Source organism: Mytilus trossulus, chromosome 5 (genome assembly GCF_036588685.1).
Source record: "Mytilus trossulus isolate FHL-02 chromosome 5, PNRI_Mtr1.1.1.hap1, whole genome shotgun sequence".
Lineage (NCBI taxonomy): Eukaryota > Metazoa > Mollusca > Bivalvia > Mytilida > Mytilidae > Mytilus > Mytilus trossulus.
In genome coordinates, this window is record NC_086377.1 from 75,649,639 (window position 1) to 75,783,266 (window position 133,628).

The window sequence follows — 133,628 nt, forward strand, 5'->3', positions numbered from 1 at the left end:
AACTCTCCATCCAAGTAATAATGTGTTATAGATAATGCATATTTTAAGGTTTTTCTTGTCGTAGAACACACCGAGGGGTGTCAGGATTGATCAAATGAAATACCGACCGGAGGGAGGTCTTTCTTTGAACAATCCTGACACCCTGAGGTGTGTTCTACGACAAGAAAAACCTTAAAATATGCATTATCTGACTTATATACCGTCAAAAAATATTAATTTTATAAAGATTTGTAAAATTTGGTATCCTATTTTCCCGACACAACTAAAGTGGGATATTCCTTTCTAATGTGTTCAGGTTTTATACGCCCTGCGGCTCATTTAGAATGTGAAATAAAACTCACAAAATAATTTAGATATAAACCTTTTAAAATTATTAACCATACACAATACAAATATTACTTTAACTGCATGAAGTAAGACACAAATGTATTGTTACCTTGCGCTAACAGTGTATGACAAATACAAGACACATTGTAAGTACTTTATTGTACCACTTAGCATATGGAAAAGGGGGAGGGGGTATGTTTTGTTTTTCTATTTGTTATGTTATTTCTATCGCGGAAAAGTGGTTATTTATTTAACATTTTTACTTGAATCGAATGAAAAATTTAGAAAGATTGTCTTTTGAATAGCAATACATTTTATTAAAAGATAATCAGGATATAAATATATACCCCCGGCACCCGACCCTTTCGTTAGTTACGTTAATGTTATTCAATAGAATATACGATTATCTTATTAGTTGATCATTTGATAGAGTAAAAGGTATACTTTAATTTTAAAAAGTTAAAAACTGACACGAAGACGAATATAAATACATGTAGGTCACAGTATGATTTCCTATTCAGTGTGTATCGTTCTGAACATGCATGAAATATTTACCACTGGATGTTAAGCAAGCAACCAAAAATCAATCAACCTATTCAGTTTGACTCAATAAGAAATTTTATAATCTTACACACGAATATGTTAAATCTGGATTTATTTTATGAAAGTCTACATTAAATTTCATCTGACATATATGATAAGGTTTCTTTATTGTTGCGATAAATTAACAAAACTTCACGTTATTTGTCTCTAAAATTAAAGTACGGGACTACAATGGCGGTTTCTTTTACACCTATCATCGATTGAATAAAATTAATTTCCAAATCGGCAAAAACAATCTATTAGACGAATAAAGTTTTTAAGTAAATCATAGTAAATTATAAATTGCATGTTTATCAAGGAAAATAATGACCTCACACAGGTCATTATTTTATGCCTTGGAGCATATATCATTGAAACATGGTATCGTCCGGGTTGATTCTGAAAAAGAATGACCTGTCGTTCTGAAAGAAAATAACTCCATATAGGTATATAATAAAAAGTAAACCATTATAGGTCAAGGTACGGCCTTCAACACGGAGCCTTGGCTCACACAGAATAGCAAGCTATAAAGGGCCCATACATTACAATTGTAAAACCATTCCAACGGGAAAACCGACGGTTAAATCTTTATACAAACGAGAAACGAGAAACACGTATGAACTAAATAAACAGACGACAACTACTGTACATCAGATTCCTGACATAGGACAGGTGCAAACATTTGCAGCGGGAATAAACTTTTTAATGGTACCAAACCTTCTCCCTTTTCTGAAACAATAATATAACATCACAACATAGAAAAGACACACTATAAAATATCAATTGACTGTTCAACAGAATATATCCTTTGTTGTCCTTTTTCTGTTGTTTTCAAAAATCAATGTTCTATTACATGTTGTCTGGTGTCATTGAGATAGACAACAAAAGTAATCGATGGATTTTATTATATGTTGTCTGTTGACATTGAGACAGAAAACATAATTAATCGATGGATTTTATTATATGTTGTCTGTTGACATTGAGACAGAAAACATAATTAATCGATGGATTTTAATATATGTAGTCTGGTGTCATTGAGACAAACAGCATATTCAATTGATGTGTTATATTGTATGTTGTCTGCCGTCATTGAGACAGACAACATAATCAATAGATGACTGATGTTGTATGGTATGGACGTGATTGAAACAAACATGATAATCAACCAGTGTATTTTATTTTATGCTGTCCGGTGTCAATAGGAGGGACAACATAATCAATGGGTGGTTATTATCTGGTGTCATTGGGACATACATGATAAGCAATCGTTTGATTATATTGTATGTTGCCTGGTGTCATTGAGACAGACATGATTGTCAATCGTTTGATTATATTGTATGCTGCCTGGTGTCATTGATATTAAAGTAAGATATATGGAATGATTGCAAATAAAAAAAGTATCCTCAAAATGTCGATTGAAATTTATGTAAGCAATTGTACGGCCTTCAACAACGAGAAAACCTCATACTATATACACGGCTACAAAAGGCATCGACATGAAGCATAAACAAACTGTCTTAATCTATAACAAAACATTTTTTACGAAGAGCAATTGTAACAGACATGAACTGGCTACAACCACTGAACTACATGCTTCTTCTGACCAAGTACGTGGTCACCAACAATTTGGCGGGGTAATTCGTGTAAAAGACGTCAACTATCTATCTAACCTGACATAGTCTTGAAATAGTAAATCGTAAAAATAAGTTATTGAATGTTCACCTTTTTTGTTTAAATAATTGTGCATGTAATAAGTATAATAATGTGGACAATACTATCGAATTATTTGATTTGATCGAGTTGCGTATTAAACATCTCAACAGGGCGCATCAACACGCAGTAATATGTAGCAATATATCTGACCAGAAAAAAAAAACATTGAACAATATAAGAAATTTTGATTAAAAACAATCGACCAACTCTACATTTTACTCTAGAAATTAAAATTTAGAAAACATATTTTTATATTAGTACTACATGTTCACCGTGACAACAAGTATGACTTGAATGTTGACTCATCAAAACAGGAAGATATAGATTGTAAATATAAACGATTTTTATTTGACATCTTCAGATACAAGTAGAAATGTGGCTGTCTTAATAAAATGTTTTGGCTTCTAATTATCATGATCATGTAATGATAGCGAATTTTTGTATTCAACTGAATTGTATAGAAAAGAGTTCAACAAAATGCATCAGACACCAGCATTCTGAAATATCTCATCAGGAAAATAGAAAAAATTTGAATCACAGACGAATACAAGTAATGTTTACCAATGAAACACGACCAGTCTCCCAAATAAAAAGACCACACTCGGGAAATATATGTGATAAGTCAGACTGTACATTTCTGTTATTGTTGTTCATTTAGTTCGACCTTGAAAATATGTATAAACAAGATAAGTACTAAGTGGTCAAAGTATAAGTTGAATGATGAATCATCATAACAGGAAGATGAAGGGTGTGATTATTAACGATTTGAACTTGACATCTTCCGTAGGTTACAAGTGGAAACATATTTTTCTCTACATCAGCTTGGTTCGACCTTATTCATTGTATTATTCAATGCATTCAATTTTGAGTGTAGTATACATTGACTAAATTACGGATGAGGGAGGCTGATAATTTGAACACGTTTTTATTTTAATCTTAAGTAATAACAGTTATCGCGCAATGCCATAAACACAACACGTTTCGAAATCTTGAAAAAAAGCAAGGGTTGCATACATGTATAATTGTCATTAGTAAATCAAGTTTTGGATCTTGTTTATTATGAGTAATAAGTTTTAACTTTTGGGGCTAGTTGGAATTTCTTTCGTCAGATTTTATGTGTCCTGTGTGCTTTATGTCGTTATATACAGGTATTAAACTAATTTTTGATGGTCTTTTTCTTAATTAGATTAAACTTTTATACATGTTGTGAGGGACGAGTTGACATATCTTTATTTAGCAGCAGTAGATAAACTATTCTCCATCAGTTCAGTTGGGCGATTTTTCAATGTAACCAGTTGTCTTCGTTTCAATTGTATCGTACAGACAAGTAAGTTATTTAACGTGACACAGTATGATGCAGTTAGTACATTTCATGTTATCATGACATATTTGGTAATGAACAGTTATTTTGGTGAACAGTTAGGCAGACATAGCTTTATTAACTCGACATGTGACTAAATAAATGGATTATGACCAATAAACACTTAAAATTTACTGCAAGCATGTTTTTTTTTTATATAATTATTCAGAAGGTAGATATAGGAGGATATGGTATGAGTGCCAATGAGACAACTCTCCATCCAAGTAACAATTTAAAAAAGAAGGGTTTGTTTTTACTTCAGACTATGCAAGTGTTTGAAATAAGTATTCAACGTATGTATGCTCTGATAAATCTAGGGAATCGTATAATATTTCAAAAAAAATGTCAATAAGGCTACTTATTCAATCGTTCTTAAAAAAAAATCGGATGTTATGTAGAAAGTAAAGTAACGAAAATACCGAACTCCAACGCATATTCACAAATCGAAAAGTGATTTATGAAATAGCAAAATCAGAAGCTCAAATATTATTTACGAATTGAAAACAACTGTCAAAATCCTCAAAAAAAAATACAGGAATTTCCTACTGTACAAATAAGTGGATAAACCTCGTTTATACATTTACAGGTAGCGTTATATGTACGATAATAAGGTTGTACTTGTGAAACAAGAAACATTAACAAAGTATTATAAGTAATCATTCTTATAGGCAATGTTGTTTCTTTAAGTTATCAACATAATTTGAAAAATGTTCAAAGAAATGTTTAAGTGACATGTTTTTTTAACATTTAACAACATTTTAAAATTTTGTGCATGCGTCTTGAAAAAGATACCAAAGGGACAGTCAAACTCATAAATCGAAAATAAACTGACAACGCCATTGCTAAAATGAAAAAGACAAACAGACAAACATTAGTACACATGATACAAACAAAGGAAACTAAAGAATAAACAACGCGAACCCCACCAAAAACTAGGGACGATCTCAAGTGAAAACGTTACGTATATAAAATTGAGGAAACATATCTAAACATCATTTTGTTTCATAGTGTGTTAACACAATTCTTTGAAAAACAAAGAAATGATATAACAATATACTCAAATAACATATTACTGTTATCCAAATTAACTGTTATAGTGCCGACATCAAACGTTACAAATTCAAGCTAAGGCTCTTCCCGACACCTTATATACATGATGCTAATCGATTTTGGAACAAGTAACCAGAAGTTTGATTAACTGTTAAGATTTGAAAATATCTCACATTTTACAACATATAAATGCGTCTGAAGATAATCAATACAAAATAAATGAAATGTGTTGAGGATTGCAAACGAAACAACTATCCATCAAAGGTCAAGCTGATTTTTTTTGTGTAAGCAAACACAATTAAAAAGCGAGAGGGGGATAATGATGTATGTGGTAAAAGTATTATGATATGCATGCCAAATGAGTATTATAATTTATATAGGAGGAGTACCAGGTTATTTAGATAACATTTATCAAGTTTTAAACTTCAATTGTTATGTTCAATACTATAAGGTCCTGTGTAACCTTTCGTTATTCAAGCTTTGAATACTGTAAATTCAGAAATCATTGCGTACATTTATTATTGTAATTATGTTATTTAACACTAACATTTGATTTTAATTTCTGCGATATTGAGAAAAATACTGTTTTCTTCATATACCTTTTTTCAAAATGCGAGTTTAAGATGGTGCAATAATAACTCGGTTGCATTTATTTCAATAATAAAAACATCGAAATTAATTCTGAATTTACAGTTACCAAATCATGCTAAATGATTAGGATTGCTTATGCTCATTAATTTTGTCAAGTGAACATAAAATTAATAGTATCAATCAATGTAAAATACACATTCGACATGATCGCAATAAAATGTGAGTGAAAACTGAAGCGTGTAGTTCATTCCGAAACTTTGATAAGGTTTGAATGTGTAATCCATATATTTGTTCTTTTATGATTCGTAGGCAGGACTTTTCTTTAGTTCTACTTCATGTGTTCAAGGTCGGACTAGTGGCATTTATCTTTATCATAAGACTGGGTTTTAGGCAGTTCAAAATAAAATAATGAACACGCACGTGTACATGGTATATGTCCAATCTGTGTCCCAATAACCGAATTCACGGTGTGTAAGGTTGTCCTGCGAGAGAACGTTCTGTGCTAGTGTTTTTGGGTAAACAGTTGGGCATATTTGAAACAATCGTTACAGAATCAATAAAATTGGACAGATAATTGTATACAATCGTTACAGAATCCATAAAATTGGACAGATAATTGTATACAATCGAATTTGTGACTCCTTTTTTTTACTTTTGTGCATCCATCTGGCTGTTTAGTTTATTTGGGTGTGTTTGAGATAAATATTTTGTGTTGAAAACGTACAAAGAAAGAATATTTGATACATCATCTCGCTTCAGATTCTATCATTTTTATATAGCAAAGCTACAGGTTGACGTTATAACATAAAAAAAAAATCGCAGTACTAAAAGATGAAATATATGGTTCAAATGAAATACCTATGTAATGAATCACTAAATCAGAGTAGGTGTGTTCGGATAGCTTTTTTGTTTAACTAAAAGAACTTAACGACAGTCTTTTCAGTTGGATGATAAAAAAAATGCATATCTTCGAGAAAAAAAAATACATGTTTTTGGCTTCCATTTCTACGATTGCGCTTTATATTTGTCATCTTGTGATGTTTTAAAATTTAGTGTGACTGTCCTTAACTTTAAGCATAACCGTCCAATAAAATTTAAGTATGATGTATACAAGCTGAAGCCCCGCCTATCTTAATTGCCATGCTTGAGCAAACATTGATACAAGCAAAGCAAGCAAGTCAAACAAAGATTTGTCTTGCTAGCATTAATGTAAAAGCTGTAAAAGGTTCTTAAGGTTAAGCGACATGTATAACGACAATAAACGTTTGACTGGATTATTCAGTTAAATATACGAGGTTATATGATCTAACTACTGGTGCCTCTAATTTCTCAAATACATTTTGACTGAAAAAAAAACCCACCTATACTTGCTTTTCATACATGACTGATAAAAACTTACTACATTGGAACAAGATGTGAACATTTTCAAATCAACGTGTGACCTTCATCAAGGAGCAAAAACCATAACGAATACTAGTTATAAAAATGTAAACGATTAAAAAGTGAAGACCTTCGGATTGATTTAAAATACAACTTTGAACAAACAACAAATATGACAGATAGCAACCATCGACAACAACTGGTTTTGAGTACTCGTGACAGGGCTTAACATGTTTGTTTGCGCTCCATACCCCACCAAATCCCTCCTCCTGTCTCCCTTCATTGGTACAGTGGTGTAACAACACAACACGTAGCACATAAAATGATAACATAAAGACACAAATTATTGATCCACGAGTACTCACAGCCACTGAAAGCTAGTCCAAAGCCACATTTTCAACTAATAGATAAACCATAGATATAGGAAGATGTGGTGTGAGTGCCAATGAGACAACTCTCCATCCAAATAACAATTTAAAAAATAAACCATTATAGGTTAAAGTACGGCCTTCAACACGGAGCCTTGGCTCACACCGAACAACAAGCTATAAAGGGCCCCAAAATTACTAGTGTAAAACCATTCAAACGGGAAAATCAACGGTCTAATCTATATAAAATTTTCTCTTAGATTAAAATCTCAATCGGTACACATCAAAAAAACGCAAAACTTAAGTTCACATTTAAATTTTTGGTTTAGCAGAACTTTAAAACTGTGCAGTAAATCTTGTGCTCACAACAGTTTTTGTCATAAATATGTATACATCAGACATTATAAAGACATCTGGTAGATACTAGGTAGTGTTTTACAGTTCAATTTATTGATCATAAAGGGATGGAGATTGCAGGGAGTTTAACATAGGAGAAGAAGAAATTGATAGTAATTTTTGGCGAAAGACTTTAAACCTTCTTTGCATTAAATTCTGAAAGTTTTCTTGTTGCCTTAAGTGGTATAATTCTCAACATAATCTAAATAATTTGTTGGAATGAATAAAGGTTTTAAATCAAATTTTCATGGATCCACCTTTTAGCTCCCACCCTGACGAGCCATGAGAGCTGTCGGTATCCTGTTGCACCTACCGCCCGTAAACTTTCACATTTCCATCATTTTACCCAATTCAAACGTGACAGGATTATTATCATAGTAACCGATGTTACCAATGTATCGAATATTTTAAGTTAAAAAATTCCTCAACTCTCCATCCAAATAACAATTTAAAAATTAAACCATTATAGGTTAAAGTACGGCCTTCAACACGGAGCCTTGGCTCACACCGAACAACAAGCTATAAAGGGCCCCAAAATTACTAGTGTAAAACAATTCAAACGGGAAAACCAACGGTCTTATCTATATAAACAAAACGAGAAACGAGAAACACGTATATATTACATAAACACACGACAACTACTGTACATCAGGTTCCTGACTTAGGGCAGGTGCAAACATTTGCAGCGGGATTAAACGTTTTAATGGGCCCAAAACTTCTCCCTTTTTCTGAAACAATAGCATAAAATCACAACATATAAAAACATACGATAAAATATCAATTAGCAGACTTAACTCAATAACTGAACATTTAACAAAACAGCCGATTTCGGTAGGTGCAAATACTTCTGGATTTTTAAGATGCATAAGCATAAATTCAACTGAAAAAGTACACGAAAAGAAATAATATTGATCTTAAAAAGCATTAATTTGCATCTCTGCCCCCGGCAACAATATTTTTTTTGGGGGGAGGGGGGTCTAAAAATGGGCAATTATATTATCGTAAAAAGACAGTCGAGTACATATTTTACGTTCAAGGCGTGTTTGAGTTGATTGTTTTGTCCTGAAAACGTATTATATTAAAATAATAAATGTTTGATATATCTGGCTTTAGATTCCATTTTTTAAATATATATTAAGGCTACATGTTAATATAATAATATTGAGAATTCACAGTATAAAAAATGAAATAAATGGGTGAAGTGAAATACCTTTGTAACGAGTCATTTCTACAGAGAAGGTGTGTTTGAAACACAATAATTAAAAGCGTTGTGCTATTACAAATATTTAACTAAAAGTGTATTTCTTAGTCTGGTATTTTTTTTTCGTGCACTTATTTTAAATTAAAATTTTGGCATATTTTATTTTTATTTTTATTCATGAAATATATTTAAACATAGAAAAGTATGACACATCGTTCACTTACTCTCCCTTAATGCTTTATCAAAAATCCTTGACAACAGACTTAACTTATGGATCTTTAAAATGCATAACGTAAAAAATCTTAAATGTTGTGCGTGTTATCTAGGTTATCTAGTCTTCATTCTGAGAAATTCTAGTTTGCCCTTTCATGAAACATTTAAATATTTCTTAACAAAAACTCAATAACTCTAAAATAAAATTTTGAATCATCACCAAAAAGTATACAGATCTTTAGATTAATATTATTAAGAAATGTGTAAAGTTTTAAGCAATAATCATGAATCGTGTTTGAGATTTTACTAGGAGCTAGGATAATAATATCAATACTTGAATTAATTTGATCATTCATCCCTTTATCAGCAAGTTCTCGTCATTTACACACAAATTCCACTCGGGTGATAGCAGATTATTATTGACTAATAGACAAAATGACCACTCCGGTAATATATTCGGTCACAATCGGCCATGTGACCACTTCGGTAATATATACGGTCACAATCGGCCAATCTGCAAGACAACCACTGAGGTTATATTTTTGATAACTATCGGTCAATTACCAAAATACCGCTTGGTAATATATGTTAGACTCAGATCGACGTCCGAACTCTAATAAACGCCCGTTCCTCAAATCGACGTCCAAATACGACGTCAAGTTCTCAAACCAGTGTCCAATATTTTAGCCCTCTAATCCAATGTGACGTAATGAATCCTAAAAACGATGTCCCATCGATTAGGAGACTCTTATCGCGATGTTTAAATTCATTCAATCATTTATTTTTAAATTTATCTTTGTTTATATTATCTTTATCGTTTTGTTTTGTGTGAAGTGCTTACATACACTATATATAAATAAGAAGATGTGGTATGAGTGCCAATGAGACAAGTCACAATGAATAAAATTATAAACAATTATAGGTCAAAGTACGGCAAGAACGTCATATTAGAATTGATCTTTGTTTATATTATCTGTCTCGTTTTGTCAAAGACACAGTTAATCGAAAGACGTTTAGAGGGCAGTATACAGACTCGAATAATAGAAATAATCAAAACGTACAACCAATTGTTGAGAAGTATTATTTTTGTTTTTCAACAACTTCCTGAGTTTTAGGTTCAATCAACCCTTTAATAAAGTTGTGATTTCACTGCGACAACTCCATAAAACGGACGTCGATTAAAGAAGCCAAAAATTGGACGACGATTTGAGAACAACAAAAAAAGACGTCGAACAGAGGAGCATACAATTGGCCGTCGATTTGCAATGTTATTTTATTGTGACGTCAGATTTGGACATCGATTTGGTGATCGGACGTCGATTAGAGACCGGACGTCGATTTAAGTCTTATATCTATATACGGTAACACGTTGTCATCTGTAAAACAACCACGTAGGTTATATCATTGTATATATTAGACAACACCCAAAATGCAAAAAAAAACCAGTCATGCAATATGTAAGATAATATTTGGCTCCTCGGTAATATATAAGTCAAACTTGGCAAATCTACAATAATTACAATCGGCCAACCTACACAATAACCACTTTGGTAATAAATAAGATGAGTAGTGGCCAGTCTAACAAAATGACCACTAGCCAAAATGGTTAATGTAATATATAACACTTTCCCAATCTCCATAACTACCACTTGGGTAATATAATAGACATTACTCTGTCAATTTGCAAATTAACCCCTCGGGAAAAAAATCAGATAACCCTCGGCAAATATACAAAAAAAATATTACTTCGATAACATTCAACCAATCTATTAAAAAAAAATACTCGAGCAATATATTAGATAACTATTTGCAAATCTATGGAACGACTACTCATGTTGTATATTTTATAAAACTCGACCAATAACTCGGACATATGGGTGATGACACTCGGCCAATCTACAAATGACTACTCGGGTAATTTAAAAGTATATTTTCATATATTCTGTCATATTACATTAAGTTCGACCTTGAACACAAGGTTGTAAATATAAGCAGGATAAGTACTCCGTGATAACATTATAAGTTGAATGTTGACTCATCATAACAGGAAGATAAATGTTGTAAATAAAGAGATTTACACTTGACATCATCCGTAGGTTTTAAGTAGACACGTTCATCTATACATTGGCTAATTTTAACCTTATCTATTGTACTTTTCAATACATTTTATTATGAGTGTAGTAAATATTTAGTATATTAAGGGGTAAAATGAAAATAAAGTTATCACCAGCTGCTACATCTTTAAACCCAACTTGAGGATTGAATCCATTTATTTCATTTGTTCGAGGAATTTGCACGCCATTCGTTTACACGTACTTAAATTCTTTACTGTTAACAGCATTATTTCAGTTATGTTTTTTTTTTCTTGTTTCAGTATAATATTTTTTTTATTTGATATTGGAAGATGTGGTATGAGTGCCAATAAGACAACTCTCCATCCAAGTAACACTTAATAAAAGAAAACTATTATAGGTCAAGGTACGGCCTTCAACACTGAGCCTAGGCTCACACCGAACAACAAGCTACATAGGGCCCAACATCAATAGTGTAAAACCATTTAAACGAGTCAGCCAACGGTGTAATCTATATAAAAACGAGAAACGAGAAACACGTATGAACTACAGTAATATAAAATCACAACATAGAAAAGACACACTATAAAATATCAATTGACTGTTAAACAGAATACATCCTTTGTTGTCTTCTCTCTGTTGTTTTCAAACATCATTATTCTATTGAGACAGACAACATGATTAATCGATCAATTTTATAATATGTTGTCTGGTGCCATAATGGCAAACAGCATATTCAATTGATGTGTTAAATTGTATGTTGTCTGACGTCATTGAGACAGACAACATAATCAATCGATGGATTATGTTGTAAAGTATGTGACGTAATTGAGACAAACATGATAATCAATCAATGTCTCTTATTTTATGTTGTCCGGTGTCAATCGAAGGGACAACATAATCAATGGGTGGATATTATCTGGTGTCATTTGGGACATACTTGATAAGCAATCGTTTGATTACATTGTATGTTGCCTGCTGTCACTGAGACAGACATGCTAATCAATCGTTTGACAAAGGCAACAGTAGTATACCGCTGTTCAAAACTAATAAATCCATGGACGACAAACAAAACCAGGGTGATAAACTGAAACTGAGGGAAACGCATTATATAAGAGGATATATTAATAACATTCTATGTTGCCTTTTTTCATTAAGACACAGATGAAAATAATGGTCTGGCAAAACAGTCGTTGGACGTTAGAGTAATCTCGCAAGTTGTATCATAGGTTCGATGGTCTAGGTTTAGAATTTAGCATCTCATATTGCAAAAATGATTCACAGCCAGCTTGCCTTGTGTTATCTTAAAATGTTACCGAGCAACAATATTTTAGTCTTTTAATTGATCAGTTAGTTGATAAACAATCTAACAAATATACAAGGTCCATGATAAAATGGAAATTCCATTAAAACTTTTAGAATAAATTAAAATGACACATCTACATTTTACAGAATATGTTCACTGTTTATCAAATATAACATACATAGCTAACTAGTATTTCGACACTGTCTGCCAAATTCTATCACGAAATAAAGTGTACAAGAAGAATTTATGCCGGTTATTAAGAACCCACGTTATAACATGATAAGGATGCAAGACTATGTAGAACCTCTTTACGTTGAAGCACAGTTGCTTTTCAAAAGCTACATTATAGAAGAAAACATATACTAGTATATCTTTTCTAGCAACATATAGAAAAAAAATCAATATTTTCTTACCTTCTTTAGCTATTACATCTACATCACGCTAGTTTTAAACATCATAACTTAAATTGAATAGACGAGCAGGAAGCAAACATTTATTTAGAACGAGGCAATGATTAACTGCTCTTCCATCAAGTGTACATACATGTACTACGCTAGTCATTTAAGTGTGATACAAAATCATCACTGTAATTATAATAAATATATACACAAGAAACTAGATTTAAAAATCATAAAAGACTAAACAAGGCCAGATGCTCCTGACTTGGGACAAGCGCATTATTGTGGCAGCGGGGTTAAACATTTTTATGAGATCTCCACTCTCCCTCTTTACCTCTAGTCAATGTAGAAAAGTAAAGTCATAACAATACGCATTAAAAAGTTTCAAAATGCAAAGACTACGAATAATAAAAGCCTCTTCAGAAAACTGTTTGAAAAGGTAGAATTTGGACAGGAAACTGTTTAGCATTTTGTTTTAATTCGTCACAACTCGGGCAACTGCGTACTATCTAAATAAGTAAAGTTTCACAATCGGCAATCTTCGTGTGACGCCGGTTCTCTACGGAATCGGCCGAGTTGTGATGAATGTAGAGTTGCAGATTCACAAGAGGATAATCTTTGAAAACCATAACTCATCTGACCACGGACTTAAGTGTTCAAAGAATTGCACATAATGATATATGTTTGCAGACTTTGACAAAATTACGAAATCAAATGTCTACGAAAGTTTTTCTCAATCCACGAAAACTGGTTCCCATGAAAATAAAAAAAAAACACATTTATGGTATACACTGATGAGTAAGTTCATACAATATGAATATAAACTAATCGTGCCTTTTCCCTTGACAATGACGATATGTTTGACGAAAAGCATCCATGTTCTTGTACAAGTTCAACTTCCGAATTTACATTTCCATGTATATCGCACATTTTCCGATTGCGTCTGTAGCTTACGCTAGAACAAGTTGACGTTTTCATACATTTTTTCAGACACGTTAAAAAGCTTACTTTCAGTAATCTACGCAGTGCAGTATTGCAATAACATTGTCCATAAATTATCTCCTCTGGGTTTAAGATCTACGGATTTTGACATTCGACATCATCAGTGTCACACATATCTTCCAAAGATCAAGTATAGATTGACATCACATTTTGTAAAAGAAAAGATAACGTCACTACCTTCATGTGTTTTTAATTTATTTTTTAAAGTTCTAATCCGAACAAAACACACCTATTTTTCTATAGGTATTTGCATGCTGCAGTCAACCATACGAAATGAATAAAAAGTAAAATCACAAAAATACTGAACTCAGAGTAAATCAATTTGGAAAGTCCATAATCACATGGCAAAATCAAAATACAAAACGCATCAAAAACGAATGGACAAGAACTGTCATATTCCTGACTTGGTACAGGCATTTTCAAATGTAGAAAATGGTGGATTAAACCTGGTTATATAGCGCTAACCCTCTCACTTTAGCAAACAGTCTCATCAAATTCCGCTACATTTACATGATGCGTTAAATAAACAGTCACAATTAATAAAATAGTCAAAATATGGGTACATCAGTCATCAATGTATAACAATTTTAAAAGGAACAATGTAACAGGACACAAAAACATCTACTATCTACGAACACATGGATTGATTTGATTGTCTGACGTCAAAAATCCATGTGTTCGTCACATAAATCTGTCGTTCAATGTGCATATAAACAATTTTAAAATTTACATAGGCAATGTACGCATACAGGGTTAAAAAATCAAAAGTATGTAAGAATAAATTACAGAAATAGACCGAGATTCAAACTAGTCCAAATGTTATACATAGAATTTATGAGAATCCAAAACTTTTAAAAGGAACAATTTAACAGGACACAAAAACATCTACTATCTACGAACACATGGATTGATTTGAGTGTCTGACGTCAGAAAAATTATATACGTCACATAAATTTGTCGTTCAATGTGCATACAAACAATTTTAAAATTTACATAGGCAATGTAACCGCGATGTTTTTAAATTAGATGTTCAGAACAATTGCTTTCAACTGTAAACTAGCAAACCATGATAAAAGAGAAATAACTGATTAAAATTTAATAATAGATAAAGCTAAATTTCAATATTTTTTAAGTTCCCTGGTGTGGGTTTTGTCGATATCTCTATTTGTTTAAAATTCTTCATTTACATTGCGGACAGTATTTTGTCCTTTTACGTGCTAAATATTTTTAAAACTATATTCCTTTTCTGTTTTAATCGAAACGAATCAATATAATTTCATGACTTGCAAAGGGAAAGTTTGGCTAAGTTGTCACAATAAATTTCTATTAATGAATTCGATAAATGAATAAAACAGTGAAACCTTGTTAAACCTAATCCTGCATAAACCGAAAATCTGTATAAACAAAACATATTCTTAAGCACAGTCATATCAAATTGTATGTGTTGTGAACCTGATACAACCGAATATCGGCCAGTACCAAACAACTCTTTATTTACTTTCATTGGAACCAATGTTCGTGGATTGAGGAAAACTTCCGTTACTCATGTAACGATGCCTTTACCTTTGACGAAGACGATATGTTTGACGAAAAGCATCCATGTTCCTGTACACGTTCAAGTTCAGAATTTACATTTCGATTTATATCGCACATTATCCAATTGCGTCTGTAGCTTACGCTAGAACAAGTCGATGTTTTCATTCATTATTTCAGACACGTTAGAAAACTAACTTTCAGTAATCTACATCTGATACAAACGAATATCGGCCAGTACCGAAACAAATCTGAAGTCCCGAAGAGGTTCGGTTTAAACAGGTTTAAAAGAGGGACGAAAGATACCAAAGGGACAGTCATATTTAACTGTCTATGAAAACTGTTTTTCTTGCAAATTGAAGATATTTTGTTTCTATTAAAAATTACAGAATGAAGAGATAAGACAGTCCAAAGTATCTTAAAACACTATTTCAATTAGAAAATGCGCTATGAGCTTTGTTCATTTTTGAAGGCCGTATAGTAACCTATAACCTATAGTTGTTATTTCTGAGTCATGTTGGTCTCTTATTAAGAGTAGTTTCATAGGCAGTTATTCCGCACTTTTTTTCTTATAATTCCCCAAGAGTTCCAAGTGGCGAATTTAAAATCATCCCTTCGCATTCGCAAATGTTTTTATTCTATATGGCCTTTTTCTGTTTATTGATTCATAATGACGTGGTTAATTTTTAGAAGAAATAAACAATAAGTATATAAACAAGCAGTTAGAAGGACAAGGCAAACTTCTAATGTACATGCTGCAGAGGATATACCTAACCGAACTAAAGACTTTTCATACTTTCATCGACAGAATTATTGTATATCCTTATCTGTGTGACGTTTACATTCTGACGTCATACGCGCAATTCTACAACATTTGTATGGTAATCTAACGATTCAGTCCCAGTATTTAAAATCTTTCAATCCTTTATGGGTTGATTAAAATTACATATTGATAAAATACGAAAAAAGAAAGCAATGAATATGGTTGTTGAATTTGATATACGAGACAATATCTGAAAAAGTCTACTTTCCATATCCCCCACTTCACCAGCAATTATTTTTTTATTCGACCATCTTTTTTGAAAATTTGAAGTTTCAGCATAAACTAAATTATATAATGCACCAACTCCTGCCAATTAATTCTTTTATTTCTTCCAATAAAATATTGTAATTTAAATGTTCAACCCCTCCTGAAATCATGTTGTCCCCTGTGGTTTTTTTTAACTAAATCATTCAAATAATATCCAAATTATTTCAACAGGCGTCCGATTCTCACATATACGATATATTATATAATAAACTTGCCCCTAATTTGTCTTGTTATATTATAACTAGAGCATGTAATGAAATTTTGCAAATTTTAAGACAAAAACAAATTGTCCCCATGGGAGATTTCCCTCCTGTTACCTGTTTTTTTTACCTGTGGAAACGTTTACAAGACCAAGAGTTATTTTCCCATTATGTATTTTGAAGAGCATTATTTCCTGAATGCATTAGTACAAAGAAATAGATGGAAAGGCGGCCAGGTTTGAAAACTGAAGCCCATCCAAGGTACGAATTCATAGAAAAATACTTTATGGTGTTCTATCCTGTTATAGCCTTTTCTTACACTTTCTGAGAATAATTTTATGTGTGCACCACAATATTAGGTGTGTTTTTATATCACCTTTTTAATGTTATATGTCACAGGAAATACACTTACATTTAATGTGATAAAAAGGACAAAAACTATCGCGTAATTCCTTTCTGTTACGTTCTGTCATGTTACCTGATAAAAAGTAACAGCATAACCATCATCAGTAACAGGAAGGATGCTAAAGACAATTTCACTAAAGAATCGAAAAGTGTATCTACTATATGCCAACCATTTCATTAAATTTATGTTATCACCACCTTATCCAATAAATTTCAAAATAATGCACAGTATATTGAATAAAAAAAATAGAGTTTTTCCCTTTGATAACAGCAGAGAAAATTGTGCAATTCTAGTATAGTAGGTAGTAACAGCAAGAAATTTACTTTAGAACTTTTCATTACCTACGCAGATTTTTCATCTTGCAAATACAGTTTCAAAGGATAAATGATATTGTTTGCTGTTATTTTCCAATTATGACCAATCTAAAATGATGTATTTTTCTTAAACTTTAAAAAAAAGCAGAAAAATCATTTCTGTTACCAACTCTGTCCTGTTACCGTTGTCCTGTTACTCAAGATTATTTCATGTTACCGACATATCTGACTATATTTAAGTATATTTCTAAACCTTTTGTATTGCAAATGCTAAAATCAATAATTGGCATTTGATAAACGATTGCAGGATATACTAGTAAACCACAAATAGTGTCTTAAACTTATTTCTTATTCCCATTAGAAACTTTTTAAAATTGGTTCACTTTGGTAACAGGAAAGAACTGGATTTTTTTTTTGTACCATTTTTAAAATAGCCATTGCTTCCTTATTAAACAATTGTTTGAATTACAGACAACAGTTCCTAGATCCACAATGTGTGTTCTTCGATTCCTGCTATTAAAACATGTAAAATACCGTGTCTAAAGATTATTTTTTTGTTTTTTCTTATTGCCAAAAAATCGACTTTTTCAGATATTGTCTCATATGTTTTTTTGTGCTTCTTTGTAAAATATCTGTTAGTTTTTATTCGGATTAAGATTATAAAACAATGCTGAATGATGTACCCCTAGTTTTGACATGTGAACACATAATGCCTGTTTGTTTGCGCATCGTTTTCAATGTAAGGAAATGTGATGCGACTGTCGTACAAATGAGAGACTTAGCGATATAGAACCAGGTTTATTCAACCATTTTTAAGATAGGAAAAAAAGTCAGGAATGTGACAGTTGCTATCCATTCGTTTGATGGGTGTGATCTTTTAATTTTGAACCAAGTCAGGAATATGGCAGTTGCTATCCATTCGTTTGATGTGTTTGGTCTGTTGTTTTTGCACCAAGTCAGAAACATGACAGTTGCTATCCATTCGTTTGATGTGTTTGATCTTTTGATTTTGCACAAAATCAGGAATATGACAGTTGCTATCCATTCGTTTGATGTGTTTGATCTTTTTATTTTGTACCAAGTCAGGAATATGACAGTTGCTATCCATTCGTTTGATGTGTTTGATCTGTTGATTTTGCACCAAATCAGGAATATGACAGTTGCTATCCATTCGTTTGATGTTTGTGATCTTTTGATTTTGCACCAAATCAGGAATAATTAGTTATCAAAGGTACCAGGATTATAATTTAGTACGCCAGACGCGCGTTATGTTCCTGATGTCTTAACTACAATCCCGTATCTTTCCCCTAAATTGAGATAAATCGAGTTAGGTTTATTCCGGGGTTTGTACCAACATGAACAATACGACAGGCGTCACTTATGGAATGGGATCTCCTCACCCTCTCGGAGCACCTGATATCATTCATGTTTTTGTGACGTTTGTGCTGCTCATATTTGTTGAAATTTTGCGACTTTTATTTGTCTGTTTATCTTTTTCTTATTTGACAATGGAGTTGTCAATTCCATTTCTGACTATAAGTTTGGCTGTCCCTCGTCTATATCTAGTCCCTCTTTTATAACAAATATTGAACAGAAAATAATATCATACCAACATTATATAAACCCATGTATCAGGAATTGATTTCGTTGAACAATTGTATGCTGTCATACTTAATGATAAAACTTGCGATACGTGTAGAAAGTATATATTCCCCCTTTTTAATTAGCATTCAACTTTTAAAGCAGGATTTGCTTACACATTCAGAGCACAATAGAATACCCTTTTTTTAGTTAGGGGGGAGTCTTTAATTGGCTTTGTTGTATTCTTTTTGTATATTTTTTTTTTACACCTGTTTGCTTATTTCTTTTCAATGTATATAGTTGTCAGTTAATTATTGACAAATGAGTATGACTATCAGTTGAACGAAAAGAAATCATCCATATAATAGAAAGTGAAATTAAATGATCTACCTACTGTGATCTGAAGGTTTATTACAAATAAACTCATCATAGACACCAGGATAAAAAATTGTATATTGGTGTCTTCTCTTTCTTTGATTAGGTGGGTTCGATTGCTCAGTCTTCTACGTTGTGTTATGTGTACTGGTGTCTTCTCTTCCTTTGATTATGTGTGTTCCTGTTGCTCAGTGTTCTATGTTGTGTTATATGTACTGATGTCTTCTCTTTCTTTGATTCGGTGTGTTCCTGTTGCTCATTCTTCTATGTTGTGTTATGTGTACTGGTGTCTTCTCTCTCTTTCACATTTAATTTTCGACTTATGAATTTGCATGTTGGTATCTTCCCCCTGTTCTAAGAATCCACATATGGTTTATTCAATGTTTGCAAAAATATGTTTAATTTTTGTAAAAATAAGCGAAACGTCTTATGCCCCACATTGGTCTGCGCGTCCACTCGTTCCTCTGTTTGTCCTGCTTCAAAATAAAGAACGATTTTCAATGCGACAACTATCTAGCAAAGACCAAACACCAACTATAGGACACCATACAACCGTCACCAGTAATCAAAAGCTCTACATGAAAAATAGGGCCTGGTATATGATAAAGCAATGAAGATAAAAAAAAATATGGCAGATATCGACCAACGACAATCACAGAGTTTTAAATAGCGACGGACATATTTGACTTTATTGATAAATATATAAGGTAAAATCCAATAAAAAACATGATAGCACAATTATTGTCAGTTTCATTTGGTCGTAAAAATATTCATGATAATGTTAATATAATGAGTGAAAAAATTGAAATGTGTCATTTACTAATTATGTATATTTTTTTCCAAATTGCATTTTCAGGCACTGATCATTTGACGATGTTTTCAGAAATGTGGATTCGGTGGATCTGGTGGTGGTGGTGGCTGTGGTGCCACTACTGCCACAACTGCATTCCAAGTGTTGTTTAATTATAGGTATAAATATTCAGCCACTGTTTGGTCACTTTCGCAAACACCTTAATCAAAAAAACTAGACGATATATAATAAACAAAGTAGACATCTACCTTTCTATATATTACCATTTCTCTAATTCTTCATTAATTTATCCCTTTTTACACCCATTGTATGCAAATAATTTAATCAACGTGTGGTTCGTTTGATCTCAATTCTAAAAGAAGGCATACGTTTGCCTGCATATTGACTGAAAAGCATTAGAGAAACAGATTAAATCACCAAATATCGTGTAATACGATATTTATCCACTCTCGAGAGTTAAAATATCGTACTACACTCCATGCAGTGGTAGAATCTATATGTATTAAACCGATTTTAATATGAGATATTTGTATAAGCATATTTTCATCTAGCTACAATACAAACTGCAATATTTGATATAGAATGTGAATAAATGAAAGCATTAAAGCACAGTCAGCCTTTAACTTAAATTTATATTTAGAATAAAACTATAGTTTTTAATCGAACATATATTAGCATATAAATAATGTTAATCAAAGACTGTTCCAAGCTGTTGACATTATACACAGTAGTTAACTAAAGCGTCATCGTTAATTAGTGAATTAATCCTCAGAGGCTGTACTCTGACAATAAATAAAGACAGCAGCAAATTTACTGCACCAAATAACGATTCAGCGATCAAGAGCTCTTTAGTCATGTACAAGACCATGTATTATAAAGTTATCAAAAGAAAACAAAATTCTTACCGGTTCTCTCATTAACATCATCTGTAAATAAAAAAAATGTTAATTATAACTAGAAATTGAACAAGGTGCAATTGTATCGTTTTTATTTTTGCAATTCGTCGGTTTATTTTTTGGGATGTTTTGCAAACTTTTGTATATTTTGATCGGTATGGTATTGATAATTTACTAATCCAAGAACGCTATTATCTTATTATCGGGTTTTTATTAGGAATTTCCTGGACCACAAGATGTCATAGCACATAACAAAAGATATTCACTACACAAAAGAAGATGTGATATGATTGCCAATGAGACAACTCTCCACAATAGACCAAGATGTCACAGAATTACAGAACAACTATAGGCCAACGTACGGCCATCAACAATGAGCAAAGCTCATACCGCTTAGTCAGCTATCTATAAAAGGGCCCAAAATGACAATGCAAAACGATTCAAACAAAAAAAATAACGGCCTTATTTAAATACAAAAATTAACGAAAAACGAATATGTAACAAATAAACAAACGAAAACCACTGAATTTCAGGCTCCCGACTTGGGTCAGACACATACATCCACGAAAATTTAAGGGGGATCCCAACCCTCCCCTAACCTGGGACAGTGGTATAACAGTACAACATAAGAACGTACTATAAAATCAGTTGAAAAAGTGTTTAGAAAAGAACATGTAGTATGGTGTATCTTTTATTCATAGAACTTGTAGCACAAATAAAAGCTTTATTCCATTAGTCCTCAATTTTCAGCCACATAGTTGCTTTCACATATTGCGAGTTATTTTCTTATACATGTTGTACTTGTAATAAGAGAAGGGAACTAATGCAAAAAGGTTTGGCATGCTTGACGTTCGGAAACGAAAGACATGATGAAAAAAAAAATGTAATAAGATATTGTAGTCTAAATTGTCATATTTATATATTTACTCCGGACTAAATGTCATGTGGCTACACAATATTAAGGATGTAGTCAGTAGAAATTAAAATAAAATCTTGATTTCAAATTGATACTTAAAATCAGAAGAGCATTTATATGTATGCCATTGTGTATCATGGAAGTTTATATGTATGTCATGTCGTACACATGAAATATTTACATTTATCCCCTTTCTTACCTCTTTGAAGATTTATATGTATGCTATTTCATACCTCGTGAAATATTTATATGTGTTTCAATTCTTGGTGTAAATATTTTAGTTCACCTTTTGTTGATTTTTTAAATCAATATAACTTGGGATTTATGATATTTCTTTCAAGTATTGGCACGCGCTTTAGTTCAAATTAGTGCGCTATAACATTGATGTTGTTACTTTGTAAACTTATCAATAAAGTCACGTGTCGAACTGGCGTCTCGAGACTGGCATTAATAAATGATAATATACGAAATGACTTGCTACCGAGTAACTTAAATACCACGGACAACTGTTGTCGTGTACTCATTTCTTCGAAATTCGCTTAAGACATTTGTAATATCTGTTATGTTAGATAATACATACCATCTCCTTTGGGTTCTGAAAAAAACCCAAAATGTATCATATTATTACAAGAAATCATACAAAAATGAGTTCCGATTTTTAAGTGTTTAGTTTGAATATTTATAACGTCGAATAATTTAAAAAAAAAAGAAACAGCAAGTCGACCGTAGAGCTGAAAACCACCAAAGGGTATAATGAAGCGAGAAACTACCGCACCTGGGAGAGTCTTTCAGCTGGCCCTTATACACATATGTATACTAGTTCAGTGATAATGGACGTCATACTTAACTCCGCATGACATACTAGAAACTAGAATTTAAAATTATACTGACAAAGGCCAGAGGCTTGGGACAGGCGCAAACATGTGGCGGGATTAAACATGTTTTTGAGATCTTAACCCTCCCTTATACCTCTAGCCAATGTAGAAAAAACCGCACTAACTACTTATTTACCAAAACTTTGCATGTAATTTCCAACGTTACGATGTATTCATATTGATGTGAGGGTTTGATGTTGGAGCTGTGTGGTGTCGTAGAATAAGTCCCCGTGCTTGAAGTTATTGCCCTCTTAGTTTACAGTTATTGTTTGTTTGCTTGTAAAAGAGTTGTCTACTAATTACTTTGATGTTTAGTTGTTTGCTTGACAATCATACCACATCTCCTTATTTGTTATATAGATAAGGTCGAATTGATATTGACTGAACAAAATCTTTTCATTTAAATCATCCATATTCATACTTACTCCTTTTTTCTGGTATGCCTGAAGTTATCAAACGACCAACTGCAAGTCCTAACCCAATAGCAACTGTGATGTCTAGGCTTTCTTTGAACATTGTGATTGATCTGTTCCTTTCTGAAAAACAGGGAAAATAGACAACATGAGAGAAAAGCTTTCAAATTCACCGATGAAAGAAAAGAAAATAGTTTCATTGTTGTATATCCTATATCCCCTTTTATTTTCGTATGGTACACATATAGTGTCAATCCATGGGTGATAAACGCATGCATCGGGAAATTGTTTTCTACATTTGAAAACACCTGTACCAAGTTAGGAATATGACAGTTGCATTTGTTGTCCATTCGTTTGCTGTTTTTTTGTCAACTGATGATACCATTTAAGATAATGGACTTTCGGATTGAATTTTCCACACAATTCAGTATTTTTGTGATTTTACGTTTGAAATGACATTTTTGGAAACATGTCTAGCGACTGTCTGCGTAGCTCCTGATATGAAGTTTCAGTGTCAATCAGGGTATTCCATAAAACAGTATGTTCTTTTATCTTCATCTTTTATATAAGCTTTGGATTTCAAACATTTAGGCCACGAGCATCACTGAAGAGACATGTATTGTCGAAATGCGCATCTGGTGCAAGAAAACTGGTACCGTTAATTTTATTACTACCACTGGGTCGATGCCTCTGCTGGTGGACTATTAGTCCCCGAGGGTATCACCAGCCCAGTAGCCAGTACTTCGGTACTGACATGAACATACGGATTTTTTTGTGTTATTAAAAGTTGCTGTTACAAAATATTAGAAATTATTATAATTAAGGAATGTATCTACCTCATGCAAAGCTCTGATTCCTTTCACCGATTTGGCTATACTTTTTGGACCGTTTGAATTATAGCTCTTCATCCTTAATATAAGCTTTGGATTTCAAACAGTTTGGCCACGAGCATCACTGAGGAGACATGTATTGTCGAAATGAGCATCTGGTGCAAGAAAACTGGTACCGTGTATTTTATTACTACCACTGGGTCGATGCCTCTGCTGGTGGACTATTAGTCCCCGAGGGTATCACCAGCCCAGTATCTAGTACTTCGGTACTGGCATGAAAATACGGATTTTTTTAGTGTTAATAAAATTTGATGTTATAAAATATTATAAATTATTATAAATTAAGGAATGTATCTCCCTCATGCAAAGCTCTGATTCCTTTCACGGATTTGGCTATACTTTTTGGACCTTTTGGATTATAGCTCTTCATCTTTTATATAAGCTTTGGGTTTCAAACATTTTGACCACGAGCATCACTGAAGAGACATGTATTGTCGAAATGCGCATCTGGTGCAAGACAATTGGTACCATTAATTTTATCAGATACTACATGTAATGAAATCTGGCAAACACATAAACAAAGAAAATATCAAATCAGGCAGAATAATATTTTTCCGTATGTGTACTAACTGTCTTTATATTTACCAAATAATCTGCAGGGAATGTTCTGTCTGTGAAAAAGAGCACTAATTTTACCCACATGATTAACTTAGGATACAATTTCATTCAAAACAAAATACATGGAAAACTGGATTGGAGGTTTAAAAGAGGGACAGAAAATATCAGAGGGACAGTCAAACTCATAAATCGAAAACAAACTGACAACGCCATGGCTAAAATGAAAAGCAACATTGGACAACACGATTCGTTGGCAATTCAACCAATGTCTTGGACAGTTTGACCGTTTTCAAAACATTGTTAAGGTCATCAAATAAAGACAATGACATATTGTTATTCCACTTGATATTTTAAGTCGTGTATTTTCTTTTCATAATACTATTGCTTACGGTTAATTCACTCATCATAGATACCAGCACAAATGGTTGTATTTAGGCCAGAAGCGCACTTCGTCTACAAAAGACTCATCAGTGACGCTCGAATCCCAAAAAGTTAAAAAGGCTGAATAAAGTACGAAGTTGAAAAGCATTAAAGACCAAGACTCCTAAAACTTTGCCAAATACAGTTTAGGTAATCTATGTATAATATATATCAAAGGTACCAGGATTATAAATGTGTACGCCAGAAACGCGTTTCGTCTACACAAGACTCATCAGTGATGCTCATATCAAAATATTTATAAAGCCAAACAAGTACGAAGTTGAACAGCATTGCGGATCTAAAGTGGTTAACGTTTATATTTTTTAATTTGAATTCAAATTATCTCATTGCTTAATTTTTTTAAGAAAATTAACGAAAACAGTTTTAAATAATAAATCAAAATTTCTACGCTTTATTTATAGCAGATATAGATGGGATATTTTGCCTTCATTTATATCACCCAATATAGGTTTTATCTAATAAAAAAGACTTCGTCTTCATTTAACCGAAACACTTGCTGTTCAGTTTTAAAATTTTCTCTACAAGCTTTGGATTTCAAATGTTTTTGACACGAGCATCGCAGAAGAGACATGTATTGTCGAAATGCGCATCTGGTGCAAGAAAATTGGTACCATTTATGTTATTATAGTTGACAAAGTATTTGAATGTATTTAAAAGTTATCGATCTTAATAATTTATAACGTAGCTCTAATCTAGTTTTCGTATTTATAATTGCATATAGGTCTAGGTTGCCAAATGGCCTATGTAGTCATACTACTATATTTACTAGCCAGTCAACACCGAAGCCCGCTCGTGCAGGGGCAGGTTCAATTGAGTCCAATCTTAATGACTATGATTGTCGGTTTGAAGGTCGTTGGTTTTCTCATGCACTTCAGCTTTCTTCACTTAAACGAAATAACATAAATTAATCAATGTCATTTCATAACTTGCAAGGTCATTGATCCAAGTATATATGATATTGATCTCCGAAATTATAGATTTACACGTTTTATATGTACCTATATGTAATATATTTTATAAAATATAGTGTCCACGTATCCAAATGTTGTGCAAGATAATATAATGTGAACATAAACAATCTGAAACATCAAAAGGTGTACATCCAAAGTGATATGTTATCTGCAGATAAAAAGATGTTTATTTTTTTCGATCACATTCATTTGAAAAGTAAAGTCACCAAAATTCTGATCTCCGAGGAAAATTCAAAGTGGATGATTTTAAATACACGGTTAGTAGGAGAGTTACGTTCCTTAAAAACGGTTCTGTTCTTAAATCAATATACATTGTAAGCATGAAGAATTATTTTTTTGGTCATTATTTGAAAACAAATTTGAAACTTTCTACTTAAATCCAAACATATCGTTTTGTTGTTCAGTTGTAACATCAGGGATTGGAGTTTGGTCGCTAAAATAAAATGCAAGCATTAATGAATTAATAATTAAAGTCAATAAAGGTCGTGCAATAAATAATAAAAAAAAAAAATCTATGTAGTAAAGGATTTCTATACAGTTATTCTGGCAATTTACTTATTTTTATGGACCATAACTTCAAGTTTTTATGTAGTTTTTGTTGTGATGTGTACTGTAAAATGCGCTAAACATGCATATTCGTGTCCAAAGATAGGTACATCACCAAAGGTTTATCTATATCAAAGTGGATTTATGTGGATTTGTCGTTGATCACCGGATATCGGTTACTTTTTTGTAACCTCGTGTACTTTGTTATTTCTAAAATCTTTAATGTTAAGTATATTTTAACCTGAAAATTAGGCAAAGCACAACAGTTCATAAATATCAACTATTCACAAGGTACAAACAACACTGAATTAAGTTAATCATTTGAAGTTAATAATTATTTGTATAAATATGTTATATTAGTGTTTTTAGTGTTATCTTGTTGCGCTTTTCCTGAGCACCTTCGATCTTTCCCGTTTTTTAGTGTTATCTTGTTGCTCTTTTCCTGAGCACCTGTGATCATTCCAGTTTTTTAGTGTAATCTTGTTGCCCTTTTCCTGAGCGTCTGCGATCATTCCCTTTTTTTAGTGTAATCTTGTTGCTCTTTTCCTGAGCAGCTCCGATCAATCCCGTTTTTTAGTATTATCTTGTTGCTCTTTTCCTGAGCACCCCCGATCATTCCAGTTTTTTAGTGTAATCTTGTTGCCCTTTTCCTGAGCACCTTCGATCTTTCCCGTTTTTTAGTGTTATCTTGTTGCCCTTTTCCTGAGCACCTGTGATCATTCCAGTTTTTAAGTGTAATCTTGTTGCCCTTTTCCTGAGCGTCTGCGATCATTCCCTTTTTTTAGTGTAATCTTGTTGCCCTTTTCCTGAGCAGCTCCGATCATTCCCGTTTTTTAGTTTTATCTTGTTGCCATATCCTGAGCACCTGCGATCATTCCCGTTTTTTTTGTGTGTTATCTTGTTATCCTTGTTGTCAGCACCTTTGATCATTCCCGTTTTTTAGCGTTATCTTGTTGCTCTTTTCCTGAGCACCCCCGATCATTCCAGTTGTTTAGTGTTATCTTGTTGCCCTTTTCTTGAGCACCTCCGATCATTCCTGTTTTTTGGGGGTTATCTTGTTGCCTTTTTCCTGAGCACCTCCGATCATTCCCGATTTTTTAGTGTTATTTTGTTGCCCTTTTCCTGAGCAGCTCCGATCAATCACGTTGTTTTAGTGTTATCTTGTTGCCCTTTTCCTGAGCACCTCTATTTATTCCCGTTTTTTTAGTGTTATCTTGCCCTTTTCCTGAGCACCTGCGATCGTTCCAGTTTTTTAGTGTTATTGTGTAAGTCTTTTCTTCACCCATTTTGCCTCGTTTTGTATAGACTGATGTGTTGTTTTCTTTTTTTGATTTTGTTTCCTTTTCGACTTGGTCTGATGGTCTGTTTTTCTTTAAGTTATTGATTTTTTATCTTCGCCCTCATTTTATTGAGTCATGTTATTAACCAAAACATAGAACGTAAAAAACATCAATCATATATCAAAATTGCTTTTATTTACAAAACACAAGTCGTCAAACATATGTGACAATAACGTTATCTACAATAATAGTACAAAATATTATAACAAATAAGATAGAAACAATTCAGCATACTTTTCTTTATATGATAGAATTTGTCAAACGTGTGTAATAATAACACGACCTAATATAATAGTGGAATATTAGTATACAAACAGCTACAGTGGAACACAATGTTATCATCTATATGACACAATTTATCAGATAAATGTAAGGACAAAATCTTTAACATTACTGCAGTAATCAAATACAATATATTCACCATTCCTGTATTTATTTTTTGTATGACACTGCAAGAAAAAATGTTATTCTCAGATAACTGAGGTTTCTTTGTAAAACTAGAGGGTGTAAGGAGCCTGTGTCGATCACCTTGGTATATGTGCATATTCAACAAAGGACAATCAACATTGTAGTGAGAATGGAAATCATGGAAAAAATCTCTATTTTGTTGATCTTGTATTGCTGACCATTTAGTCTGTTTAGTTATTCCCTGTTTCCTTTAGTTTTTGCTCAAAACACAAAAGATGATTTAAAAAATTCTATAAAGAGTGAAAGTCCACTAACTATATCGGCAACATTTGGCTTGTTAGTAGATCTTGTCTTGCTGATCATTTTTGAATTTTAAAGTGTCTATTTATTTATTAGGATTTTTATCACATAAGACAAAACGCAAAACCAATGGTAAAAATCGTCATTACAGGGCAATGATGATGGTGGTCAAATGTGGCTAAATTTGGCCCAGTAGTTACAGGGGTGAAGATTTTTGTAAAGGTTAACAGTCGACGACGCACGTACAACGACGACGTTTGATGACTGACGACAAATGATGATAAAAGCTGACATAGACATATCGGCCAGGTGAGCTAAAAAGTGGAAATACAGATATCAAGTAGGCAATAAGTATGAACATACTACACATACAGCTACAGAACAAGACCCAATGCCTTATACAATGTAGTTGGAGATAGGATTCATAACATGGTGAATTTGCTGGATGTGACATTATTTCTTTTACGAACAATTATAGATCTTCCATGGTTGTCCAAACAAGATGGGACCGACAAACATCACAAAGCTTGAAATACCATTGATAATCTGTTTATTGCTCGGAAAAATACAATAAATAGCAATAATCATTTATATTCCCGATTTCTTAAAACAAGACTGAACATAAGAAATGAAAATACCCTGTTTCTCGAGACAGAGAATAGAAAGAAAAAGAATAGCATAAAAGAACGACAAAGTCACTGAAAATACAACTCAGAAAACTACAGAAACAACAACAAATCTCCACTTTATAAGGTTTGAGGCTTGTTCTCTGAAAAAAATTAGATTATAATACCTAACATATTGCTAAAGATAAATTGAAACGAAGTTCACAATGACAATGTTGTCTCAATAAATGAAAATTTTCAGTTGACATCATTAACACACTTATTTTAAAAATATTGCTAACTTCAATATCATTTGGTCTCTAATGGAGCGTTGTATCATTGTTAAATATACCACATCTTCTTATGTTTATACCTACTTATTATGAGAGAGGCATAAGCGACGAAATAAAAACGAAATAAAAACATGAAGATGGAAATGGATAGGTCATGTCCTAAGGAAGGAACCAGCAAACATCGCTAAAGTGTCACTGAGGTGGACTCCAACTGGTAAGAGGAAAAGGGGGAGACCTAAAGAAACATGAAGAAGAATAGTGGAAAGCGAGATGAAGGAGGTTGGGATGTCTTGGCGAGAAGTAGAGAAGAAAGCACAAGACAGAGTGTTATGGAGAGAGCTAGTGTCGGCCTTATGTGCATCAAAGTACGAAAAAATTAAGTAAGCAAGTAAGTTATTATGAGAAAAGATTAATGTCTTCATCTTTTTGGTATTTTTTTAATTGGTTCATTTGTAGAGCAACCCTCTAGTAAATGGGTCATTAAACGAAAGTACTGGAATATTGTCAAAACAGAAAATATAAAGACCGTTAATTAAGATAGCATTGCGTGAATTTTTAAAGCAATTTTTGAAGATTAATTATTGCCATTTCGGGTGATCTGCATAAGATAAATATATCGGAATACGATATCTTATCATTGTGATATCCAACCAGTCACATTTTTGAATTAATAGAAACCTCCCAATAAATTCTGAATTAACAGTACTCAATCTTTTGGTAATGCTAGAAGTGCAACATAACATTAAAAAGTTCACAAATGTATAATAGTTATTATTTCATTAAGTTCATTTCTTTACCTGTTCCTAATGTCAACCTTCTAGATGTTAATCAATATATGTAGGTGACCTCACTGTATCTGCGGTATTCCATCAATCTTGTCATTATCACAAAATGAGAATTTTCCAGTAACCCTTATAGAAAAACGTGAGGCCAAAAGATAATGTCTGTTTTATTTCCAAATTGAGGTAAGTGATTACAAAATTTAGGAGATTTACAAAGTGTCTCTCACCTTGGTCTATGTGCATATTAAACAAAGGAAACAGATGGATTCATGAAAATTGTGTTTTGTTGAAGGTGATGTGTGTGTAGATCATACTTTACTAATCATTCTTGCAACTTACAATTTTCTCTATCTGTAATGAACTTGGCCCTTTAGTTAGAGGAAAACATTTTGTAAAAGATTTACCAAATTGATGAAAATTGTTAAATATCGACTATAAAGGGCAATAACTCCTTAAGGGGTCAACTAACCATTTGGGCATATTTGATTTATTTGTAGATCTTAATTTGCTGAACATTATTGCTGCTTACAGTTTATCTCTATCTATAATAGTATTCAAGATAATAACAAAAAACGGCTAAATTTCTTTAAAAATTACCAATTGGGGGGCAGCAACCCAACAACCAGTTGTCCAATTCATCTGAAAATTTCAGGGCAGATAGATATTTACTACATAAACAAGTAAACTTCTTGTAAGATTTGCTTTAGATGCTTTGGTTTCAGAGTTATAGGCCAAAATGTAATATGGTGTCAAATCTTTCATATATATGGATTTTTTTGTAAAAAAAAAGATGCAATATTTGCAGATATTTCTTCTTGTCTCCCTTTATAAATATGCATATCTTTAATAAACATAATTTAAAAGAAATGTAAGGGAGGTAATCAAAACGTTGTGTTTGGATTACCTCCCTTACACTGTATTAATTTATCTCATGTAATTGTCCATTAACCATTTAAAAGCAGTATAAGGGAGGTAATTCAAATGATAAGTCTAAATTACCTCCCTTACACTGCTTTAAATTATGTTTTTTACTAAAGTTATTGTCCATTTACCAGGACACCCTTGTTTTTTCCCAATCCCTAAACGGTTTGAGCCATAACCCCCAAATCAAATCCTAACCATCCCTTTGTGGTATAGAAACCTGTGGTATAATTTCAGAGAGATCCATACACCGTTCCACAAGATATTGTCTGGAAACTATAAAAATGCTTATTTGTGCCCCTTTTTGGCCCATAATTCCTAAACTGTTAGGACCATAACCCCCAAAATCAATCCCAACCTTCCTTTTGTGGTTATAAACCTTGTGTTTGAATTTTAAAGATTTCTATTTAATCATACTAAAGTGATTGTCCGGAAACCAACTGTCTTTTCGGACGACGATGACCACAACGTGATACCAATATACGACCGTAAAATTTTGTTACGGTCGTATAATAACATGCAAAAGTCATCTGTACAGAGAAAATTAACTAATTTTTTTGAAATGAAAAGTCCCATAGCAGTAAAAAAAAGTAACATGCAAAAGTCATCTGTACAGAGAAGACTAACTAGTATTTTTAGAATGAAAAGTCAGATAGCAGTAAAAAAAGTAACATTCAAAAGTGATCTGTACAGAGAAAACTAACTATTATTTTTGAAATAAAAAGTCCCATAGCAGTAAATAAATAACATGCAAAAATCATTTGTACAGAGAAAACTAACTAGTATTTTTGAAATGAAAAGTCCCATAGCAGTAAACAAATAACATGCAAAAGCCACCTGTACAGAGAAAACTAACTAGTATTTTTGAAATGAAAAGTCCCATAGTAGTAAACAAATAACATGCAAAAGCCATCTGTACAGAGAAAACTAACTAGTATTTTTGAAATGAAAAGTCCCATAGCAGTAAACAAATAACATGCAAAAGTCATCTGTACAGAGAAAACTAACTATTATTTTTGAAATGGAAAGTCCCATAGCAATAATTTGATATAAAACGTAGATCAACTAGCTCAACATGTTAAATACAAAAACAACTGATGAAGATAAAAAGAACAGGATCAAATTGGATTAAAAGGAATTATTCAACAGTAACATATGGTGTAATATGAGAGATAATAGAAATAGTGCATTATTGTAACATTTAATTACATGGGATAGCTCTTCAACTTCGTTCATTGCTCATTGTAGATTTGGTTCCTGTTTGATTCGTGCCTCATGGATGAGACTTATATAGACGATCCGTGTGTCTAACCCCCTAATTATTTAGCCTGATATCTTTGATAAGTTTTCATATGATATGTAACTACTAAATAAGTCCCTTTGTAAAATTTAAATCCACCCTGACGGCTAGCTTAAAAGGAATTTAAAAGTTCAATCAGAATCTTCTGTTATACCTATCAATGTCATAGCACAGAAGAGGAAATTTAGCAATGCACTATAGATGGAATATGCAAAGTGATGACATCAAATTGAATATACTTTTTTGGCTATTTTAGATAAACCAAGTAGTGTTATAAAAGTTTTCGTATGAGTTTCATAAACTAATAATAAAACAGAAATGAAATCAAATGTATTGTATAATTATATATATATTGGACATAAAGTGATATCCTTAGTACATCAATTGATATTTAACTCAAAGCACAAATGCAACCACACACAAATTACAAAGTACTTTAACAGTTAGGACTTTCTTTATCCAGACAATTTTTTCAGACAGTTATCAAACATTGCGATATATATTTGCATGGTAACGAGAAGTCTTTGTGATATTGCTTCTGAAAGTGACAAACAGCACTGTACAAATATATATTAAATTTCAGTTTGGTGTGGACTTGTTCATCAAAACTGTAATATTTTGCATCCTCATAAGCTTTAATAGCTCGATGGAAGGAAATGTTTAGCTTTGTTACAAAATAAAAAGTATAAGTGTTACTGCACAAAACTGTGAAAAGATAAAACATTTCCTTCAAACTTGTAAAAGTGTAATATATATCCATCATACTAAAAAAAATTGTAAGGGTTCCGCGGAACCCAGTGTCTCGCCTACTTTTGCTGTAACTCCCAGGCTCAACAAAAATGAGGAAAACAATCAATAAAAATATTCCTCTTGATACTATCTTTTGATTGTAAGAAGCTTCTGTTCAAGTTTGGTAAAAATTTCAGGATAGTTTATGAATCGAATAAATGTTTTGAAACTTTAACTGCAGACTGTATGTAATGTTAACTGGAAGAAAAACTAAGTCCATTTATAAATAAAATACAGATATACAGGTACCAAATATTAACAAAATTTCCTTTCTAGATACTAGCTTTTGATCATAAACAAGCTTCTGTCCAAGTTTGGTACAAATTTAAAATAGTATAAGAAAGTCATTAATTTTTTTAAAAATTTAAGCACAGAGTGAATGTGTTGTTTCCTGGCAGAAAACCCAAGTCCATTTAAAAGTATAATACGGAAAAAAAAAATATTTTTTTACAAAATTTACTTCTGGATAATATCTTATCATCATAAACAAGCTTCTGTCCAAGTTTGGTACAAACCCAGGATAGTTAAAGAAAGTTATTAAAATTTTATAAACTTTAACCACAGAGTGAATGTGCATGATGTTTCCCCGCAGAAAAAAACTAAGTCCATTTATAAATAAAATACAGAAAAAATGGAATTTTATTTTTACAAAATTTACTTCTGGATACTATCTTCTGATCAGGAACAAGCTTCTGTCCAAGTTTGGTAGAAATCCGGTATAGTTTAAGAAAGATACTCAAATTTTAAAACTTTAACCACAGAGTGAATGTAATGTTTCCCCGCAGAAAAACTAAGTCCATTTATAAATAAAATACAGAAAAAATGGAATTTTATTCTTACAAAATTTACTTCTGGATACTATCTTCTGATCAGGAACAAGCTTCTGTCCAAGTTTGGTAGAAATCCGGTATAGTTTAAGAAAGATATTCAAATTTTAAAACTTTAACCATAGAGTGAATGTAATGTTTCCCCGCAGAAAAACTAAGTCCATTTATAAATAAAATACAGAAAAAATGGAATTTTATTTTTACAAAATTTACTTCTGGATACTATCTTATGATCATAAAAAAACTTTCTGTCCAAGTTTGGTACAAACCCAGGATCCAGGATAGTTTAAGAAAGTTATTAAATTTTCAAAAACTTTAACCACAGAGTGAATATTTGTGGACGCCGCCGCCGCCGACAACGGAATGTAGGATCGCTTAGTCTCACTTTTTCGACTAAAGTCGAAGGCTCGACAAAAACACAACACTACAGTTAAACGTATATTAAACGGATTGTTTATTAAGACAAGATTGCATGAATATACTCTTTAAATCACTAGTTACAATGTAATAGAGTGATCAACATTTTGTTCAGATATATTTCCAAGTTGTATTTGTTAGGAGTTGGTTTTTTGCTCTTGTTTTTAAATAATTTGCTATTAATAACATGAAAACCACACCAGGCACTATAACAAACTGTTCCCCAAGATTAACACACAGCCTAGATGGTATAAAAACTTGGTTACAATAAAAAATACTAACTGAAACATTGATCCTATTTCTTCTTCTGGAAAGGATTCAGGTTTTTCAGGAGTGTTTTAATTTTTCCTCCCTTCTCCTCTTCAACTTCCTCGCGTAGGGTGTATTTCTTCACACCAACTGTTTTAATGATTTCCTCCAAACATTTAGCACCTCTATCAACATTTACCAGAGCTTGGACCAGAACACGTATAGTTGGCCGGACTCTCTGGTCTTCTCTCCATTGAAATAATATATCTTTACATTGTGCCACCAAATCCCGACCATTGTTATACTGTATAATATCTATTGATGTTATAGGTAATCCTAATTCTAAACCCAGTTGGAAGGATACTACACCTATTACTTGTGCCAGTTTATCTAGTATTTCATCTGTTGGAATTAAATCCATGTATTCTTCATTGATAACTGTAATAACAAAAACAATGGTATGTATCATTAAGACACAGTGTCCCGCTGCCACTATCAAATGTCCTTACTCATTGAACCTTGAAATCAGGGTCAAAATCATAACTCTTCATATAATTTTAAAGTTCCCTCCACAATGAATATGCATAATTAGTCTTAAGTTGACATGACAACAACTTTATGACAAACTGCATTAATCAAAACTTTAACCTGAGAACTAATTTCACACTATCACATTTCTATGTTCAGTGAACCGAAAAAATCAGGCCAAATACTATTATTTTGAATAATATGTTTCAGGTTTACATCATAATGAACATGTGTACTAAGTTTCAATTTGATGTGACCAAAACTTCAAAGTTACTACCTTACCATTACTGCACACTCAAGGTGACCATTGCAACGGTTAAAAAATTCTCTGTAAGAGAATCTGTAAGAGACGATCAAGTAACATCTGTGCGCTGAAGAAATCACAGCACTCTAGATCAAAGGATGTATGTTACAGGTTACAAATAAAAGAATGCATGTTACTGGTTATAGATCAAAGGATGCGTGTTATTTTTTACAGATCAAAGAATGCACATTACTGGTTAAAAAAAGAATGCAAGTAACTGGTTGCATAGCATAGAATGCATGTTACTGGTTACTTATCATACTATGCATTTTACTGGTTACAGATCAAAGAATGCATCCTACTTGTTAAAGATCAAAGAATGAAAGATACTGGTTACAGATCAAAGAATGAAAGATACTGGTTACAGATCAAAGGATGCATTTTACTGGTTACAGACAATAGAATGCATTTTACTGGTTACAGATCAAAGAATGCATGTGACTGGATCCAGAACAAATGATGCATTTTACTGTATACCCGATCAAAGAATGCATGTTACTGTCGATAATGTTGATACAGTATTCCAGGGCTTGTATTTCTTATCATGATTTCTTTGATAGAGGGTTGCTGCTCACAAGGAAGCTATTAAACCAAAAGTTCCAAATGGTGAAGTTGAAATCATTCCTTCGTAAGTTTTATGGACCCCATCACAAGTTGGTTGTCCGTTATTGAATATCCGTTTAACAAATGATAACAGATATGTTCCTAATGACGTAATTCCAACCCCTTTTCCCGAATGTGACCTACGGTATTAGTCTTATAACAAGGTTTGTATTAATATGAGCAACATGACGGATGCCACGTGTGAAGCAGGATCTGCTTACCCTTTGGGAGCACCCGAGATCACCCCAAGTTTTCGGTAGGGTTCATTGCTCAGCCATTACCTTTCTATGTTCGTGTACTACTGTTTGTCTGTTGGCCCTTTTTTCAGCCATAGCTTTGTCAGTTTATTTTCGACTTATCTAAGATCTAAGAACGCATTTTAATGTTACTGGTTACAGACCATAGAATGCATGCAAATAGTGCCAGATCAAAGAATGCATCCTACTTGTTACAGATCAAAGAATGCATCCTACTTGTTACAGATCAAAGAATGCATGTTACTTGTTACAGATCAAAGAATGCATCCTACTTGTTACAGATCAAAGAATGCATCCTACTTGTTACAGATCAAAGAATGCATCCTACTTGTTACAGATCAAAGAATGCATCCTACTTGTTACAGATCAAAGAATGCATCCTACTTGTTACAGATCAAAGAATGCATCCTACTTGTTACAGATCAAAGAATGATTGAAACTGGTTGCAGATCAAAGAATGCATGTTACTGGTTAAATTTCACAGAATACTTTATGTATAAAACACATGCCGGTCCACATATTTATCAAAGTTTAAACGTGTGTATAAATAGTATTTTAACAGTATCAAGACTAAATCCTATCTTGGCTTCATTGATAATCATGACCAGATATTTTTTAAATACATACCACAATGACCTTTTCTGATTCTTTTTACCTACAAAATATTTTGTAATTAATACAAGAATAAACAACATGGTTGGTGTGGTTTGGTTTCTGTCTGTGTCTAAATGTTGTCGACGTTTACCCCACCTGACTTGTTAATGATATTTTATGATCGAGACTTTTGCTCATTTACTGAGTTAACATAAGAATAAATGCCACACATATGTCATATTTTGTATTTCATTAATAATTTTGAAGGAAACCAACATGTTCTAAAAGAGACGCGGAATATACCAAATGGACATTCCGAATCATAAGTCCAAATATTTTTTTTTTTGTAACACTGATCTTAAACTTTTGACTTATAGGCGACTTACTGGTTCATATGTTGTTTCTCTGCGCAATTTTCACTCACATAAGCATGAGAAAACAACAGGAACGATTCTTAAAACAATCATCAAATATATTCTATTATTAGTCAACGGTCTTTAACTTTCGTCTTTTGATCAACATGTTTCTATATGTCTTATTCCAAATTTACATTCTTAAGTTACTCTCTAGAAACCAATTATACATAAAACTTATTTTATATATCAGTGACCTTGGACTTAAAACTATTAATTACAAAATAAATAAGCTTTTTTTTTCTTTTTCAATGACTTCTTTCAGTATACCTTTTGTTAAAATTGCAAGTAAACACAAGTGTTCATCTTGAAACTATTTCTTTTTACACAGATTTAAAAATGTAATGAATGAAGGTCCTGTAACGTTTAGAAGAGAGTACAGAAATGATGATGTACATATGCCCCCTCCCCCTTTTTCGGGGAGCAAAAAAAAAAGGATCTTTTTAGCCTAAATCCTATTCACAATACAAATTAAGGCGTTAATCAGTAGACAAAAAATTATGAATTTGTTTGGTTACCTCTCATTCATCTATTTTAAATGAATTCTAGAACACACTCGCGACATTGAGGGTCCGTGGCTGAATTAACGTACCTACGCCTTATTTGTAGACTGGACTTTTAGTATTAAAACATTCTGATTATAAGGTGCACAGTTTTATATGCTTTCGAAATCTTTCTGTTTGAACCTGTTTTAGTTTTCTTTCTTCAACAGAAAACTACATGTATCATAAACCGGTTTCCGATTCGCCATTAACGTTGCATTCTTGCGGCATCCAGGGTGACATTTTATCATATTTTGTATTTATTTTGCACTTATGAGGATGAGACAATTAGGTGAGTTTTATTGTATTGTATTTATTCATGTTTTGTGGAAGGTTAACTTTCTGGAAGTAAGTCCTGTCACGGTGATCAGGCTTGGGGAACTGGATAGGCAAATAGAATTGAGAATGGAAATGGGGAATGTGTTAAAGAGACAACAACCCGACCAAACAGCAGATAACAGAAAAAGGCCACCAATGGGTCTTCAACACAGCGAGAAAATCCCACACCGGGAGGTGGGCTTCAGCTGGCCCCTAAACAGAATATGTACTAATTCAATGAAAACGGACGTTACACTTAACTCCAAAATATATATGAATGAACTTAAATTAAAAAAAAAACATACGATACTAACAAAGGCCAGAGGCTCATGAATTGGGACAGGTGCAAAAACTGTTCAGAGGGGAAGCACAATCCCTCCTGTTAGCATGGTTAGGGGTTTAGTATCATACCATCACAAGATATATGAGAACATAACCCGTATCATGCCAACAACTGCTTTTAGAATAAATGTGTTTATTTCCGATGCAAAGATCCTATGAGTGAATCAATATTAATACCAAAATATGCCATCTTTAATGTCCTGACAACAGTATTATAACTATATTCGTTCTGAATAAGTCTGTTTAAAGGTTTGGTTAGCTTTTGAGGTGAATGCTGACATTGTTGTGCTTTGTAAAGAATATTACCATAAACGATTGGATGTGAAATACCTGAACGTATAAGATGTCTGCATGTTTAATTTTATTTACGAAAGATGTCCTTGTACCAATGGTAAAATTTATTAAATGTCTTGATTAGTTTGTGATATGGAAAACCCTGGTGTAACACTTTTTCAGCAAAACAGAGATTTCTTTAGTTAAAATCAAATGATGATTGTGGCCAAGTTTGGTAAAATCTGGTCGAGTCGTTTCAGATGAGAAGATTTTTCTAAAAGATTACTAAGATTTTCGAAAAATAGTTAAAAATTGACTATTAAGGGTAATAACTCCTAGAGGGGTCAACTGATCATTTTGGTCATCTTGACTTATGTGTACATCTTACTTTGCTGAACATTATTGCTCTTTACAGTTTATGTCTATCTATATTATTATATTCAAGATAATAACCAAAAACAGCAAAATGTCCTTAAAATTACCAATTCAGGGGCAGCAACCTCTGGTTTTTGAAGTAGAAGCCAAAAACTGCATTTTACCCCTATGTTCTATTTTTAGCCATGGCGGCCATCTTGGTTGGTTAAATTTGGCCCAGTAGTTTCAGAGGAGAATATTTTTGTAAAAGTAAACGACGGACGACGCTGGACGCCTAGTGATGAGAAAAGCTCACTTGGCCCTTCGGGCTAGGTGAGCTAAAAAAAGTATACAAAAACATAAAATGACATTTTGTATAGAAACAAAGGATATAGTTTAGCCAAAAATAAACTATTAACACAGAGATATGTCTCGCCTTTTTTGCAATTATGATAGTAAAATGCAAATGTTGAAATTAAAAAAGCAATACTTTAACAAGTATGTTATGCAAATATTTAAGTCAATGAACCACCACTGAAGGTACATTGCTAAACAATCTCTGCAAATGAGATGTACCAATGCTAATACAACTGCAAACCAAATACCATTGACTTATCATAAGTCGCTCCCTTTAGACAAACCTAAACACAAACATTAGCTTGTAAACTATGTAAAAGTTTCAAAATCAATGAACCATGATGAGGGGTTGGGGCTATATAATCTCGATGGAAAAGAGATTTACAAAAATGAATGCCAATCAATTTGCATACCAAATATCATTGACCTAACATTAGCGGTTCTTCTTAAGGTAGCACTACAGTCTAACAGTGTATTTTTAAATATTATTTGTTATCACATAATTTTGAAATAAGTATTATTCTGCACAGTTTGTAAAAATCCAAAAGTCATTATCATATCACAACAGGGAATAAATTGATAATGAAGTTATGTAAATAAAAGCACATGGTAATTAATGTAAATATGTAGGCATTAAGGAGGGGCTAACATGTCAATCATCTGTTGATGCCAGTGTCCAGCTGTTAATCACTGACCACAAGATGAATAGTGTGGTCTTATCTGATTGTATAATGTGTATTGCCAAAACGTAATTTATATTACTTTGAAGTAAGCAGAGAAAAGGGAAAGTTAATAAAAAGGAGAAAATCTAAAGGGAAAAATCTAACCAAAATGAACAAAACTATATATATAAGGATAAGAGTGTGAAAGTATCTTTGAAAGCCTCTGACAAACTTTAAACTTTAAAGGTTCTTACTAACAAATAAGAAGACAATGGCTCTGAATCTGTCTTCTCTTAAGAGTTTTAGGGACTTTAACCAACTTTAAGTTTATGTGAAATTTTTCAGTTCCGTAAAACTAAATCATTGTCAGTAAGGGGATGGTCTTGATCTTTTTTGAAACATGTCTTTTATTGCATAATTTTAATGTTCTAGCTAATTTCATAGTATATTTCTTTTTAAAATACAAATGAAAATCATTCTTTATAGTGATTACAGTGTTTATATACACCTGGTCATTCCTGTTATTCTCTTATCTGGATAGAGGCGGAGCTTTGTCTATATTTAATTACTACATAACAGATGTTGGTCAAATCTGTGACGTCAAACTCCCACCAAATGCCAAGTTAGTGTTGGTCAGTGCACATATAATTCAAAATTTACAGTATTAGAGCATCAAAGACACAAAGTGTGTGGTTATATTGATAAAATAATGGGGTCAGAACACTCTTGGGGTGTTCTCAGTGTAACTTTTGTATTAATGTTGCATTTATAGGTGTTCTAAGGGGGAAATTCAGATTTTCTCTGAACAATTTTTCATGAGAATTGTTAGCAAAAAATGAAAATAGAAACTTCATGGGTACCCCTTTTGGTTTGACTTTGATATATGTGATTAAAGGGAGTATTTATTACAATACCATGTCCCAGTTTTTGGATAATTTGTTTCTAAATGAATTCATAGGTGTCAAAAGATAAAAGGTGAAATGAGGTTTGGCACCCAGCAGTTAAATCAATATATCTTTTTACTGGAGACATATATCAAAAATCTAAGACTCAGTTTTGTTTATAGTGTATGGTTGATTAAAGTGAGGAAAACAAATTTTTACTACCATTTGACCTGAGTGTGCAATTTTTATTCAAATTGAAAGACCACTTTTTTGGCAATTCAGGAGCTACAATTTGAGATTAAGCTTACCAAAAATAAATGTATCTACAGATTAAGAAGAATTAATATTCCAGCTTTAAAACGAGGTAAAGATTTTAAAAATCAATTGAGTAGTTTTGGAGGAATTAATCTTTAAAGACTGTTGGTTGGAGTCAGAAAATTTTGACTGTAGTGCTACCTTAAACTGATCTAAACCACAAACTAATACATGTATAATAAGCAAAAGTTTCAAAGTCAATAGACCTTGACTGAGGGGGCGAAGCCAAATAATCTTCCGGGAAATGAGATATGCCAATGCTAATACAACTGCACACCAAATATCCTTGACCTACCACTAGTGGTTCACCATAAACTAAACCTAATCACAAACTAATACATTGTTGACGCCGCCACCGGAAACAGCATACCTATGTCTCACTTTTTGACTCCGTCAAGGCGAGACAAAAACGAAACCTATTCCTTATAGCATCAATTATCAATAGAATTGACATAGTTTTGTAATGCAAATAGTTTTATTAATATTTTTGCAATTCAAGGACCACTCATTATACCTCTTCCTTAAGTTATACAGTCTTAAATAAGTCCAGTTTATTGAACTAGTTTACCTGACACAGTGTGTGGGTAGTCAAATCCATATCCTGTAAAGCTTTTGCTATGTTACTGAATCTTCCGGAATACTTTTCTCTCCAGGTGACCAGTGCTCTATACTTAACAATGTCGACAAATTCATAATCAGATCTGAGTTTTTCCCATTCGTGCAAAGTAATACCAAGATGTATAGCCAACTCTCGTATTACGGTTTCCTCACATCGTGATGAAAATCGTTGAAGTTCAATATCACTTGGAATCTGATTCAAGGCGTCTTCTTGTAAACCTAAATTTGAATAAATTGTTACATAATGTTAAAACAGTAAACAATAACCCTTATAACATGTATAATAACATTTATAGTATGCATGATACATCATAAGTTATTCTATCTGTGGAACACATGTACAGATAATATGAAAGTTTGACCTGAATACCCATATCATGAAATATCAGTCAATGGTTGTCCTATCTGTGGAGCAAATACACAAAAAGTTTGAACGTTTGACCTGAATCCCCATGAAATATTAGTCAATGGTTGTCCTATCTGTGGAGCAAATATACAGAAAGTGTGAACGTTTGACCTGAATCCTCATGAAATATAAGTCAATGGTTGTCCTATCTGTGGATCATACACAGAAAATATGAACGTTTGACCTGAATCCTCATGAAATATCAGTCACTGGGTGTCCTATCTGTGGAGCAAATACACAGAAAGTGTGAACGTTTGACCTGAATCCTCATGAAATATTAGTCAATGGTTGTCCTATCTGTGGAGCAAATATACAGAAAGTGTGAACGTTTGACCTGAATCCTCATGAAATATTAGTCACTGGGTGTCCTATCTGTGGAGCAAATATACAGAAAGTGTGAACGTTTGACCTGAATCCTCATGAAATATTAGTCAATGGTTGTCCTATCTATGGAGCAAATATACAGCAAGTGTGAACGTTTGACCTGAATCCTTATGAAATATCAGTCAATTATTGTCCTATCTGTGGAGCAAATACACAGAAAGTGTGAACGTTTGACCTGAATACCCATGAAATATTAGTCAATGGTTGTCCTATCTGTGGAGCAAATATACAGAAAGTGTGAACGTTTGACCTGAATACCCATGAAATATTAGTCAATGGTTGTCCTATCTGTGGAGCAAATATACAGAAAGTGTGAACGTTTGACCGGAATACCCATGAATTATCAGTCAATGATTGTCCTATCTGTGGAGCAAATATACAGAAAGTGTGAACGTTTGATCTGAATACCCATGAAATATTAGTCACTGGGTGTCCTATCTGTGGAGCAAATACACAGAAAGTGTGAACGTTTGATCTGAATACCCATGAAATATAAGTCAATGGGTGTCCTATCTGTGGAGCAAATACACATAAAGTGTGAACGTTTGACCTGAATCCCCATGAAATATAAGTCAATTGGTGTCCTATCTATGGAGCAAATACACAGAAGGTATTACTGTTTGACCGGAATACCCATGACAAATTAGTCACTGGTTGTCCTTTCTTTTGTGCAAATATACAGAAAGTATATTTTTTTTCAAAAATATAATAAAAAGTATGGGTCACTGTGGTATTTTTCAAGCTACAAGTCAAGCAAAATTGTCCAAATTTGCAGATGGTGAATAAAAAGAAATCTATGAGATAGAATTTTGAAATAAAATTTGAGCAGATAGGTTTTGAAATATGCTTTAAGAAAATAAAAATAAAAATGTTCTCACCGAACTTGCTTTCTTGCTACAAGTAACATTTCCAAATTTTTCATTCCATTATGAAAAATTTAATCTTTGAGTTATCTCTCTTTAAATGACCAACATTAACAATTTGATTTGAATAACTTACTCAAACATTTGATAGCAGATAGATCAGTCCGAATAATGCAACAACTCACTTATTTTTCTTTATTCTAAGAAACAGTAAAACTAATTACTTGCAAATATGTTTCAAAATTTGCAGATTCACGTAAACAACAAAACCTATTGATTAACACTATATTACATGAAGATGGCAGTTAATCTACCTTAAAGGGGTCTGTAATTCAGTTTGACAGGTTCAGACATACTATTTTTTTACCTTTTCTAACTTTACCAAATAACTACTTTACCTAAACATTTTTTACATGTAATTTCATTCCCCTACTTATTATGTTATGCATAAAATATCAAGAAATGAATTTTGAAGATGTTTGAAAAAATTTCGTAAGGGTTCCGCAAAACCCAGTGTCTCGACTACTTTTGCTGTTGTCTATGTCTTCAGTGTGATAGGGGAATGTTCAGTTAATGAAATGAAACGTTTGGAATGTACAAAAAAAATATGTTTGTAAAAAATGATAACAGTACACAATCAAATCTATAGATTTATAAAAGAGTTGAAACATAAATGTATTCAATGAACAAATGATAAAGAAGATAATTTTCAAATTTTCCTCTAGATACTATCTTTTGATTGTAAGAAGCTTCTGTCCAAGTTTGGTAAAAATCAAGGATGGTTTGTGAATCTAATAAATGCTTTAAAAACTTTAACTGCAGACTGTATGTTAACTGGAAGAAAAACTTAGTCCATTTTTTTAGTAAAATACGGAAACACAGGAAATATTTTTTTTTTAAATTTCCTTCTAGATACTAGCTTTTGATCATAAACAAGCTTCTGTCTAAGTTTGGTACAAATCTCCATATATTTATACATCAGTAAGTACTTATTCTGTTTTTTTACCTTGACAGTTTATTTCACATTCTTCTTTTGCCTGAAAAGTAAATATTGGTGGATACAAAAATTAGTATTTACAAAATGCAATGGATACAACAGTGTGAGGTTGAGACTAAAGCTATTTATAGTTAAGCGATGGTTAAATTGTTAGCATTGCCTGTCTATTTGAATTTACATGTATAAAACTATTGCAAAATTTGTTTCAGGGTGGAAATTAACAATGATTAGTCCTTTTGTTTATAATGTGAGGGTCATTCTTTATGTGCCAAACAATGGCATGTAACATATATACTATATGTAGGGATGTTATTGTCAACTCAGTCAAAAATCACTAATCAAGTACTCCTAAAAAAATCAGCTACTCCTTATCAAAGCTATTTACAATCAAAGCAGTCATATACACAATTAAAATTAATTAAAATTATATGCATACTGTGCTGACTTCTTCTTTTCAAATGTTTTTGATTACTCCTATGCATAACTTTATGGAATATTTGTTGTTCATTGTTTAGCCTTCCAATTGTTTAGATTCTGGTACCTCTGACGAGTCACACAAATACCTAAAGTTTGTTATTAGATATTCACGAAAATACATATTGTGTTAGGACTTATGCACCTAAGTCTTGTTTGTCGTGACCCATTTTTATTCCCTGTGTTTCATTTATACACAACGTTATGGACTCGGGGCAACTAAGAGAACTATACATATTGCATAGACACCTGTCTTATGCTGAAGTCTGTATGGTGCCCTCTCGATATTGTTTGGTTAGTTTTATAATTACTGTATCATTGGTATATTTAACCCCCACATCATATTTTATTCAACAACTAAAGGCTCTCAAGAGCCTGTGTCGCTCACCTGTATCTACTGTTGTTTGGGAAATCATGTAAAATAAGGTTTAAATCATAATAAATAGTATGAGTTACCATAATAATGATTGAGGCCAAGTTTGGTTTAATTTGGACCAGTAGTTAAGTTAAAAGCAGGTTACCCACCAGTAACTAGACTTACAATAGTCAGATAGTTACTGAAGACCCCTTATCATTATTTAAATTAGTTTTCAATTGTGATTATTTGAAATTGTTTTTTTTACAATTTTCCCTTAGACTTCTATCATGTCTATAGTAAATACCTATGTTCTATTTTTAGCAATGGGGGCCATGTTGGTTGGATGGCAAGGTCATTGGATACATTTTTCAATCAAAACACCCTATTGAAATTTGTGGCTAAGTTTAATTATATTTGGCCCAGTAGATTAAGTGGAGAAGATTTGTGTAAAAGATTGCAAAAAATTACGAAAAAAATGTTAAAAATTAACTATAAAGGGCAATAACTTCGTAAGGGGTCAGTTGAAAATTTTGGAAATATTGACTTATTTGTACGTAGTACTTTCTGAACATTATTGCTGTTTACAGTTTATCTCTATCTATAATAATATTTATGATAATAACCAATAAACTGCTTCGCCTAAAGCAGCTGGATATGACCAGAGAGGTCCAACCCTGAATAGTTGGGGCAAAAATGGACACAATTTTCAAGCTTGATACAGGTCTGAATTTGGATTGTAATTAGATATTTGACACATTATAAATTTCTGACATAGAATAAATGTAGTCAAAGAACTTGAAACTGGTTATATGATTTGAATTTATATTCAATTGAAGATTTCTTGCTTTTGTGCTATACACTCTGCTTTCACGCAATACTTAGTAAATTTGTTATTTTTTTTAAATCTTGAGGGAAAAAAATGCCCCCCAATTTTTTTTACCACCCACACCCCCTAAATGCTTAAGTTTCAAATATAAGTCAAAAACTGCATTTTACCCCTATACTCTATTTGTATCATGTCGGCCATGTTAGTTGGCAGACACGGTCATTGGACACACTTTTAAACTAGATATCCTAATGATGATTGTGGCCAAGTTTGATTAAATTTTACTCAGTAGTTTTAGAGGAGAAGATTTTTGTAAAAGTTAATGACGACGGACAACAACGACGACGACGGACGAAGGACGCCAAGTGATAGGAAAAGCTCACTTAGTCCCTCGGGCCAGGTGAGCTAAACACATAATATGGTTCAAAATAAAAACAACAGACATATAGCTTGCATTTGTAGACCTAATGTAAAACAAACATTAAAATTGCTACGTTTTGCAACTTTGAAAAGACTTCTTTAATTAGTTATCAAAGGCACCAGGATTATAATTTAGTACGCCAGACGTACGTTTCGTCTACATAAGATTCATCAGTGACGCTCATATCAAAATATTTATTAAGCCAAACAAATTTAAACTTTTGTTAACAGGAAATTTATAAAAAATGACCACATTATTGATATTCATGTCAACACCGAGGTGTTGACTACTGGGCTGGTGATACCCACCCTTTGACTTGTAATGCTCACAATATTTTTCAATCACAGAGTCAATCAGTGACATACAGAGAAAAGCTCATTCTTTTTTATAATTCCTTATCAGATAAGTAACAAGCAAATTGTCTTGTAAGATCAGTTTCACAGGAATTTATCTTGTGAGACATTAGTTACACAGGAATTTATTGTGTGAGATATTAGTTACACGGAAATTTATCTTGTGAGTTTGTAATATTAATTGTTCTTTTATTTTTTTTTAACATGTTGTTTTCTATTTTTTGAGATTGCATAGGCAAACCATAAGTCAGCACTGTATGAGTTGATTCAAGATCTTATTATATAATATTAAGTTAATAGTTCAAATTTACCTGATCTTGATTCCAAATATTCCACTTGTCTTTGGTATGTACAATATCATGTTTATCACAAATCCATTCATCAGTTGTGAATGCTGCCTCTTCAGTTATATGGCATTCTAACCTGGAGCATGCATATTCAATGTGGAAGGGTAGTTTTTGGCTGCTGGAGGAGACTGTGGACTTATAGAACTCTGAGATTCTCTCTAGTGTTGTATACATGCATTCCTTGATACCAGTGGCAATATCTGGTACGATCAGTCCATTGGAGGTTGCATGGACTATGTAGAGCAATATCTTGTTACCTTCAACACATACTACAATATCATGTGCTTTATCGAATGATAAACCAACGAATCCTGAAAACAGGAGTTGTTTTCCTTCATACGTCTTTACGGTCCACATACTGAGACATGCGCTAATGAGACGATTCGGTAAGGCTGGTGGTATTATTGTCCCTTTGAAAACAAAAGCTAGACTGCTTGCTTTCTCTGGTGTGCATTCATGGGTCATGAATCTTGTGTCATTTCTTTGAGTGAGCATACAGGGAACAAAGAAGTTTTCCACTGGTAACCGACTTCCTGTAGTAATATCATATCTACGCTGCTCTGATAGAATATCAAGGTGGATGAGCATAGCAAATATGAACTCTTTGTAGGTTGATATTTTACTGAAGTGCTTTTGTTCCCAAATAAGATAAAGATCTTTTCTTTGTATTATTCCACTCTCTGACATCCTTTCAAAAGTATTTCTAATGAGACCTTTCTTTGGCCAAAAGGCAATATCTGTAAAGTAAAAACAAATAAATCAATAAAATGAAAAGAGTATTAACAGTATCTTATCATAAAGAAACTAGCCCAAAACACAAAAAGGTCAAAAAATCATTTAAGGGCAATAATTTCTTGACTCCTATAAAGAATTTACTTACGATTTCGGAAAAACTGTGACTTATTTGTAGATCTTGTCTTGCTGATCATTGTTTTTTTTAACTTTCCATCTTTTAATAGTTTTAACTTAAAAGGCAAACATTTAAAAAGAAGACTGGTAGCATTCGCCATTTAAGGGCAATAACTTCGAACTCTATAAGAAGTCGTCTGACAGTTTTGATGTAAACAGACGGTAGCTTATCTCAACCTTTTGACTTTTTTGCCCTGTTAGATTGTCTCTATTCATATTCAAGACAATAAACAAAACTTGCATTCCACCATTATGTTCTATATTTAGCTATGTTGGCCATGTTGGTTGGCTTGCAAGGTCTTTCAACATTTTTTTTAGACTAGATAACCTATTGATGAGTGTGGCTAAGTTTGGTTAAGTTTCAGAGCAGAAGATTTTTTGTTAAAAGCTAACGAATGACGATTGACAATGAAGACAACGAACAACAGAATAGTGAGAAAAGGAATGACGAAAAGGTACTAAATAGATCTACAAATTATCAAACATAACAGATGGCAATGAAGGTAAAAACGAATATCAAAGAATTCATTATCAAGCAATATAAAACACAGTCAAATAATACATTAGTTCACGCAAGCGCATATGTATTTTATCAATGATATTTGAGTTAAGTGTTTTATTTTAATTTTCGAGTTGGTGGTTCATTTTATAACAGTTACTGTATTTCTATTAAAATTAAAAAGTAGTCACAGAAATCCAGTTCAACCTATCCGGACATATTATTCTGAGTCTGAGCCTACCAGTCTTAGCTCATATTCCTCCTATATGAGGCATGCTTAGTAGAGAAATAGCAAATATTAATCTTCAAGTATTTGGTTTAACTGGGTCAGGGTTGGAACCCATGGCCGCACCACTCAAGGCAAACATGTTACCACAAGACAAAAAAGGCGCTCCAATAGTTTGTAGATTTTGCATGTTTTCTACCTTCCTATCATAATAAGTTTCCCAGATAACAGGAAAAACACAAAGTTATTGTTGATCTTATATTGCTGATCATGTTTGCCATATATACAGTTTTAATTATATTATACTTAATTATTTAGTGTTTTCATAGAAAAAAAGCAAAACCATGAAAATCAGTCCAAAATCCTGAATTAATGGCAATAACTCCTTCAAGTAATGGCAATTGCCAGGTGAGCTTGTCTTAATTTTCTTTCTTTTTTTTTCTGTGATTGTGAAGAATTTTTGTTTAATAACAGGCCTTTCAGTCATAAAACTTTCCTTTTTACTCATTCAACATTTGCGATCCAAACATCAAAATCCAGTATTATGATTGGTTGATTTCAGAGTATGAGTACCATAATTGTTCTAGAAAGTTTTATGGCTGTTCGTCTTGATTTTTGATAGTATAGATGGAATTTTTTGGACATATATCTAGCCCCGAACGATACAGTGATTTAGAGATTTTTGACATGTGCTAATAGACATCTGGCTGTATTTGATGACCATGGAGTATAAAAGTGGATATTATATCATAAAATACCTGTAACAAAAGATCGCATAACTTCCACCAGAAGTAGCGGACTTATGATCACATAACCTCTCAACTGTGGGGTGTCAAAATAGATCATCTTCCCCAGTGAGTGCTGGAAATGAAGAAATGTACTGAGCTCTTCATTAGACAAGACAGACACCTTGCTGATGGCATTTAATTCTTCAACTTCCAACAATGACAATACTTGTTTCCCGTTGGCTACAAGGTTAGCAATCTCAAGTTCAAGGGGAACAGATGCATTAGGCATTGACTCTCCCCAACATGGATGTTGAAAGGTAAGATCTGTGATTGCTTTCTTGAGGACATCGATCTCTGGATCTGTTTTGTCTGTTGCATTGACAAATATTTGGTTGTCGATGACAAGATGTTCTCGTCCTTCATGATCTTTAAATAAATCTTCTACTCTATTATATAACTCTGTACGCCGTGTTTCAATATCCTCCTATAACGAAATGTAGACATGATCAATATTTCTAAACAATGGAAATGTAAAATTATACATCATCTAAGACATGATCAATATTTCTAAACAATGGAAATGTAAAATTATGCAAGGGCAGGCAAAATGACAGCAAACCGTTTATTGATTGTAACATAATTAAATCATTCAAGGGTCATAACTCCTGAATACCAAAATTAATAATATTCAACAAAACATATTGATATTTAAATAGGATTGCATTAAGTGTTCTTGGTTATTGCACATAATCGATATAAAGTGCAATCCCCAATGAATCAAAGATTAATACTCACAAACAGTACAGTAAGAATTTTTTAATATTTAATTTGACCTTAATTTTTTTATGAGAAACAAGATATCAAAATTTGAAAAGGATTGGATCAAACTTTTTCTAAAGTTATCGCACAGAAATCTGAAATGTCATGCTGGTCCATTTCCCAACTAATACGAGTTTTCTCGTTTGAATTGTTTTACAATGTCTTATCGGGGCCTTTTATAGCTGACTGTGCGGTATGGGCTTTGCTCATTGTCCAAGGCCAATCACAGCCTTCCCTTTGTTGTATGGTACCTTGCAGTACAATTTCAGAGAGATCTATACACTTGAACACAAGTTATTGTCTGGAAACTAGAAAAATGCTTATTTTTAGGCCCTTTTTTGGCCCCTTATTCCTAAACGCTTTGAGCAATTACCCCCAATCTCAATTCCAGCTTTCCCTTTGTGATATGGAACCTTTTAGTACAATTTCAGAAAGATCCATACACTTACATACAAGTTATTATCATAAAACTAGAATAATACTTGTTTTTTGCCCATTTGTTTGCCCCTAATTCCTAAAATTTTGAGGCAATTACCGCCAAAATCAATCCCAGCATTCTCTTTGTGATATGGAACATTTCGGTACAATGTCAGAGAGATCCATACACTAACACACAAGTTATGGATGGAATTTACAAATATGCTTATTTTTGGCCCCTTTTTGGCCCCTAATTCCTAAACTGTTGGTAGCACAACCCCCAAAATCAATCCCAACCTTCCTTTTATAGTATTGAACCTTATGGTAAAATTTCATAGAGATGGATTCACTAAAACTAAAGTTAGAGTGCGAAAACCAATGTGTCTTCGGATTTAGCCTAAGTTTGGCTGAAATTGATACAGCAGTTTCAAAGGAGAAGAATTTTTAAAGTAAGTCATTATGATGAACAAATTGTAAAAAAAAGTCTTTAAAGGGCAATAACTCCTTAAGGGGTCAATTGACAATTTTGGTCAAATTGACTTATTTGTAGATCTTACTTATTTCTATCTATAATTATATTCAAGATAATAAACAAAAACAGCAAAATTTCCTTAAAATTATCAATTCAGGGGCAGCAACCCAACAACAGGTTGTCTGATTCATCTGAAAATTTCAGGGCAGATAGATCTTGACCTGATAAACAATATTTCCCACGTCAGATTTGCTCTAAATGCTTTGGTTTTTGAGTTCTAAGCCAAAAACTGCATTTGACCCCTATGTTCTATTTTTAGCAATGGCGACCATGTTCGTTGATAGATCAAAACTTTAGATACAATTTACTAACTAGATACCATAAGGAACATTCAGTTAAAGTTTGGAATTATTTGGCCCAGTAGCTTCAGCTCAGGAGAAGATTTTTGTAAAAGATTACTAAGATTTACGAAAAATGGTTAAAAATTGACTATAAAGGGCAATAACTCCTAAAGGGGTCAACTGACCATTTCCGTCATGTTGACTTATTTGTAAATCTTACTTGGCTGAACATTATTCCTGTTTACAGTTTATCTCTATCTATAATAATATTCAAGATAATAACCAAAAACAGCAAAATTTCGTAAAAATTACCAATTCATGGGCAGCAACCCAACAACGGGTTGTCTGATTCATCAGAAAATTTCAAGGCAGATAGATCTTGACCTGATAAACAATATTACCCCATGTCAGATTTGCTCTAAATGCTTTGGTTTTTGAGTTATAAGCCAAAAACTGCATTTGACCCCTATGTTCTATTTTTAGCAATGGCAACCATGTTTGTTGATAGATCAAAACTTCGGATACAATTTATAAATTAGATACCCTAAGGAACATTCAGTTAAAGTTTGAAAGTATTTGGCCCAGTAGTTTCAGAGGAGAAGATTCTTGAAATAGTTTACGACGACAGACGACGGACGACAGACGACAGACGACGGACGACGGACGACGACGGACGCCAAGTGATGGCATAAGCTCACTTGTCCCTTCGGGACAGGTGAGCTAAAAAGTTATTCAATAATAATAACCCGGCATTTCATTGCAGAAATATTTTTCTGAGTCATAAACATGTATCTTGCATGTCTTGGGTATTTCAAAGCAATATATTTTTTTTATTTGGTGCTTCTATAAAATATTTTGTAATTGTTTGATGACATGGTTACTAAGCTTGTAAACAGAAAAAAGAAGGGGAGGGGAATTTGATTGGTTAACTTCTGGTGATGTTTACTATCTTATATGCAATGACATGTTATATTATATTTTCACTGTAGTACTAGACAGGATAAAACGTATTTCTTTATTTAAAACAAAGATAAATTATGCATTATGTTTTGAAGAATGCCAATAAATCAAAGACTAACAGTAGAAAATCGATAGTGGTATTACTCCTCAAACCAGCCTTCCAATAATGAATTACAACAGTTATCTGACATTTGCCATTATTTTCTATAAAAGAATTAAGTTTGCTGTTTTATAAAAAAAAAATACCATTGTTTGTGTCTTGACGACCTCTATATATCATAGTATACTAGAACACACCCGCGAAATCGCGGGCATTTAGAGCGTGGGTGAAAGGATGTTAAAAAAAAATGTAACTGTTGTAAAATGATTTTTTGTAAAAGATTTTATGACTGGAGAATTTCAGGAAAGGTATCAAAAGTATCTTAAACATGAACTGATGTCAATATAACGTTTTGAATTTTTCACCAGCAGACTTAGGTTTTGTTATGAACATCATCATGTGAAAATGGGAGGGCTATGGAAGGTTTTAAAAATCTAAATTTTGGGTACATATGTAGGTAGCCGTAGGTGATATTTGTTTAGGCAAATCTAGGCATTTGCTTGGAAACACTGTTTTGTCCGTCTCTAGATATAATTCCTGATTTAATCACAATCGGAAGTTAGTCGTCCAAAGCTTGTATAAAGGACAATAAACATGATTTTGGTTATAGGTATCCTGAATTTTGGCAACAGACATTCAAATGGATTAGTTTATGTGAATTGTTCATGAGGGCAGAATTTTGGCAATTCAAATTTAAGTCGGTGGATTTAAGGTGGAGTTGGTCCGGTAACCATGGTAACTGAAAACACATATTTTTTATACGTAATGGATGTATAAAAAAAGGTCATACATTATATATAGGATTAAACGTTCTTTTTATTCAGTTTGTGCAGTGGCGGATCCAGAGGGTGGGGTTGTAATTGCTGGATTTGCCCTTGTTGTGAGCAAAGGTGTAAGCGACATATACTTCACAATAGAAAAATACAAAACAATAATTAAATTGGCACAAATAAATTGACAGCTGGTGAATAAGACAAACAAACCTCAATTAAATTCAAATATAACGACCCAGGCCATGTGTAAATTTTCAACAAATATATGGCTTGCATGAATTATTTCTTAAATAAATCATGATTATATACTGGTTCCAGGGGTCCCAAGAAATCGGATTTTTATTGCTTCCAGGGACCGAAGGAATGTTTGATACCAGTTCCTGAAGCTCAGGTACCCAAAACATTAAAATTCCAATATAAGGACCCAGGCAATGTGAAAATTTTCAAACTCTATGGCTTGCATGAAATTTTTCTTAAATAAAACATGATTATATGCCTGTTCCAGGGGTCCCAAGAAATCGTATTTTTATCGCTTCCAGGGACCAAAGGAATGTTTGATACAGGTTCTTGTAGCTCAGGTACCCAAAACAAAGTATGTAATTAAGTAAGTCTTTTAAAACAGTCCCAAACGGAAGTCTTGTCTATTACTTAAAAGTCCGTCCGATGACGGAAACAATATCTGGACGCCTTTATTTTCTTTTTCCTCCCAAAATAACCCAACGGAATAATCATAAGCGAAGATGACAAATGCGACTATGCATGGTACCTATAGGACACAAAGGCAAAATGATTATTGTATTGTGGAAGGAAGAGAAGCTACACACAAAATGAGGTCTTCTCATTTAAATGTATAGATAGTATAAACTATAGTTTATAGTGATTAGTGATAATATTTAAGTATACTTTTTTATTGAAAAAGAATGATTATTAGATATAATAAGGAAATATTTTACTGCCATTTACATGATTTACTTTTTGTGGAGACTTGACATTTCTTTCCAAGCATTACGCAATACTATTGAAGAATTTATCTATTTCATACTTGTGTAAAATTTCATGCAAGTTGTATTTGAATAGACCAGATGTTTACATAGGTGTTATTTGAGCTTCCTTTATAATGCTGTATTTTCCTTTTATAGAAGTGCTATAGAATTAATTGACATTTTAAACATTGGAACATGATAATGATTATCACACAAACTACTGAGAAGAACCCACTTAAAAAGCTCTGACATCCTTCGAGCTTCCTCGTTAGAATAAATCTATTATCCCTTACACTTTGTGTAATTTTGTAAAATGTTAAATTCGTCATTTAAGGGCAATAACTTCTATAAAAAGTCGTCTGACATTTTTAACATGTTAACATTAATGAATAATTGCATGTTAGAACTCAACATTTTGAACATTTTTTTATCTTAGTCAAAATTTCTCTATTTATAGATTTTCAAAATAATAGGCAAAACTTGCATTTTACTCCTCTGTTCTATTTTCAGCCATGTCCGCCATTTTGATCAAACCCGTCTTTTAAAACTAGATACCCCAATGATAATTTTGGCCAAGTTGGGTTAAATTTGGTCCAGTGGTTTCAGAGAAGATTTTTTTTTAAAGTTAACTGACGACAACGCTGATGAAGGACGACGGTCGCCAAATGATGAGAAAAGCTCACTCACAGAGATATGTCCCGACATTTTGTTATTTCAAAAGTAATATCAGCCCTCAAAGTAGCTTCTAGCTAAACAACCCTTGTGAAATAAAAGTATTAAGTTTTTGTTATGTGTTTTTATGTTGTTGAGTGTAGAAAAATGTTTGTAAAAATCAACTATAAAAAAACCACATGATTTATTTAATTTTATTTCATTGAACATGTTTAATAACAATCTGCAACGTTTAACGGTAGTCCGAAGCCCCAGTCTACATGGTCTAGTAAAAATCTTATTGGACTGCACTGGTGATTGCCCCATCGATCAAGTGAACGTCTGAAATCGTTTGCGAAATTGTAGCCGTTTTTTTTTTGAATCTATGAGAACATGTTAAAAAAATTGTCAACGACCGTGTTTCATCTGTGTACTGATGAAATCGAGAACGAGGCTTGACCATGTGCTTTCAATAAACACAATCCACTGGAGTACAACTGATATCCGTAACTGCAGTTACGTATATCCCAAGATGGCAGACGATGTTTCAGGTAAATATTTCTTTTGTCGATTTTGCAATAAATATGCATCATTCTTCGGTATTTCGTGTCTTTTTTAACGTATTACTAAATTTGAAACGGGAATATTGACGTGTTTTGTCATAGTTAAGCCGCCTAAGAGAGAAATCAGCAATCCAAAAAAAAACGCGACGATAAGGGTAACTGATAAAAATTTATTGACGTTGATATGCGTAACTGGAAATATTGATATCCGTAACTGAATATTTTATAAACAATTATCATTCTCGTTTGAAATTAAATAATGGTCTGTCGTTATCGCGATCGGTATCAGAAATGTTTCCAAAGTCTTTACAAACATTGTGAGAAAATATATTGACCATGTGACCAATTCTGTATTTTTATATAGCCAACAGCATGCCTAGTGAGTTTGAAGATGGATCTTTGGTTGTGGTAAGTATACAAATATTGCCGATTTATTTATATTCAAAATAGGTGCGGAAGTGTAAAATGTTTGATCATAAAATGAGGTGTTATAAATAACATGACACGGAAAGGGACATGTGTAAAATACGTACTGTTTCGTTATAATTGCCGAGAATTAAAGACTCTACATTTCCTATTCGCAACAGTTAGAAACAGTCAGAACTCAGAAATTATTGGTTTGAAAAATTGTTTTTCATGGTATGTTAAAAAGGGAATAAAATAAATCCATATATCATAAAAATGTAAAAGGAAGCTTTTTGAAAAGATAGAAATTGGCACATCATTGTCATATATAGATATTGGACAAAAGTGAGTTCCCTCTCCACAAATGTCCTATCATTTCACATGGAAATTATATTTTTCAAAAACAAATATTGCCAATTTGTTGCATGACTGATTTTGTTGAAAATACTTCAAGCTCTAGAAATGTGTAACGGTTAGTAATACTGTTCCAAGTTTGAACGCATTTTGACTTATGTTTTTTTTTTTACATATTTGAAGTATTTTTTATAGTGAATTGCAATAATTTCTCCATGTTTTTAAATATTTGAAGGATGTGTCACTTATCTCTGTTCATGGTAAATATTTAAATATCGAAGCCACGATGAAACGAAAGGATATGGTTTAATATAAATGGAAATCCCGAATTCATTGAAAATAACGCATTTGGAAAGAATTTTATTCATCATTTGTTCAAAATAAGAAATAAATATATATTCATGGCTTTTGATAAACAAACCATTCACTTAGAATTTGAAAAAAGTTTTCTCTTAAGGATCGACCATTTTACTTGAAAGATGTTATATTATTTTACCGAAAATATTAACCCCAGTGTTGATGAGATTGGTACAAGGTTATTTTCGTGCAACGTATTTTGACATTTTTATTTCATGTGAAGCCGTGAAAAGGTTCGTTATTCACCGTGTTTCGTGAAATCCGTAAAAAGAGCAGTTCAAGCATTTTCAAATTTTCGTTCATCGTGAAATTGCAATTTTATTTCGCGTTCTTCCGTGCACATATCCACTTGACGACCCCTCGTTAATGTAATTAAAGTTAAATGATCGATCTTCTTGAAGTTTATTGAACATTGCATGCTGTTAATTGATTTTGTGTTATTTAAATGAGTTATTTTAGGAAACAGTTCTAGATACATATATTTTATTATACAACCGTCGAAGATATTCTTGTATGAATTTATGTATTTAAAATTGTGTCAACATTTTTGTTAATGTCCAGTGGCAAGTTAAATCCATATTCAGAACGCTGAATGTGTTTTTGCAATAGTCGAAGAGGGGGTTGATTGTATAGGGATTCATTGGAGCAAGACTGGGGCGGACCTCCTCTTATGGCAGTCAGTGCCCTCCCCCTTTATGAAAATTGCTGAATCCGCAACTGTAAGGGCAATTATTCGGCCATCCTTATCACACACATTATCATTCTCCTTTAACATAAAACTTTATCGTTTTTTGTGGTCAGTGTTACAAAAAATAAACAGGTTTTTTCAAAAACTGTTGAATTCAAACAGGGGAAGAATTAAAGGCCAGGGAGTCGTCCCCCCCCCCCCCCCCCCTCTCCCCTAAAAATGTGGTTGATTATATTTGGATTCAATGGATCGTGACTGGAGTGGGCCCACTCTTATGCCACTCAGTACCCCACCCCGTTCTGGATCCGCAACTGAATAATTATTATTATAACGGCAATTATCCGACCATCCATATCACACACATTATCAAATCGACTCTCTTTATGCAAATTAAAAGGTAAGCTCTGCCCGGTCAGTTGATAAAATTTTGTATAAAAATTATTTATATAATTATACAAACATTTTTAATTATGTTGATTTAACTTTTTATTTCGTGGAGATTTTGTACTCAATTCATTTTTCTTAATTTTTGCTTTTTATATTCGATTGATGTTTTTTTTTATTTTAACATGTACTATACATATTTTCTTTGTTTTTGATTGGCAAACTTCGTTGGTAACTAAAGAAGCATTTACTTTTTATGGATAATTTGTTTGTAGAACACGATTAATAGTTAAAGGGGCATAAATGTTAACCCTTGTCCGACCGTCCGTACGTCCCGATCTTGGTTAGGCTATGTGTTTAGGTCCGTTTTTTTTTGGATACTAAACATGATATATCATTGGTACCTGGTCAGCAGAGAGACATTCACTTTAGATATGGTCAGTTTAACCTTTTTGAAAATAATAAATGACTGGTTAAGTTTTGCGTTTAGGACAATATCTTAGAAACTGGATAAAGTAAAGCAGTGGTATCTGGCCTGTGGATTGTTCTTTGGTAGTATAACATGTAAATATAACGGAATTTGATGAGACTGTTATTAAAGTGAGAGGGTTAGCGCTATAGAACCAGGTTTAATCCACCATTTTCTACATTTGAAAATGCCTGTACCAAGTCAGGAATATGACAGTTCTTGTCCATTCGTTTTTGATGCGTTTTGTTTTTTGATTTTGCCATGTGATTATGGACTTTCCAAATTGATTTTCCTCTGAGTTCAGTATTTTTGTGATTTTACTTTTCACTATTACTAAGGTCACTGTAACCTACATTCAGAAACACACTACTTTGGTTAAATTTTACATTAATTCAATTTTCCTGGATACTGTTTCTAGTCAGTGGCTGGGTCTTTGATATGACTACAGATTCAAAGGCCTGTCAATAAGTTAGTAAAATATATCAGATTTCATGGTTATTTTTTCGAATGCATTTGGATTGTAAGTCCTTGAAATGGTATTTTCTAACATTGTGATATTATTGTGAGTATACATTTTTTCCGTTTCCGATATTTGTTTATTTTTTGACGATTTTATGACAGTTTTATTTCCAAAAATTGATTTTCCGAACCATTTAATCGAGGATAATGAACAACGTAGAAACAACAAGCTTATAGATACAGTTACGGATATCCTATTCTAAACGTTTATCACAGTTACGGTTATCCATTTTTTCAGTTACCCTTATCATCGCGTTTTTTTGGATTGCTGATTTCTGTCTCAAACGACAGAACTATGAAAAAAAACGGCAGTAGCTCCATTTCAAATTTAGTAATACGTTTAAAAAGACATAAAATACCAAAAAAAATATGCATATTTATTACAAAATCGACAAAAGAAATATTTACCTGAAACATCGTCTGCCATCTTGGGATATATGTAACTGCAGTTACGGATATCAGTTTTACCCCAGTGACAATCTAGCAATGCCAATTGTTTTCTTTCTAATGGCACGTAATAGTCGAAGTTGCGACTGAGTGCAAAATACAAAGATAGTGTGCCATTTTCAGTCAATGCTTACAAATGACCTACAATTACCTGATGCAATAAAGCGCTGACAAGATCAAGCTCAAATATAAAGGGCGCTTGAAATACAGTATAAATTTGTGTTACAGTCAAGCGCTCAGAAGATTTTTTAAAACCAGACTCTGATCAGGGCAAAATTTCCGAAAAATTAACGGTCGCCAGATCTTCAATATTCTAATGGCTCAAATGCCGACCAGTTATGATTTTTTGGTCGCCAATCAGCTTTTAAAGTCGCCCAGGCGACCATTTCAGTAGACTAAATTGAGGGCTGAACATGTTAAATATTGAAATTAAAATAGCAACACTTTAACATGAAAGTTATGCAAAATATTCCAAATCAATTAACTATGACTGAAGAAACAGGGCAAAACAATATCGTTGACCTACCACTAGTGGTTCCCGATAAACTGACCTATTCACAAACTAATAATGTAAACTAAGGGAAATTTCCAAAGTCAATAGACCGTGACTGATGAGGTGGGGCCAAATAATATCCATGGAAATGAGATGCCAATGCTAATATAACTGAAAACAAAATATCATTGGCCTACCACTAGTGGTTCCCTTTAAACCGACCTAATCACAAAATTAAGCTATTTCAGTTGATATTTTATAGTGTGTCTTTCTATGTTGGGATGCTGCACTATTTTTTCAGAAAAAGGGTGAAGGTTTGGTACCATTAAAACCCGCTGCATTTGTTTGCATCTGTCCTAAGTCAGGAATCTGAAGTTCAGTAGTTGTCGTTTGATGATGTGGTTCATAAGTGTTTCTCGTTTCTCGTTTTGTATATAGATTATACCGTTGGTTTTCCCGTTTGAATGGTTTTACACTAGTAATTGTTGGGGCCCTTTATAGCTTACTGCTCGGTGTGAGCCAAGGCTCCGTGTTGAAGACCGTACTTTGACCTATAATGGTTTACGTTTATAAATTTTGACTTGGATGGAGAGTTGTATCATTGGCACTCATACCACATCTTCTTATATCTACTAATCACAAACTAATACATTGTTGACAACGACGATGCCGGAAACAGCATACCTATATCTCGCTTTTTGACTCCGTCAAGGCGAGACAAAAATGCCTTAATTTCAATCTGCTGTTATGACATTTATCTTTGACTAGGTTTTTTTTATGAAAAGGTGCTTTATCCAAAAACAATGTGATATATGGCCATAAAATATTTTTTTATGTTTGTTACCTGAAGTTCGGTTTATTATTAGGCAATTACCCAAAAAAGAAGGGATATTTTCCTTTCAAATGGGCATATCAAGCGTATGTTGAAGGTATGACATATGTTTTAAAAGATTTTACTCCGAAACTTAACTTCCCCCCTTGTTATGGTCTATCATTTTGTATTTAGTGACATTTACTTCAAAAGATGCTTTTTCTTCACAACATTGTAGCTTAAACAGGAAATCTATTGTTATTGATCCTTAGAAGTGATATGTGCCAACCCTAATGACACTGCATAACTGCATAACAAATAGCATTGACTTGATATGATAAGTGGTTACCCTTTAGCTATTTAATCCCAAACTTTGACATGTAAACAAAGCAAACTTTCAAATGTATGCAATATCGAGCTTATCCTAATCATGTTGGACTACCAATATGCTGACTTGGCCAATCCCCAATTTGGTACACACCATATAGTTTCAATAATTGGTTTATTGATTGTTGGTATTTAATGCCACTTCCAGCATTTTTCACTAATGTAAACTGGGAAATGTTCAAACATTTGTGATTACCAATTTACCATCAAAGTCTAGATTTGCGCCGTTTTGAATTCAGGATGTCCGGATGTCCTATGTTATTTTTTTTCATAAGTAAACTGTACAGTTTTAATACATGTATCTTAATTAAGTGACAAGAGTTCACACACTGAAATGTCTCACGTGTTTTACTGACCATTGATTTCATGTTGAAAGTCTTAAAGATAGAGGTTTTATTACAAGTATCACATAAACTTAACATGCTTAAAAATCCATGACAATTAATGCGGTCAAGGTCAGATAAAAACTGTCACTGACAGGTACACCTTACAATTATTCCATACACCAAATATAGTTGACCCATTGCTTATGGTAATCGAAAAACAGACCAAAACACAAAAACTTAATGTTAATCAATGAACCATGGAAATATAAGGTCAAGGTTAGATGATACTGGCTAGACAGACATGTACACCTTACAATCATTTCATACACCAATTATGGTTGACCTATTGTTATTCGTATTTGAAAAACAGACCAAAACACAAAAAAATAATATTTAACCAATGAACCATAAAAATGAGGTCAAGGTCAGATGACACCAGCTAGACAGACATGAACACCTTACAATCATTCCATACACCAAATATAAATGACCTATTGCTTACAATACTTGAAAAACAGACCAAAACACAAAAAAATAACAATGACCAATGAACCATGAAAATGAGGTCAAGGTTAGATGACACCGACTAGACAGACATGTACACCTAGCACTCATTCCATAAACCAAATATAGTTGACCTATTGCTTATGGTACTTGAAAAATAGACCAAAACACACAAAAATTAACAATGACCAATGAACCATGAAAATGAGGTCAAGGTCAGATGAAACCTGCCCGACTGACATGTACCCCTTACAATCATTCCATACACCACATATAGTTGACCTGCTGCTTGTATTATCTGAGAAACGGACCTAATCATGTAGCTTTAACGTTGATCACTGATCCATGAATCGAGGTCAAGGTCAGGTCAACCTTGTCTGACGGACATGTAGACGTTGCAAGAAACCCATATACCAAATATAGTTATCCTATTACTCATAATAAGTGAGAAATTAACATGATGACAAAAAAAACTATTTTTTTTCAAGCAGTCACTGAACCATGAAAATAAGGACAAGGACAATGGGCATATGACAGACGGAAACTTTGTAACATAAGGTATCTGCATACAAGATATGAAGCATCCAGGTCTTCTACCTTCTGAAATATAAAGCTTTATACAAATATATTCGCCGCTGTCGCTGGATAGTAATATCAATGTCTCACAGACAAGACAATAAAACTAATCAGAAATCCTTTTGTCGGTTCAGATTTAGAATTATTAGTCATGTTTGCTTGTAAAAACACTTTCACAACAAGCATTCTGAGAATATTGCATAGCAATACATAGTCCCCTACCAGTTAAAAATTCATTGTACAAAATGCTAATTCATGTAATTTGATCTATGACTTGTCATGGTGTAAACTTTATAACAAATATCAAATCAATATCTTCAAGCATAACAATAAACTAGAGGCTCTCAAGAGCCTGTGTCGCTCACCTTGGTTTATGTGCATATTAAACAATGGACACAGATAAATTCATTACAAAATTGTGTTTCGATGATGGTGATGTGTTTGTAGATCTTACTTTACTGAACATTCTTGTTGTTACAATTATCTGTATCTATAATGAACTTGGCCCAGTAACTACAGTGGAAAATATTTTCTTAAAGTCTACACAAATTTATGAAAAATGTAAAAAAATGACTATAAAGGGCAATAACTCCTAAAGGGGTCAACTGACCATATCGGTGGTATTGACTTATTTGTAAATCTTACTTTGCTGAACATTATTGCTGTTTACTGTTTATCTCTATCTATAATATTATTCAAAATAATAACCAAAAACAGCAAAATTTCCTTAAAATTACCAATTCAGAGGCAGCAACCCAACAACAGGTTGATCGATTCATCTGAAATTTTCAGGGCAGATAGATCTTGACCTGATAAACAATTTAACCCCCGTGTCAGATTTGCACTAAATGCTTTGGTTTTTGATTTATAAGCCAGAAACTGCATTTTACCCCTATGTTCTATTTTGAGCCATGGCCGCCATCTTGGATGGTTGACCGGGTCACCGGACACAATTTTTAACAAGATACCCCAATCATGATTGTGGCAAAGTTTTGTTTAATTTTGCACAGTAGTTTCAGAGAAGAAGATTTTTGTAAAAGATTAGTAAGATTTACGAAAAATGGTTAAAAATTGACTATAAAGGGCAATGACTCCTAAAGGGGTCAACTGACCATTTCAGTCATGTTGACTTATTTGTAAATCTTACTTTGCTGAAAATTATTGCTGTTTACTGTTTATCTCTCTCTATAATATTATTCAAGATAATAACCAAAAACATCAAAAATTTTCTTAAAATTACGAATTCAGGGGCAGCAACCCAACAACAGGTTGTTTGATTCATCTGAAATATGCAGGGCAGATAGATCTTGACCTTATAAACAATTTAACTCCTTGAAAGATTTGCTCTAAATGTTTTGATTTTTGAGTTATAGTCCAAAAACAGCATTTTACCCCAATGTTCTATTTGTAGCCATGGTGGCCATCTTGGTTGGTTGACCAGGTCATCGGACACAATTTTTAAACTTGATACTCAAATGATAATTGTGGCTAAGTTTGGTTTAATTTGGCCCGGTAGTTTCAGAGAAGAAGATTTTGGTAAAAGATTAGTAAGATTTACGAAAAATGGTTAAAAATTGACTATAAAGGGCAATAACTCCTAAAGGGGTCAACTGACCATTTCTGTCCTGTTGACCTTTTTGTAAATCTTATTTTGCTGAACATTATTGCTGTTTACTGTTTATCTCTATCTATAATATTATTCAAGATAATAACCAAAAACAGCAAAATTTCCTTAAAATTACCAATTCAGGGGCAGCAACCCAACAACGGGTTGTTCGATTCATATGAAAATTTCAGGGGGTCATAGATCTTGACCTGATAAACAGTTAAACCCCTTGTCACATTTGCTCTAAATGCTTTGGTTTGTGAGTTATAAGCCAAAAACTGCATTTTACCCCTATGTTCTATTTTTTTTAGCCATGGCGGCCATCTTGGATGGTTGACCGGGTCACTGGACACATTTTTTAAACTAAATACCCAAATGATGATTGTGGCCAAGTTTGGTTAAATTTGGCTCAGTAGTTTCAGAGAAGATTTTTGTAAAAGTTAACGCCGGACGCTGGACGACGGACGCCAAGTGATGCAGAAACTTCGGGCCAGGTGAGCTAAAAAGTGTGGAAAACTGACTATTGGAATGAATTTTCTAAGTCCAAGGACCATTACTCTGCCAAAAATATTTTTATTCGAACTTGATCTGTAACTTGTCATGGTAAAACTATTTACCTAATATCAAAATCAATATCTTCAAGTATAATGAAAAAAAAAGGCAGAAAACAGATTACTTTCCTGATTCTTTTTCATCAGGCTGGAACAAAATTCGAACTTGCTCTGTAACTACATGTAGTCATGATAAAACTAATATACCAAATATCAAATCAATATTTTCAAGCATGATAAAAACTAGAGTCTCTAAAGAGCCTGTGTCGCTCACCTTGGTCTATGTGCATATTCAACAACGGGCACTCTCCAACATTGTAGACAAGAATAGAATTCATGACAAAAATCTATTTTGTTGATCTAGTATTGCTTATCATTTAGCCTGTTTAGTTTCTCTCTAACTTCTTTAGTTTTTGCTCAAAACACAAAAGAAGATAAACAAAATCCTCATTTAAGGACAATCACTCCTATAAAGAGTCACGGCAAAATTTGACTTGTTAGTAGAACTTCACTTGCTGATCATTTTTGTGATTTAAAGTGTATCTTCATCTAATATAATTTTCTATCATATATGACAAAACGCAAAAAAAAGTTGAACATCGTCTCTACAGGGCAATAACTCTAATAAGGAGTCTATTGACGATTTCGACCATGTTGACCTATTTGTACAACTTGTCTTGCTGATCATCTTACAATTTCTCAATATTTATTATAGTTTTCAAGATAGTAGGCAACAAGAATGTGTCCATAGTACACGGATGCCCCACTTGCATTTTCTATGTTCAGTGGACTGTGCAATTTGGATAAAAACTCTCATTTGACATTAAGATTATCATAGGGAACTAGATTTCAAGTTGTTCGGACTTAAAGTTCATAAAAAACTATCTTGACCAAAAACTTTAACCTGAAGCGGGACAGACGAACAGACGGAGGAACGGACCCACAGACCAGAAAACATGGTGCCCCTCTACTATCTTAGATGGGGCTTACAAATAATGCCCCTCCACTATCATGACTATCGTAGGTGGGGCATAAAAATGAAAAAAAAGGTAAAATTTGTCATTTAAGGGCAATAAAACCTAACAGAAGTCAGCTGACAGTTTTGAAATGTATGGACAATGGGTAGAGCTCAACATCCTGAACATTTTTGCTCTTGTCAGATTTTCTCTCTTTATAATGGTTTTCAAAATAATAGACAAAACTTGTATTTTACCCCTATGTTCTATGTTTAGCCTGTTGGCCATAGTGGTTGGCAGGCGAGGTCATCAGACATATTTTTTAAACTATATACAGCAATGATGATTGTTGCCAAGTGTGATTAAATTTAGCAAAGTAGTTTCAGACGAGAAGAATTTTGTAAAAGATTACAAAAATTCACAAAAAATTATTAAAAATTGACTATAAAGGGCAATAACTCATTTAGGGGTCAATTGACAATTTTGGTCTTGCTGACTTATTTGTAGATCCAACTTTGCTGAACATTATTTCTGTTTACAGTTTATCTCTATCTATAACAATATTCAACATAATAACCAAAAACAGCAAAATTTCCTTAAACACATGTTAAAATTACCAATTCAGGGGCAGCAACCCAACAACAGGTTGTCTGATTCGTCTGAAAATTGCAGGTCAGATAGATCTAAACATGATGAACATTTATACCCCAATGTCAGATTAGCTCTAAATGCTTTAGTTTCAGAGATATAAGCCAAAAACTGCATTTACCCCTATGTTCTATTTTTTTCCATGGCAGTTATGTTGGTTGTCGGGGTCGTCTGACACATTTTTAAAACTAGATACCCCAAATGATGACTGTGGTCAAGTTTGGTTAAATTTGGCCCAATAGTTTCAGAGGAGAAGATTTTTTTAAAAGTTAAAGACAACGGACGATGCCGGACGCCAAGTGATGAGAAAAGCTCACTTGACCCTTTGGGCCAGGTGGGCTAAAAAAGTGTTGAAAACTGTAACTAGTCATGATAAAACTATATACCAAATAGCAAATCAATATTTTCAAGCATGATAAAAAATAATGTGGAAAACTGATTACTTGTATGAATTCCAAGGACCATAACTCTGCACAAAATCATCAGACCGATACATAATTCAAAATTAATCTGTAACTAGTCTTGAAAAAACTATATACTAAATACCAAATCAATATTTTCAAGCATGAAGCAAAGAAGTGTGGAAAACTGATATGCTGGACTGACGGATGGACAGACAGACAGACAGAGTGCAAACCTTAAGTCCCCTACCGATGCATAAACAGAGAGGAATGACCTAATTAAGAGTGAATTAAATGCTGACAGAATTACTGCTAATTAATCTTTTGATCAGATGGATCTGTACATTACTGTAACGATAGTTATGATAGTTGTTTATTTAGCAATATCCATTATATTCACTTGCTGGAGATGTCTTCCATGTGAATTAGACTATCATGAGATAAAGTTTTGATTTCTAACATTGAATTTCCTTTAGAAATAAAGTTATGTTTTAAATAAGTCATATCAATGTATGAGATTCATTTTGTGTTCCTTGAAATATTCGCGTTCCTTTTATTTTCGCTCTTCAACTTCTACCGCGAAAAAAGCAAAATAAAACTGAATTAAAAATTTCCCTGTTTACAGTATATTGTTTTGGTCAGTTTGTATTAATGGAGCGCTCGTAGAGAACCATGACTTTCTGTAGAAAAACTGGCAATCCTAGTCAATTAAGATAGGAGTAGAACGCGAATTCACAACCTCAGTATTGACAAGTATACTACAGTAGGTAAACTATTTAGACCACTCTGCCGCCAAAGCTTCTCTAGTAGCAATATTTTTCCATTGTTGAAGACCAAACGGTGACCTATAGTTGGTAATTTCTGTGTCATTTGGTCTTTTGAGTAGAATTGTTACATTCGCAACCATACCACATCTTCTTATCTTTAGATAACTTTAATGAATATGTTTGATTGACAGCTGTCATTTTCTTTATCATCTTATGTAGAATTGTTTGAGTAAATGAGTGAATATGTAAAGAATGTCTTTATATCAGCAACATTAGTTCACTTACCTTTGGTACTTTGTCTTTATGAGTAGCAACAAACAAAATCTTTGGAATTCCTGTATATACTGCCTTACAATAAGTTAGGATACAGTTGACCCAATGTTGTAAAAATACTGAAAATAAAACACATGAATATAATATGAATATTTGCATTTCCTGGATCTCTAACAGCAACATATATCATTATTCATGTTTTAAAGCTGGTTTCAGTTTGCCATATCAATAACATTTCAAGGACTAAGTTGATTACTCTTGCAAGTAGTTAGATTAGCCTATAAAAATCATTCCCAACTGTTTCAATATGAGTTTGAAACCGTTTTTTTTTAATCACAAAATAGTTCGGTGCCATTGCAGCTGATTCTGAGGTTTGTCACTTACAGGTCTGATGTCATCAGCAATGGAAGATGGTATTAGGAAATTAGAGCTGTTATTTTACTTGGATTATGGTAATAACCTTTAAAGTTAATAAATCCATAAATGAAACTTAACTTTCTAACTCTTAAATAATTATTCTAAACTACAATGTGTAATACACAGAGTGAACACTCATTCAAAGTTAAGAAGTATTAGGCACACTAGTTTCAAAGGAGAAGATTTTTAAATGTTAGCAAACTTGATGAACACATTTCCTAAAATTTTCTTTAAAGGGCAATAACTCCTTAAGGAGTCAACTGACAAATTTGGTCATGTAACTGTTCTGTAGACCTTATTATGCTGAACATTATTGCTGTTTACAGTTTATATCTATCTATAATAATATTCAAGATAATAACAAACAAGAGGCTCTCAAGAGCCTGAATCGCTCACCTCAATTTTTTTTTGTTAAATCTCTCATCAATGATTATTTTGGTTTTTCAATTTATTTAAATGTTCTTTTTTCTTCAAAAGCAAAAAAAAAACAATCATTTTCTCCTCTGTTCTATTTCAGCCATAGGAGCTATGTTTCTTGACATACAAGGAAATAAATATAAAATGTATACTAGATACTCTGAAACTCATTTAGCCTAAGTTTAGCTGAAATTGATACAGCAGTTTCAAAGGAGAAGATTTTTTAAAGTAAGTCAACATGATGAACAAATTGTGAAAAAAGTCTTTAAAGGGCAATAACTGCTTAATTTTGGTCAAATTGACCTTTTTGTAGATCTTACTTTGCTGAACATTTTTGCTATTAACAGTTTATCTGAATCTATAATAATATTCAAGATAATAACCAAAAATAAAATTACCAAATAAGTGGCATTAACTAAACAATGGGTTGTTTGATTGATCTGATAGATCTTGACCTAATGAACATTTTAACCCCATGTCAGATTTGCTTTAAATGCTTTCGTTTTTGAGATATAAGCCAAAAACTGCATTTGACCCCTATGTTCTATTTTTAGCAATGGCGACCATGTTTGTTGATAGATCAAAACTTCGGATACAATTTATAAACTAGATACCCTAAGGATCATTCAGTTAAAGTTTGGAAGTATTTGGCCTAGTAGTTTCAGAAGAGAAGATTCTTGAAATAGTTTACGACGACAGACGGCAGATGACGACAGACGACGGACGGCGACAGACGCCAAGTGATGGCATAGGCTCACATGGCTATGCCAGGTGAGCTAAAAACTGCAAAATTTCCTCAAAACTACCAATTTAGTGGCAGCAACCCAACAACGGGTTGTTCGATTCGTCTGAAAATTTCTGGGTTTTTAGAGACGATTTTTAAATGTTAGCAAACTTGATGAACAAATTGTGTAAAATTGTCTTTAAAGGGCAATAACTCCTCAAGGGGTCAATTGACAATTTTGGTCATCATTTTTTTTTTGTAGACCTTATTTTGCTGAACATTATTGCTGTTTACAGTTTATATCTATCTATAATAATATTCAAGATAATAAAAAAAAACAGCAAAATTTCCTTAAAACTACCAATTTAGTGGCAGCAACCCAACAATGAGTTGTTCAATTCGTCTGAAAATTTCAGGGCTGATAGAAGTTGACCAATTGAAAATATTACCGCGTGTCAATTTGCTCTAAAAGCTTTAGTTTTTGAGATATAAGCAAAAAACTGCATATGCCCCCTATGTTCTATTTTTAGCCATGGCGGCCATGTTTGTCGATGGATCAAAACTTCGAATACAATATATAAACTAGATACCCTTAGGAACATTTAGTTAAAGTTTGAAGGTATTTGGCCCAATAGTTTCAGAGGAGAAGATTTTTTAAATAGTTTACGACGACAGACGCCAAGTGATGGCATAAGCTCCCATTGGGCCCTTTGGGCCCCCCTGATCTAAAAATGACGATAGCACAATAACACAATGGCAGGATGTATAAATACCAAGCCACGCCAGGAGGATATTACCAAACATGAACAACAGAAAAGTAGATAATTTACGAAGACAGATAAAAAACACACTATAACAACATGAACAAGTATTTCAGATGATGAACAACGTCAGTACCTTGAATCTATACTTCAAGGCCATCATGTATTGCAATGTATTATTTGTGACGTTGATGCAGAATATTTATCAATCAGGTTTTGGGATCTTCTGAACAACTTCTTAAGAAAAAGGACAAGACGTTCTTTGACATAACTCTGATTTATCAACTTTCTGCTCAGACACTGGTGACGTTTAAGATATACTTATCACAAATGTCCACCAGAACTATAAAATACTGTTTTATAAACTGATCCGCAAATTCTCAGAAAAAGTTTTAAATGGTGTCTCATAAATACTGATGATAAAACTTCCCCCAAAACTATAAAAGATTGTCGTTCAAAATTACTAAAATGACTGAAATCTGCCTTTTATTAACTGGAAATAAACTGGTTATATAAAATTTCCCTGTTTGGGTTTTTTTTTCTTAAAGAAGGAGGGGGTGAAAATGAATGGAACGCATCCATTGTATGGTCATATGGGAGCTGCTGCAAAAGTGGATCAAAATTTCCTTAAATCAATTTTTACTTTGATTCTGTCTTGCAGGTAAACAATCATGAACATGTTCTTGTTATGTTATGCATGCACTTTTTTGACATTGGACTTTAAGAACAATATATCCATCCATCTGGTCTTGACATGTTAAGTCCATTAAAAATGTAAGAATGGGTTTTAGAATGGTTAAATTCATCAATAATGGGCACATCACTGAAATGATATTTCCTGGTTCATCTTAATATCATATAAAAGTAATTAGCAAATCAGAATGTCTCAAACAGGACTGTTGAAAGCCATTTGTGAAGATTGAAGTAGAATTTCTGAATAGTTCAATCATGTAAGGAAAAGTTTTATTATATTACCTGCTGGTGTTGGAGTCATATGCTGCCCAGGAAAACACAAGACATCAGGAACCTGTTCATGTAATCCTTTGCTTCCATCAAATACAACAAGAAACAAAGCTCTGTAGGTCATGAAGGTCTGGTGTGTTGTATAATATACATACTGTCCACCAAAATCCCAGAAGATTAGTCGTCCCACTTTCATCTTGTATTTTCCGCTCTTTAAAACTTTTTCCATTTTTCTTCTGATTTCATCTTTAGTAATCTTAGCTTTCATTTTCTGTTTCAGCTGCTGTCGTGATAGAGGTACAATGGAGGATGCCTGAGGTGGTAACGTTAGGGCTGCTGGAGGTTGTTTGGAGAGATTATCTGATGTGTTTAATGGGAGAGGCAATGCCATAGCTTGTGACTGCTGTAGAACACCTGGATTAACCATGTCATCATCTTTACTTCCAGAAGGACTTCTATCTGATGCTTGTTGTTGGTCTGACTTTTCTTTTAGATTATGTTCCATTTCTTCATTTGAAGTCATTAAAACCTTATTGTAGACAACATCCATGGCATTATACGTTTCTGTATGAAAAAAAAATGAAAAAAACACACCACTGTATAGAATTATAAAAAAGATAGATATATATGCTAATTCTTATATGAATAGCTAGCCAATTTCACTAAGTTAAAATAGAAATTAAAAACAAAGGTACAAATGCTAAAATGTTTCGGCTGCTTTACTAACCATGATTGATTTAATATTGGCAATCTTGAAAATAAGGCTAACACATGGTACAAAATTTCAATTTAAACAGGCCAGGCCATGCAAAAAACGTCCAACAAATCTATGGCTTGTATACATATTTCTGATACAACATTTCAATTAAAACAAGAGGCTCTCAAGAGCCTGAATCACTCACCTGTAATGTTTTGCTCAAATCTTTCATCAATGATTATTTTTGTTTTTTAATATATATTAATGAATGGCTTTTAAATGTACTTTGTATCTGTCATATTTTCTTCAAAGGCAAATAAATGCATTTAACCCCTATGTTCCATTTTTGCCATAGTGGCTATGTTTCTTGACGTACAAGAATAAAATACAAAATTTATACTAGATACTCTTAAACTCATTCAGCCCGAGTTTGGCTGAAATTAATTCAGCAGTTTTAAAGGAGAAGATTTTTTAAAGTGAGCAAACTAGATGAACAAATTGTGAATAAATGTCTTTAAGGTGGTATGGGTGTCTTCCGCCATCTTGGATTGTGAAAAACAGAAAAACTAAGGTCCAGATTTTCTATCAAGTTAGCAAAATTTGATGCAAGATATTTAATGTGGATTTTAATTTAAAAGAACAAATTTATAAGAATTAAGGAATAACAGTACTGTAGTTGAAGAGTGCCACCGTCAATTGTAGATTTGACGGTCACAAATGTAGTTTTACTGGCGACGCGTAGCGGAGACAGTAAAACGGAGATTTGCGACCGTCAAATCAAAATTGACGGTGGCAACTCTTCAACTACAGTACTGTTATTCCGATTCTAATGCATTTCAAAAAGAAATAATACGATGAAACTTGGAAAAATGTCTAAATTTGACAAATAAAAAAAAATCCGCGAAACTTCATGAATGATTTTGGCGCAAAAGCGTCATGGATAAAAGTGACGTCATACGAATGAAAACTTGCAAACTGGAGGTTATGACGTTACCTTTACGCTTCAAATTCGGATAAAATAACATTAAAACGACGAATTGGAGGTAGGTGTTGTTTTATTTTTGATTATATAGTAGTAATCGGACATTTGTTGATTCGATCATTTCAAAATGGTTGTTCCTCCTTAGTTACGCCTGGTCAACTGTGGATTTGACGGCAACTTTCAGCCAATGAAAAACACTGTTACATATACAAATTGCATTAGAATATAACTTATAGATATTAATATTTTTACAAGCATTGATTATTTTTGGTTGTTTTGAAATGTTTTTAAATTGGCATTTTCAGGGGAGGTAACTCTAAAACAGTACATTTTCTGAAGGATTCTACATGGAATTTTCCTATTTTGTATTTAAGCCAGAAAAAACATACGGTGACCCTATCTTTTCTTTTGATATTCTCAAAGCATTGTCTGAAAGCAAGCTTTTCCCTATTTGTTTTACAATTCTATCATTTTCTTTAGTTTCTAATCACGAAATGGTGTTTTTTCCTGTATGATTCATACAAAATGTGTCATTTTGTCACAACCTGAAGCTTGAGAAAATGCGCAGTGACCTATCATTTTTATTCTATTTTTGAACATATTTCAATAGAAGCTACGTTTTGGCAAAGTATGAACAAATTCTATCATTTTTATTTTAGACTCCCATACCACCTTAAACGGCAATAACTACTTAAGGACACATTTGACAATTTTGGTCATATAACTTATTTGTAGATCTTACTTTGTTGAACATTTTTGCTGTTCACAGTTTATCTTAATCATTAATAATATTCAAGATAACCAAAAACTGCAAAATTCCTTAAAATTACCAATTTAGTGGCAGCAATCCAACAATGGACTGTTAGATTCATCTGACAATTTCATGGCTGATAGAACTTGGTCTAATGAACATTTTAACCTCTCATCAGATTTGCTCTAATTGCTTAAGTGTTTGAGATATATTAGCCGAAAACTGCATTTTACCCCTATGTTATAATTTTAGCCATGGCGGCCATGTTTTTTTACGAAACAAAAAATAAAACACATTCTTTATTCTAGATACCCTAAGGATCATTCAGCTTAAGTTTGGTTTGAATTCGTTCAGTAATTTCAGAGGAGAAGATTTTTTAAACTTAGAAAACATGATAAACAAATTGTGTAAAATTGTCCTTAAAGGGCAATAACTCTTTAAGGGGTCAATGGACAATTTCGGTCATTTAACTTATTTGTAGATCTTACTTTGCTGAACATATTTGCTGTTTACAGTTTATCTTTATCATTAATACTATTCAAGATAATAACCAAAAACTGCAAAATTCCTTAAAATTACCAATCTAGTGGCAGCAACCCAACAATGGGTTTTTAGATTCACCTGAAATTTCAGGGCTGATAGAACTTCACATAATGAACACTTTTACCCCTGTCAGATTTGTTCTTACGCCTTTGTTTTTTTGATATAAGCCAAAAACTGCATTTTACCCCTATATTCTATTTTTAGCCATGGTGGCCATGTTTTTTGACGAAACATAAAATAAAACATGAACTTTATTCTAGATACCGTAAGGATCATTCAGCTAAGGTTTAATTGGAATTGGTTCAGTAGTTTCAAAGGAGAAGATTTTTTAAAGTAAGCTAACTAGATGAACAAATTGTGAAAAATTGTCTTTAAGGGGGAATGACTCCTTAGGGACACATTTGTCAATTTTGGTCATATTAACTTATTTGTAGATCTTACGTTGCTGAACATTTTTGTTGTTCACAGTTTATCTTTATCATTAATACTATTCAAGATAATAACCAAAAACTGCAAAATTTCCTTAAAATTACCAATTTAGCGGAAGCAACCCAACAATGGGTTATTAGATTCATCTGAAAATTTCAGGGCTATTAGAACTTTACCTTAAATGAACACTTTCACCCCATAAGATTTGCTCTAACTGCTTTCAGATGGGTTGAGATAACACAATGTTGCAGTAGTATGTTTAGGCCAAAATTACTAAATTCAAAGGGGCATAACTCCTAGAAAAAATTGAATTCTAATTTCCTGTTGATATGCACATCTTCATAGTATATATTATTATTATCTACAAAGTTTTATGAATGTATGTTGTCTGGTTTCAGAAAAGTTGCGATGACAAGAACAGGAAGGACAGGCGGACTGATGACCTAATAACAGGTCAAAAACATGAGACCTATCCATCAGAGACCAAGTGTAGTTCTATAAATAAATTGGGAATGTGTCCATATAATGTTAACTAAAGGCTCTAAAGAGCCTGTGTCGCTCACCTTGGTCTATGTGAATACTTAACAAAGGACACAGATGGATTCATAACAAAATTGTGTTTTTGTGATGGTGATACAGTTGTATGTTTGTAGATCCTACTTTACTGAACATTCTTGCTGCTTGCAATTATCTCTATAATGAACTTGGCCCGTTAGTTACAGAAGATAATGTTAGTGAAAATTTACAAATTTTGAATTGTTAAAAATTGACTGTAAAGGGCAATAACTCCTTAATTGGTCAATTGACCTTTTTGGTCATGATGACTTATTTAGGTTTTACTTTGCTGTACATTATTACTGTTTATAGTTTTATCTCTATCTATAATAATATTCAAGATACTAACCAAAAACAGCGAAATTTCCTTAATATTACCAATTCAGGGGCAGCAACCCAACAATAGGTTGTCTGATTCATCTGAAAATTTCAGGGCAGTTAGATCTTGACCTGATAAACCATTTTACCTCGTGTCAGATTTGCTCTAAATGCTTTGGTTTTTGAGTTATAAGCTAAAAACTGATTTTGACACTATGTTCTATTTTTAGCCATGGTGGCCATCTTGTCACCGGACACAAATTTTAAACTAGATAGCCCAATGATGATTGTGGCCAAGTTTGGAATAATTTGGGCCAGTAGTTTCAGAGAAGATTTTTGTAAAAGATAACTAAGATTTATGGAAAATGGTTAAAAATTGACTATAAAGGGCAATAACTCGGTCATGTCCACTTATTTGTAGATCTTACTTTGCTGAACATTTTTGCAGTTTACAGTTTCGATCTCTATCTATAATAATATTCATGATAATATTCAAAAACAGCAAAATTTCCTTAAAATAACCAATTCAGAGGCAGCAACCAAACAATGGGTTGTCCGATTCATCTGAAAATTTCAGGGCAGATAAATCTTGACCTGATAAACAAATATACCTTGCAGATTTGCTCTAAATGCTTTTGTTTTTGAGTTATAAGCCAAAAACTGCATTTTACCCCTATGTTCTATTTTTTGCCATGGCGGCCATCTTGGTTGGTTGGCCTGGTCACCGGACACAATTTTTAAACTATATACCTTAATAATGATTTTGGCCATGTTTGGTTAAATTTGCCTTAGTAGTTTCAGAGGAGAAGATTTTTGTAAAAGTTTACAGACGACGGACCCCCGACGACGACGGACGCCAAGTGATGAGAAAAGCTCACTTGGCCCTTTGGGCTAGGTGAGCTAAAAATGGACATAACTCAAGAATGGTGAAAGTGATGCTACCCAATTTGAACTTGATCACAGTTTTGTGGTAATAAGCATTATTTAAAAATCATGGGTATGTATTATTTGTTAAGGGGCAACTCCAGAACGCTAAAAGTGACACCACCAAAATTCAAACTTGATCTGTGTTTTGTGGTAATAAGCATTGTGCATTAGTAACGTAGTATTTGGTTGAGGCAAACTAAAGTTAGAAAATGTAAAGAAAAAATTCAGCATTTTTTCCATTTGTAAAAGGGCATAACTGTAAAAAGCAAAAGTGTTGCCACCAACTTTCAATCTTGATCTGTGTTATGTGGTAATAGGCATTTTGCGTTAGTTTCATAACATTTGGTTGAGGCAAACTAAAGTTAAAGTACTTAAACTAATTTTGGAATGTACCTCTGGACTTCACATCATGTACGGAAGGACGAACAGACAGACAAGGGTAATGCTTAATGCTCCCTCCAATGCAGCAGGACATAAAAAAAAAACAATTTGTGTGTTTCAATTCTTACCTGGATTTATAAGAATCCATTTTCTTGTCTGGACATCAAGACCACAGCGACCTTCATGAAGAGAGATACCATCTGTAGGATGTCTCCCCTCGGGTATGACGTCCCCAACTAATAGCTTCACCAGACTCGATTTACCTACGGCGAACTGGCCTGTAACCATACAGCGCATGTCATACGATTCGTAGGTACCTTTACCCGTTAAACGATTTAAACGATTTAGCATGGTAGACTGTTTTTTCTTCTTCATCATGTTATTGTATTCTGTAAAAATAACATGAAGTTTTTTTACTTAAATTATAATAAAACCAATGTTATCAGGAGAAAAAGAGGATAACATAAATGAGGAATGGGACACAGACGATGAACTCGCTTGTATATTACGTTAATATAAAGGAACATAACTCGAGAACGGTAAAAGTGACGCTTACCAAATTCGTACCTGATGTAAGTTTAATGGTAATAAGCTTCATAACATTTGGTTGAGAAAAACTTAAGTTAGAGAACCGTCACGAAAAAATCAGCAATGAAAGGTGAAAGTGACTTCACCCAAATTAAACCTTGATCTGTGTTTTGTGATAATAAACATTGTATACAAGTTTCATACCATTTGTTTGAGACCAACTAAAGTTATAGAACGGTATAACCAATTTCGGAACGTACGTACAGACCGACCGACAAACAAGGGTAAAACTTAATGTCCCCTCCACTACGACAGGGTCATACAAACGACTATATCTTGCATTACAATGTACCAAATGCACAAATGGACAATACAACTGATCACATCGACAAATATTAATTATAAATAGAACATTGAAAGGCAGGGGCATTATTTATAAAGGTATAAGCTGTCAAATTCATGTTAATTGATTTTCTCAAATTTTATTTATAACATTATCAAACGTATATCCAAGTTGCAATAAGTCTAAAAGAACAATAAATAATGCATGGACTCGTTACATTGTATCAGCTTGTGCGTATATTCTGTCATAGATGTCTCAAAATTATCTATAGAAACAACCATTAGTAGTATATAAATAAAGGCAATATATATAGCAAACAGTATTAGAAAAACAGACCAAAACACAAAAACTTAACATTGAGCAATGAACCGTGAAAATGGGGTCAAAGTCAAATAAAACCTGCCAGACTGACATGTACAACATAAAATATTTCGATACACCAAATATAGTTGACCTATCATGCCTATTGCATACAATATTAGAAAAACAGACCAAAACACAAAAACTAAAATATTACCACTGAATCATGAAAATGAGTTCAAGGTCAGATGTACACCTTACAATCATTACATACACCAAATATATTAGACCTATTGCTTATAGTATCTGAGATATGGACTTGACCACGAAAACTTTACCTTCTTCACTGATCCATGAAATGAGGTCGAGGTCAAGTGAAAACTGTCTGAAAGACATGATGACCTTGCAAAGTACGCACATACCAAATAAAGTTATCCTATTACTCATAATAAGAGAGAAATTATCATTACAAAAAATCTTTTTTTTTCAAGTAGTCACTGAACCATAAAAATGAGATCAAGGGCAATGGACATATGACCGACGGAAACTTCATATCATAAGGCATCTATATACAAAGTATGAAGCATCCAGGTCTGCTACCTTCTGAAATATTTAGCTTTTAAGAAGTTAGTTAACGCTGCAGCCGAATCACTATCCCTATTGTGAGCTTTCTGCGACAAAAGTCGCAGGCTCGACCAAAATTCAAAGAGACGCTTTCAATTATCGATCCCAAGAATAATATTAGTTTCTAGAAAATCAATCCAGCATACTGGAGTTACTGCGCAGTATCTGACACATTGCCTTTAATCTAACAGTTAAATTCTTGTAAATCTGGAACAAAAAATCCACCAAAATGTTACATCGAAAAAGAGCCTTCCTCTGTCAGTCATTGTGTTGAAATTATACACAATAATTGATAAATGCAAATTTGAATAATTTTATGACGTGTTTACTGATAGAAGGACGTTCTGTCTTCAAGGATTATATAAACATGGGTAAACAATCACCATTCAAGTGTAATGACTCGTGTAATGAATGAACTGACAAATTTGGCTATGTTGACTTACAAAAAGATCTTTTAAAGCTAATCATTTTGCTATTGAAAGTTCTTTTAAATCTTTTATAGTTTAGGTGGTAATAACACTGTGTAGCATCACCACCGGATAAAGGTACCCCCAAAGCGGGTCAGGTAAGTTCACATTCTTCTTTTTTTTATTATATTCTACTTTTCGCTGACAAGTACGATTCTGTGATACTGATTCCCAATAAGGTAGCTTACTATTTAGGCTGATTATGATCCTTTATTGGCTGTCTCTCTCTTCAAATCGTCACCTGAACGAGTGGTAACTGTTCAAAGAAGCATGTGACAAGTTCAAAAAGTATGATAGACAAGAATAATTTGTAAAGGGGCATAAATGGGGAATGTATCCATGGGACACAGATGATGCCCCCGCTTGGACATAACATTATAAAGGGACATAACTCAAGAACTGTAAAAGTGAAGCTACCTAAATTTGTACTTGATCTGAGTTTTGTGGTAATAAGCATTGTGTATACGTTTCATAACATATAGTTGAGGCAAACTGAAGTTACTGAAAATTCAGCATTTTTTCCATTTGTAAAGGGGCATAACTCTAGAACGGTAAAAGTGACGCCACCAAAATTCAAATTTACTTGTGTTTTGTGGTAATTAGCATTGTTCATAGGTTTCATAACATTTGGTTGAGCAAACTAAAGTAAGAGAAAAGAAACGAATATTTCAGCAATTTTTCCATTTCCACAACTCTAGAACTGTAAAAGTGACGCCATCTAAATTCAAACTAGATCTGAGTTTTGTGGTAATCAGCATTGTGTATATAAGTTTCATAACATTTGGTTGAGGCAAACTAAAGTTAGAGAACAATAAAATGCTCCGCTTGATACGACCGATGAGGTCAAACCCTGAACAGTTGGGGCAATTATGGACACAACATTCAAGCTTGATACAGCTCTGAATTTGGATTGTGATATATATAAATATTTGACACAGCATAGGTTTCTGACACAGAATGAATGTGGTCTAAGAACTTAAACATTTTTAATTTACCTATTATGGTTCAATATCCAAAATCTAAACACATGGTTAGATTCAGCATGTCACAGAATCCAAAGAATTCAATTTTTGATGAAATCTACATATAAATCAGAAATAACTAACTTAAAATGGAATATTTTAAATAAAAAAAAAGGAAAAAAAATCCCCCCCCCCCAAATTTTTTGAACCCTCTTATGATTCATCACCCCCAAAACTCCCTTTGTGGTATGGTACCTTGCAGTACAATTTCAGAGAGATCCATACACTTAAACACAAGTTATTGTCTGAAAACTAGAAAAAATGCTTGTTTTTTGGCCCCTTTCTGTCCCGAAATTCCTAAATATTTAGGAAATTACCCAAAACTCAAACCCAGCTTTCCCTAGTGATATGGAACCTTGTATTACAATTTCATAAGATCCATACACTTACACACAAGTTATTGTCCTGAAACTAGAAAAGTGCTTGTTTTTGCCCCTTTTTGGCCCCTAATTCCTAAAATTTTCAGGCATTTACCCCCCAAAATCATTCCCAGCCTTCCCTTTGTGGTATGATACCTTGCAGTACAATTTCAGAAAGATCCATACACTTGAACACAAGTTATTGTCTGAAAACTAGAAAAATGCTTGTTTTTTGGCCCCAAATTCCTAAACATTTAGGGCAATTACCCCCACACTCAAACCAAGCTTTCCCTTTAAGATATGAAACCTTGTAGAACAATTTCATAAAGATCCATACACTTACACACAAGTTATTGTCTGGAAACTAGAAAAATGCTTGTTTTTTGCCCCTTTTTGGCCCCTAATTCCTAAAATTTTGCCCCCAAAATAAATCCAAGCCTTCCCTTTGTGGTATGATACCTTGCAGTACAATTTCAGGGAGATCCATACACTTGAACACAAGTTATTGTCTGGAAACTAGAACAAGAGTCTTTAAAGAGCCTTTGTCACTCACCTTGGTATATGTGAGTTAAACAAAGGAAGCAGACAGTTCATGACAAAATTGTGTTTAGGTGATTGTGATGTGTTTGTACATCTTACTTTACTGAACATTCTTGCTGTTTACAATTATCTCTATCTGTAATAAACTTGTCCGTGTAGTTTCAGTGGAAAATGTTAGTACAAATTTAAAAATTTTATGAAAATTGTTAAAAAATTACTATAAAGACAATCACTCCTAAAGGGGTCAACTGACCATTTCATTCATTTTGACTTATTTTTTAGTCTTAAATTGCTGTACATTATTGCTGTTTACATTTTATCCCTATCTATAATAACATTCAAGATAATATCCAACAAGAATGTGTCCAAAGTACACAGATGCCCCACTCCCACTATCATTTCCCATGTTCAATGGACTACGAAATTGGACAAAAAATATAAATAGGCATTCTATCATTAAAAAGATAATATCATAGGAAACATGTGTACATACTAAGTTTCAAGTTGATTGGAATTCAACTTCATCAAAAACTACCTTGACCAAAAACTTTAACCTGAAACATGCACTTTCATTTTTTTATGTTCAGTGGACCGTGAAATTGTGGTCAAAAGTTTAATTTGGCTTAAAAATTAGAAAGATCATATCATAAGGAACATGTGTACTAAGTTTCAAGTTGATTGGACTTCAACTTCATCATAAACTACCTTGACCAAAAACTTTAACCTGAAGCGGAACAGACTGACAAACAGACGGACGAACGAACACACGGAAGAACAGACGCACAGACCAGAAAACATGATGCCCCTCTACTATCATAGGTGGGACATAAAAACAGCAAAATTTCCAATTCAGGGGCAGCAACCCAACAACGGGTTGTCCCATTCATCCCAAAATTTCAGGGCAGTTAGATCTTGACCAGATAAACAATTTTACCCCATGTCAGATTTGCTCTAAATGCTTTGGTTTTTGAGTAATAACCTAAAACTGCATTTAACCTCCATGTTCTATTTTTAGCCGTGGCGGCCATCTTGGTTTGATGCTTGATCACCGGACACATTTTTTAAACTTTATACCCCAAAGATGATTGTGGCCAAGTTTGGATTAATTTGGCCTGGTAGTTTCAGAGGAGAAGATTTTTGCAAAAGATCATGGAGATTTACGAAAAATGGTTAAAAATTGACTATAAAGGGCAATAACTCCTAAAGGGATCAACTGACCATTTTGGTCATGTACTTAATTGTAAATCTTACTTTGCTAAACATTACTGCTGTTGGGTTGTCTCATTCATCTGAAAATTTCAGGACAGATAGATCTTGACCTGATAAACATTTTTACCCCAGATTTGCTCAAAATGCTTTGGTTTTTGAGTTATAAGCCAAAAACTGCACTTTACCGCTAGGTTCTATTTTTAGCCATGGTGGCAATCTTGGTTGGTTGGCCAGGTAAAAAAAACACAGTTTTTAAACTAGATACATCAATGATGATAGTGGTCAAGTTTGGATTAATTTGGATTAGTAGTTTAAGAGGAGAAGATTTTTGTAAAAGTTAACGACGACGGACGACGAAAGACGACGGACGCCAAGTGATGAGAAAAGCTCACTTGGCCTTTTAGGACAGGTGAGCTAAAAATGCTTATTTTTGGCCTGTAATTCCCGAACTGTTGGTACCATAACCCCCAAAATCAATCCCAATCTTTCTTTTAAGGTATTGAACCTTATGGTAAAATTTCATAGAGTTCCATTCACTTAAACTAAAGAAATTGTGCGGAAAAACAAATGAGTCTTCGGACGACGACGACGCCAACGTCATACCAATATACGACCACAAAAAAAAATTCGGTCGTAAAAAAACGAATATTTCAGCTATATTCCCATTTGTAAAGGGGCAAAACTCTAGAACGGTAAGAGTGACGCCACCAAAATTCAAACTTTATCTGTGTTTTTTGAAAATAAGCATTGTGTATAAGTTTCATAACATTTGGTTGAAGCAAACTAAAGTTAGAGAACGGAAACCAATTTTGGGACGTATGGAAGTACGAACAGACGGGCAAGTGTAAAATTTAATGCCCCTTCCGCTACGGCGGGGACATAAAAACCATGATAAAGAATACTCGCAGATCATAACTGGACTTACCTTCTGGAGTCTGTAACATTACAGTCTACAAAAGAATATACAATCTGATATTATATAAAAATTCATAAACTTGGTGTGTCCACGGTAAAATATAAAGCCATTCAGACAAGAAAATCAACTGTTTGATTTCGAGCAAAGAATTGAAGAAAAAAAATGTCAGACATCAACGAAAAATAACAACTGGAGGATAGGCTTCAGAATTGGAACATGCACATACAGAATGTGGCGGTTAAACAGGTTTGCAAGTGCTCAGTCCCCCAAAACCTGAGACAGTGGTGCAACAACACAACACAATAACATATCGTGAACATCAGTTTGAAAATATCTGACGTATCAGTTCGAAATGAAGCACACAAAAAGAAAGATACAAGTCACAAACCAGATGCTCCACAGGGCGTAGCTTTATACGACCGCAGAGGTTGAACCCTGAACGGTTGGGGCAAGTATGGACACAACTTTCAAGCTGGATTCAGCTCTAAATTTGGATTGTGATTTAATGGTTGACACAGCATAGGTTTCTGACACAGAATGAATGTGTTCTAATGAACTTAAAATTTTTGTTTTCTCTTAGAGCAATTCACAATGCTGTTGAATATTAATCCTCTCAAAAAAATGTTTGAAGAAATTTTCTTTTTATTTATGAAATTTCAAATGAGAAAAATTGAACCCAATTTTTAAATCACATCCCCCTTTCCCTTATTCCAAAACTAATCTCAATTTAAATATTCTAATGGAGTTTGCAACAATAACTACTCATTTAAATACATCATAAAATATTAAGATGTAAAAAAACTGCTTGTTATCACTGAATGGTAAAGATTATTCAAATTGATCAGTTGGTAGTAAAATGTGAATATACATAGTATATTGTATATAACAAAGATTTAAATTGATTCAGGACAAAGAAAGATAACTCCAATTAAAAAAAAATTCTTGCAATAAGATATTTCTTGCTTACTATTCTGGACAAAGAAAGATAACTCTAATTAAACAAAAATTTGCTATTTCACAATATTGTGAAATTAGATATTTCTTGCCATTGCACAATACTGTGCAATTGAAAAAGACTTGCTATTGCACAATACTTAATATAATAATTTTAGATCCTGATTTGGACCAACTTAAAAACTGGGCCCATAATCAAAAATCTAAGTACATGTTTAAATTCAGCATATCAAAGAGACCCAAGAATTTATTTTTTGTTAAAATCAAACTTAGTTTAATTTTGGACCCTTTGGCCCTTAATGTAGGCCAATTTAAAAATGGGACCAAAAATGAAGAATCTACATACACAGTTAGATTTGGCATATCAAAGAACCCCATTTATTCAATTTTTGATGAAATCAAAAAAAGTTAAATTTTGGACCCAGATTTGGACCAACTTGAAAACTGGGCCAATAATCAAGAATCTAAGTACATTTTTAGATTCAACATATCAAAGAACCCAACCAATTCATTTTTTGTCAAAATCAAACTAAGTTTAATTTTGGACCCTTTGGACCTTAATGTAGACCAATTTGAAAACAGGACCAAAAGTTAAGAATCTACATACACAGTTAGATTCGGCATATCAAAGAACCCCAATTATTCAAATTTGATGAAATCAAACAAAGTTTAATTTTGGACCCTATGGGCCCTTTTTTCCTAAACTGTTGGGACCAAAACTCCCAAAATCAATACCAACCTTCCTTTTATGGTCATAAACCTTGTGTTTAAATTTCATAGATTTCTATTTACTTATACTAACGTTATGGTGCGAAAACCAAGAAAAATGCTTATTTGGGTCCCTTTTGGGCCCCAAATTCCTAAACTGTTGGGACCTAAACTCCCAAAATCAATACAAATCTTCCTTTTGTGGTCATAAACATTGTGTTTAAATTTCATTGATTTCTATTTACTTAAACTAAAGTTATTGTGCAAAAACCAAGAATAATGCTTATTTGGGCCCTTTTTTGGCCCCTAATTCCTAAACTGTTGAAACCAAAACACTCAAAATCAATCCCAACCTTTCTTTTGTGGTCATAAACCTTGTGTCAAAATTTCATAGATTTCTATTAACTTAAACTAAAGTTAGAGTGTGCGAAAACCAAGAAAATGCTTATTTGGGCCCTTTTTGGCCCCTAATTCCTAAAATGTTGGGACCAAAACTTCTTAAATCAATACCAACCTTCCTTTTGTCGTCATAAACCTTGTGTTAAAATTTCATAGATTTTTATTCACTTTTACTAAAGTTAGAGTGCGAAAACTAAAAGTATTCGGACGACGACGACGACGACGACGACGACGACGACGACGACAACGACGCCAACGTGATAGCAATATACGACGAAAATTTTTTCAAAATTTGCGGTCGTATAAAAACAAATCTAAATGGAAATTACAATTTATTAATTTTGAGCGTCCGAACTGATGAAGGATTTTTTTTTTTAAATAAATCAATAAATATTTATCTTAAAATATGTTTCTTACAATTTAGCTGGTCAAAACCTGATCAATCGGCATTTTAAAGGTCAAAGAATCCAGCGTTTGTCATAGTCAATGAAATTTAACTTTATAACAATCACATCATCATACTTTAATATGTCATATATATATAGGTTATAAGCTGAGAAAAAGTATAACCAAGGCCAGTACTATATTTTTACTTAACATAGATTATTTTCCAGATGGTTGCATTGTAAAGTAAATAAACATTATCTCTGATTTTTTTAGACTCTCATGCATATTTTTCCTTAGAAAACAAAGCATTGCCTTTCAATGTTGTCTTAATTTCATGTAGATGCATGACCTTTCTATAAATATGCATGGGTCTTGAAGTTGGCCAATTTTGGTAACTTATTGACTCTTTAATTTAGGTGATATATTTCTTGCTTAACACTAATTGACTCATAATTTGTCTTAAATTAAAGGGAGACAAATCTTGAAACCTTCAAATTTAGACCTCTATGAGTCAAAAGCAGATTTGTTTATACTTACTTATGTCTGAGCTCTGACTGATTACATGTATTTATAAACACAAAAAATATTGTTCTGTGGAACGGAGCATGTTGCAAAATATTTTTGGGTAAATTAGCAAAAATTTACGTGATGTCATAATTTCCACTTTGTCTACAATATTATGCTCTGCTCAGCAAACAGTATACCCTCAAACAGGGGGGGGGGGGTACTTCTGTTTTTAGTTAAAAATGGGTACAGAAGTGCGGCTGGAATGTGACCCCCCATCCATATATTAATACATAAAACTTTCAGCCCACTCATATATGAGGGTGGTTCTTAGCAGGAAAACACCTTAAATCAGATGTGAATTGACCTTACACTGAAACACTTAGTGATACACATTCCCTTGACGCAATTTAACAACAGATTTTTACCCATCAAGAGCTTTTCCTTCCAGGGAACCGCAGCAATTCAACATAAAAAGGGTAAAGGGATTACTTCAGTTTTTCGGTTAAAATGGGTACAGAAGTGCGGCTGGAAAATGACCCCCCCCCCTCCAATCATATTAATGCAAAAAAAAATCAGCCAACTCATATATAGGGGTGGTTATGAGCACAGAAACACTTGAAATAAGATGCAGATCCAGGATTTGAGGGGGGCGCAAAAAAATGTTGTTCCACCGAGAGGAGCATGTGCGAAATCCTTTTGGGTAAAAATGCCGAAATTAAACCAGGGTTCTAATAGTATGGTGCAAAAAGTAAAATCACAAAAATACTGAACTCAGAGGAAAATCAATTTGGAAAGTCCATAATCACATGGCAAAATCAAAAAACAAAACGCATCAAAAACGAATGGACAAGAACTGTCATATTCCTGACTTGGTACAGACATTTTCAAATGTAGAAAATGGTGGATTAAACCTGGTTCTATAGCGCTAACCCTCTCACTTTAATAACAGTCTCATCAAATTCCGTTACAAGATATTTCTTCAACAAAAAACATGTGATCAGGATAATTTGCCGATCGGAGGGAGGTGGAAAAAAAATTATGATTAAATTTTCAGAAAATCAAGATTTCATACTCCATATGTATTTAATCCAAACTGAAAATTGTAGTTTTTTACTATTTCTTAAAACATTATAGGTTGGACAGCAATAAACCACATACCAAATAAATTTGTAATTTGTAATTTGAAAGAACAGAATATAATATAGATAAAAGGCAAGTTTTATGACAATCAAAGTTATAGAAATTTTTAAAGGTGACCATCTGTATTTAATCCAAACTGAAAATTGTAGTATTTATTTACTATTTCTTAAAACATTATAAGTTTGACAGCAATAAACCAAATACCAATATAAAATTGGTATTTTTTATCATTCAATGTTTTCCCTATGTGTTCAGTACACAAAATCTATTTCCGAAATTTTTTGGGGGATTGACAAAAACTGCTAGAAGTGCCAGACAGATTTTTTTTTTTTACCAAATCAGGGTCAGGATAATTTTTGTAAAAAATCCTAGTCAGTTTTCACTCTATATGCCACCAATTAAAGGTACAGTCGACTCTCGATATCTCAAAGTCAGCCAGACCAGAGAAATATTTCGAAATACATATAGTTCGACTCAAACGAAAACCCGAAGTTTGACAGAACAAGGGACACAACTCTTGCTTAGCTTGGTAAAGATAAAATAAATCCGGTTGAATATTATAAGGGGATCGATACTCTTATAAAAGACAAGATCTATTGATTTTCATAGTTCTTTATTTCCAACCTTAAATTCCGTCTATATAAATGTTTCTATCAGTTTCTGTTTCCGTTCCATTTTCAGTTTCCGCCGTTTAGCAACACCCCCGAAAATGTACATGTATCACCTTTTTATCTGCCAATTTTTAATCCATGTTTAAAGTTTTCACTTGTAGTACAATACCAACGGTCTGAATGTAACTACTAAACATAGCCCCTGTTTTTTCTGGAAATCTTAAATAAATATAGTATGGAGCTCATTTGTCCTAAATTTTTAAGGCAAACTCATGAGCAAGTAAATTATGTCTAAAAATGGTTTAAATATATTTTTTCTTTCACTAAAAGTTTCATTTCTGCAAATTTTTTGGTTAGCTTAAGTAAACAATGACATCAAAAGCACTATATATATATTTTTTAGGGAAGGACCTCTTTAATATAGAACTTAACATTCTAAATTGGAGTGAGTGAATTGGTGGTCTGACATCTTTACCACTATGCCATATCTCACTAGAGTAACATTTACTGCACACTGCTTATTTAATGATGATGTGATTTATTTGTTTTGTATGTAATTTAAAAAGGTTGTGCAGGAAACTTAACGTTACTGAGTTTACTAATTTCATAGTGGGTTTATCTATGTAGGTTGCTTTGTCTACCCGCTACATACTGAAAGGTTTAAAATCTATACACAGGTTGACAGCATACTTTACATTTTGTAAAGATGTGCTTTTTGTTTTAATATATGATTATTACATATTTGCATAAACATGTAAATCAACCTTTCCGCACAGAGGTATGCATTATATATACATAAAAGGGAGATGATGTGATGTATATACCTAGGAGATACCAAGCCGATGACACATACAAGGACATGATGTGATGTATATACCTAGGAGATAGCAAGCTGATGACACAAAAAAGATGTGATGTATATACCTAGGAGATACCACGCTGATGACACATACAAGGAGATGATGTGATGTATACACCTAGGAGATACCAAGCTGATGACACATACAAGGACATGATGTGATGTATATACCTAGGAGACAGAAAGCTGAAGACACATACAAAGAGATGCTGTGATGTATATACCTAGGAGATAGCAAGCTGATGACACATAAAAGGAGATGATGTGATGTATATACCTAGGAGATAGCAAGCTGATGACACATAAAAGGAGATGATGTGATGTATATACCTAGGAGATAGCAAGCTGATGACACATACAAGGACATGATGTAATGTATATACCTAGGAGATACCAAACTGATGACACATACAAAGAGATGATGTGATGTATATATCTAGGAGACAGCAAGCTGATGACATTTAACATGAGATGATGTGATGTATATACCTAGGAGACAGCAAGTTGATGACACATACAAGGACATGATGTAATGTATATACCTAGGAGATACCGAACTGATGACACATACAAGGAGATGATGTGATGTTTATACCTAGGAGACAGCAAGCTGATGACATTTAACATGAGATAATGTGATGTATATACCTTAGATACCTAGGAGACAGCAAGCTGGTGACACATCAAAGGAAATGATGTGATGTATATACCTAGGAGACAGCAAGCTGGTGACACAAACAAGGAGATGATGTGATGTATATACCTAGAAGATAGCAAGTTGATGACAAAAGGAGATGATGTGATGTTTATACCTAGGAGATAGCAAGTTGATGACAAAAGGAGATGATGTGATGTTTATACCTAGGAGACAGCATGCTGATGACACATAAAAGGAGATGATGTGATGTATATACCTAGGAGATAGCAAGCTGATGACACATAAAAGGATATGATGTAATGTATAATCCTAGGAGATACCAAGCTGATGACACATAAAAGGAGAAGATGTGATGTATATACCTAGGAGATACTAAGTTTATGACACATACAAGGACATTCAACAGATAAGAACAGATTTGAAACATTTGTCTTTCACATATGCCAACATGTATATTAGGCAACAAGCTTGGAATTGTCAACTTACATTGTTAACTGATAACAAATACTACAATGACATTGAAAACTGCAGGCAACCGTTTTATTGTAATTTCTTTGTACCAAGTCAGTTTTGTCTATTATAATCTGTGAATATCTTTTAAAGTAAGACACAACTATTTACCTTAAGGAAGTCCATCAATTCTTCCTTTTTCCTTTTTCTCTCTTCATCATCATATTTTCCTATTTTTACCAGATCATAAGGAGTTTTACCCTGAAATACAATCAAATAATCTTTCATTAATTATACCCATATATATCTTTTATTTCAAAAACTGTAAAACAGTAAATAATAGGTAACTGTTGCATTAATTTTACCTATGCAATGCAGAATGTTGTCTTATTTATATATACAGTGAACCTAAACCAACAACAAATATGAAGTAACATTATAAAGAGATCAATGAATAATTTTTGAGATTTTGCTGTTAAAGAAATTATTGAATGATTGGTGTAGGGTGTGTGGGTGAAATGTGATAAGATGGTAGTTATATGTGTTGCTGGAGTATAATCAAATGGTAGTTTTGTTAATAGTGTATAATTGGTGTAAGATGTGTTGCTGGAGTATAATTAAATGGTAGTTTTGTTAATAGTGTATGATTGGTGTAAGGTGTGTTGCTGGAGTATGATTAGATGGTAGTTTTGTTAATAGTGTATGATTGGTGTAAGATGTGTTGCTGGAGTATGATTAGATGGTAGTTGTATTATATTGTATGATTGGTGTAAGGTGTGTTGCTGGAGTATGATTAGATGGTAGTTTTGTTAATAGTGTATGATTGGTGTAAGATGTGTTGCTGGAGTATGATTAGATGGTAGTTTTAATAATAGTGTATGATTGGTGTAAGGTGTAATGCTGGAATATGATTAAATGGTAATTTTGTTAATAGTGTATGATTGGTGTAAGATGTGTTGGTGAAATGTGATTAGATGGTAGTAAAGTGTGTTGCTGGAGTATGATTAGATGGTAGTTTTGTTAATAGTGTATGATTGGTGTAAGATGTGTTGGTGGAATGTGATTAGATGGTAGTAAGATGTGTTGCTGGAGTATAATTAGATGGTAGTTTTGATAAAAGTGTATGATTGGTGTAGGGTGTGTTGGTGGAATGTGATTGAATGGTAGTTTTGTTAATAGTGTATGATTGGTGTAAGGTGTGTTGCCGGAGTATGCTTAGATGATAGTTTTGATAAAAGTGTATGATTGGTGTAGGGTGTGTTGGTGGAATGTGATTGAATGGTAGTTTTGTTATTAGTGTATGATTGGTGTAAGGTGTATTGGTGGAATGTGATTAGATGTTAGTAAGATGTGTTGCTGGAGTATCATTAAATGTACACCATGTAGGATTGGTGTTAGGTGTGTTGGTGGAGTATGATGAGATGCTAGTTGTGTCAGTAGTGTAGGATTGGTGTTAAGTGTGTTGGTGGAGTGTGATGAGATGGTAGTTGTGTCAGTAGTGTAGGATTGGTGTTAAGTGTGTTGGTGGAGTGTGATGAGATGGTAGTTGTGTCAGTAGTGTAGGATCGGTGTAGGGTGTGTTGGTACAGTATGATGAGATGGTAGTTGGGTCAGTAGTGTATGATTGGTGTTAGGTATGTTGGTAGAGTACGATGAGATGGTAGTTGTGTCAGTAATGAAGGATTGGTGTAGGGTGTGTTGGTGGAGTATGATGAGATGGTTTTGTCAGTAGTGTAAGATTGGTGTTAGGTGTGCTGGTGGAGTATGATGAAATGGTATTTGTGTCAGTATTGTAGGATTGGTGTGAGGTGTGTTGGCAGAGTATGATGAGTTGGTAGTTGTGTCAGTAATGTAGGATTGGTGTAGGGTGTGTTGGTGGAGTATGATGAGATGGTTGTTGTGTCAATAGTGTATAATTGGTGTTAGCTGTGTTGGTGGAGTATGATGAGATGGTAGTTGTGTCAGTAATGTAGGATTGGTGTTAGGTGTGTTGGTGGAGTATGATGAGATGGTTGTTGTGTCAATAATGTATAATTGGTGTTAGCTGTCTTGGTGGAGTATGATGAGATGGTAGTTGTGTCAGTAGTGTAGGATTGGTGTAGGGTGTGTTGGTAGAGTATGATGAGATGGTAGTTGTGTCAGTAATGTAGGATTTGTGTTAGGTTTTTTGGTGGAGTATGATGAGACGGTAGTTGTGTCAGAAATGTAGGATAGGTGTTAGGTGTGTTGGTGGAGTATGATGAGATGGTAGTTGTGTTAGTAGTATATGAGTGATGTAGGGTGTGTTGGTAGAGTATCATGAGATGGTTGTTGTGTCAGTAGTGTATGATTGGTGTTAGGTGTGTTGGTGGAGTATAATGAGATGGTAGTTGTGTCAGTAATGTAGGATTGGTGTTAGGTGTTTTGGTGGAGTATGATGAGATGGTAGTTGTGTCAGTAATGTAGGATTAGTGTACGATGTGTTGGTATAGTATGGTGAGATGGTTGGTGTGTCAGTAATGTAGGATTGGTGTTAGGTGTGTTGGTGATGTGTGATTAGATGGTAGTTGTGTCAGTAGTGTAGGATTGGTGTAAGGTGTGTTGGTGGAGTATGATGAGATGGTAGTTGTGTCAGTAGTGTAGCATTGGTGTTAGGTGTGTTGGTAGAGTATCATGAGATTGTTGTTGTGTTAGTAGTGTAGGATTTGTGTTAGGTATGTTGGTGGAGTATGATGAGATGATAGTTGTGTCAGTAGTATATGATTGATGTAGGGTGTGTTGGTAGAGTATCATGAGATGGTTGTTGTGTCAGTAGTGTAGGATTGGTGTTAGTTGTGTTGGTGGAGTATGATGAGATGGAAGTGGTGTCAGTAATGTAGGATTGGTGATAGGTGTGTTGATGGAGTATGATGAGATGGTAGTTGTATTAGTAGTATATGATTGATGTAGGGTGCGTTGGTAGAGTATCATGAGATGGTTGTTGTGTCAGTAGTGTGGGATTGGTGTTAGGTGTGTTGGTGAAATATGATGAGATGGTAGTTGTGTCAGTAGTGTATGATTGGTGTTAGGTGTGTGTGTGGAGTATAATGAGATGGTAGTTGTGTCAGTAATGTAGGATTGGTGTTAGGTGTGTTGGCGGAGTATGATGAGATGGTAGTTGTATCAGTAGTGTAGGATTGGTGTTAGGTGTTTTGGTGGAGTATGATGAGATGGTAGTTGTGTCAGTAATGTAGGATTGGTGTTAGATGTGTTGGTGATGTATGATGAGATGGTTGTTGTATCAGTAGTGTAGGATTGGTGTAGGGTGTGTTGGTAGAGTATGATGAGATGGTAGTTGTGTCAGTAATGTAGGATTGGTGTTAGGTGTGTTGGTAGGTTGAGGTCAAGTGAAAACTGTCTGACGGGCATGAGGACCTTGCAAGGTACACACATACCAAATATAGTTATACTTTTACTTATAAAAGTTAATTTAACATTACAAACATTTTTTTTTTTCAAATAGTCACTGAACCATGAAACTGAGGTCAAGGACATTAGACATGTGACTGGCGGAAACTCCGAAACATGAGGCATCCATATACAAAGTATTAAGCATCAAGGTCTTCCTACTTCTAAAATATAAAGCTTTTAAGAAGTAAGCTAACGCCTCCGCCACTGCTTGATCACTATGCCTATGCCGAGCTTTCTGAGATTAAAGTCGCAGGCTGGACAAAAAATAATCAGTTTTAAGGGGGCTTGCGGGTCTAAATATTTTTTTTAATTTAAAAAAAATGGGGTCACCGTTCATTTACGCTCACAATCTGCCTTTGAAAGAAATATACATTTTAGTTAATGTCCTTTTTTCTGTTGACCTAATAGGGGAAATAGCTGTAATATCGAAATAAAAAAAGAACTAAATTACAGAAATCGCTTAAATTTTACAGTTATTTAGTTTATGTACAGCTTTGGGTAAATCTCTCATCAATGATTATTTTGGCTTTCAACTTATATAAAAAATTTTTGGATCGTCCTATTTTCTTCAAAAGCCAAAAAAAATAATCATGTTCTCCTATGTTCTATTTTAGCCATAGGAGCTATGTTTCTTGACATACAAGGAAATAAAATATAAAATTTATACTAGATACTCTGAAACTCATTTAGCCTAAGTCTGGCTGAAATTGATACAACAGTTTCAAAGGAGGAGATTTTTTAAAGTAAGTCAACATGATGAACAAATTGTGAAAAAAGTCTGTAAAGGGCAATAACTCCTTAAGGGGTCAATTGACAATTTTGGTCAAATTGACTTAATTGAAGATCTTACTTTGCTGAACATTATTGCTGTTTACAGTTTATTTCTATCTATAATTATATTCAAGATAATAAACAAAAACAGCAAAATTTCCTTAAAATTATCAATTCAGGGGCAGCAACCCAACAACAGGTTGTCTGATTCATCTGAAAATGTCAGGGCAGATAGATCTTGACCTGACAAACAACAATACCCCCATGTCAGATTTGCTCTAAATGCTTTGGTTTTTGAGTTATAAGCCAAAAACTGCATTTGACCCCTATGTTCTATTTTTAGCAATGGTGACCATGTTTGTTGATAGATCATAACTTCGGATACAATTTACAAACTAAATACCCTAAGGAACATTCAGTTGAAGTTTGGAAGTATTTGGCCCAGTAGTTTCAGAGGAGAAGATTTTTGTAAAAGATTACTAAGATTTACGAAAAATGGTTAAAAATTGACTATAAAGGGCAATAACTCCTAAAGGTGTCAACTGACCATTTCCGTCATGTTGACTTATTTGTAAATCTTACTTTGATGAACATTATTGCTGTTTACAGTTTATCTCTATCTATAATAATATTCAAGATAATAACCAAAAACAGCAAAATTTCTTTAAAATTACCAATTCAGGGGCAGTAACCCAACAACAAGGTTGTCTGATTCATCTGAAAATTTCAGGGCAGATAGATCTTGACCTGATAAACATTATTAACCCTGTCAGATTTGCTCTAAATGCTTTGGTTTTTGAGTTATAAGCCAAAAACTGCATTTTCCCCCTTAGTTCTATTTTTAGCAATGGCGACCATGTTTGTTGAAAGAGCATAACTTCGGATACAATTTACAAACTAGATACCCTAAGGAACATTCAATTAAAGTTTGGAAGTATATGGCCCAGTAGTTTCAGAGGAGAAGATTTTTGTAAAAGATTACTAAGATTTACGAAAAATGGTTAAAAATTGACTATAAAGGGCAATAACTCATAAAGGGGTCAACTGATCATTTCCGTCATGTTGACTTATTTGTAAATCTTACTTTGCTGAACATTATTCCTGTTTACAGTTTATCTCTATCTATAATAATATTCAAGATAATAAACAAAAACAGCAAAATTTCCTTAAAATTACCAATTCAGGGGCAGCAACCCAACAACGGGTTGTCTGATTCATCTGAAAATTTCAGGGCAGATAGATCTTGACCTGATAAACAACCATACCCCCATGTCAGATTTGCTCTAAATGCTTTGGTTTTTGAGTTATAAGCCAAAAACTGCATTTGACCCCTATGTTCTATTTTTAGCAATGGCGACCATGTTTGTTGATAGATCAAAACTTCGGATACAATTTATAAATAAGATACCCTAAGGAACATTCAGTTAAAGTTTGAAAGTATTTGGCCCAGTAGTTTCAGAGGAGAAGATTCTTGAAATAGTTTACGACGAGAGACGACGGACGAGGACGGACGCCAAGTGATGGCATAAGCTCACTTGTCCCTTCGGGACAAGTGAGCTAAAAATATAGGTCACCAATGAGTAAATTTAAGATATTTCTATTTTAATGCCAAACAAGAGGCTGTCACAACGACAGCAAACCGGATTTATTAACATTTATTTGTGTCCTGGCTATATCACAAGAACCATTACTCCTGAACGGAAAAAGTCAAAATCGTCAATATTGAACTTGACCTATATTTTGTCATCAGCATAAACAAGATATAAAAATTTCAAAAGCTTTGGTTGAATGGTTCATGAGAAAATGCACGGACACGACTGGAAACACCATTTTTCAATCTTTCAAGAACCATAACTCCTGAACGGTAAAAGTCAAAATCGTCATAATTGAACTTGACCTCTATTTTGTCATCAGTGACAACATATAACAATTTCAAAAGCTTTGGTTGAATGGTTCATGAGAAAATGCACGGACACGACTGGAAACACCATTTTTCAATCTTTCAAGAACCATAACTCCTGAACGGTAAAAGTCAAAATTGTCATAATTGAACTTGACTTCCATTTTGTCATCAGTAACAACATATTAAAATTTGGGAAGCTTTGGAAGAACAGTTCATGCGTAAATGCACGGACATGACTGGAAACTCCATTTTTCAATCTTTCAAGAACCATAACTCCTGAACGGTAAAAGTCAAAATCGTCATTATTGTACTTGACCTTCATTTAGTTGTCAGTAACAACATATTAAAATTTTAAAAGCTTTGGTTGAACGGTTCATGAGTTAATGCACGGACAACATTTGATTACCGCCCTCCCGCCCGCCTGACTGCCCGACCGCCTTACATCCCAAAATCAAAAACCGACATTTTTGTCACAAAAATCCGATTAAAAATGGCATTTTTGCATCAAAGGCAGATAATTTGGAGCTTTTTCAATGATATCTACATTTTAAAAGTCCCATGAGGCCAACAAGAATTGATTTTTTGGAATGATTCTTGTACCATAATGATAAAGTAATAACTACTTAAGGTAATAAATGAAATTTGTAATGAAAAATTATTAATTTTTTTCTGAAAATCTTATACTCGTGAGCCTCCTTAAGAAAACTGTGTTCATTCATTAAGTGTAATAACAAAAAGGTTTGTCCCTCCATGTAAAATTTACGCACAGACTGATTTCTTGATATTTAGTTTAACCTGTTTATTATACAGGTATTTCATCATAAACTTAAAAGTTGTACTTTATTATATTTTATCTGCAGCTGTTTACCCTGAACTATTGTATTTGTATTTATATTGTAATTGTACTTTCTCTGTTGACTTGTATTTAGTTTTTAGAGAATAAAATATCTATCTATCTAATAAGAATAAAACTGAATGTTACCTGTTTTGTTTTCACCCAAGGACTGCATCCTTGATCTATTAAACATTTTGTTACATCAATCCATCCAAACTTAGCAGCAAGATGTAAAGCTGTGTGTCCAATCTATATCAATATAAAAATATAAACATGTTAATGGTGTGTGATAACAAAATCAAGAGAGGAGTCAAACAATTTACCAAATGTAAGAAATATAACATTGGGTAAGAAAATATCCAATTATATTTGTGTATAAACTATTAAATGGTAGATATAAATTCACTTTTTCTGATTCAGTGAAACAAAAAAGGTAAAAAAAATTAATAAACTCTTAATTATATAAGTGAAACAAGTCAAATAATAGCAACCCTCACTTTATATAAGTCTCACAAGTATTTGTTGTCCATTTAACATGTATGATTAACAACATGATTTTATGTTGATTCAGTAGAATGATCAAAGTTGAAAAAAAAAACTTTTTTCAAGAAACATTCAAACGAGTTATATTTTCTGATTCAGTATGAAGAGACGAGAAAAATAAGACCCCACTTTATATAATTCTGCCAAGTATTTGTTATTTTTAAAAGTTGTTTTACGTTAAATTTGTAGAATTAACATTATCCAACTAATGATGTTAACACAACTTTTTCTCATCAACTTCTCATTAAAATCAGATGTTAACAAAATAATTTTTTGTCAAGAAACAAAATTAAACCTTTACTATCTGATTCAGTTCTGTGTTACGAATAAAATGAGACCCCACTTTATATAATTCTAACAAATATTTGTTGTCCATTAAACCTGTCTGATTAACAACATGATTTTGTGTAGATTCTGTATGAAGTGATGTTTGGTCAGAGTAAGGTGATTATATCTATCATTACCCGGTCTGTAGTCTCTAACTGACTGCCGTGAGTGACGAGGTAAGTCACTACCTCCAGGTGTCCCCACACAGCCGCAAACATTAATGGTGTCTGTCCATACTGTAATATCAACATATAACAGACATCAAAACTTGTGTCATAAACTGGACAATGTTGTGTAATAAATATAAACAAAATATATATCACATGAATCAGTGGTCAAAACTGAATAAAATGACCAGTCACACTTTTATTTATATTCTATATAAACAACAAATAAACAACATGTTTTATTGTGAGATGTCAAAACTTCCATCAGAACTGTCAGGTTAAAATAAAACTTTTTTTCTAGAAACACAAACAATATTTATATCAATGGACTCAGCTGGACAAGAAAATGAGACCCCACTTTACATAATTCTAATAAATAGTTGCTGTCCATTAAATCTGTCTGATTAACAATGATTACATAGAATGATTAAAGTTAAAAAAAAAAAATATCAAGAAACATTAAAACGAGTAATATTTTCTGATTCAGTACGACGAGACAAGAAAAATAAGACCCCACTTTATATAATTCTGTCAAATATTTGTTATTCTTTAAAGATGTTTTACATTAAATCTGTAGAATTAATATTATCTAACTAAAGATGTTAACACAACTTGTTCTCATCAACTTCTCATTAAAATCAGATGTTTACAAAATAATTTTTTATCAGGAAACAAAATAAAACCTTAACGATCTGATTCAGTTCTGTGTTACGAATAAAATGAGACCCCACTTTATATAATTCTAACAAATATGTGTTGTCCATTAAACCTGTCTGATTAACAGTATTTTGTGTCTATTCAAAATAATGATCAAAGCTTAGAAAATATTAAGTGGTATTTTCATGTTAAATGTTGGGTGTCTACCAACTGCTTCATATCATATGAGTTGTTGAGTATAAGGGTAATATAGCAATGGTGTATGTTTGTAGAGAGTATAAGAGTAATATAGCAATGGTGTATGTTTGTGGTGAGTATAAGGGTAATATAGCAATAGTGTATGTTTGTGGTGAGTATAAGGGTAATATAGCAATGGTGTATGTTTGTGGTGAGTATAAGGGTAATATAGCAATGGTGTATGTTTGTGGTGAGTATAAGGGTAATAAAGCAATGGTGTATGTTTGTTGTGAGTATAAGGGTAATATAGCAATGGTGTATGTTTGTGGTGAGTATAAGGGTAATATAGCAATGGTGTATGTTTGTGGTGAGTATAAGGGTAATATAGCAATGGTGAATGTTTGCAGTGAGTATAAGGGTAATATAGCAATGGTGTATGTTTGTGGTGAGTATAAGGGTAATATAGCAATGGTGTATGTTTGTGGTGAGTATAAGGGTAATATGGCAATGGTGTATGTTTGTGGTGAGTATAAGGGTAATATAGCAATGGTGTATGTTTGTGGTGAGTATAAGGGTAATAAAGCAATGGTGTATGTTTGTAGAGAGTATAAGAGTAATATAGCAATGGTGTATGTTTGTGGTGAGTATAAGGGTAATATAGCAATAGTGTATGTTTGTGGTGAGTATAAGGGTAATATAGCAATGGTGTATGTTTGTGGTGAGTATAAGGGTAATATAGCAATGGTGTATGTTTGTAGAGAGTATAAGAGTAATATAGCAATGGTGTATGTTTGTGGTGAGTATAAGGGTAATATAGCAATAGTGTATGTTTGTGGTGAGTATAAGGGTAATATAGCAATGGTGTATGTTTGTGGTGAGTATAAGGGTAATATAGCAATGGTGTATGTTTGTGGTGAGTATAAGGGTAATAAAGCAATGGTGTATGTTTGTTGTGAGTATAAGGGTAATATAGCAATGGTGTATGTTTGTGGTGAGTATAAGGGTAATATAGCAATGGTGTATGTTTGTGGTGAGTATAAGGGTAATATAGCAATGGTGAATGTTTGCAGTGAGTATAAGGGTAATATAGCAATGGTGTATGTTTGTGGTGAGTATAAGGGTAATATAGCAATGGTGTATGTTTGTGGTGAGTATAAGGGTAATATAGCAATGGTGTATGTTTGTGGTGAGTATAAGGGTAATATAGCAATGGTGTATGTTTGTGGTGAGTATAAGGGTAATATAGCAATGGTGTATGTTTGTGGTGAGTATAAGGGTGATATAGCAATGGTGTATGTTTGTGGTGAGTATAAGGGTAATATAGCAATGGTGTATGTTTGTGGTGAGTATAAGGGTGATATAGCCATGGTGTATGTTAGTGGTGAGTATAAGGGTAATATAGCAATGGTGTATGTTTATGGTGAGTATATTAAAGGGTAATATAGCAATGGCGTATGTTTGTGGGGAGTATAAGTGAAAAACTGCAATAAGCCATGTTTGTATTTTTTTCAAGTTTGCATTGCTTATAAGTGTGATATGTCACTTGTTTGTGATGTGTATAAGAGTGTGATAGCTACATCACATGTTGGTGTTGGGTATAAGAGTGTGATAGCTACGTCACATGTTGGTGATGTGTATAAGAGTGTGATAGCTACATCACATGTTGGTGTCGCGTATGAGAGTGTGATAGCTACGTCACATGTTGGTGTTGCGTATAAGAGTGTGATAGCTACGTCACATGTTGGTGTTGAGTATAAGAGTGTCATTGCTAAGTGACATGTTGATGTTGACTATAAGAGTATCATTGTTATGTCACATGTTGGTGTTGAGTATAGGAGTGTCACTGCTATGTCACATGTTGGTTTTGAGGTAAAGGGTGTCAGTGATATGTCACATTTTGGTGTTAACTATAAGAATGTCATTGCTGTCACATCTTGGTGTTGAATATAAGAGTGTCACCGCTATGTCACATGTTGGTGTTGAGTATAAGAGTGTCACTGATACGTCACATGTTGGTGTTGACTATAAGAGTGTGATGTGTCACTTGTTTGTGATGAGCGTAAGAATGTTATTGGTGTTGAGTATAAGAGTGTCATCGCTACATCACATGTTGGTGTTGAGTATAAGAGTGTCATTGTTACATCACATATTGGTGTTGACTATAAGAGTGTCATTGCTATGTCACATGTTGGTGTTGAGTATAAGAGTGTCACCACTACGTCACATGTTGGTGTTGAGTATAAGAGTGTCATTGTTACGTCACATGTTGGTGTTGACTATAAGAGTGTCATTGCCATGTGACATGTTGATGTTGACTATCAGAGTGTCATTGCTATGTCAAAAGTTGGTGTTGACTATAAGAGTGTCTTGCTAAGTGACATGTTAGTGTTGACTATAAGAGTATCATTGCTATGTCACATTTTGGTGTTGAGCATATGAGTGTCATTGCTATGTCACAAGTTGGTGTTGACTATACGAGTGTCATTGATATGTCACATGTAAGTGTTGACCATAAGAGTGTCATTGCTATGTCACATGTTGGTGTTGACTATAAGAGTGTCATTGCTATGTCACATGTTGGTGTTGACTATAAGAGTGTCATTGCTATGTCACATGTTGGTGTTGAGGTAAAGAGTGTCATTGCTATGTCACAAGTTGGTGTTGAGGTAAAGAGTGTCATTGCTATGGCACATGTTGGTGTTGCGTATAAGAGTGTCACTGCACAGTGACATGTTGGTGTTGAGCATATGAGTGTCATTGCTATGTCACATGTTGGTGTTGAGCATATGAGTGTCATTGCTAATTCACATGTTGGTGTTGACTATAAGAGTGTCATTGCTATGTCACATGTTGGTGTTGAGTATAAGAGTGTCATTGCTATGTCACATGTTGGTGTTGAGGTAAAGATTGTCATTGATATGTCACAAGTTGGTGTTGAGGTACAGAGTGTCATTGCTATGTCACATGTTGGTGTTGAGTATAAGAGTGTCACTGCTAAGTGACATGTTGGTGTTGACTATAAGAGTATCATTGCTATGTCACATGTTGGTGTTGAGCATATAAGTGACATTGCTATGTCACATGTTGGTGTTGACTATAAGAGTGTCATTGCCATGTGACATGTTGGTGTTGACTATCAGAGTGTCATTGCTATGTCAAAAGTTGGTGTTGACTATAAGAGTGTATTGCTAAGTGACATGTTGGTGTAGACTATAAGAGTATCATTGCTATGTCACATGTTGGTGTTGAGCATATGAGTGTCATTGCTATGTCACATATTGGTGTTGAGTATAAGAGTGTCATTGCTATGTCACATGTTGGTGTTGACTATAAGAGTGTCATTGCTATGTCACAAATTGGTGTTGAGGTAGAGTGTCATTGCTATGTCACATGTTGGTGTTGAGTATAAGAGTATCACTGCTACGTCACATGTTGGTGTTCTGTATAAGAGTGTCATTGCTATGTCACATGTTGGTGTTGAGCAGAGTCATTGCTATGTCACATGTTAGTGTTGACTATAAGAGTGTCTTGCTAAGTGACATGTTGGTGTTGACTATAAGAGTATCATTGCAATGTCACATGTTGGTGTTGAGCATATGAGTGTCATTGCTATGTCACATGTTGATGTTGAGCATATGAGTATCATTGCTATGTCACATGTTGATGTTGACTATAAGAGTGTCATTGCTAAGTGACATGTTGGTGTTGACTATAAGAGTGTAATTGCTATGTCACATGTTGGTGTTGATCATATGAGTGTCATTGCTATGTCAACTGTTGGTGTTGACTATAAGAGTGTCTTGCTAAGTGACATGTTGGTGTAGACTATAAGAGTAGCATTGCTATGTCACATGTTGGTGTTGAGCATATGAGTGTCATTGCTATGTCACATGTTGGTGTTGATCATATGAGTGTCATTGCTATGTCACATGTTGGTGTTGACTATAAGAGTGTCATTGCTATGTCACAAACTGGTGTTGAGGTAGAGTGTCATTGCTATGTCACATGTTGGTGTTGAGTATAAGAGTGTCACTGCTACGTCACATGTTGGTGTTCTGTATAAGAGTGTCATTGCTATGTCACATGTTGGTGTTGAGCAGAGTCATTGCTATGTCACATGTTAGTGTTGACTATAAGAGTGTCTTGCTAAGTGACATGTTGGTGTTGACTATAAGAGTATCATTGCAATGTCACATGTTGGTGTTGAGCATATGAGTGTCATTGCTATGTCACATGTTGATGTTGAGCATATGAGTATCATTGCTATGTCACATGTTGATGTTGACTATAAGAGTGTCATTGCTAAGTGACATGTTGGTGTTGACTATGAGAGTGTAATTGCTATGTCACATGTTGCTGTTGAGCATATGAGTGTCATTGCTATGTCACATGTTGATGTTGAGCATATGAGTATCATTGCTATGTCACATGTTGATGTTGACTATAAGAGTGTCATTGCCATGTCACATGTTAGTGTTGACTATAAGAGTGTCATTGCTATGTCACATGTTGGTGTTGAGCATATGAGTGTCATTGCTATGTCACATTTTGGTGTTGAGGTAAAGAGTGTCATTTTTATGTCACATGTTGGTGTTGACTATAAGAGTGTCATTGCTATGTCACATGTTAGTGTTGAGTATAAGAGTGTCATTGCTAAGTGACATGTTGGTGTTGACTATAAGAGTGTCATTGCTATGTCACATGTTGGTGTCTACTATCAGAGTGTCATTGCTATGTCACATGTTGGTTTTGATTATAATAGTGTCATTGCTATGTCACATGTTGGTGTTGAGGTAAAGTGTCATTGGTATGTCACATGTTGGTGTTGAGGTAAAGCGTGTCATTGCTATGTCACATGTTGATGTTGACTATAATAGTGTCATTGCTATGTCACATGTTGGTGTTGACTATAAGAGTGTCATTGCTATGTCACATGTTGGTGTTGACTATAAGAGTGTCATTGCTATGTCACATGTTGGAGTTGACTACATGAGTGTCATTGCTATAACACATGTTGGTGTTGAGCATAAGAGTGTCATTGCTATGTCACATGTTGTATGATCAGGTGTCAAATGTCATGTTCAGTACAGGAGTAGTAAATGCATGTTGTATGATCAGGTGTCACATGTCAAGTTCAGTACAGGAGTGGTAAATGAATGTTGTATGATGTGGTGTCACATGTCATGTTCAGTATAGGAGTGGTAAATGAATGTTGTATAATCAGGTGTCACATGTCATGTTCAGTACAAAAGTGGTAAATGAATGTTGTATAATCAGGTGTCACATGTCATGTTCAGTACAGGAGTGGTAAATGCAGGTTGTATGATCAGGTGTCACATGTCATGTTCAGTACAGGAGTGGTAAATGCAGGTTGTATGATCAGGTGTCACATGTCATATTCAGTACTGGAATGGGTAATGAATGCTGTATGATCAGTTGCATATATCATGTTCAGTACAATAGTGGTGAATGAATGTTGTATAATCAGGTGTTACATGTCATGTTCAGTACAATAGTGGTGAATGAATGTTGTATAATCAGGTGTTACATGTCATGTTCAGTACAAAAGTGGTTAATGAATGTTGTATAATCAGGTGGCATATGTCATGTTTAGTACAGGAGTGGTATATGTATGTTGTATGATCAGGTGTCACATGTCATGTTCAGTACAGGAGTGGTGAATGAATGTTGTATAATCAGGTGTTACATGTCATGTTCAGTACAAGAGTGGTAAATGCAGGTTTTATGATCAGGTGTCACATGTTATGTTCAGTTTTGGAATGGTAAATACATGTTGTATGATCAGGTGTTACATGTCATGTTCAGTGCAGGAGTGGTAAATGTATGTTGTATAATCAAGGGTCACATGTCATGTTCAGTACAAGAGTGGTAAATGCAGGTTTTATGATCAGGTGTCACATGTTATATTCAGTACCGGAGAGGTAAATGTATGTGGTATGATCTGGTGTTACATGTCATGTTCATTACAGGAGTGGTAAATGTATGTTGTATAATCAGGGGTCACATGTCATGTTAAGTACAATAGTGGTAAATGCAGGTTTTATGATCAGGTGTCACATGGTATATTCAGTACAGGAGAGGTAAATGTATGTGGTATGATCTGGTGTTACATGTCATGTTCAGTGCAGGAGTGGTAAATGTATGTTGTATAATCAAGGGTCACATGTCATGTTCAGTACAAGAGTGGTAAATGCAGGTTTTATGATCAGGTGTCACATGTTATATTCAGTACCGGAGAGGTAAATGTATGTGGTATGATCTGGTGTTACATGTCATGTTCAGTACAGGAGTGGTAAATGTATGTTGTATAATCAGGGGTCACATGTCATGTTCAGTACAAGAGTGATAAATGCAGGTTTTATGATCAGGTGTCACATGTCATGTTCAGTTTTGGAGTGGTAAATACATGTTGTATGATCAGGTGTCACATGTCATGTTCAGTACAGGAGTGGTAAATGAATGTTGCATAATCAGGTGTTACATGTCATGTTCAGTACAATAGTGGTAAATGAATGTTGTATGATCAGGTGTCACATGTCATGTTCAGTACAAGAGTGGTAAATGAAAGTTGTATAATCAGGTGGCATATGTCATATTTAGTACAGGAGTGGTATATGTATGTTGTATGATCAGGTGTCACATGTCATGTTCAGTACAGGAGTGGTGAATGAATGTTGTATAATCAGGTGTTACATGTCATGTTCAGTACAAGAGTGGTAAATGCAGGTTTTATGATCAGGTGTCACATGTTATATTCAGTACCAGAGAGGTAAATGTATGTGGTATGATCTGGTGTTACATGTCATGTTCAGTACAGGAGTGGTAAATGTATGTTGTATAATCAGGGGTCACATGTCATGTTAAGTACAATAGTGGTAAATGCAGGTTTTATGATCAGGTGTCACATGGTATATTCAGTACAGGAGAGGTAAATGTATGTGGTATGATCTGGTGTTACATGTCATGTTCAGTACAGGAGTGGTAAATGTATGTTGTATAATCAGGGGTCACATGTCATGTTCAGTACAAGAGTGATAAATGCAGGTTTTATGATCAGGTGTCACATGTCATGTTCAGTACAGGAGTGGTAAATGAATGTTGCATAATCAGGTGTTACATGTCATGTTCAGTACAATAGTGGTAAATGAATGTTGTATGATCAGGTGTCACATGTCATGTTCAGTACAAGAGTGGTAAATGAAAGTTGTATAATCAGGTGGCACATGCCATGTTTAGTACAGGAGAGGTACATGCAGGTTTTATCATCAGTCGTCACATGTCATGTTTAGTACAAGAGTGGTAAATGCAGGTTGTATGATCAGGTGTCACATGTCATATTCAGTACAGGAGAGGTAAATGTATGTGGTTTGATCAGGGGTCACATGTCATGTTCAGTTCAAGCGTGGTAAATGCAGGTTTTATGATCAGGTGTCACATGTTATGTTCAGTACAGAAGTGGTTGATGACTTTGTAGAATCAGGTGTCACATGGCATGTTTAGAACAGGAGTGGTCAATGAAAGTTGTATGATCAGGTGTCACGTCTCAAGTCATGGTCATGCAAGATTTTTTTTTAACCAAAGTAATGTTTTTTGTGTAGAATACTATGTTACGTGTAATAAAGTAAATCACAATATTTCCAGTTACGAAGTATCAGAAAGCAACTCTTTGACATACAAACTGGAGTGGTATTCATCAGTGTAATAAAGTTAACCACAATATATCATAAAACTATGTTTCTTAATATTTTGAAGACAAGAGTATTTGCAATAACTAGAACATTGTAGAATGTAAACTGAATCATTGAACACTAACAAGGGCAATGTTTAAATGATCCACATAATGTGTACTATATAATAAATATCTGTAATTGTGTTAAAGATTTTACTTCACTTACAAAATCATCTTACTTACATCTCTATATTCCAAGTTAGCTCTGTTCTTTACACATAATTCTACCTCTTTTATATTCCCATTCACTGCAGCTGTAATAAGTTTCTGTAAGCAAAACAAATATTTTACATTTTCCTCTAGAACATACAAATGTATTATAAATGTAATAATTGAATTTAACAAGCTACATTTTTACAGTTTCTACAGTTTATACCAAATACAGTGATTACCAAGAAGGAGTGAAATTGTTGTTTATAATTTCAGAGTTTTTTTTTTAGAAAAGTCTGCAGACAGTTGTATTATGCATCAGTTTTGATATCAGCCTAAGTTTTTGTTGAGGTTTGTGTTACTCGGTCTTTAGTTTTTTATGTAATGTTTTGAATATAAAAAGAAGACGTGGTATGATTGCCAATGAGACAATTCTACAAAATAGACAAAATGACACAGAAAATAACAACTATAGGTCACTGTACAGCCTTCAACAATGATCAAAGCCCATATGGCATAGTCAGCTATAGATGGCCCTGAACTGACTAATGTAGACCGTTGAATTTTGATTGTTTTTCTTTTTTTTTCATGGCGTTGTCAGATTCTCTTCGACTTAAAGAGTTGTGAATGTCCTACAATATCTAACGTTTCTTTTTTTTTTGTCTCCTGGAATTTTGTATATTGAAATTCTGTTCACTGTAGTCATTTTGATTTCTCCTGTTCTCCCCCTGAGAATACTGCATGCCTGTATCTTTATAACATAGGTCACATGACACTGACTGACTCTGAGAATAATACACCTGTATCTTTCATGTGTGTCTTTATGTACATTTTATAGACAACATAAGTCACATGACACTGACTGACTCTGTGAATACTGCACGCCTGTATAGTATCTTTATGTACATTTTATAGACAACATAAGTCACATGACATAGGTCACATGACACTGACTGACTCTGAGAATACTGCACGCCTGTATCTTTATGTACAGTTTGTAGACAACATAGATCACATGACATACATTTTGTAGGTCACATGACACTGACTGACTCTTAGAATACTGCACGCCTGTATCTTTATGTACAGTTTATAGACAACATAGGTCACATGAAATAGGTCACATGACACTGACTTTTGAGAAGAAAAACTTACCTCATCCCAACTTGCCATTATATCCTGTAAAAGAAAATGAAATCATTGTATATTTATTGAAATAAGGAGATATGATTACCAATGAGACAACTATCCACTTAAGTTCAAATGAAGTGGATGTAAGCAATTATAGGCATCGGTACGGCCTTCAACAATAAGAACAAGAGGCTGTCAAGTGACAGCAAACTGGTTTTTCCTGCATACAATGTAGGTCGAACCCTGAACAGTTGAACAAGTATGGACACAACATTTAAGCTTAAGACAGCTCTGAATTTGGATTCTGATTGAATATTTATAATAGATTATTTTCTAATTAAGAGGGAATGCCACGAACCATCAAGTTTCCTCCCTAAAATTTATTGAAAGTACATTTTTAATTAATAATGAAAATGATATTTGCAAATCTGAAACACAAACAGGATCATGTAAAAAAATAAACATTAACACACGTGTACAGCAAAAATTAATTACCACATTACAACTGTGACATCTACCTTCATAACACACATGACTTTAAAAAAAAGTCAAAAAGAAATTTTGATGTTATCATTACTCAGGTCAGCAACACTACCTTATATGGAAACGCATGAATTAGCATACTTATGTTCTCGCACGTGTAATTGTTTATTTACGTGTGACGCAATTTATTCATGTTATTGTTACCTGGTTTTTTTACCAATCCACTAAATGAGCAACAATGCATTATGGACTACTACGTGTTTACAATCAACCAAGAACACATGCTACTTACTTAAATACAACACATTTTGTCATGCAATGCGGGATTAACAATTTCGCTTAGTTTTTCATTTTATGTATCCACATTTATAGTTCGTGATATAAAGTATTCGTTCCATGCTCAGATTAATGAAGAGTTCTTTCTATGCGAAGAAAAAGTGTTTGATTTACCAGATATATAGCTATTCACGTGTTTGATGATGACAATAGTGACATGCAGAATTCATGTATTTGTCCACCAGACAGCAACGAAACAAAGTTACAGTGAAAAACACAATTACACATCAGACAAACATACAAGTGTAAAGTTAGCCGTCGATTACAGCCGATGCTAATATTCATGAGTGCAGAAACTTTCGTATAGATAGTTAAAGAGAAATGTGTGATCCATGAATTTTGTGTTCATACAAAAGACGAAGACTAAGAGTTTGTCAAGTATCTGATGGGGTCACTAAACTTTTTGAGTTTAAAAATATATATTGCACCTACTTTTATGTTTAAAAAGTAATTTAAATCGAGGACAAAATGTGTTTATATATTTGTCTTTAAGAGACAATAGCATATAATCATCAATCGTGGCCATTAATAGCAGACTATACTGTATGGGGTTTTCTCATTGTTGAAGGCGTTACAGTTGCCTATCATTACTTATATCCACTTTATTTGTGCTTAAGTGGATAATTGTCCCATTTGGCAATCATACCCCATCTCCTTATGTTTGTATATAAACATCCCTCAGAAGTTCGGGTTTCCATTATAAAGTATTTACATACATCACAGTCATGACAGTGTTTACAAAAAAGTATTGATTTTTGACATATTTCAGTATTTGGCACTTTCAAACTGTTCCCTTTGCTCTGACGGCAGTGGAAAACAACTGTTGTTTCATATTTTTCCTCTTTGCTAAGATTTTTTTTCAAATGGAGATATTAGATTTTTTAAATTTTTAACGGACTCGTACTCGAACATTTGTCAATCTTAATAAAATCATTGATGATGTTATCCATGTTTATGTTCGAAACCGTGGGAAATTTGATATGTTTTGTGAAAATTGCACCTTTACACCTAAACCTACTATATTTCTTTTATGCATTGGATATAAAAATTTCTATTTTTGTATATAAAATAAGGCCGATTTTTTTTATGTTATTTTACACAAATAATTTTTGGTCACTTTATAGCTTACTAATCGGAGATATTGCACAGGACAGCAGCCGAACGATAAAAATACCTATGACGGACTCTGCTGTTGCTGTTCTATAGTCGGGTTGTTGTCTCTTTGACACATTCCCAATTTCCATTCTCAATTTTATGCATCGAGTGATGAAACTATACAAAATATGTTAAGCTATTTACCGTCTGAGCTTTAATAACACTTATTTTTAGCATACTGAATATTAGGATGTTCAGATCCTGATAAAAAATTTACACATCCAGACTCCAGTACATATAGAAGTGTTTCTGTGCCAGTTTTTGTGTTTTTCGAGGCAGAAATGTTTTTGGAATGACATTATATATGTTTTAAAGAGATTACAAAATTTTCATACTTGACAGTAATCACTTCATACGAAATTTCACGTTTTCACGTTGTGAAATTATTGCACAGGTACAATGCATAACAATGGAAACAAACCTGTTTAACTACTTTTACAAGGCGAGAAAGAAAGTCGAACAGTGAAGCTCGTAAGCAATACTTTTTCTATCTGAGCATGCAAACTGAAGATTATGTGATTTTAAAGAAACGTGTTAAAGTAAAGTCCCTTACTTATTACAATACAATTAAATACCCAAGTGAAATCTGTTGGTACGAGTTTTACAACCGTCAATATGGGATTACATGTGGGTCTTCGTCAAACTGTTATTGCAACTTCAGCATGTTATTGTTAAGTCTGTCTGCAAGGCCTTAATGCCACTTTATATTCATACCCCTTCTGCCACCAGTCAATCAGAATCTGAAAAAAAGTTTTAAAATTTAAAACATGTAAACAGATTAAACAGAATAGGAACGTGTCAAAGAGACAACAACCCAACCAGAGAGCAGAGACAGCCAAAGGCCAACAATGGGTCATCAACACAGCGAGAAAATTCCACACCCAGAGGCACACTTGATCTGGCCCCTAAAGGCTAAACAATAATGATTACTAGTTCAGCAAAGTAAAGGCAAATATGTTTGTTATTTGTAAAATAAATCATAAATATTTTAATTTTTAGTGGCCTCTAGGGAACTCTTGAAACGGTGCAAAGAAACTAAATGCATAGCCATGATAACTAATTTTTGAATTAAACTAGATACCATTGAGATGGGAGCCATCTCTGTGGGCCCTGCTGTCAATAACGTGGGGTAAATAAGTTGTATGGATAATCTGATATGAAGCATTATTTGAAGTTATTACAGTCTCATGTGTGATTTTTTTCTAAGATTTTAAGTTAAAACTGATAAATATTCTCAACTTACTTTCATAGTATAAAAGTGATATGACTGCATGATGTGAACTCATTGTTGACTACTCTAAGATGACTTCTGGATATATGGATAACCAATATGTTTAAAGGTGCTGCCCAATTGATATTTGTCACATATTTTTAGAATTATGCCTTCAATATATTATGACCCCCCAAAAAAGAATGCCAATTAAATGTTAAAAAATGAAAAATTGCTGAGGGGCTTCAACTTTTTGAAAAATATGGATGTTACTTTAAGAAAAATATAACACAAAGAAGCAAATTATTTCTATCAGGAAAATTGTGGAATAAAAGTTGTAAAAAAACTTATACACAATATTGCTTAATTAGTTTCAGGGATGATTCCAGGTGTTTTCAAATGGGTCCCTTGAATATCAAATTGGGAATTTTTATCCCAATTGGGAATTTTTTATGCATACAATCTAAGACGAAATAATATCATTTTCCTGTAAAAACGGAAAATGAATATTAAGTTAATTTCACATGTACACTGAGTGAAGAAATTAATGGATTCAGACCAGGGAAGTTGTAATACATGAATATGATGCACTATCATCTTAACTTTGGTAAACGAGGCCTATTACAAAAACATATACCACAAGTACCAGCTAATATAAGCCTATGGCAAGCCGTTAAGCTATTTATTCGAATTTCAAATTATCTCATAATATATAAGATATCTTATGTAATATATAAGATATCTTATGTAATATATAAGATATCTTATGTAATATATAAGATATCTTATGTAATATATAAGATATCTTATGTAATATATAAGATATCTTATGTAATATATAAGATATATTATGTAATATATAAGATATCTCATATAATATATAATATTAATTTAAAATATCTAAAAGTATATGAAATATCTTATAAATATGTTTTGTATAAGATATCTTATATGATTTATTGGATATCATATTAAGAAAATTATATGAAATATCTTATAATTTATATACGATATCTCTAATAATATTTCTTATAATATATAAGATATCATAAATAATATTTTTTATAAGATATCTTATATAAAAAAGATATCTTATATAATATAGAAGATATCTAATATCGATTTTAGAATATATATCTTACACACATGTATATATACTTTATATAAGATATCTTACAAATATACTTTAGATAAGATATCTTACAAATATACTTTAGATAAGATATCTCCCAAATATACTTTAGATAAGATATCTTACAAATATACTTTAGATAAGATATCTTACAAATTTACTTTAATAAGATATCTTATATAGTTTATAAAATATCTTATATAATTTATAAGATATCTCATAAAGAAAATTATATATATCTCATAAATTATTTAAGATATCTAGTAAACTATATAAGATATCTTATAAACTTTATTAGATATCTTTCAAACTATATCAAATTTCTTATGAACTATTATATAAGATATCTTATAAAAGTTATGAGATATCTTGAAGTTAGATTAAATAGCAATTTGACGGCTTGCCTATTAACCAGTGAAAAAAATCATCCATTGGGTATTTTTTCAACTGATCATCTTTATAAACTTACCTTGATTTAAATGTATTTCGAATAGAACTGGCCAATTGTCGAATTCAGAAAAGCAATTACAAAAGTATATACTATATACTTTAATTAATAAGATATTTAAAGCAATTGAACCAGTGAACTTTACAATTATTTGGATTGATCATTTTCATTTCTTTTGAAACAGTTCCATAATGATGACATCGTATTTCAGGGGGAGGGGGTCTCATTTCATGAATGGTCTATCATCAACGTTATTTTCTAAAACGCTCAAACTTTTGTCTTTTGCGGAAAAAATAGCAAAATATATAAAATAATTTCTTTTACAAAACAAGTTTTAATCAAATTACATAACCGGCTCTGCTGGTCGATCTGCTTTTACCATTAAAATTCATTCATCAATGTTATATCAAAAATTTGAATTTGCTCTTTGCCGAGGTTTGTTTTGACACCCATTTTGATCACCGTGTATCATCGTACAGCGGATATAGGTACTAACCAAGCGGACGTGAGCGATTTTGATCTTACACGGTTAAAAAGTCTTCGTTTTGTTCACATAATATCAATGTGTACTTCAATCTAAACATAATTGTTGTTTTAAGAAATGATTTGGTCGTAGGTTGATGATTAGAGATGTCTAATTATTTTCCCAAAACAAGAACGATTACTAAAAGCATGTGCAAATACTTGTAAAAGAAGTTGGCCCTCGTCTCATCGGATATAATTCTATATTCATTGCAACTTTTTTTCTGATAGAAGGTCAATGGGTGTGTGTAATAAGTATAGCTGTTTCAATATTTGGCATTGAAACCTTTCATAGATATATTTTATCCCTAAAGAAGCGTTGTGTACGGTGTTTAGCTGACCACATAAATCCTTATATACGGTGCATAGTTAAGTTGTTGTACACCGTACACAAAAACTTTATTTTCATACTCGTTTATTACCCAAACAGTTTCAAGGAATGAGTAATCACAGGTAGGTTTATAATTGGTAACTATTACTGTTGCCCTGTATTAGGTTTCTGTCAGATAAAACATGTAAATTTCTCAACAACTGTATCGAAATTGAAAGTGGGTGTTGACTTTCACAACTATTTGCCGATGAACAAGTTAATTATTCTTATTTGAATATCAAAGTTGTTTTATGAATAGGAAAACAATCGATGCAAAAATTATTTAGGAGCAGGAATTTCAAATGTTGAGAAATGTACATTGAATATTGATAAAGCAAAACAAAGATCTTCGTTACCTTGTAAGGTCAAAATCGATCATGCCTGCTTGGTTAGTACCTATAATATATCCAGTGTACTGATGATACACGGTGTTGACAAAAAGCATATTTTTTATCAACCTGCTGAGTGATCTACTTTTACGAGACCAAATACTCCAATAACATTTTAACTTCAATTGAATCCGGCCGCTAAAATTGTTTACCTCATGTTCACATAATTTAATCGTTGTTAATAAAATGCGATCATAGTCAGCATTTTCATCCGGATTTTACTACATTTTGACATCAAACTATGAAAAATGATAGTTGCTCTAATCGGTGACGGAAACTTTTCCGGAAATACTGATTTTTGTTTTATTTTTCTGAATTTGTAATTTATATTTACAAACAATTTTTTGGGGCTGCTGGCCGATTTAAGGGCCGTTGAGCGGCCCTAAACTATATAGTGGAATCATCCCTGGTATATAATAATGTAACAACTTTAATTTATATTGTCTCATACCTGTGGATGAGGAACCTAACTTGTACTCCAAATAATTATGACATCTTAAAAGGCTATTATAATTTTTTTCTTTGACGCCTTACTTCGACGTAAGAAAAAAATTATAATTAATGAATGGCTGTTATTTATTTTGAATTTATTGAACCATAAAATTAATTTTTGACTCTTCACATTGAATAATCTGCGAAGCGGATTATGTTAAATGTGAAGAGTCAAAAATTTATTTTATGGTTCAATAAATTCAAAATAAATTATTGCCATTCATTATAAATAAATTTCTATCAAAAATAAGGCGCAAAGATATATATTAATAGTAAATACGAATAACAACGTACACAGATGTTTGCGTATGAATACACAACGTTAGAGTGGGCGTGTCGCCATAAAAATTGATAACATTGAAAATAAAGCTAATTATTTTAACCAATCAGAAGACAGTAAATACACCAAATTTATTTATTAGCCTTTTAAGACGTCATAATTATTTGGACTACCTAACTTGATGTTAATAATCAGTTATTAACTTTTTTTTAATTTTCAAATACAAAGATTATATATTGTATGCACACTTTTGATTCTATACCCATTATAAATGAAGGTTCAGACAAGCTTTTTAAAAAAGAAAACTTAAACAAACAAAAATGTAACAAACATCAGCGCCGCCTGGTGTCTAAAAACTCTTACACTTTTCAAATGCACTTTTTAACTTACAAATTTGTTTCCATAAACAATTTTACCTTGAAGAAAATAAAATCACTTAGATAAATGATTAATTAAACATTTCTTCTGTACTTGTTCAGAACATTTCGTCTTAATGCGAAGAAGACGAGATATGGAAACCCGGAAATATTTCCATCGTCCTGTTGCTGTGTAAACTGGACCCCTGTTGTGTTCACTTATCGCTACACTGACAACAGGTATGGCCTAAATCCCGTGGTCAGAATTCTGACTACGGGATTTAATAATTCGACGAGACTAGTACATCATGGGCTATGTTTGATAATGTATTATACTGATAGCAAATCAAAGAAAAATTAGCACATTTATTACCCTACTGAGTTCTGAAGGGAATAAAAGATATCGGCTCAGTTTGTCAAGAACGTGCTAACTCGCTCGTTGGTCATTTATCTGCGCTACTATCATGGGGTTAATTAACAGATACTTGTTTATTTTGCGGCATCGCAGTATTAACATTTGAGGTCAATTTCCTATCACTTTAATTGGCCAATTTTATTAGCAAATCGTTGAATTTGTAAGACTCGTCCAATTAATGCCAATGTGACAATAGCTCCAACCCGTTCCTTCGGTGCGAAGCTTAAGATAGAACGGCGAACCAGTTTAGTTGCTGTGCTGACCCGTGTCAAAAATGTAAAAAATATTTTTAAAATGAGCTAAAATAGTATGTCATTTCTTCACATGAGTCAAATATAACAGAAATATTTAAAACTTACCCTTAAAAGCCCTCGAAATGACGTCTTCTTGGTGAAAAAGAATTGTTTGCAGTTTGTCGATAGCAGCAACGCGGAAGTTTTGTCAAAACGAGACACTGGAGATCGGGATTGGGACAAGTCGGACCAAGAAAACTCGGACCACTTTTAAAGAAACTCGGATTAGATTGAAAGACAAATCGGACCAGGTCGAAACAATGATTGGACCCAATGCATTTAAAACGGTTGATTCAATGGGAAAAGGGGGGTAGAGGACGTAAGACCCCCCTGTTTGATCGCCAAAAATAATAAATAATTTGTCACGCTATATGTATATGTACTGGAAAATGCCTCCGCTATCCGAAGAACCCCTCGAAAGCTGCGAGGGTACAGTGGCATCCATGTACACTCTCTATCGGCAGTGCCGTAACTACATATGAGGCAACTGCCGCCTCCCCCTGAATTTTCTAAACCAATTTTTTTTTTTGAAGTAATAAAATGAAATATTGACAATATGTACACGAAGAACTTGAATTTATATTATAAATAACCCAATTTAACGTGATATATGTCATTTTCCGGATTTTTTATCGATAGTGAACCGTTTCAGTATTTGTTTTATTTTATTTTTTTCCGCGTGTGGCCGTCCGTCTGTTATTCAGTATTCGTACGAGAACACATATATGAAACTTTGCTTTCGACAATTTTGAATAAAAAGTATTGAGGGGGGATAGGAGGGGTTCTGATTCTGAAATCCCCGGCTTAAAAACACGAAATCCCGAAATTCCGGGCTTAAAAACACGAAATCCCAAGGTCCCGAAATTTGAATAAAGAATTCCCGGATCCCGAAAGGGTCAATCCCGAAATCCCGAGCTTAAAAACACCCGATCCCGAAGTCCCGATAAAGGTCAAACCCCCCCCCCCCCCCCCCCACTATTCACATTTTTTTAGAGGCTCAATAAAGCAGAGGAAGTTCCCTATGTAGTGTGAATCGGCTGAATCAGCTGTTGGATCATTTTTTTAACGTCTCCCGATCGTACGAGAACATTTTGGTCAATGCCTTAGTAGTTAAACACTCCGATTCGTTGTAGCAGGGACTTTCTATACTAATTAAGTATACTAGTAAAGAAACTTTTAAAGTCCCTGGTTGTAGTTAAATACATGCATGTCTGTTCAGCTTTCAACAATATTGAAATTCAAGGTCCTCGATAAAATAGATATCTTGCGTTCTAAGATATCGCTTTATGTGTTTTTTTAACTTACCAGTTTGATTTCTAACAAAAATATCTTTAAATACAGATGATATTTTTTTGCATAAAATTTGCTTCCAGGATACAGCAATACTGCTGTTTCTTAAAGTAAGGAAATCAAAGGAAAACGGGTCAATTTTAGCCACTGATTTTATTGAGAAAAAAACCGCGGTCACAATGTATTTAATGTAAATAATTATAGGTCAAAGTACGGCCTTCAAGACGGAGCCTTGGCTCACCCCGAACAGCAATCTCAGCTTCTTTTTGCATAAAAATTGCTTCCAGGTTCAAGCAATACTGATGTTTCTTTAAGTAATTAGGAAATCGAAGGAAAACGGACTTTTTAAGCCATTTTACTGAAAGAAAAATCTCGGCGGGGGATGCGCCCCCTAATGTTATATACTTGATTTGTATATGGTTGTTGGAAACGTAGTTCAGTACGTATCATACCGGAATCACAGGGGTGCTCCGGGATGATGTTTGTAAATAGTATAATCATCTATATATCCTCCGTATCAAATTACATTAGCATGCCTGTTCTCTTTCTCTTTACCACCGCATGTTAAGGTAGTCACACACAAATATATTGAGAGCAGTAAAATTAGTTTTTAGAAACGATTTCGTCCTTTATTAGTCCCCCAAGGACGTTGAATGGCGGAGGACCTCAAATACTTCCCGCTGGTGTTATGAACATTGAATTTTTTGTTTGCATTCCGTCTTTAATACTAGCTTTAATAATGCAATAATTGACATTTTGATTGTGTGAATTTGACCCAAATTACAGCGTAGTGTGTGTATCGTCTGCATGCAATCATCATGCAGATAAGAAATGTATTTTTAGACTGCAGTGACCAGCTACATGATAATGAGCACTGATAAGCTACAGCGAGAAATTCTTAAATTGAGAAACAAACTTTCGCATCAACGTGCCTTTAATAAAACACCTATAATTTTATCCGCTAGTAAAGGGAAATATTTAAAATTACAAAGAAATTTAGCAATTGAATCTGGCGTTCGTTTTTGGCATAAAAAGGGAGCAACAACAAGAGACAGTTATAAATATTTAGAAGGACAGATCGAAGAAGCCGTTCGTCACTACAAAAACATTATATTTTATGTATGGTTAGGAACTTGTGACTTAACTGATTTTAATCGTAAAAATAGATATATCAGTCTCCGATCACGTGACTCTTCCTCGGTCAATGATATAATAAATAACTTTAGGCGAATTTATGCACTTGTCGCTAAATATAAAACAGTCGAATTAGTGTTTTTGGAAATACCTGTTCATTCCATTGTATGTTGGAATAAATACCAAGGCCACAACTATTCGGAACAATTTCAGAATGACGATTTGAAACTTGAAGAACAAATCAATACCGTAAATAGTTTTATTCGGGAGACAAATTTAATTCTTCGAAAACATTCACCAAAATTTAGCTGTGATCTTCAAAATTCTAGAAAATGCAGACAAATGAGAAATAGCCGGTTTACATACAAATTTAATGCCTTTTATTTAGATGGAATTCATCCTACATCATTGCTGTCCAAATTATGGCTGTTGCGAATAGTAGCTTTGGTTGTTGTTGATTGCGCATAATCACATATGTTTTATTGTAATAAAGGAATTGTCAGTGTTGAAGAATTTATTTGTTTTAAGTTTATACAGATGAGGCTCTCGGTGAGAATTGTCTCGCCAGACCAAGTTTAAATTCATGATTGCTTTGAATTAATAAGACATAGTATGAGTAAATCTGTAACTTTTGAGGAAGACAAAATAAACCACAACCTTTCTGAATCTTCCATTGAACATATGTATAAAGAACATTCAAATGACCTCTCTCAGTCTAGATATTTATTAAGTGACAGTTTTATTTCGAAACAAGCTATACAAGAGGACGAGTTTAAATCTTTACCGACCCCGACACGTTCGTTTGACAACATAACCAACATTCCAAAATCTACTCCTCGAACGGACATTTCTCATTTACCGTTTACTAGAAGCACAACTTCCTTAATGTCTTCATCATACTCACCCGCTTCCATCCCAATGGAGAAAATTGTAAAGTGTAGGGAATTCTCAGGTTATCCCCAAGAAAATGCCGCTAAATTTATGGCTGAATTTGAGTCCTACTCAACTCTGTATGATTTACTGGATTCCAAAAGAAAAATTGCAGCATTTCACCTGCATCTCAAAGGTCCAGCCCTTACATGGTTTATAAATGTAAGCAATACCACCAAATCTGATTGGACTTTACTTTCAGCTTTATTTAAAAGACATTACATGGACTTTACAGGTCAAAGTTCCACAATGATAATGACAAATGAGATATTTCAAAACATTCGTCTAAGTTCAGGTCAGGCAATAGAAGATTTTTATTGTAACTTGGTGGAAAAAGCCCAAATTTTATCGAAACCAGAACATGAGGTTCTATCTAAATTTATCAATGGTTTGCCGGACAAAATGGCGTTTTTCGTTCGCGCAGGTAACCCAACTACCTTGCAGGCAGCTTTGACATCTTCCAAAATGGCAGAGGCATGCGGTTATCGCACTGAAGCAATATCAACACAAGCTATCAAAAGCGAGACTAAGGCCGTTACTGATTCTAAAACAGAAATAGATGACCTGAAGGATCAAATAAAAACACTAACATCAATGGTGGCCAATATCACGGTAAAGACCAATGACAACCAAAGACCAAATTATCGCCGACAAGATTATCGCCAGGCATCAAACTATCCGCCTCGACAAGATTCGCGCGAATGCTACGGTTGCCGGGGACAAGGTCATATCCATCGAGATTGCAATTGGACTGAAACTGGACCGCCCAACAAATCAGCCACCTGTCAGTTATGTACCCAACAAGGCCATACTGCACAATTCTGCAAAACTCTACAACAATTTCAGTCGGGAAAGGGATAAAAACCGGGGGACAGGCACGGTCGTCGGGTCAACAGTTAGCTAGTGCCAGTATGAATGAAAGCAATGGAACTTCTTTTGTACATTTGCAAGTTTCATTTGATGATATGAATGTAGCAGCATTGGTGGATACGGGTAGCTCCATCAATGTTATTTCTCAAACATTATATAATACTCTTTCGCACAAATCAAAATTGAGTTTTGAACAATTTCCGTCTGAAATACGACTTGCTGATAATACAAAAGTTAAAGTGTTCGGTTTAGCAAAGATTTTGTTAATATGTAACAATGAACAACATGCAATTGAAGTTTACATTTTGCCGTTTACCTCACACCCGCTTATTTTAGGAACTAACTATTTGCATAGTAACAATATTATTCTTGATTTTAGCAATTTTTCAGCAAACTTTAAGTCAGTCAAAGTGCAAACACACAAGAAACTTACAATTCCTCCCAATTCCGAATGTATTGTATGGGGACATGTTCCTACTTATGTTCTGCCTGGATTAAATGGTGTTTGTTCGAATCATAAGTTCATACTCGAAAAAGGTTTAATGGTAGCTAAATCTCTTGTCACAGTTTCTTATAATCACAAGGTTCCTGTGAAAGTTTTAAACGCAACAGCATTGAGTGTTGTTATTCCGAAAGACAGAACTATAGCGGAGTTTTTATCGCTTAATTCCGATTACAGTTATGTGCCTATTGACCAAAGTTGTCCAGTTGTACAGAATATTGATATTGTAAATAGTTGTGTTAAACCTGATTTGAATGATTGTAGTGAAAGTTGTAGTAGTAATGAACATATAGAGAAGGTAAAGGATCAATTCACCTTGTCTGATCACCTTTCAGAAAGTCAACAGACTGAACTTGCATCGCTTCTTTATAAAAAAAATAGACTTATTTGTTACCGATGACAATCCTAACTTGGGATATACAAAACTAATCGAACATACGATTCATTTGAAGCCCGATGCTAGTGGTAAACACCAGAAACCGTATCGATTACCACCATACAAGCGTGAGATTTTGAGACATCACTTAGATAAACTTTTGAAACAAGGTATACTCTCACCAGTCAGTGAGACCGAAGATTTGCCAATAACAAGTCCGATAGTTTTAGTAACAAAACGTTCGAAATCTTCCGACCAGCATGCTCCTCAGAACTTTCGATTTTGTTGTGATTTTCGTTATTTGAATTCTCAAACACAGGAATTTAAGTATACCATACCAAATCTGCAGGAGCTTACTGAATCGTTTTCGGAAATGACGCCGAACTATATAACATCGATTGACTTATCATCAGGATTTTTCCAAATGGGCATAACACCTGAATCTTCTCGTTATACAGCTTTTAATACATGTTTCGGCACTTATAAATTTTTGAGACTACCTATGGGTCTAAAAACGTCACCCAATACATTTCAACTGTTGATGGACAGGGTGTTACATGGACTTAAATTTAAATCTTGTTTATGCTATTTAGACGATGTTTTAATATGTTCCGAAACTTTTAATCAGCACATGTCTGATTTGAGTGAAGTACTTGGCCGATTTAGAAATGCAGGATTGAAACTTGGACCGAAAAAATGTTCTTTTGCGGCACAATCATGCGTTTTTTTAGGTCATCTTATTTCGAAAGATGGAATATTGCCACCTGCAGATCGTGTTCAAGCAATTCAGGAGTATCCTGCACCTCGAAATGTAAAAGAACTAAGAAGACTGATTGGACTTTTTAACTGGTTTAAGAAATTTATTCCGAACTTTAGCGCTACAATTAGCTCTCTAACTAGACTTTTACAGAAGAATCAAACATTCAAATGGGGAAAGGAACAAGACACAGCATTTAACGATTTAAAATACCGCCTTGTCAACTCTGAAATGTTGAGTTTCCCTCAATTTAATATGCAGTTTCGTATGAGCGTTGATACGTCTTCTCGTGGAATAGGGTATATGTTGTATCAACTTGATCCGGAGGACAAAACTTGTAAACCACGAATTATTCGTTTTGGGTCTAAAAACCTAAGTCGTTGGCAGCAATCGTATGGGCCGACTAAGTTAGAGCTCTTAGGTATGGTTGTGAGTATATTGGATTGTTCTGACTATCTTAGAGGAAACCAGTTTATTGTGGAATGTGACCACCAAGCGTTGAAGCCTTTATATCAGAAGCAATTTAAGGGTGCGATTTATGAACGTTGGCTTTCTATTCTTCAACAATTTAATTTCGAAATAGTATATAAGAAAGCGGAACAAATGGAGGTTCCAGACGCTTTGTCGAGATGCGAAAATCACCATGCAGAAGTTGTCGAAAGTCCTGTGGAAGATGACCCGTATTTTCCTTTCGTTCCGGACAAAATTGGACATATAACATTACCAAACGGTCAAAACTTTGCAAACTTATTTCAAAACAATTTAGAGACAGTTCAGGCTATACATGTGTCAACAGGAGAACATAAATCAGAACATTATGATCCATATGATGCCGATACAGATGAACCGCAATATGGAAATAAACAATATAAGAAAAAGCGTCAGCGCATACTACAAGAATCGTCAAAATCAGATACGGATATAGTAGTTGATAAAATGGTTAATGACAAAATTTTAGCTAAGATTTCTATGCCTATCAATAATATTAAAGAGTTACAGCGCCAAGATACATCTTTGTCTCCAATTATAAACTATTTAGAAAACGATATACTTCCAGATTTACAAAAGGAAGCAAGATGTGTTTTGTTGAAATCTAACGATTATGCGCTTATTGATGATATTCTGTTCCATTCAAGAGTTGCAAAATCTAAACGCAACACAATGATGTCACATTATCAAATAGTTATACCTCAAGCGCTGATACCATCTGTATTAAAAGTGGTCCACGACTCGCCTCTCGGTGGCCATGCCGGAATAAACAATACACTTGATAGAGCCAAAGAACATTTCTTTTTTCCAAGGATGGGGAAAATTATAACGGATTATGTACAAACATGTCATTTTTGTCAAGTTCGGAAAGTTACAAATTTTAAAACAAAGCAAGCCATAGTGGCATTTCCAACTCCTTCTGAGCCTTTCGAAGTGTGGCAAATCGACTTATGCGGTCCGTTTCCGAAATCAGTTAATGGAAATACTTATGCTTTTACTGCGGTCGACATGTTTAGTAAATTTATATTTGCGCACCCTTTGCGAAATAATGACGCTTTGACAGTTTGTGAAGTTATTTATCGTATGTTTACTCAGTTTGGTGTTTGCAAAACTTTAGTCTCAGATCGTGGGTCGGAATTTGTTAATCAGTGCACTGCTGGACTTTGTAAACTATTAGAAGTGACGCAAGAGTTCACGCCTGCCTTTGCTCACCATTGTCTTGGAGCATGTGAACGCCAACACAGGACTTTAAATGAACGCTTAACTGCTCATGTTTTAAAAGACAAATTATGGGAAACGGAAATTAATTCTGTTACTTTTTCAATGAATTCGTCAGTCAACAGCAGTATAGATTTTTCTCCGTTTGAAATTTTATTTGGAAAACGTCCAAAATTTCCCGTGTTCGGAGCACATTTCAACCTAAATGACTTTCATCCAAATATGCAAAATTATTTTTCGGAATTAACAGATAGACTCAAAACAGTTTGGGAAATGGTTGTCAAAAATGCACAATATTCGGGAGAAAAAATGGAAGAAAATGCAAACATTAAACTCAATGAACTAAAAGTTTCAATTGGCGATTACGTATATTTACAAAGAACTCTAACAGGTCAGGGTAGAAAATTTCAGCCACTTTACGACGGACCATTTGTTGTAAACAGCATTCCTAGTCCTCACTTGATCAAATTACGCGATCCATCCGGAAAACGGAAATTAAAATCACCTGTTCATATTAACCGAGTAAAACTTGCGCATATAAGAGCACCAGATCCCCAAAATTATTTGGTACAAGTTCCACAGCAAAATACAGTTTCAACAAGGTCCGATTCTAATTCCGAAAGTTCCGAACATGAAATACATACTGAACAAGATATTCAAATACACAATGATAATCCTACTCCGTTAAGGCGAACATCTCGGGTTGTACAAAAACCTATTAGATACCGTGACGAAAATTTTCTAAGTGAATTAAGTTCTTGCGATGGAGCTCAGGAAAAGATAAAGCGAATTCTAGCAAAGAAACCACACGGAAGTTCGTTTCTCTATTTAGTTCAATTGATAGGCGAGCCTGCACAAAATGCAAAATGGAAACCGTTGTCGGAGCTACCACCAAAAGCACAGGAGCTGATAATTGCTAGGCCACCTCCGCTAGTTTTTTATACCGTAATTGTTTCAAAAATGTTGGATAGTAAGATAGTAAGATTATCACACATTCAGAGCTCATGGATATTTTGTTATTATTCGGTGATAATTGTATCGCCAAAGTGTAGTTTTAACCGTTTACTTAAATGTGTTTTTGTAAATATCTACGAAGATGTTTTTTATGATCGGTGATGATTGCATCGCCACAACCAGCTTAGTGATTTAATGTTCGGTGATGATTGCATCGCTACACTTGTTGGACAATGATGATGTTATAATCGGTGATGATTGCATCGCCAAACTTGCTGAATCCAGATGTTGTGTTAATCAGTGATGATTGCATCGCTATTATATTCGTCCAGTACCAGGGACCAGTTATCGTTGATAACAGTAGACATAATTGAGACTTTATTTGATTTGATTGTTAATTTGTATTGAGATTTATGATTTTTGAATGTACTGTGTGTGACTGCCACCTTTCTCTTATCACTGTATTATTATTACTAGTTGTTATTGGTCGTTTCATTAATAGACTTTGTGTCAAATGAGGTTGATTGGCATGTTCTAGATATAAAACCTGTTTATTTTTTTCCTATAATATTTTCGTATGTTTTTGTAAGTGAGAGTGCCAGTGTTAACCAAATCTGTGTGTGAAAGTTGATATTATTTATGAATGTATTATCTGAAATATTAGGAGTTTCAGGTCTCTGCTAGACTTATCAAATAGACTATATGATTCCTCAATTGCATAACTGAAATTACGATTCATTTGAATGTTTCATGCGCAACCAGAACTGTGATAAGAAAATATTACATTGTAAGAGATTTGTGTGGTAGTCGGCGTCAGAGATTTGATAGCTTGAACATGTTGAAGTTTAGTGAGAAACTTGCATATACATGTATATATATATATTTTTTTAATTATCTTTTTGATTATGGTCGACTATTATGTTTGTTGTCTTATTTTAGTTTTATATTCTCTGACCTACGTTTACCAACAACCATCACGAAATTTTTGAATTTCTTTTTCTTTCGGGGCGGGGATGTTATATACTTGATTTGTATATGGTTGTTGGAAACGTAGTTCAGTACGTATCATACCGGAATCACAGGGGTGCTCCGGGATGATGTTTGTAAATAGTATAATCATCTATATATCCTCCGTATCAAATTACATTAGCATGCCTGTTCTCTTTCTCTTTACCACCGCATGTTAAGGTAGTCACACACAAATATATTGAGAGCAGTAAAATTAGTTTTTAGAAACGATTTCGTCCTTTATTAGTCCCCCAAGGACGTTGAACTAACCCCCCTCTTATGGGGGCCTCAATCGGCGACCCCAAACCCCTGCCTCCCTTGAATTCGAACCCTAGTTACGGCCCTGATCGGGCATAATGGAGATGTGTCAAAAAGTAAATTTATACGACAATTATTTTTACAAGGACAATCAATCCCCCCCCCCCCCCCCCAACACAACGTGAATGCTAGGCCACCGGGAAGTCTGTTATTATAGTGGAGGAAGCCGAAGAATTATAGTCAAATCGGCACCTGGTTCAATCGGCACCTGGTCAAATCGGCACCCGGTATAGTCAATTCGGCACCCGATGTAGTCATTTCGGCACCCATGTTGAATATGTTAATATATATCTTTTTTTCAGTATTTTAAATGCCGATTTAACCTGGTGCCCATTTGACTTTTTCTATAGGTGTCGATTTGACTTGTACCCGAAGCCGAAGTACTCGGAGAAAACCACCGGGCCACTCGGTGGAAACAGACAAACCAGAGAGATATCAAAAGATTTATCTCCAGGTCAAAGAAGGGGACAACTTTTGACCAACCGAGGCCCCCAAAGTACCCATTCTAGTTTAAACTCCGGTCTGGGTACCAGAGATGTGTGTGAGAGGGTGAAAATTACCTTTCTGATGTACTGATATTTTTAGCACACCGAGTGAGAATCGAACTCGGGACCTTCAGCTCTGTAGCCATCGGTCTTAACCATAACAGATGGGGGGGGGGGGGGGGGGGGGGGGGGGGCAGGACCTTTTTAGGAACGTCGGGAACGGGTGTTTTTAAGCTCGGGATTTCGGGATTGACCCTTCCGAGATCCGGGAATTCTTTTTTCGAATTTCGAGATGTCGGGATTTGAATTTATTTTAATTCGGGACCTCGGGATTTCATGTTTTTAAGCTCGGGATTTCGGGATCAGGACCCCTTCCCCCCCCCCCCCCCCCCCCTCCCCCTCATAACACCACGAACTCACATAAAAATATATAAATGTTTAGTAAAAAACGTCAAACATTTTTTTTTTTTAAACTATTTGACAAAATTTCAATAGTTTGATGTATGCTCATTGCTCATTGGCACTCATACCACAGTTTCTTAAGACTTTGTCACCTCAGTGAGGGTCTGGAATGCGGGAGAAGGATGTCCTAGAACAACTGATTCAACTCAGTGACACATGTAAATTCAGAAAGTTAATTAGCAATGTTTTTTGTAGAATAGTATATTTGTTTTCTACAAGTTCAACTTGTATGCGAAAACAGTCATGTACGTGCACTTCATTTTCTTGTTGGCTTTATTTTAAGAAAAAAATAATTGACGTGTTCCCTTGGGAAATGCAGGAATTTTCACTTCCGCACACAAAAGTCTTAACACTTTCTGATATGTCAAATCCTCTGTTTGCTAAGAATTTATCTCCTGGTAAAAGTTTCGTTAACAGTGGACAATTTTAAGTTATTTTCTGTTTACTAGATCGTCCACCCTCACGTTCATCCAACCTTTAGACAGACGGTATACAAGAGGGTGTGGATGGGGTATAAAGAATAGAGTAAAATGGGCAAAATAGAGAATAGAGAATAATGGAGAGCTAAAATATAATGAACAGCTGCAAAATTTCAAGAATTGGGTAAACATATACTGATTACAGAAAAGAACAATGTTCTGTCAGAATACAGTTATCAAGTTATTACATAATAGCCATTATTGTTAAAGATAAAGAATAACAAGCGAAAACAAATTAAAGAATAAAGAAATGAACCGGGACCCTAATCAACCGTTGACCAACATATAATGACACAGATAAACCAATCAAAAACTTCACAGTTACTTGACCAGGTCTCAGCACGGGCAAGTACATTATAAGGTCTCCATAAAAACAGTAAAAAACAATGTCACAAATCTAGGAAACTTTCCATGTCACAAAAATATATAACTTTACCCTGTCACAGAAATATGTAACTTTACCCTGTCACAGAAATATGTAACTTTACCCTGTCACAGAAATATGTAACTTAACGCTGTCACAGAAATATGTAACTTTACCCTGTCACAGAAATATGTAACTTTACCCTGTCACAGAAATGTGTAACTTTACCCGGTCACAGAAATATGTAACTTTACCCTGACACAGAAATATGTAACTTTACCCTGACACAGAAATATGTAACTCTAAACTGTCACAGAAATGTGTAACTTTACACTGTCACAGAAATATATAACTTTACCCTGACACAGAAATATGTAACTTTACCCTGTCACAGAAATATGTAACTCTAAACTGTCACAGAAATATGTAACTTTACCCTGTCACAGAAATATGTAACTCTAAACTGTCACAGAAATATGTAACTTTACCCTGACACAGAAATATGTCACAAATCTAGGAAAACATATGTAGCATCTGTTACGGTAAGATAAACTGTAAATTTACCATGTCACAGAAATATGCAACTTTCCGCTGTCACTGACATCATTTTGTAAATGCACCTTGTCATAAACATAGGTAGCTACTCTGTAAAAAAAAACCTGTAAATTTGCCCGGTCACAGAAATATGTAACTAATTAAATTTACTCCGTCACTGAAATATATAACTCAACCCTGTCACAGTTGTGAATGCACCATGTCACAAACATATGTACATGTAGCTACTTTGTAAAACAAGTTGTTCTCTTTAAAAAAAGAAAAACAATACGTGAACCTAAGACCGATGACTGCCGGGTCACCAAACGATTGTTGCTGAATGTTTATTTGCCTTTGAATTGAAATAAATGACGGTGATTAGAAGAAGTCAGTTGAGAGTGAATATTTACATCTACTATTTGAATATACATGTTAAAGCTACACTATTTTATTAAGTACTTGGGAATATACATAATTTTCCCGATGATAACCAAATTTCTACAAACTGGACGACTTATGCAAATTGCACAAACCAATCGCAATATAAATTTAAGCACCCAGTTTGCTTTATAATCTGGAATACTGCATGCATTTACTCTATCATATCTTTATATTTTATTTCCTGCATGGACTTTCATGTACTCAACTCGTTATTGAAGTCGTCTGTACTCATGGATATGTTAATTGTATAGATAAATCTAAAGTCCAATGTACATGTGCAACGAAACCTGTGGCATATAACTGATTGGGACATCTTATAAACAGACTGTTTTTAGTCTAATAAATTAAGTAAGTTACTATGACCGTGCATGCAAGTCACATGTCAATCTCTTACAGCCGTGACCTGAATATAGATAAGAAAAACGAAAATGCACATTCACGAGTGAAATTAGTATAATTTATTTTTTTGAGAACTCAAACCGATAGTGTGCGTTTGAAATGCGATCTATAACGTGAATGAATCAAGACGTGAAGGATAGGTGGGCAACACAGTGAATACAATTTTCAAAACTGTACCATAATACACATATATATGTAGATGTTATAAGGTAATACTATTAAAACAAACAAACAAAAATAGGGTTGAAATTTTATAATAAACATACATTCTTGTCAGTCATTTTTTTCCGAAAATTTTGAAGTAGTATCAATAAACACAAGCATCAAGTATTTAAGGACGGACATTTTATTAATCAAATGAATCTATTTTTAAATTCTACCATTCCACTATAAGAACAGATTGCTATACAAAATATCAGCAAAGACTTATAAATCCATACTTAAACAGTACAAAAACCTTGTTTGCTTCAATTTGAACCTAACATCACACATGCCACTTCAAAAGCACACATTGAGCTATCAGAATTAGTTTTCCCATGAGGACTCGGTGTGTCAGTGTAAGATCACACCGATGGCCGGAGGCCAGAAGGTGATCTAACACTGACACACCAAGTCAGAATGGGATAACTATTTTATATCCCAACTGTTTAAGATTAGATGAAAAACCATTTACAATTCATAAAATATAGTTTAGAACGTGACGTCACACAACCGTTTGAATATACTTTATACATTACTATATATAAATATATACCCTTTATGACCCCCTTACCCGATTTTTGAATATAAAACCATGTCAACTCGCCCCACTAGCCCATCGGCCAACACTAAATCGCCACTTTCTAAAAAATCGCCCCACTCTTGTTTTTCAACTCGCCACACTTATGAAAAAGGTTAAATCCCAATAAACAATCAGTCTGACAACTCGCCGTATTTATAAAAAGTGTTAAAATCCCACTGAATAAAGGTGTGCCAACTCGACCAACTGATAAAATAAGTAAATGCTTCCTTTAAATATCTTAGATAACTTAGAGTTCGTATCTAGTCATCCTGGTGTAAGGGTATGTGTCGTAGGTTGATATTCTTTTATTTAAGCAATTCAAGCATTAGTGTTACCCTTTGTTTTAAATGTAAACAACAAGTGGATGAAGACGAAGCATATCATGTAAAGGGACTAAACGAATATAAGTTATATATTTATCACACACAAACACACTATTTGCAATTCTGTAAGCGTAGTTCCGGTTACACAAACATAAATGACTCTTTGTTATACTGTTGATTCATTATTATTCGTGGGATACCAATGTTCTTGAATTTCGTTGTTACAGGCATACCACGAATTCAAAGGTTCAACGAATTATAAATTTTCTGTAGGATTGTGTGCAGACTATGGCAAAACCACGAAATCAAAAATCCACAAAAATACATGTTCCTCATTTCAGGAAAATTGGTCCCCACAAAAATAAATGAATCACAAGTATTGAACATTAAGTATTTAAAAGAAGGATATCGGATATCTTAACAGATGTAAAACGATTTTATTATAATTATTCATTTAGAACTGTAAACCTTGTCATACAGACAAGGATAAATTTTTGCCTTATTATGTGCGTCTTACTTATTTTAACAAAATCAGGAGCTTCACTCTCACCCTTTTCCGGCGATCTGTTTTATGCATGAGACTCGGTATGCTCGATGAAATGTCTTAATGTTGGACAATTTGCTTAAATGTAGATGTGAAGAATACGTCGTGGAGGCAGGCACCTAACGACTGTGGTAAAAGAGAGGCGAACGATACTAGAGGGACATTCAAACTAGTAAATCGAAAATATACTGACTATGCCATGACTAAAAACGGAAATTGACATAACAGACAAACAATAGTACACAAAATGCAACATAGAAAACTAATCTGATGTTCAGTTGTGTCGTTTGTTGGTGTGGTTCATAAGTGTTTCTTGTTTTCGTTTTTTAAATAGACTAGACCGTTGGATTCCCGTTTGAATGATTTAACAGATGTTATTTTAGGTCCCTTTATACCTTGCTGTTCGATGTGAGCCAATGCTTCGTGTTGAAGACCATACTTTGATTTTTAATGGTTTACTTTTACAAATTGTGACTTGGTTAGGAGAATTGTCTCATTGGCACTCATACCACATCTTCTTATATCTATATAAAGACTACACAAAGCAATTCAAACCAGTAAGTATTAAAGCATTATGCAGTCTTTACTAACAGACATATGACTTCTCAATGTGCGATATATGCAATCGTTCTGATTCTTAGCAAGTTATGACCAAATAAAAAAGAAAGAATTAAATATATTCTATTACATCCCAATTTTCCAAAATATTACTTCTGGAAGGTGTACAGTAGCCTCTCTCTGAATTCGCGTCCATTTACATTTTGTAGAGACCCTACAAAGACAGATCTCGATCACAACCCTGAAGCTTACAGTTCGACACATTTAGAAAGGCATATTCGACGAGAGGAAGCGACTAACAGGTCCCTGTTAAAGAATCTTATATTTGACGAAGCATACTGAGTCTTACAAGTTTACTGAACAGTCAGTTATATTTCATCAGTCATTACAGTATAACTGGTTTACTTGTGTTTTGATGAAGATAAATGAAAACTCACCCTAACTATACCATGTTACAAAGTATATAGTACGATATTACTTATCCATTTTTTAAAATCAATATGGACTTTAATTATTCAAGGTACATTGACAATTATTTCCTTCTATTGTACATAAAGAACATGGTGACAGACAACTACCTTGAAGATTTATAGGGTTTCAACAGTGATCCCATAGTAATGAAATACACGTATGACAAACTACAATTAGTCTTTTGAAATCTTTCTCAATTGTACAATGGGTGCACTCGACTCCAATCTTAATTGACTAGACTTGTCAGTTTTCCTATCGATGATCGGTGGTTTTCTCCGGGTACTCCGGTCTCCTAACTAATAAAAACTGACCGCCACAAAATAGCCTAAATGCGGTGCTTAAAAGTGGCATTTAAACACCAAAAAATCAAATCAAATCAAATATTTTGATACAAAAAGTTAAAATATTGATACTGATGTCTTATTATTAATCTTCGTTTATCAAGTTTTATTCGAGGTTTTAAAAGGGAACAGTTGACGAAACATTTTTTTTCGATATGATAGTGTGCTTAGATATATATTTATAATGTACTTTATCAATAGAAAAGCCGGAGTATTAATTATAGTGTTGAACGGAATATAATATTATGAATTGCTTGACAAACTTAAAAATCTCTGAGATTGCATTATCATTTAGTGTGTTAATTTCAAGAGAAAAACTATACAAACTTTAAATACATTCTCAAACCTAATAAATTTATAATCGTTAATGACAAGACAAGACAATATTTTATTGGCACAAACGCATTTACAATAAATGGTAATGACCGAATGGATAAACAATTTGCTATACATGGTAGTAAAATACAAACAATTATATATATATATGTGAATAAACGATTAAAGGTATAATGAAAATCTATTACAATAGATTACTTCTTGCATTAAAACAATTTGTTACGAAAGAGGAAGATAATTTTAGTGCCTTATAGGATGTATTATTAAGTATGAGATTTATTATATTTTTATCACACAATGTGGTTACACTTTTTCCTGTAATATTAAACATTTTTAATACAAAAGACTCTCTAATACTGGAGTAACCGCTACAGTGTAGCAACATGTGCTGTTCATTTTTAATTTCGCCACTTTTACAGATTTCACAAATTCTTTGATCTTTGGGCATTTTTAAATATCTTCCTCTTTCAATGGCAAGGTTATGAGCACTAACTCTTAATTTACATAATGATGATCGATCTGATCTATTTTTTAAAGCATCAACATAACCTGCCCGTTCATTTATTTTGTAGACACTCTGGAAAAATATTAATTTAGGAGATGCTGAAATATTTGCATGTTGTTCCTGAAAACCCTGATCAGTTAGTCTTTGTTTTATGAAACCAAACAGGGGTTTAATAGTAAGGTTATCATTTGACAAATAAGATAAACCTAAGTTTTGAATAATAATATTTAACTTTTTAACCCATGGGTTGCTTTTTTTTTGTAGCATTATATATTATATATAATAACACATGGCTTAATAAAAACTATGTGATAAAGAGAGACAAAAAACGAGCTGGATTTGCCATATCTTAAATAAATAACTTTAAATGACATCCGAATATAAAATGTGAGATTCTAGTGTTATTAGTCATTGAACTATCTATTACGCTCAAACAATGTGTCTTTTGTATATATATTTAAAATTTCCACACATGGATAAACTTGTATGGCTCTTTGTTATATTGCACCTGGTGTATGTAACAGAATTATTTGGTGTCGAAAACAATGACGAAGACTTTAATATTTGTTCACTCGAAATATTTCCTGTACACTTATAACATGTATAACTTGTAAACTTATTTTGTTGATTTATCTATGCCTTCTACCCCATTGGGGTATAACTGTGCATTATTCAATAAACGTTTATACTACAATCAGCTATTTTACTATACAGATAAAGCTATACGTATAAACGTTAGCTTTATACGTCAATGACATCAACTAACCTATAAGCCCCGCCTACTCATCAGAACTTCTGTATTTCATCAACAACGTCACGTCACAACCATCACAACGTGGAGTAACAATGGTCCAACTTTTATGAATTTAAACTTGTTCTGTCTTCAAATTGGTAATTTATATACCATGTCTATTAAACATTATTAATTAGGTTAGAACCTCGCATTTCCCCTGTTTCTAAGCCTCATACAAATAAATTTCATATTTCAAGACAATATACGTATATTGTCTAATTATACTGCAATCAGCTA

The 133,628-nt window shown here is 33.6% G+C and overlaps 1 protein-coding gene across 1 annotated transcript; it reads right to left on the reverse strand.

The window, feature by feature from the left end:
- Positions 1 to 31,580: 31,580 nt before the first annotated feature.
- LOC134718312 (uncharacterized) lies at positions 31,581 to 107,890 on the reverse strand. The gene is made up of 15 exons (XM_063580807.1): positions 107,873 to 107,890; positions 106,751 to 106,834; positions 97,954 to 98,052; positions 97,094 to 97,195; positions 90,180 to 90,269; positions 83,345 to 83,369; positions 77,156 to 77,416; positions 71,457 to 72,008; positions 68,175 to 68,281; positions 50,192 to 50,645; positions 47,764 to 48,536; positions 45,030 to 45,060; positions 42,321 to 42,589; positions 37,326 to 37,353; positions 31,581 to 35,444 (listed from the first exon to the last, which is right to left on the reverse strand). Exons 1-15 carry the CDS (start codon positions 107,888 to 107,890, stop codon positions 35,053 to 35,055), a joined length of 3,285 nt encoding a protein of 1,094 aa, XP_063436877.1. The 3' UTR covers positions 31,581 to 35,052.
- Positions 107,891 to 133,628: the final 25,738 nt, after the last annotated feature.

Coding starts and splice junctions, on each gene's coding strand:
- LOC134718312 (XM_063580807.1), bottom strand. Junction 68,282..71,456: donor TATGACTCCAACACCAGCAG/GTAATATAATAA, acceptor TTTTATTTTCAG/TATTTTTACAACATTGGGTC. Junction 37,354..42,320: donor CTACCCACACACTGTGTCAG/GTAAACTAGTTC, acceptor AATATTTTGTAG/GTAAAAAGAATCAGAAAAGG.